Source organism: Dermochelys coriacea, chromosome 1, assembly GCF_009764565.3.
Source record: "Dermochelys coriacea isolate rDerCor1 chromosome 1, rDerCor1.pri.v4, whole genome shotgun sequence".
Lineage (NCBI taxonomy): Eukaryota > Metazoa > Chordata > Testudines > Dermochelyidae > Dermochelys > Dermochelys coriacea.
In genome coordinates, this window is record NC_050068.2 from 156,829,837 (window position 1) to 156,938,753 (window position 108,917).

At 42.6% G+C, this 108,917-nt stretch overlaps 1 protein-coding gene across 1 annotated transcript; it reads right to left on the reverse strand.

Moving 5' to 3' along the window:
- Nucleotides 1-24,899: 24,899 nt before the first annotated feature.
- PDXK (pyridoxal kinase) lies at nucleotides 24,900-100,704 on the reverse strand. Its single transcript, XM_038421279.2, has 11 exons — nucleotides 100,373-100,704; nucleotides 70,921-70,975; nucleotides 57,521-57,625; nucleotides 52,607-52,690; nucleotides 45,969-46,015; nucleotides 43,506-43,591; nucleotides 42,594-42,639; nucleotides 38,554-38,665; nucleotides 37,368-37,504; nucleotides 36,548-36,614; nucleotides 24,900-35,717 (listed from the first exon to the last, which is right to left on the reverse strand). The coding sequence occupies exons 1-11, from the start codon at nucleotides 100,697-100,699 to the stop codon at nucleotides 35,605-35,607; spliced, it is 1,179 nt and encodes a 392-aa protein (XP_038277207.2). The 5' UTR covers nucleotides 100,700-100,704; the 3' UTR covers nucleotides 24,900-35,604.
- Nucleotides 100,705-108,917: the final 8,213 nt, after the last annotated feature.

The window sequence follows — 108,917 nt, forward strand, 5'->3', positions numbered from 1 at the left end:
GCTGTGCTCCTCTTTGGAGTGTCATGTCCCACACACGCCGCTCTTGGCACAGGGGAAAGGGCAGAACCAGATGGTGCCAAGTTCAGAACACATGATGGGGTGGAGAGGAAAATCCCCATATCACCAGAGAGATCCAGGGTCCCTCCCCTATGGAGAGGGCTGAGTCACTAGAGCGGAGAAAGAGAGGAGCCTGTGTGTATGGATGCCTGGGTCCCATGGGCTCACTCTAGGTGAGGGGTCGTTCTTAGCACAAGAGCCACTTCTCAACTCCCTAGGATGCATGGGAGGCCAGAGCCACTGGGGGAGGTGAATCCAGTGCCTGACCCTTCAGCTGGCAGCCAGAAGCAACCCCCTGCCTAGGCCCCCTCTCTGTGGCAGGAGCCCTTAGCCTGGGTCCCATTGGCAGCAGCAGAAGTCCACTGCCTCTCTGTCGGCCCTCACTTCTCCCCAGCATTGCTACCATGTGCCCACCTCCTCTTCTTCCTAGCCAGGCCCTGTTCCCCCAGTTCCCCCTGGCTGGCCTATTTTTTCCATACCCAGATCCGCATTCTCCCACTCTTTGCTGTGCCCAGCCTCAAAGCTGGGGGTGCCCAGGATGCCCTCCTGGAAGATGAGGTCACTTCCGGCAGCCTGACCCACAGAAAGATGCTGAGTCAGTTTTCAACCAGGTAGACACTATCTGGTGAGTGCCTGGTGCAAGCTGCAGACAGCTGGGAGGTGGGGGGGGGGGGAAACTGGTGCCCACAGACAGAAGGGTGGCAACACAGTGATGGGCAATGGAGGCTCCAGAGGAGGCAGGGACCCTGGGTCCAGTCTCTTCTCACCCATCTTGCCCAGGGCACATACACCCCTGATAACCTAATCGTGCTCTTCCCCCCACCCGCCTGAGAGGCATACCCCACAGTTTGAAGACTGATGTCTTAAAAGATTTTTTAAAATTTAATTTTAACTCAAACTGCCATTTATTTGTAAGGGTTTTTTTTTCTTTCAGAAAATTCATTGTATACTCAGAGTAAGCACTATAATTTTGGAGAGAGAGATGCTATATTTTTAAATAATAAAATGATTGAATTTCCACTTTAAATGGAAACAAAATCAATGCCATCTTGACTATAGAACTGTGACTGGTGTCCATAGCAGTATGTGAAGTGTACTGTGCACTTCACAGAACATAGATAAGACATGGGCCACACCTTGAAGAGCTTACAGTCTATTTTTAGATATAGCATCAAGTGATAACAGACAAAGGACGGGTAGTGTAAAGGAAAAAAAACAAAATTGCTCTCTAGTTGAGAATGTAGTCCATGATCTTTCAGGTAAAGAAAGAAGAACATCTGAATAGATATTGTATTATGAAAGTCTCTCATCTAAACTTAAGAGCATGTAACACAGTCCATGTCATAAACAGCATCTGTAACACCAACTTTATCTCCCCCTTCCATTTAAATGTGCTCGTAGTAGTAAGTGAAAGTTTGTAAGGGTAAGATGACCACTTTGTGTCATAATAAATAATATATCCCTCCCATGATGCAAATATGCATCTGTGATGTATTTAGACATAATACATTCTACTTTACTGACATACTTTAATGTCATTCTAATGATCACTTAGCTCAAGATTTAATTTAGCACAGAATCTTCCTTCAGTGCACCATTATGGAGGGAAAGGAATAGCTTTTAATCGGTAAATAGTGATCAACATGGAAGGAAGCACAGGTCACTGGATCTGTTCTTCCTTTGATGCATGTGTATCAGTTTCATTCAAGGACAAGTATTGAAGGGAGCACCTAGCCTTTTTCTTTAGAGTATGAAAATGTATTCTTTCCGGTGCCTCTTCTGCTTAAAAGATTAGTGAGTTAGATCCACCTGAAGATCTAATGGGAACCGTGTATACAGCCATCTGATTCCAATCCAACCCTTCCCTCTGTTGCACAGTAGGATCCAGGAATGATACAGTAGCAATGCTGTTCACTCTTAGGCATAGGTGCTGGAACTGGGGTTGCTGCTGCACCCCCTGGCTTGAAGGAGTAATAACAACCCAAACACATGGTTTCTGCCTTTAGCATCCCCATTATAAAAAATTGTTCCAGCCCCACTGCTCTTAGTAGGAAATAGTTGTCCTACATCTCTCGGTAGTAGCATCTCTAGCCTGTTGAAGACAAGTGCTAACAGGTGCCCTTATCATAACCAGTCTCTGAGCAGTCCACCCTCAGCACAGCTAATCAACATTTTCCATAGTTTCAAATGTCAATGAAATTTGTCTAACCTTTTCCCGGGTTTCTTCAGGTATGTTGGCAACAAGAAGAAAGCCAAGGAAAGTGTGGGCCCCTTACTGAATGAGGGAGGCAAGCTAGTGACAGAGGATGTGGAAAAAGCTAATGTACTCAATGCTTTTTTTGCCTCTGTTTTCACTAACAAGGTCAGCTCCCAGACTGCTGTGCTGGGCATCACAAAATGGGGAAGAGATGGCCAGCCCTCTGTAGAGATAGAGGTGGTTAGGGACTATTTAGAAAAGCTGGACGTGCACAAGTCCATGGGGCCGGACGAATTGCATCCGAGAGTGCTGAGGGAATTGGCGGCTGTGATTGCAGAGCCCTTGGCCATTATCTTTGAAAACTCGTGGCGAACGGGGGAAGTCCCGGATGACTGGAAAAAGGCTAATGTAGTGCCCATCTTTAAAAAAGGGAAGAAGGAGGATCCTGGGAACTACAGGCCGGTCAGCCTCACCTCAGTCCCTGGAAAAATCATGGAGCAGGTCCTCAAAGAATCAATCCTGAAGCACTTAGAGGAGAGGAAAGTGATCAGGAACAGTCAGCATGGATTCACCAAGGGAAGGTCATGCCTGACTAATCTAATCGCCTTTTATGATGAGATTACTGGTTCTGTGGATGAAGGGAAAGCAGTGGATGTATTGTTTCTTGACTTTAGCAAAGCTTTTGACACGGTCTCCCACAGCATTCTTGTCAGCAAGTTAAGGAAGTATGGGCTGGATGAATGCACTATAAGGTGGGTAGAAAGCTGGCTAGATTGTCGGGCTCAACGGGTAGTGATCAATGGCTCCATGTCTAGTTGGCAGCCGGTGTCAAGTGGAGTGCCCCAGGGGTCGGTCCTGGGGCCCGTTTTGTTCAATATCTTCATAAATGATCTGGAGGATGGTGTGGATTGCACTCTCAGCAAATTTGCGGATGATACTAAACTGGGAGGAGTGGTAGATACGCTGGAGGGGAGGGATAGGATACAGAAGGACCTAGACAAATTGGAAGATTGGGCCAAAAGAAATCTAATGAGGTTCAGTAAGGATAAGTGCAGGGTCCTGCACTTAGGATGGAAGAATCCAATGCACCGCTACAGACTAGGGACCGAATGGCTCGGCAGCAGTTCTGCGGAAAAGGACCTAGGGGTGACAGTGGACGAGAAGCTGGATATGAGTCAGCAGTGTGCCCTTGTTGCCAAGAAGGCCAATGGCATTTTGGGATGTATAAGTAAGGGCATAGCGAGCAGATCGAGGGACGTGATCGTTCCCCTCTATTCGACACTGGTGAGGCCTCATCTGGAGTACTGTGTCCAGTTTTGGGCCCCACACTACAAGAAGGATGTGGATAAATTGGAAAGAGTACAGCGAAGGGCAACAAAAATGATTAGGGGTCTAGAGCACATGACTTATGAGGAGAGGCTGAGGGAGCTGGGATTGTTTAGTCTGCAGAAGAGAAGAATGAGGGGGGATTTGATAGCTGCTTTCAACTACCTGAAAGGGGGTTTCAAAGAGGATGGCTCTAGACTGTTCTCAATGGTAGCAGATGACAGAACGAGGAGTAATGGTCTCAAGTTGCAATGGGGGAGGTTTAGATTGGATATTAGGAAAAACTTTTTCACTAAGAGGGTGGTGAAACACTGGAATGCGTTACCTAGGGAGGTGGTAGAATCTCCTTCCTTAGAGGTTTTTAAGGTCAGGCTTGACAAAGCCCTGGCTAGGATGATTTAACTGGGAATTGGTCCTGCTTTGAGCAGGGGGTTGGACTAGATGACCTTCTGGGGTCCCTTCCAACCCTGATATTCTATGATTCTATGATTCTATGAAAGCCTCGCCAAACAGTGTTGCCACACACTTGGCCAACAATCACTAAAGCTGACAAGAAGTTTTGAGGTGTCCCTCAAAAAAAGAAAGGCGTCAATACAAGCAATTGCAGCACAATCAAGACAAAAAACTTCCAACCATTCTCTAGGGAAGAAATAAGAAAGGCACTGAAAATAGACAGGTTTCAGAGTAGCAGCCGTGTTAGTCTGTATTCGCAAAAAGAAAAGGAGTACTTGTGGCACCTTAGAGACTAACAAATTTATTAGAGCATAAGCTTTCGTGAGCTACAGGATGCATCCGATGAAGTGAGCTGTAGCTCACGAAAGCTTATGCTCTAATAAATTTGTTAGTCTCTAAGGTGCCACAAGTACTCCTTTTCTTTTTACTGAAAATAGAGAAAGCCTGGGTGGTTTGACAATGTATTACCAAAACTGTAGCACCACCTTGGGAAGAAAAGCCCAACACTGGTTGTCCATCTTCATGTCCTGCATCATACAGGAGAATATGATATCCAAGACATGGTAGAAAACTAAGGTGATACCTTTACCAAAACCAGGTAAAAACCACTCTTTAGCAGCAACTATTGCCCAATATCACTCCTGATCTGTAGCTACAAACTTCTGGAGCAGATGATTCTACAGAGAACTGCACTCCTGACAGAACAACTTTTGAGTGATAATTATGCAGGTTTCCAACCAAATCGAAGTACCTGTGCCCATGTGTTAGCACTTACTACATGCATTGAAAGTGCCTTTTGACCTAATGGCAGCCTATGACACCATCTGGCACACTGGTCTGCTGTATAAGATGTCAAGAGTTCTTCCTAGGTGCATTGTCCTGGCAACTGAGCTGATTCTCTGAGGTAGACATTTTCAGGTGGCTCTGGGCCACAAAACCCACACATGGAGGTTCCAGAAGAATGGACTCCTGCAAGGCTCAGTGCTGGCACCAACTCTACCTAATGTATTCACCACTGACCTACTGAATGCCGTCTCCAGGTGGTTCATGTATGCTAATGATATCCGTTGGGCCTTGAGGGACTGTGATTTCCAGAAGATTGACGAGAACCTGAACAGTGATATGGCTGTGTTCAGTGACTATTGCAAGAAATGGAGACTGAAACCAAGTATGTCAAACTGCATCAACATGCTTCCACTTACACCTCGCTCAGAGCCAGCTTGAGTTTAACATCTTTTTGGATGGTCAGCGATTAGCACTCAATTCAAAGTCAGTGAACCTAGGGAGTCATGCTGGATCATTCACTCACTAAAGTAGTTCAAAAGATCAAGATCAGAAACTGTCTCCTAAACAAACTGTTAGGGTTCCCCTGGGGAGCCAATGCACTAATACTGCAAGGGACTCACTCTCTCCTACTCAGTTGGTGAATACTGTGCCCCAATTTGGTTAATCTCTGCCCACAATAGATCATTAGACCTACAACTTAATTATACCATGAAAAGTATCACAGGAACACTAAAACTAACAAAACTTGTATGGTTACCAGTCCTCTCAATATTCCTCCCACTAACACCTGGCAACAGAATGCAGTCAACAAACTCATAGCAAATTACACTCTTGTCACTGTTCTGAGATATGTGGGATGCCCTTACCACTCAGTGTGTGGCAAAAAACTTATCTGGATAGCATTGCGTACTCTCCACCCAACGGAGAATATCCATTCACTGTGGCAGCCAGAATGGGAGACAGCCTCTGCCACGATCAGGGACTCCTACATCGTCATCAGGCCAGATGAATGGCTACATGGATTTGGGCTTCCACACTGCCTCTGGAGCCAGCTTACAAGTTCACGTATGCTGTGACTTGCTGTACCAAGACAGACTATGCCTGGGGCAACAAGGATAGCCCACTGTGCTTCTGAGGTGCTGTGGATGATGCTGCCCACCTGCTGGAGGGTTGCTCTTTTCATATTGGGCATTGTGGATGTCTTAAGGAGAGCACTGCTGCCTTAGAGGCCATTGATTGGCTCAAAACCATTTAGCTGTTTTTTGTTTGTTTTGTTTTTATTTTAAACCTTGCCTATGTTTGTCTTGTCCACGTGCAATTTCTCTCTCAGGGCACAGTAGACTAACAATGACTTCACAAAGCTGCTCACCAGCAAAGTTGGAGCTCTGACAAATTTTCGTAGGAAAAGCTGATATTGCTTAACAAGGAGTAGTCACATTTGTGTTGTTTGAATCATAGGGCAAAACACGTTAGCAAATGGAAAAGGAAAAAAAAAACCCAACAACGAGAACATTTTCAGGCTTCTAAGACGGTAATACAACTAATGGAAACTAAACAAAAAATTAGAAATGAACTGACCGTATTCTTTAAAGTACATTACTACAGTCCAGTGGTTTGCCCTGAGACATCTCTCTCTCTCTCTCTCTCACACACACACACACACACACAGCCTTGAGTCTAATATTATGCTCTAATAGCCTGTAACATGGCCTTTTTGGCAAGCAGTTTCATTTTACTTGTAATAACTTGAATATATATAATGTAACTAATCTCTCACCCCTAATCTCCCAAACCCACCCCTTTTTCCATATTTCTCTCTAACCTTAAAATGGCAGCAAATAGAACCAGCAGATCAAACCTATCTATATCTGTGATAAAGGAAGTGGGGGTAGCTCCCTTTTATGGACACCGAGCCAGCCAGTTAGCTATGAAATTCCTCTTAGGGTATGTCTACACTACGAAATTAGGTCGAATTTATAGAAGTCAGTTTTGTAGAAAGCGTTTTTATACAGTCAAGTGTGTGTGTCCCCACATAAATGCTCTAAGTGCATGTAGTCGGCGGACTGTGTCCACAGTACTGAGGCAACAGTCGACTTCCAGAGCTTTGCACTGTGGGTAGCTATCCCATAGTTCCCGCAGTCTCCACCGCCCATTTGAATTCTGGGTAGAAATCCCAATGCCTGATAGGGCTAAAATATTGTCACGGGTGGTTCTGGGTACATATCGTCAGGCCCCCGTTCCCTCCCTCCCTCCGTAAAAGCAAGGGCAGACAATTGTTTTGTGCCTTTTTTCTTGAGTTACCTGTGCAGACACCATACCATAGCAAACATGGAGCCCGCTCAGCTAATCATCATCGTATGTCTCCTGGGTGCTGGCGGACATGGTACTGCATTGCTACACAGCAGCAGTTTATTGCCTTTTGGCAGCAGACAGTGCAGTATGACTGGTAGCCGTCGTCGACGTAGTCCTCGGTGCTCTTTTAACCGGGTGCCTGGGCAAACATGGGAGTGACTCAGCCAGGTCATTTCCCTTGTTTCGTCTCATGGCGATTGAATCCTACCTGCAGTGCACTGTCTTTTAATCTGCAGCTAGCAGAAGACGATGGCCAGTAATCATACTGCACCGTCTTCTGCCGAGCACCCAGGAGGTGAGGATGGCTAGCGGTTGTACTGCACAGTCTGTTGCCAGCATGATGTATAAAGATAGCTGAAGTGGCTCAAAACAAGAAATAGACCAGATTTGTTTTGTATTCATTTTCTCCTCCCTCCCTCTGTGAAATCAACAGCCTGCTAAACCCAGTTTTGAGTTCTATCCTTGAGGCAGCCATTCAGTTTCTTGCAAAGCCACCCCCTTTGTTAATTTTAATTCCCTGTAAGCCAACCCTGTAAGCCATGTCATCAGTCGCCCCTCACTCCGTCAGGGCAACAGCAGACAATCGTTCCGCGCCTTTTCTGTGCAGACGCCATACCACGGCAAGCATGGAGCCCGCTCAGATCACTTTGGCAATTAGGAGCACATTAAACACCACATGCATTATCCAGCAATATATGCAGCACCAGAACCTGGCAAAGCGAAACCGGGCGAGAAGGCGACATCAGCGCGGTGACAAGAGTGATGAGTACATGGACACAGACTTCTCTCAAACCACGGGCCCTGCCACTGTGGGCATCATGGTGCTAATGGGGCACGTTCATGCGGTGGAACGCTGATTCTGAGCTCGGGAAACAAGCAGACTGGTGGGACCACATAGTGTTGCAGGTCTGGGACGATTCCCAGTGGCTGCGAAACTGTGGCATGCATAAGGGCACTTTCATGGAATTTTGTGACTTGCTTTCCCCTGCTCTGGGGCGCAAGAATACCAAGATGAGAGCAGCACTCACAGTTGAGAAGCAAGTGGCAATAGCCCTGTGGATGCTTACAACGCCAGACAGCTACCCGTCAGTCGGGAATCAATTTGGAGTGGGCAAATCTACTGTGGGAGCTGCTGTGATGCAAGTAGCCAACACAATCAAAGATCTGCTGATATCAAGAGTAGTGACCTTGGGAAACGTGCAGGTCATAGTGGATGGCTTTGCTGCAATGGGTTTCCTTAACTGTGGTGGGGCCATAGACGGAACCCATATCCCTATCTTGGCACCGGAGCACCAAGCCAGCGAGTACATAAACCGCAAGGGGTACTTTTCAATAGTGCTGCAAGCACTGGTGGATCACAAGGGACGTTTCACCAACATCAACGTGGGATGGCCGGGAAAGGTACATGACGCTCGCATCTTCAGGAACTCTGGTCTCTTTGAACAGCTGCAGCAAGGGATTTACTTTCCAGACCAGAAAATAACCATGGTGGATGTTGAAATGCCTATAATTTTCCTTGGGGACCCAGCCTACCCCTTAATGCCATGGCTCATGAAGCCATACATTGGCAGCCTGGAGAGTAGTCAGGAGCTGTTCAACTACAGGCTGAGCAAGTGCAGAATGGTGGTAGAATGTGCATTTGGATGTTTAAAGACACGCTGGCGCAGTTTACTGACTCGATTTAGACCTCAGCGAAACCAATATTCCCCCTGTTATTACTGCTTGCTGTGCGCTCCACAATATCTGTGAGAGTAAGGGGGAGACGTTTATGCTGGGTGGGAGGTTGAGGCAAATCACCTGGCTGCTGGTTATGCACAGCCAGACACCAGGGCAATTAGAAGAGCACAGGAGGGTGTGGTGCGCATCAGAGAAGCTTTGAAAACCAGTTTCATGACTGGCCAGTGTGAAAGTTCTGTTTGTTTCTCCTTGATGAAATCCTCCACCCCTTGGTTCACTCTACTTCCCTGTAAGCTAACCACCTTCCCCACCTCCCTTCGATCACCACTTGCAGAGGCAATAAAGTCATTGTTGCTTCACATTCATGCATTCTTTATTAATTCATCACACAAATAGGGGGATAATTACCAAGGTAGCCCAGGAGGGGTGGTGGAGGAGGGAAGGACAAGGCCACCCAGCACTTTAAAAGTTTAAAACTTATTGAATGCCAGCCTTCTGTTACTTGGGCAATCCTCTGGGGTGGAGTGGCTGGGTGGCCGGAGGCCCCCGCACCGCATTCTTGGGCGTCTGGGTGAGGAGGCTATGGAACTTGGGGAGGAGGGCGGTTGGTTACACAGGGGCTGTAGCAGCGGTCTGTGCTCCTGCTGCCTTTCCTGCAGCTCAACCATATACTGGAGCATATTAGTTTGATCCTCCAGCAGCCTCAGCATTGCATCCTGCCTCCTCTCATCACGCTGCTGCCACCTTTCAGCTTCAGCCCTCTCTTCAGCCCGCCACCTCTCCTCCCAGTCATTTTGTGCTTTCCTCTACTCTGATATTGTTTGCCTCCATGCATTCGTCTGTGCTCTGTCAGTGTGGGAGGACAGCATGAGCTCAGAGAACATTTCATTGCGAGTGCGTTTTTTTTGCCTTCTAATCTTTGCTAGCCTCTGGGAAGGAGAAGATCCTGTGATCCTTGAAACACATGCAGCTGGTGGAGGAAAAAAAAAAGTGGACAGTGGTATTTGAAAAGACACATTTTATAGAACAATGGGTACACTCTTTCACGGTAAACCTTGCTGTGAAAGGTTACATACATAGCACATGTGCTTTCGTTACAAGGTCGCATTTTGCCTCCCCCCACCGCGTGGGCTAACAGCGGGGAACATTTCTGTTCAGCCGTAGTCAAACAGCCCAGCAGGAACGGGCACCTCTGAATGTCCCCTTAAGAAAAGCACACTATTTCAACCAGGTGACCACAACTGATATCACTCTCTTGAGGATAATACAGAGAGATAAAGAACGGATGTTGTTTGAACGCCAGCAAACATACACTGCAATGCTTTGTTCTACAATGATTTCCGAGTACGTGCTACTGGCCTGGAGTGGTAAAGTGTCCTACCATGGTGGATGGAATAAGGCTGCCCTCCCCAGAAACCTTTTGCAAAGGCTTTGGGAGTATATCCAGGAGAGCCATGAATGCCAGGACAAATTAATCATTAAACATGCTGGCTTTTAAACCTTGTATAGTATTTTAAAAGGTACACTCTCCGGAGGTCCCTTCTCCACCTGGGTCCGAGAGGCAGCCTTGGGTGGGTTTGGGGGGTACTGGCTCCAGGTCCAGGGTGAGAAACAGTTCCTGGTTGTCGGGAAAACCGGTTTCTCCGCTCGTTTGCTGTGAGCTATCTACAGCCTCCTCATCATCGTCTTCCTCGTCCCCAAAACCTGCTTCCGTGTTGCCTCCATCTCCATTGAAGGAGTCAAACAACATGGCTGGGGTAGTGGTGGCTGAACCCCCTAAAATGGCATGCAGCTCATCATAGAAGTGGCATGTTTGGGGCTCTGACCCGGAGCAGCCATTCGCCTCTCTGGTTTTCTGGTAGGCTTGCCTCAGCTCCTTAAGTTTCATGCGGCACTGCTTTGGGTCCCTGTTATGGCCTCTGTCCTTCATGCCCTGGGAGATTTTCACAAATGTTTTGGCATTTTAAAAACTGGAACGTAGTTCTGATAGCACGGATTCCTCTCCCCATACAGCGATCAGATCCCGTACCTCCCGTTCGGTCCATGCTGGAGCTCTTTTGCAATTCTGGGACTCCATCATGGTCACCTGCAGCTTGCCACACTGGCCAAACAGGAAATTGAAATTCAAAAGTTCACAGGCCTTTTCCTGTCTACCTGGTCAGTGCATCTAAGTTAAGAGTGCTGTCCAGAGCGGTCACAATGGAGCACTCTGGGATAGCTCCCGGAGGCCAATACCATCTAATTGCATCCACAGTACCCCAAATTCGACCCAGCAAAACCGATTTCAGCACTAATCCCCTTGTCGGGGGGTGGAGTAAGGAAATTGATTTTAAGAGCCCTTTAAGTAAAAAAAAAAAAGGGCTTCATCATGTGGATGGGTGCAGGGTTACATCGATTTAACGCTGCTAAATTCGACCTCAACGCCTAGTGTAGACCAGGGCTTAGTAGCTGTTCTCTACTTGCTTTACCTGTAAAGGGTTAACAAGCCCACAGGTAAAAGAAAAGAAAATGGGCACCTGACCAATAGAGCCAATGGGAAGGTAGAACTTTTTAAAATTGGGAAAGAAACTTTCCCTTTGTTGTTATCTCTGGGCTGCAGGGACACGGAGCAGCAATGCTATAAGCAGGAATGCTGTGTAAGGTTTGAATCAGGTATGAAAAAGTTATCTTCCATACCTACAAGGAATCATTAGAAGCCAGGAAATGTTTAGATAGATGCGATCAGGTTTATTTCTTTACTTTGGCTTGTGGATCTCCTCTGTGCTAACCCCAGATGCTTTTGTTTGCTTGTAACCTTTAAGCTGAACCCCCAAGAAAGCTATTTTGAGTGCCTAATTTTTGGAATTGCCCCTTTAAAATCTAGGAAAAGCCTATGTTCCAGATGCATTTTCTTCCTTTTTGTTTTTAATAAAATTTACTTTTAAGAACAGGATTGGATTTTTGGTGTCCTAAGAGGTTTGTACATATGTTTGATTAGCTGGTAGCAACAGCTAATTTCCTTTGTTTTCTTTCTCAGCTCTTTCCCAGAGGAGGGGGTGTGTGTGAAAGGGCTTGAGGGTACCCCACAGGGAGGAATTCCCAAATGCTCCTTCCTGGATCCAAGGGGGTTTTTTGCATTTGGGTGGTGGGAGCGTTTACCAAGCCAAGGTCAGAGAAAAGCTGTAACTTTGGGAGTTTAATACAAGCCTGGAGTGGCAAGTATCAATTTTTAAAATCCTTGCGGACCCCCACATTCTTTACTCAAAGTGCCAGACTGGGGGTTCAGCCTTGACAATACCTCTACCCAGAAAAGGAGTTGGGCCCCCTTGACATAACAGGAAAGTAGTTGAACTGTGTTCTATTCTTTAGTTTAGTCTAAGCCCTTTCTATCAAAATAGAAACATGTTGTACTTCCTGTCCAGGCTACTGTTTTAAAGTCTCCTTGCCTGTACTTCTGGCAGGCTGCTTTTTTAAACACCCCTCCTCCACCTGCTTTATGAAACGTTTAGTACTTAAGGAATTAGATGGATAGCCCCAGAGCCAGAACAGGCTCAGCTGCAATGCAAGTTTCCCCACACACTGCCCCACCAACGTGCCTCATCCCTGACCTGGAGAGACCACCTCTAAGGTGAGAGAGCAGTTCGGTGTCCAAGACCATTTAATTCTTGGTCTCGCCACTAGGATTCCCAACAAGGACATCAATTAGTGCCAGCTGTCTTGGGTGTGGATTGTGATGTGGATACTTGCCAATTAGAACTGGACTGATGTGTTTTTCACGGCCGTGAATGTGGTAGGGCCCTAGCTATAGCACTTTAGTAGCAACACTGTGTTTTACACACACACACCTGTGCATTAGACTGATGATGTATGCCCACACAATTTCTATCTACTTTATCTTCCTACCTACTAGCTTATACACAGACTTCCTCAGGCTGATTCTAAATTCCTGAAGTGGAATAAGATTCTTCAACCGGGGAGGGGGGCAGAGGGGAGAGCGGAGGGAGAAAGAGAACGCTGCAATTTAACAAAGCTTTAGGACAAAATTAGTTTGTACCGCTTGAAGACATGTGTTAACATCTTGAATTATGAGTCAATTCACCCTGAAAAGGACCCCACCCCACTGTTCTTCCTTGTCCTTTTACACGCCCACACAACACATCACAATTAAACTGCACTCCTGGAGATACAAAAAGGATCAAAAGGGCCTTTAAGAGGAACGTTTTGTCTTTGCCAAATATTCTCATATCTATAAACCAAATTGTGATTGGACAAGGAGGCAGGGCTGTACAGCACCCTCAAGCTCAGCTTCCCTTCACAGAGCTTTGAGATAAGATACAGCACAGGAATGAATAAATATCTTGGCTGTGTAGCATTACTACTGAAATGTGTGCATTCTCAGAGTACCACGATAGGTCCCAGTCCGATAATGGGACATCTCACGTACTTGATATAACACAGATGCTGAATGCATTGCTGGATTGGGGCTTTACAGCATAAACAGTTAAGTGTATATTTTAAGCATCAAGACCATCATTTTATTTTAGAGAGAGAGAGAGATCTTTGTCAAATCAAAGCTTCCAGAGGAAAGGAAGCTTCTTACCTTGATCGAATTTGTTTTGTATTTCCACCCTTCCCCACCTCTCCCCACAGATAACAATGATATTTTGCTATTTTTAGACGTTTGTTAGAATCTTGGACAATCTCTAGAGTCAGGTGTTTTGTATCTTCTGAGATTTCTATCTCTGGCTTTTAGGACTGACAGCAGATCTCCTGGGGGCCAAGAAAAGTCTGTTATTCTTAAAGGGAAATGGTCATTTGTTTTCTCTTGTGAAAATATTTGAGATTTTGGACAAATTTCCAGCATAACTAGAAAACACAGATTCATTTTAAAATGCTTTTATTACTCAAATTAGCCCTGCAAAATATATAAATACTGCATCTTCTGTAGAGGGTTTTGTTTTGTGAAGAGCAGCCAAGTGGAACTTCAGTGAGCTAATTAAATGAACAGTTATGGAATAACCAAATGGATGAAATAGTGTCTAGCTCAGTCCACAACAGTTTCAAGACTAAATAAAGCATCTTCCAGTAACAACCTTCCACATACAACCTCTAAGGTTTTTACTTCACATTGCACTAAGGAGCCTGAGCTCCTTCTATCTGTGCTACTTATGTGACCTCTATATTGAAGTATCTGAGCATCTCTCAATCTTTAATTTATCATACCAACATACTCATGTGCTATTAACTTTACGTTGCAGATGGGGAAGTGAGGCACAAAGAGGCTAAGTGGCTTGCCCAAAGTCTCACAGGGAATCTGGAATAGAGCAGGGATGTGAACCAAGTCCCAAGCTAGCAACCTAACCACTGGATCCTCCTTTCTCTCAATGCAAACACACCCATGGATTTCATTTGGAGGTGGATCATGCCTGTTGAGTGCCCAGTTGAAGTCAAGGGGAATTTGCCTTTGTAGGAAATGAAGGAAAACTTTAGTAATAACTTAAGAACTTGGCCCAAGAGGGGAACACTATACAGAATGAAGTTTCATTGGCAGCTTATTTTTGCCTTGCAGCAAACATGTGACTTTCCAACTCGGTTTTAAGGTCACTGGCAACATTAAAGCGCTGCCACGACAACGCTTTAATGTGGCTTGTGTAGTCGTGGCACCAGTGCTGGGGAGCTCTCCACCAGCGCTCTAAAAAAACCCACCTCCACGAGGGGAATAGCTACTTGCACTGGGTGTGTGACTCCCAGTGCTGGTGCATAATCTACACTGGCACTTTACAGCGCTGAACCTTTCAGCACTCAGGGGGGCGTTTTTTCCAAATCCCTGAGCAAGAAAGTTGCAGCACTGTAAAGTGCCATGTAGACAAGCCCAATCACCCTGGCATTTGAGCATCAGACAAAGCACTATAAATTCAGCATGCAAATTAGCTTTAGATTCTATCCTGACATCACCAGCAGAGATGGAAAATTTCTCCCCACTTTTTTCTTTTCTCATCTATTCCTTCTCCTCCTTCAGAGTTTCACTAATATGCTCTAATTTTACCACTTTCTTTTTACAGCTGTTGGGTATTGGGGAAAAAACAAAACAAAAATAATGGGAAATGATTAAAGTAACTTATGTTTTTCCAGTAATATTGTAAGACAGTGTTTTGACAATCAGTGGAGGCTAGTAACATCTGAACAAGGATAGGTAAAACAGACATGGAACGATGTACAGTATTCAGAGCCATCTTAGCAGACAAAGAAAGATCATACTGTATAACAGCCTAAGAAAAGCCTGTCTTGAGGAGCTGCCACTGCTGATAGCTCTATGTGCTCACAGCTTGACAAAGTTTAATTGATAAATTGTTACAGAATCTTACTCTGTAATGACATTAGCCATGACTAATTCCTAGCATCACTATGGATGTAATATAAAGTGATCAATTAAGTCCTAAATCACCACTGGCAGATTAAACTGCCACACTAAGACCAAGGTTTCAGAGTAGCAGCCGTGTTAGTCTGTATTCGCTCACGAAAGCTTATGCTCTAATAAATTTGTTAGTCTCTAAGGTGCCACAAGTACTCCTTTTCTTTTTACTAAGACCAAGGTTTTTCATTCATAGCTGGATTGTTGGTAAGTGGGATTCTGTTGTAGAAGTTCATATTATGAGATCACTTTAAAATAGATTAGGCCAGTGTTTCCCAACCTGAGATGCATCAGATAAGTTCATGGGGCAGAGGAGAGGATGAGTGAGGGTGGGGAATCCACAGGACCCCAAGTCCATCCCAGTGCCCTCCTCCCCATGCTGCCACATCTCTCTACCTATTTATAAAGGTCCCCATCACCAGTAAAGCTGAGGGCCTCCCAAGCATTAATGAATTTACCTTCACAACACGTCTACAAGGTAGAGAGTATCATCATACCTATTTTACAGGGGGAGAACTTTGGCATGGACAGTTTTAAGTAATTTGCCTATGGTCCCACAGGAATTGTCTTCATGAGCAGACCCTGCAATTGAGCTCTGATCTCCTGAGTCCCAGTCCAGTGCTTTGACTACAAGACTATTCTTCCTCTCAGGTAAAGTGGCAGGGGGGTCCAGGACAGCCACTCCTGCTCCTTGCTCTCTGTCTGCCCCTATCTGTAGCTGGCTGTGGGAACAGCTCATGACGTATTGGCCGGCAGACAGCGGCAGCAGCCTGCCAGCCCAATCTACTTTTCTGTGTCCTGGTGCCACAGAGCTCAGCCTTATGTTGACACCAATGTACGTCCTCATCACCCAGCAGCATTTAGCCTTCTAGTGAGTGGGAGTTGGGAGGCAGGCACTGACCTGATAGAGAGGATGGAGTGGAGCAAGAGAAGAAGAGTCAGCAAAAATAAGGAAAAGAGAAGTGATGAAGACCAGAAACAAAAGAAGGGAAAAAAAAAGGGAAGAAGGACAGAAATTAGATTGCAAAAAAGAAAGATGGTGCCAGTTGTGTCAGGCTGTCGTACTAGCAAAAGAAGGTTGGGAACCACTGACAGAACTGGGTACTATTTATAAAATCTCAGTTCAATGACAGTAACTTTAAGAAATTCCTCTCATGGGAAGGGGCCAAGATCTCTGCCCCTCGGACAGAAGCTTGAAAAATCAGTCCCTCATCAGTGCGTCCGGCTACAGCTTAGATTCTGCCCACAACTATAAAGCCTGTATAAAGGAAACCACTTCAAACCAGGGGGTGTGGCAGCACCCATGAAACCCACTTACATCAATGAGACTACACATGTGTTTAAAGATTACAGGACTGGGGTTTAAGAGCCATTTCTGCAATGGGAGGGTGGGGGTGGGGAGGGGGAAGGAGAGAAGGAAATGGCTATTACCTTATGTACATCTAACAAAGATGAATGTGCCCTAGACGCGTAGAAAAACAAAAAACAGCAGCACTGCCGCCAAGTGTTCAAAGCAAAAATTTCTTGTTCATGGTAGTGAGAAATATGGATGAGAAGTCCCAGTTCATATACACTTACAATGCTACAACTACATCCAGGGGAAATCACTTGGCTTAAAAGTACTTATGCTTCTCCTACGTCCTTTATCATCAAAAGCCCTTAAAGAAATTACAGAGGGGGAAAACATTTTATTTTTTGAAAATCTTTGAAAATGAAATTTGGACATTTTTGAAAAATGGAATTTTTGGGAAAATATTTTGTTTTGTTTTCATTTACTACTTTCAGCTTTTGCAGGGACTTAGGCAATAGCCCTGTTAGCTGCTTCAGCCTCCAAGATGCTTGTACTGGCCCACTGCTGTGGTTCAGGAGTTACATTGAAATGGTTAGGATTGCATTCCATAAAGTCTGAAAGCGAGTCTGTGCTTTCAGCTCTCACACAAAAGCTTTTTTTGTGCTGCATTATTCAATATATGTATATACACATTATAGATATTAATTCATCTTGAAGACGACGACAGTTGGAGGCATAATGGACACACACACACAAAAGTAGTGTCCCTACCTAAGTGCTGGAATGTGTGTGTAAGTAACATCCACACAGTGCTTGAGTAGCATCTCTATACAATGAAGCATCTATTTTTGTTGACAGGGGCGCCCTCTAGTGTCTTTAATGCATCTGATGAAGTGAGCTGTAGCTCACGAAAGCTTATGCTCAAATAAATTTGTTAATCTCTAAGGTGCCACAAGTACTCCTTTTCTTTTTGTGAATCCAGACTAACATGGCTGCTACTCTGAAACCTGTAAATAGAACAGTCCATAAAGGGTCATTTTAGTTAAACAATCCCAGTAACCTTATGGCATTAAAAATAGTAAAAGGATACTCGGATTTCAGAACTGGGAGCTGAACTCTCTTCCTTCCCCAAGGAAGGTTTCTTTTCATTATCAGCTAAACTACTAAAATATAGGTTTCAGAGTAGCAGCCGTGTTAGTCTGTATCCGCAAAAAAGAAAAGGAGTACTTGTGGCACCTTAGAGACTAACAAATTTATTTGAGCATAAGCTTTCGTGAGCTACAGCTCACTTCATCGGATGCATTCAGTGGAAAATACAGTGGGGAGATTTATACACATAGAGAACATGAAACAATGGGCGTTACCATACACACTGTAACCAGAGCTCACCTTAAGTGATCACTATTACCAGCAGGAGAGCGGGGGCGGGGCGGGGGGAGGAAAAGAGAACCTTTTGTAGTGATAATCAAGCTGGGCCATTTCCAGCAGTTGACAAGAACATCTGAGGAACGGGGTGGGGTAGGGGGAATAAACATGGCGAAAATAGTTTTACTTTGTGTAACGACCCATCCACTCCCAGTTTCTATTCAAGCCTAAGTTAATTGTATCCAGTTTGCAAAATTAATTCCAATTCAGCAGTCTCCTGTTGGAGTCTGTTTTTGCAGTTTTTTTTGTTGAATAGCCACTTTTAGGTCTGTAATTGAGTGACCAGAGAGATTGAAGTGTTCTCCGACTGGTTTTTGAATGTTATAATTCTTGACATCTGATTTGTGTCCATTTATTCTTTTATGTAGAGACTATCCAGTTTGACGAATGTACATGGCAGAGGGGCATTGCTGGCACATGATGGCATATATCACATTGGTAGATGTGCAGGTGAATGAGCCTCTGATAGTGTGGCTGATGTGATTAGGCCCTATGATGGTGTCCCCTGAATAGATATGCGGACACAGTTGGCAACGGGTTTTGTTGCAAGGATAGGTTCCTGGGTTAGTGGTTCTATTGTGTGGTTGTTGGTGAGTATTTGATTCAGGTTGGGGGGCTGTCTGTAGGCAAGGACTGGTCTGCCTCCCAAGATCTGTGTGAGTGACGGGTCGTCCTTTAGGATAGGTTGTAGATCTTTGATGATGCGTTGGAGAGGTTTTAGTTGGGGGCTGAAGGTGATGGCTAGTGGTGTTCTGTTATCTTCTTTGTTGGGCCTGTCCTGTAGTAAGTGACTTCTGGGTACTCTTCTGGCTCTGTCAATCTGTTTTTCTGGAGGATTAATCATCAACCACACTATCAGAGGCTCAATCACCTGAGCATCTACCAATGTGATATATGCTGAAGAGACTGCTGAATTAGAATTAATTTTGCAAACTGGATACAATTAACTTAGGCTTGAATAGAGACTGGGAGTGGATGGGTCATTACACAAAGTAAAACTATTTCCCCATGTTTATCCTTCCCCCCCCCCCAAATTCCTCAGATGTTCTTGTCATCTTGTCAACTGCTGGAAATGGCCCACCTTGATTATCACTACAAAAGGGTCTCTTTTCCTCCCCCTCCCTCCCCCCCTGCTCTCCTGCTGCTAATAGCTCACCTTAAGTGATCACTCTTGTTACAGTGTGTATGGTAACACCCATTGTTTCATGTTCTCTGTGTATATAAATCTCCCCACTGTATTTTCCACTGAATGCATCCGATGAAGTGAGCTGTAGCTCACGAAAGCTTAAGCTCAAATAAATTTGTTAGTCTCCAGCATGCCACAAGTCCTCCTTTTCTTTTAACTAAAATATAGCAACTACTAACCATTGCTCCCACAGACTCCCCCTCAATACTTCCCTCTGACTCTGCTGGGTGGTGCAGTATTCATCTGCTTCAGGGTGAACAACTGAGGCAGGCTAAAGATTCCCCCCATTCATACATTAACACCACCACTTACCACTAGGCTCTGGGGCTATTTCTGCCTCTGTTTCTGCTGCCAGGCCCTTGTGGGCTGCTTCTGCGGGGGGTGTCATCAAACAGCTCCTCAAAGTATAGACGCAGGACATGCTGCTGCTGCTCTGGCAGCAAAGCCTCCTCAGACCAGTCTGAGCGCTAGCCTGATCCAGTGGCTGCTGGCTCCCCTCCAGTTGTATACTACAGGGTCACCATCCCAGCTGACCGGCTATTGTGAACCACTGAGGGCACAGTGTGTGGCGCAGTGCCCAGCACCCAGTCAGTATTTGTAAAAGAGGAGGATGATAAGGAGATCTCAGAGTTGCAGTTCTCATCCCTGGCTTTCCAGTAGTTGCTCTTGAGCCACTTAATCCCTGCACTGGTCACTGATCTATTGAATCTCCAATGCCATCAGCTCATCCACTATTTCTTGGAACACATGGTCATTCCTGGTAATTTTGCTGAAGTTGAACATCTTGCTCACCTCGCACCAGAGATTTACTAGAATCTGACTGGGTCCTATGACCAGGTAGCAGTGCTCATGGCAAAGGACTTCTTGTTGGTGACCATAGTTAATGCAGGTGACGGTTCACTCTGTTTGCATCTCAGTGATCAGAATCAAATGGAAGGGTTAAACATTGAGCAACTGCACTTGAACCAGGGGATTGTTTCTGGTTCCTGGAAGTTGATTGGGTAGACTTGGGATGGAAAGGCTAGACACACTGTCCCAGAGGACCCTTGCTGGGTTGTAGGGCCAGCATCCAGAAGGCTTACTGACCCGAGTCAGATAGATTTGTGTGAACAGAAGTAGGTGGGGTTTAGATTCAAGTCTGACTCTGAGCCCTGGTTTACATTGCAGTGTAGACATACCCTTAGTGTCTCTGTCACACAAACAGCTTGTGGCTGAAGGATATATTGCAACTAAAGATATTGCAACTAGAGCTGTGCAACATTTTTTGGGGCAAATAGTTTATTTGTTGAAAAATGCAGGTTTGGGTCAACCAAAACTATTCACGAAGTTATGCAGAGTTCATCAAATTTTTTTTTACTGAACCAAAAATGTCAAAACATTTTGGTAATGTCGAAGAGAAACACTGATGCAGACACAGTGGTGAAATGACAACAGACACATGCACGGAATTAAGCAGCAGGCTGCAACATTATTATTAAACTTTAACCCAGGGGAGGAGCAGTACCTGCTTGCACTCTCCCCTACCTGGTATTTAATTGGTTCCACTGCAGGGGTTAGAGGGCTCCTTACCATATAACCTGTAACTTGGGGTGGCTCTCCTTAGCCTACCTGCCACCCAGCACTCAGCCCTTTATGAGTCCTAGCACCCTCCTCCCCCTTCAAGGGGGACAGAGGGTGCTGCAGGGTGGGGGGGGGGGGTCCATGGGGGGGTCACAAGGTCTCACTATCCCATGAGCTCAAGGGCTATCACCAAAATCCCAGGTCTTTCACCTCTGGAAACTGTTCATTTTATCCTCTTAACTGCACTGGAAACCAGCCACAGGGAGGACCAGTGACAAGCTTGGTTGCTCTTCCCCAAGCCACACATCCTGGTGTCACAACTCCTGCCCAGTCAATTCCCTCACATTCTGTAGCCACGTGTCAACACCTCCATCTGACAAATGTACGCCATCCTCCCTGATAAATTCAAGCCATTTGTAATGGATGTCCCTATGCTGCATACTGAACCCTGTCTCCAGGGGTGTCTTGGTAAAACTTCCTTTCTAGCCTTGTACACCTGAGCTGGGTCTGTGGCTCTGCCAAACCAGCTTTGTGGATATTTCTGGCCATACTAAACCTCACCTGTAGCCATGATTACCTGATCAAGCTAACATCCCTCTGGATTCTGTCCCCTAAATTGAGTCCTTTCCAGCCTCCAAGATCATTCTCCCGAAGGGAAATAACCAGGACACGAGGTGGGTCTGTGCCATTCATCAGAGATTGCAGAAGTGATCTGAGCTGATCCAACTGTATGCCTCTTCTGCAGGTCCATTGGATGCAAACAGCCTGTGGCCTTGAGATCCGGCCGCCATCCTAGCAGTGCTTAATTTGTGCCAGGGCTGAGCCCCAGCACCTTTTGGCTTGGCAATTCATAGTCCAGGCATCTCTGGGCTTGCTGCATCAGTTATGAATGAAAAGAAGAAAAAAAAATGCTTGAGCCCCAGCACCTCTTTCATTACAAAGGAAGCACTACATCCTGGCCACCCTCTTGTGAAGCCTATACACTATAGAGTGCCCACAGATCCAACTCTCAGATACACTGTAGGCACCCTCTGAAACAAACAAGTGTATCGGGTTAGTTACGTTTTAAAGTTCCCTGCCATCTTTTCCTTGGTGCGGATGCAAGTCCTGTAACACCTTGATTTCCTGCATCCTATTGCCTGCACCTGCCATGGGCCAAAACCCCCATTGCTATCCCAATCCTGAAAAAATGAGTACCAAATTTTCCTGGATCAAGACCGCAGCAGCTCAAGGTTTTGCTCAGCACCGCACTGAATTGGTAGTATGTCAGGAAGCTGCCATCACTGTGTGCGAACAGCAGACCTAACTGCAGGTGCTGGGTTTTTAGTAAGGCTCTCGTGCCTTTAAGGGACACAAGTGCTTGTCTGTCCATTCCTTCAATGCCACCTAAGCCCCTCTTCATTCCTGATCTGTTTTTGCATGGTCAGACATTTTGACAAAAGCAAAGGATTCACAAAATGGCCAGAAGTGCAGGTACCAGTGCTCCACTTAGGAGCTTTTGCCCAGCCATTAATACACTCACTTGGGATGTGGGAGACCTGGTTTCACTTCCTCTGCCTGCCTGATGCAGGGAAGAGCTTTTAATTTGGGTCTACCATATTGCAGGAAAGTGCTGGAGCCACTGGGCTGTACTAGTGTGGGGCATCTCAATCTCTCTTCTTCAAGGTGTTCTGCTTAAGTAGTCATTGGAACTTTGGTCTCCTATCTCCAGGTTAAGGGCCCTGTCAGACTAGAGTCATTCTCACTCACTTTCCCTGGCCAAATGACTATTCATTGTCATCGTGAATGACTACGTATTGCCCCTTTGAACAACAATGGATAGTCACCAGTCCAGGGCAAGAGCGCCTCAATTAGCTATTCCATATTTTGTGCTTTATTCCACTTAATGGGAAGTTAATTTAAACCAGGCATGCAATCAAATGCTAAACAGGGCTGTAATGGGGTCAGGACTCACCACCACTAATGCCTCCTTCTGGTTGCTCTGGGAAATAGCTCTTGCCAGCTGTGGAGCACCCTCTGTGTGGTGTCTCACCCATTGTCTGCTCTGCTGATTTGGGAACCGCCTTGCTCCCTGCTCAGCAGTGTCTGCTTCAGGACACTGCCCTCTGGCAGCACCCACTACTCCAGTCTCACCCCCTTCCAGGGTGGGGAGGATAATGACAGTCCTTCAGCTTGCACCTGCCACAGTGGCCAACGACAACTCTAAAGTCTAGCCCCTCACCTAAGGGCAAGTTGCAGTCTGTCTCAGCCACACTCCTCTGTGGCCAGGTGCAGTGCAAGGGGGGAAAAGGAGGGACCCAGGCCCACCCACTACTCTGGGTCCCAACCCAAGGACCCTCTAGTGGTAGCCTCTGTCTGCCTGCCTTCCCGGGGCCACTTCCCCTTTGGCACTGTGCACCTTCTCAACCCTTTTTAGCAGGGGCTGCAGCGTGGCAGGTAACTAGACCAGAGCTCTCCTCTGCTCCCCCAAGCGTGCCCAGCGCTGCTCTGTCCAAGGTGCTACCGCCTTACCTCAGGAGCCAGTCCTCCTCCCTCACTAGTCAGAGAGAGACTACCCTCTCCTTTGCTAGGCAGCCTTTATATAGGACCCAGCCCGGCCCTGATTGGCTGCCTCTTCCTGTTGTGATTGGCTCTCCACAGGCCTTTGTTGATTGGCTGCTGGTCTGTGCAGCCTCTCTGGCCTGTTTCAGCCCTTTTTCTCATGGAGTGGGGCAGCCACCACACTACAAGGGCACACAGAAGTGCTTAAACCCAACACGGGTGCTCTGAGCTGTACCCATACAGCCCTGGTAGGAGAGCAATCCAAATGGACCAAGAAACTGAGACTTTCATCTCTCCATGAATAAATGATGGTTCTTGCATTTGAAAATAAGATAGCCCAGACACATCTGGCACTTATGAGCTGACTACTACCTCGAAAGTTAAAAGGGGCCTCAGTCAAAACAGCGGATAAAATTTTCAAAAGATCCTAGGTCCCAGCTTATAATATGGATCTGACATAATGGAGATATACTTTACGCAAGATGGCTCATGTGAGATATGATTGGAAAGGTAATGATTTACTGAATGTGATTATCCAATTTGTATGCCTGTATCATTTCTGTATCTGAAGTAGGAATATTGACCATGCATCTGTATTTCAAATGTATTACTTTGGGTGTCACCCACAACCAGCCCTTCAGGTACAACAATGGAAACGCCAGACAGTGCTAATAGCCCATTAGCAGAGAAAATGGACCGTAAAAGAGCTTAGTCTTCCTGTGGATGCTGGAGACAGCCTACGAGCAATGCAGAGACATGGGTCTGAGTCACCTTGTACTGGATACCCCTCCTCCCCTTTTGGAATGCCAGTGGTTTTCCACTGGAAGACAAAGGGCTTCTGCCTTAATACAAGAGCTGTAGAGGCAGGGGAGTGACATCATCGTGGTTCTCTCCTCTGCCTTCCCACCCAAAGAGACACTGAAAAACACCTGGAAGCAAGAACTGAACTGGGGGAAGAAGGGTTGAGCTTGGCAAGCTGGTAGAGGGTCCAGCTTGTGAGTAATAATAATTGAGGTTTCAAGCTGCAGACTAGTGCATCTGCCTTTCAAGACTTTCTGTAATCTCCCTGAAACGATATCTAGGGTGAGAAATTACTATTTGTAACCAAATTTCTTTAGTGAAACAAACTTAGTTTGTGTTTGATTTTATTTGCTTAGTAATCTGCTTTGTTCTGTTTACTATTTCTTTAACCACTTTAAATCCACCTTTTGTAATTAATAAACTTATTTCTTGTTTATAATACAACCCAGTTTGTGCAATTCATAATGGGGGGGGCAAGAAGTTCTGCATATCTCTCTTCACATTGAGGAAGAGGGCAAATTTTATGAGCTATACAGATATTTCTATACAGTGCAAGACAGTATTATTTTGGGTTTGTCACCCAAAAAGAGGTGTGCACATGAGTGCTGGGGGAGTCCTCTCACACAGAGCTGACTTCAGTTATTATATTATTATAATTTATCATATATTATTATTTATTATATTATTACAATTTATAATATATCATATTATTATATTCTAATATAGTAAGTCCCAGATCTTCTTTAACATGCATGTGAGGTGAGCATTGGCCCCTCATTCTATTTTCCTCCTAGTGAAATTTGCATACAAAGGCCTCCAGAGATAAATAGGTCATTAAAAAACTCCAGGTAAGACGTTTAGCAAAAGAAACATTTTATTGAAAAAAAATTACATTTCACATATACACCATGAAAATAATGATTTGTGTTTAATCTTCATAAGAAGAGGTTAAGACTTTCACAAAAACGTACACTCTGTATTACAGCATTACTCTATTTGATAACAGATTCTGGTGGCCTCTGCCCTGTTCATTTACATGGGTCAACAGTACAGCAGGACTAAATGTGCTTCAAACAAAAGTCCTACACATTGGCCTCTTCCAGATGCTACCAACTTTTGTTAAGAAGAAAAAAAAAATCACCAACTGGGTCAATATTTAAGGTTCATTTTATATATTTTAAGTAGTGCCAAATTTCAGTTCTCCTTTTCTTACTTAATTCAGAAATCAACAGCCTGGAGAAAACACCAATGGAAAACAGTTCCAAACTCCCTTTTCTCCAGTGACTGAATAAGTGAAAAGCACAGTAAAATGGCATTTAGGAAATAATGTTTCTTCATTTTCCAAAGTGAAAGTCACATAAAAAGGCTACATTTAAAATGGCGCCCACAGCAAATTATAAGGTCACGATTCAATGGCATTAGAATATCCAGAACTTAAACCCTTCTATCACATCATCTCTCTCCTCTAATGACAAACCATACTACAGTTTTCCAATATACTAATAAGTCAGAAGAAAATATAGTTCAATCAGTATTGAACATTTCTTGTATAAATATCAATTCTCATGGAGCCACTTGAACAAAGGCTTCAATCTAACACAGTGCTTAAGCACATGCTTAACTTTAAGCTCATGAGTAGTATCACTGAAGTCAATGGAACGACTCACATGCTTAAAGTTAAGCTCATACTTAAGGGCTCTGCTAGACTATGATGTATATACATCTACAAGTGCTCTTTTACAATGGATCATTTATTAATAGGCTCTTCAGACAAAGTAGTATTAGGCTGACAGCTCACAATGACAACTAATATTATACTGCCTGAAACTATGTCTTCTGGAACACCCTTCCTCATAGGGATACTAGTATTATTTTGGTTCAAAAAGTTTTTTTTTAAATCTGTAAATAAACAACAAAAATATACATTAATGCCACTTAGACTGGGAGACTTAAAAAAAGTAACCCATTAGATGCTGAAAAGTGCAGAACAATTCAAATCCAGTGTTTTCTACAGTGAACAGCAGGGTTTATTGGGTGCCTTAAATTTTTCTTGTGCAAAAACTATGAGTTCGGATAGTGTGGCAGGTTTGCTGCAAGAACTAAGATAATTTGTTCTACATAAACCGTCTAATTTTTAAACAATTCTTGTCAGACCTGGATAACACTGACAATGTACAAGTACTATGAAAACAGGCACTGTGAAAGCTACTTCAATTACTTTACCCACATAACTGTAGTTGTAAAAGGCAACCTGTATCCAGTTCTAGTGGATCTTCCGATGACAACAACAATCACTGTACTACAAATTTCAGAGCAGCAGCCATGTTAGTCTGTATTCACAAAAAGAAGAGGATGACTTGTGGCACCTTAGAGACTAACAAATTTATTTGAGCATAAGCTTTCATGAGCTACAGCTCACTGCATCCGATGAAGTGAGCTGTAGCTCATGAAAGCTTATGCTCAAATAAATTTGTTAGTCTCTAAGGTGCCACAAGTACTCCTTTTCTTTGTACTACAAATTGTGCAACTGTATAGTGGTTTTGCAATGGGAGAGAGGTACTCGGTTGAAACAATCAAACTGAATTCACTTGAGAGCACTGAGATTTCAATATTTGTTTGAAGTAGTTAGTGTTTAAATACCAAAGTTCTTAATGACATAAGTGGGGCCCACCACACCAGTTGGCAGTTCAATATCAAGAGTATCTATTCTTTCAAAATGAGATAGCGTTTGGGTGTGGAAGAGCAGATGATGCTAATTGTATCTTAGAGTGTTCTATTGGCCTCATACTTACTATTGTAAAAGTTAAGGAATATAATTTAATATATTACATCTTGCAAATGCATTCTTAACTTTTAATGCATGTGGATAGCCCCATTGGCATCAATAGGACCTGCTTGTGCATGTTAAAAGGTTGAACATGCGCATGATTATTTGCAGGATCAGGGCCTAAAAGTTTTTGTTGCTCTTCGGAAAGCTGGGCAAAATCCTGCCCCAATTGTATTATTGATTTCACTTCAGAAATATACACAAAGAGGTGCAAATGATTGCTGTATGCAAGCACCTTCCATTTATTTCCCCATGTGAATCTAAGGACCCATGAAGACTATGTCACCGTTAGAAGTCTCATATGGCTAGAAAGACAGCAAGTGACCCATGAGGGCCCCAATACAGCAAAGCACATTATGTGCTTTAATATCAAATGCATGATGTGCTTAATCAGGCCCTGGGGGCTGTATTTGAAAATTAAACCAAACAAACTTGGCACTCCCTGCCTTAAAGGATGTTGTCACTAAGTGACAAGCATAGCCATGTACCTATACTCCTTGCTAGCTTCCAAGAACTGCTGCATTTCCTCCTGAAGGGCAATGCAGATAGAGAAGTAAGTGCATTTTGATACTGCCATCCCTCAGGGGCTCTATGCTTTCCTCAAGACTCATCACACATAAATTGTGCCCACAGATTCCGTGGGAGTCGGGTATGTGCACAGTAAAGCACAGAATAAAGCATACCCTCCTCTATCCCATGTCACATGATTAGATGCTCCATCAGGTTTTTTAGTTCTTTGCTATCTCTACAAAGCAGAGTAGCACTTTGTCAGGCCTGGATACGAAAAAACTCCCAAGAGAAAACAGCTGATAAGTTCTTCCCCAGCTATTGCAAAAAGTGAGGAATTTATAAGTGTTTTTAGGAGACTGGACTCTTTCTTTAGAAAAATAAGAGAAGGGAAAGACGACATTATTGTTTACTATTGTCAAATAATTTCTCCAACCCGTATGTATATATGGCTGGGACATGGATACAGCATCCAACATTGGACCCTAACCCAGTTTATCTATGCAAGCAGCCCCTCGCCCTTGCATGGAGGCTCTGAAAAATAAATGTAAAAAAACCCCAAACCAGTTTCTTGATACTTAGAAGTGATATGCTTTTGTCCTATTCCCCACCCTAAAAGTTAAACATAAAAAAAGTACATCAAGGTAAGCAATAATTGGTCTGATCTTCAAAGGTGCTGGAAACCCACAACTCCAACTGAATGAGATTTACTGGTAACTCAGCTCTTCTTAAAGTCAGGCCACATATCAAAAAATGTTCATTACACTTCAGATTACTACAACTTGCTGACCAAAAAAAACCCCTTCACTTTTCTCCATCCGTACTGTTTGTCTATTTTTGCACTCCACTCAGCATGGGCAGCTAAACAAAGCCAGTTAGCTTCACATTCAGTTTTAGTTTAGTCATGTTAACTTTGATTCTCTTGACTCATCTCCTCAGCACCTCAGAGACATGCTTAATTCAAAATCCATAAGTTTCTAACGTACCCCAGCTTTATTTATCATTATTGTTAATGCAACTCAAAACTGAAATTTGGGGCTACAGATGTTTAAAAAAAATCAACACACAAATTACAGTGGGTAGGGCAGCAATATTTAACCCTTTATCTACTGTACTACTGCTCCCCTCCACAGTTAAGCATATAAGCCTTTCTGTAGGAAGAACAAAATGCAAGAGAGCCAACCAGAATATACACAAACACTATCAAAGCCGACATTTTCACCAGAAATTAAAACCATTACCATTACATAGCACTCTGTTTGTCTGGCATAGAATTAATTTACTTATTTTATATGCCTCAAGGATGATCTTTAAGAGATCCAAACATACAATAGAGTCATCTATTCAATACGAAACACCACACAAATGTCAAGTACATAGAAAGTTTACTTGTAAATATTTCTCTGTTTAACAATTTAGAACTAAAAAAATATTACTTTAAAGGCATATTTTATTTATTTGTAATCTGTCCAGGGCTGGTGGGGTTGTACTATCCCTACCATGTCGTAGCCACTTTCTGCTCTCCTCCCTCACAATGTTACGTTCTTGGAAGAGGCAGATATGATGTGACTGGGACCTGAAGCCACAGTGCTGTCTATAAAAATATAATTCATAAGACTTGCTGCTCCCATTCTGAAGGCCTGCACTGCCAGCCCCCAAATTCTGCATTTTCCTGCCACTGCAACTAAAACGTTAACACATATACACAGTACATATGCTACATTCTTCTAAACACAGATTTTTCTAAATAGCAATGCAACAACAAAGGCAATATGTAAGTTACACAAGTAATTTCAGTGATAACATATGGCACAGCCTTCAAATATTGTTGGTATTTTCTTCAAATGTGCCACCTTATTCTCTACAAATTCATGGTTTTTTGCCTCAAGATCTGCGGCTGGTCCCGGAGGCACCAATTGAGGAATATGCATCCTTATTCAGGAAAGTATTTCAGACACATGCTTAACTGTACACGTATGCTTACGTCCCATTTACTTAAAGACTCACTGAAGTTAAGCATGTAAGTGCTTTCCTGAATAAAGGCCAGAGTGAGCTTGGTAGCTAGAGCAACAAGTGCCAATTCATAGACTCTTGTTTTGGTGTCACTATCGAGGCCTGGGATTGGTTTCCTGGTTAACTGTATGGAAGTTGTGGGGCTGCTATACTGCTTATAGGTTCTTCTCTCCTGGATAGTTTCTTTTTGACTCAATTTAAATGATGAGCAACTAGCTTGGGATCTCATTCTGAAGAAAACATATATTAAAAACAACAGATTCCCTAGGAGATCTGTATTCAAGGCTCTTCTTTGGTAAAATAAGCACACACGTTTCACGTTTCTGAAGCATCAGGGCATCCTGTTTACCTTAAATCTTCTAATATAAATGTGCATAAACTCATTGATTTACCCAAATATTTAAAAGTAAGAGCTTTCTAGTTTCAAAGCTTAACAACTATTGCATACTTGAATGTTTAAGTTGCTGTGCATAGCATAATGTATTTCAGAATGCTATGGAATAGAAAACTGTCCTCGAATGAAGGGTCTCATTTGTCAATAGTTAATACCAAGAGGAGAGGAGAAAGGTATTTGCAAAAGCCATTTTTCTTTCTAAAATATTCTACTCTAAATATTTAATTAATAAATCTGTTCCATTGACTTAAATAGGCATTGAAAGGTACTCCAAGAATGAAAAGCTTCAATCTGATTTAAGAGAAGTTATTTGTTTAATGTTTAAGCTTCAGTCAAGAAACATTTTGGTTTCCAAGTAGCTGGAATATGTGTTAGTTTTATACCCGCATATAACAACTTTTTGAAGGGGTATAGGGGAGCCACTGTTTCATTTAATTGGGGGGCACCAATTTCATTTGGCTAAGTGATCAAAACAGCCTCTCTGAATGGCACAGGCATTTTGCAGAAGTGACTTCTTTAATAGAGGAACTCCCATGTTTCTCACTAAACTGGATGTCCGCCTTCTTCCACTCACAGAATGGCTGGAATGTGTAAATTATGCCATGTGGATACAGGCCAGGGGACCTGACCTGGCACTGCACTCCCTTCGATTTCACTGCTCAAAAAGCAGACAAAGGAATGAAATGAGGTTCTTGCTCTGGAGCCCCTGATTCCCAATGAGGGAAAAATACTCTCTCACCCTAAGCTTTCAGTAACACATATATGGGAACGGAGATGCAGAATGCCAGAGTCACTTTTCATTGCAACATGTAGGTCTCTCACAGGCAGTTATGGAGCTAAACATCGTGTATAAATCAGTCTAGCAACCTCAAATCACTAACTCCATCTCCTCTCCATTAGTGAGCTTTAACCCTTAACCTTCCAGCAAATTTCTGCTGCTATGAAAGTTATTCAAAGAAATACGCAGAAGACAAGCCTAGTATTGCCCCTCCCGCCCCCAATCCTGTGGTTTTATACAAGGATAATTTAGGTGTCCAAATGTGGGCTTTCCCCTTATCCATCCAATCTTTACATCAGATACTAATAAGATCTTAATCAAATCCACGTACTCAGGAACACTACCGAACTGTTCCTGTTTTGTTTAATTCTGAAATGGTCAACATATTCAAAACTAAGAGCTAACAATTTTTATGCACAATATATTAATGTAGACATTTTTATTACAATCTTTCTTGCCACATGTTGTAAAATAAAATAGACTATCACAATCACTGTAACAGTATCAGACAACGAATTAACATCAACCAATCCAGATACGTATAGGATACTCTTAACAAGGCAGTATTTTTAGCTAGAAACCTTGGTCGCCAATTCTTTTGTATAGTATGTTGATTATAGATTTTTTGCATTTTAAATATAAATCAGCAAATGAACATCTCCATTACCAATTTTAATGTAGATTTTTAAAAAAGTGTATGTATTCCAAGCATGAATAAACTTCCACAACACTTTTTTTTTTTTTAAACTTTAAAGTGTTGTTATGTATATATCTTCCAAAGAAGTCAGCAGAAATTTTATACACAAAAAGGTTGGGTTCTGGCCCAGAATAGACTAGATAATTCATTTTAAAGAGAGTTTTGGTCCATTCTGCATAAGGCTCCACAAATAAGTGAAACTATAATAATCAAAATGGCTGCCCACAAAGAAGTTCATTACAGAAAATGGGTTCAAACACAAATTAATTAACAAGTAACACCAGCCTTCCATTTTGTTGACAGATGAAAATCACTGAACAGAATGATTGAATCTACTGCTCTCTGCCAAATTGCTTGTAGCTCTGCAGTCATTAGAGATACTCATTTTAGTTTGACAGCTTTTCTCTGTATGAGGATCTGCAAGTGGATAAGACTTGACCCCTGTGATAGACTCATTTCCTTTAAATTGATAATGGGCAACTGTGCTAAAGGCCAGACTGAATACTGAACCGTTTCCTAGCTGCTCTGGAAGTACATGTAATTTCTGTATCAGTGGAACCTTCATGGATGTTGCATCCAAGAGAAGAGAAGGGAAGGGGGAATAAAAGAATGATTGGATGTGATTGTTTTGAGTTTGTGCAGTGTGGCACATACAGTTTGTTCTAAAAACACTAGGAAAAAGTGCTGCATAACATTTCACAGGTAAAAATGACTGCAAGTTACATGAATTGCTTTAACATTTAAAAATACCTTTGTTCATATGTTGTGACCAGAATGTACATTGTTACAAGGTAACTACAATGTGCACTTGCAGTTAATTTCTCCATGCTTCTTCAATTATTAGACATTGAGCCTGGTTCTGCAGCTGATGCATGGCCTGATCTAATTAAAGTCACAGAAAGAATATAATTGACTTCAATGGGAGTTCATTCAGATATCATATGAGCATCTCCCACTGACTTCAACAGAAGATGGTAGAATGCAGTGGCTGCAAATTGTGGCCAGTTCATAACTGAACTTCTCCAAGTTCAGTTTTGCATTTTCATGTCTTTATTTTCCCTCTGCTTTTTTGTGGGTATTGTATCAATTCATCACAGATATTAAACTAGAAGGGCATTAATGCAGGAGATGGGGGGAAAGATGGGTCCACCTTCCTCTGAAGCATCAGGCACAGGCCATTCCTAAGGTCTGAATATCTGATTTAGACCACAGGTCCAAGCTACTATGGCAAGCCATAGGCACCTCTTATTAGCTTGCCTTTGTTCTGCTTCATAGGAAAATTCATTTTGGCTATTGAATTATTGTCATATAATTGATTAACCCCTTTCATGGAATCTATTATTCCATTTTCCATATTAACTCCTCCCTTTGCTAGAAGCACAAAGCAATGTATTTGCTCCTACACCCCAAGAGACTCCTTTTGTAGCATCTTATTGCAAGCTTGCCATAACTATGCTCTCTTGATGGCAATAAGCTTGGATCTGTATTGTTACTGCTGCTTTTCAAAAAAGAAGAGGATTATGAACCTCTCTCTTTGACCCCCTGACATGAAGAACAGGAATTTCTCACTAAGCTATGGGAAAGTTGAAAATTCTGGATGGGCTAGTGCTAGAAGTTTAACACTGCGAGGATGTTTAAAGAATCATTGTGTGAAGAGATGGAGCAATAGTCTGTTGATCAGAGCTTCCCAAGTCTATGGGAAGCACTGCAAATGTCAACATGAAATGTTAGGAGTTTAAAAAAGTGAAACAAAAAAGGTTTATGCTTATAGTTATCTCTGGAGTGGGATACATGGCCACTAAGTGATTAGCACTTGGTAGTGGTAAAAATGTATTTGTGTTGAAAAATAAGTAGAAAGCCCTTGGAGTTGTATTACTGAAATATCACTTTTATTTAAAAGCTACTATCTCTAATTTGAAAGTTGATTATGTTTCCCATGCAGCTTCCACAGTAAACATTGTATGTTAAAGAGCGCAGTTTTTTATGTAATAAAGATAAGTTTTTAAACATATGGGATTTAGCAATTATTTAGAAGGAAAACAGCTTTAAACTGTTTAAAATTACAGTGCTGAGGACTTTGCTAACACTATGAATATTGGACATCAGCCATAAGCTCATGCGCCAAAGGAGACTGCTATGCTTTATATTCATATTACCAGAATTATTATTGCTAGGAAGTTATTCCATGGTGGAGGTTATTGTAAATTGTGGCAGTACAGTCAAGTTTACTAAGTAATTTCCAGATTCTTTTTTGTGTTTCTTATGTCAGCAGAGCAAATTTTTAAATTTTAATTGCTGAGTGCATTGGAGATGATAAAGTATTAGCCACTTAGAGCAAAAGCTGAGAGTTCTTTTCTTAAACTTATTGCAAAATGCATTAGTGTCTTATGTGTTATTTGCTTCAGAGATGCTGAAAAAGAGAGATTTAAGAAGTCTATTAGTTGGAAAACTTCCACTCTATTAAAAAGAAAAAAATTAAATCTGTTTGGCCTAAAATTAGTGATACCTGGGTAAATTCCCTCCCTGGGTTCTGCTAGTCGAAACAAAATAGGGGCTCCAATGGCAGAAAGTCCACTTGGATGGCGGATGAACAAAGACTGCAGCAGCACGATCTACCTACAACCCAAGCACTGCGAGGTACCTAGACCTAGCCAGTTGACACAACTTAGTAACTGGGCAGGGCTGGCCAGGAAGAAGTTTCTGAGAAGGCACCCAGGAAACACACAGATCAAGTGCTTTTTCTGGCAGCCTCAGACCATGGATAGAACTGAAGCTGCCCTCTTTTTAGCATCTCCCTCGGTGCACAACTGCTTCCTGCTACTGCAAGAGGGTGCAATTTGTATTTCTGTGTGCCAGGATGAAAAAATCAAGTTCACAGGCTGTTCTCAGGTTTGGGCACATAGAACACACTAGGACTCATTCTCAGAGGTGCAGAGAACTTGACCACCTGCAATCCTCTTGACTTCAACAGGCACTGCAACATCTCTCAGGAATATCCCCAGTGCCTAATCAGCACCCAGAGTACAGAAATTGTCAAGAAACCCATTTCGAGAACACTTCAGGGAACAGGATTCTGAAACAAAAAAGGTTAACCAATAAAAATTCCCCAGCTGCCTCTGTGGAAGGAGGGAAAAAATAGATCAGGAGGAACTTTATACTGAAGCGCTTTGGTACTATGGAGGATAATAAGCAGTAGTATAGCTCCTTAGATACATTCTAACGTCTTGCAACACACATTAAAAAAATCACTATTTGTTTTGGAGAGGAAGCATAACATAATTCAGTAAAATTCAGATCATGAAAGAATCTCTCTACTTATGTCTGCAGGCAAGGTAGGCAACCATTCACTATTTAGTGCTTTACTGATGAACCTGTTGTACAATGCTCATTTTTATTAAGCAGGTGCATCCTCTAAGGTTTCTAAATAGAACCATCCATAAAGGGTAAAATGCCCTCAACAAATAATGAATGTTGTCAGTATCCCAATGGCTTGCTATCTGTTGGAATACTAATAGGGTTACTTTTACAAAAGGTAGCCACTTTATCACCCTTTCTTAAAGAAGCTTTGTCTTGAAGTCTTAATAAAAAAAGGAATTAAATCTGGTTCCAGAGGTAGAATTATAAATTTCTACTTGGTACTACTGACTGGCTAATTAGACTAGTAACATTGGTCTTTTCTGGAGTGGAACACGGGGACAAAGTGATGTGGATACTTGTGGTCACAGGAAATAAAGGGATTAGCACCTATAGAAATTGGAATCACATATTCATTCATAGGCCAGAAACAGGAAAAGTTATTAACAACATGAAATGATACTTCAAGACCTCTGCAGAGCACCTAATGCTAAATATCTCCAAACTGCTCCCTATATGCAGCCTGAAGTTGTGTGCAATTTCAACCCTACTGAGTTTCATGGCAGTCGAGATAGTGAATACCACAATAAGCTCCCAAATTGCCTTCAGTTAAGGGAGTAGGTAGCTAGTGAAATTGGCACTAGATGCTTTGCTACAATATATACGCCAGTCAGTCAGTCATTCCACTAGCAAATTCATACCCAAAGTCTTTGGCGAGGCAGGAACCCGTGTATTCTCTTGCCTGTGGTACACAGACTGAGTGAATGTGACAGCCATTTTGATACCAGCGAGAAAGTTTTACTACTCCCTTTTTTTTTTTTCTTAAACAAAGCAGGGCCAGCACATATGTCTGATTGTGGATATCTGCCTATACAGGGTACTATTTCATGGAAGTCAGGTTTCTGTCACAGATCTAAGGCAAACATTACAATTTACAGGAAAGAAAAAGAGGACATCAATACATTGTGCGTTATTGGGAGACATACAGCCTTTATAACTCAGTAGCTTTTATTATTATCTCTGGGTTTTCTATGTCCTTTTTGCTTTGGACCATTCTCAATTCCAGCTGGGCTGGGCTAGGTTTGTTTCCTTTTCCAACGTGTGCTAAAAGAAGATATTGAAGTGTCAATAATAAACAAACACACACACACAAAAAAAGAATGAATACGTTTCTGTCCTGTCCTCATCATTACTTTTTTCTTCTTCTCATCCACTGTGCTACCACTGCCCATTGCCTCCACCAGAGGGTATACAGCACATTGTTGTTTCCCCATCCCCCAGCTCAGGTACTTCTGCAGCTCCACCATTATTTAGAAACTGCTCCTGAGAAGTTCTGAGGGCCCTCAACGCCTCTTTGGATCTTACTGGGACTCGAGGGAGCTCAGCAACTTGTATTCTAGGTGACAGGGACCAGGCTGTGTGGCAGTACAGTCGAACTAGATTACTTATGTGCTTCCAGCTGGTGTTTTTAATTCCCCTTCCCAAGAGAAGACAGTTTGAAGAATAATATATTCAGCTAGCACAAGACAGAAATTCACCACTCATTAATAGTTGAGGAATCCATCCCAGTCCTAACATACACAGAAAAGGGTAACTGAGGCAGCTGGTGCATCCAAAATCAGAAAAAGGTGAGGCTCCCTTGTCCATTACATTCAGCATTTTCCTCAAATTCTCCCACTCTTGCTCTAATAGTAATGCAGTCCCACCGCAAATGCAGCACCTGTCGACTCACCAGCGCATTTTTACCACTGTCATCTAGAATAGAGTTAGAGGACACAGCAGTAAAAACGCTGGTGCTAGAATTCCCTAAATTCTGTTTTGTGGGTGTGGTCTAATAATAGGCCACATTTAGTGCTGAAAACAACTTTCCAGAATGTTTGTTCCAATGAGGATGTGAACAGAGTAAATTCAGGAACAGGGTGTAAAATGATTACCCTTTGCCCACTTGATGGTCCTTTGCAGAACATGCTGCATAGCTGATACCGTCTTTTCACACGCCACCTGCAATTAAATATACATATATGTTTAGGCTTACCAAAATTCCAATCACCCAAGTTAGTCGCAGTGCTTTTGACTATAATGTTCAGAGGCCAACTTGATTGACCCGAAGGGTAACAAGAGTCAATGAGTTGTTTTTTCTCAACCCTATAAGGCACGTACAAGTTGGCAGCTGAATAATGCATAGTGTAAAAAGTTGTAGAATCTTGCAATAACTAGGAGCAAAAGGATCCAAATTAAGGACACAGTCTCCAAAATTAATAAGGAAGAAAGAATCAGCGTGCAAGACACTTATTCTGATAACAAAAGCCACTACTGTAAAAATCATTTATGAACCAAGGATAAAAACCAAATAGTTTTCATTTATATAGAGTATCTTTGATTTGGAAGAATCCCCAAATACTTTTACAGACTGTTCAGAGAAAGACACCTCATCAGCCATCACTGAAATGCAATCACCAAAAATGAGTGGGTTTTTGTGGGGAGGTAACTATATCTATAGGGGACATTTTTAAGTTTGTATAATGTTAAGTGTCCCAGAGATGAAATTTGGTCAGGGGAATAGTTCACACTCTTGCAAGAAGTAAAAAGAAAAGGAGGACCTGTGGCACCTTAGAGACTAAATGTTATTCTGTATTCCGGATATTGTCTCTCTAGCCTTCTGAATCTATATTCCGAAGACTAACAATAATAAAATGAAAGAAGTCATTTATTAAAGCAGTTTCCTGCCAGAAAAAAAAACTACCTCTCTCACACCTTAAGATTATTTGGATGTTTGTGTGTCCAGGCCAAGAGCATCGCAGCAAACAAGTCTCCAGTTCCAACGAAATCAGCATCCACTTTAGGAGACTCCATTCGAATTCTCTGGGTCACCTTGGTGCCATCTGCTCTAGCTGGAAGGCAGACATACACAGTTAAGAAATAGAACCTCTCCCTGCAATTAATACCATACTTACTAACATTTAAAAGGCAATTATTACTGTAGTGCTTGACACTTTAAGTCAGCAGTTCCTTAGGCGGGTCTTTAAAAATTTGAAACTATATACCAGCTCTTTCAAACTATTTTTCTCCAAACTTTGCCCATTTGGGAGCCACATCTGCAGCGTGAGTGCTACACATAATTTGGAAGAGATAGCTAACACCATCATCTTCCATACAGGAGTGCAAGCCACAGCATGTAGAAGAAGAGAAGCATGTATTTCTCCATCTTGAACTATTGGCAGCTGGTTCAGTAAGTATGGTGAATGTGGAAGCTGCTCACACCAAGATGAAGCATCATGTGCTGGAACACTTAGTATCTCTAGGTTGCACCTTGGTTTTAAATGTAAGGGCAGCCACAGGCCACAATGGAGAACAGTCTGTACCTGACCCATGATTACAACAATAACGAAAAAACAGCTTATGGTCCATTTAGTACACTAGAATTTTTAGGTGGTGCCAAGGAACACCAATTGGTTCTAGATTGGGTTTGTATTTCTTAAGTAGTAAGCCAACTTGTTTCTTTTGGCAGCCCAGCATGCAATCTCTACATTTACATCTCATTGGTAAAGAAGAAAGTGGGATTATTCGCCATCCTGCTCAACAGCACTCCTTTAACATGAGAGCATTCAACAACAATTTACCAAGCGCGCACACACAGTGCTTGGTGCTATCAGAAGGCGGGGGAGATGTGGAGAGAAAAAAGGCTTAGGAAAGAAAGAAACAAATTGTTCCTGTCCAGGTTGTTTACAATCTATTTTGTCAAGAAGACAGTACAATTTTTCTTCTTCACTGACAAGCATCTTAAGTTTCCATCTTCCCACCCCACCACCACTGCAGGTGTCCAAATCCATATGATTGAGCTGTTCCCATGTACTCCAGGCTGTTTTCATGGACTGATTTATTCTTACAGCAACAGAAACAAACGGAGCGAGCTGTTCGATAAAACAAGACCATGACTTACTTTTCCTTTGGCTCCCTAGCGCAATTAGGAAGTCACTTCCTAGAGAACCCTGTAGGTCTGAGCTTGTGATCACCACTGTCTCTGGTCCCATAGCATGAAGCATATCCATTACCTTTCCATGCACAAAACAACAAGAACTGGTCATTACGTGTTACTGATAAATGGTAGCAGTCACTGAGCACAGCTCCATTAATAATGCCGAAGAACAGTTTTGTTGAATACTTAAAAACTTAATTGCAACCCTCATAAAGATTAAATAGTTTCCCCTCAAACAACTAATTTAAAATATTAGGATTAGATCTAGAGATCTATAACATTAATGCACTTATTACAATATATTAAGTTTCTCTGTGTTATTTTCAGATCCTCTTCCTATACAGTCCAATACCATGAGTTCAACTGTACAGGCCTCCAAAGAGGCGAGTGAAACCATAAGTAATAAGAAACGTCTAATAATGTGGAGTGTGGGGCTCCCCCCACAAAAAAAGTTCCATGATTTAAGATTTTAGTAGATGGGGGAGAGTGAATCCACATATACGTGTGTGTGAGTGCTAGTGTCTTGTAATAGTTAATAGGATTCTGATAACTTCTCCAGCAACTGAGGTGTTACATTGAACTATAATGACAGAATGGCTTATATAGCCAGCATCATAAGAGACAGTGAATGAATAATAAAATAATAATAATAAATTTAATAAGCCTCAAATAAAGGGAGTTTATCTGAGCTTATCATGTAAATGTTTCTCAATCTCCTTCTCCTTTTGGAACCTAGGTACTGTATGTTTCAAAGGCATGTGTGTATCTGCAGAGGACGTGTACATGTCTAACATTATAGGTATATTCCGCCCTCTAACCATTTCTCACCAGAAGTCAAATCCCTATTTGTGACTCTACAATTGGCTGGTGTGGAAGTGATTTTGATTTTTACACAAAGAAAGGATGACTTCAGTACTTGATTTAGCATAAAAAGCAGATACAAAAATAAATGCCCCTAGAAGAAATCCTCTCAGCCTAGCTATGACTCATGAACAGCTGAATAATAAGGGCTTACTTCTCCTATTATTATTCTGTATCGCCTTCCTTTCTTGTCTGAGTTATTCAAAGTTATTTCTCAACTGTCAAACTTCCTAACACACACAGAGTTGGTCAAAATCAGTAACTCCACCCACTGTTGTTAGTGCAATGAATCTCTGAGGTAATGGCAAGTCCATTTTCATTCCATATTAAATGTTTCACCAAGGTTGCTAATATTCTTGTATTATCTCAATCAAAACTTAAAAAATTGTGAAAAAACCTGAAAAGCCTCTCAAATAGAGACGTGGCAGTAGCCTATAAATAGATGCCCCTGCTCAGGAACCAGTCAATGGCATTACTGATGTTACCAGACCAGTACATACTGTGCTCTCTCACTGTGCGCAACAGTTCAGACACCATGGAATAGTAATTCTGAGAACTGGTTTATAAATGGTCTTTGAAAAGAAGAAAAGCAAGTGGATGGTATCTGTAGCAGAGCCGTTTCTAATAGAAAGCCTCTTCATAATTTTCCATGAGGCATCCGTTGTGCAATGCTTTTATTCAAGATTATAACAACGTTCACTCCATGGTTTTCTAACAATGGTTAGTACATGGTTGCTAGTTGCATGGGTGTCCCGTTTCCACCCTACTTGGGCAACTCTTTATCTGATTGATGTAGCAAAGTAATAGAATGAAGATTTTTCTGTCTTTGAAGAATGAATGACCTGGCTTAGGGCCAGATCTTCACAACAAAGGAAGTCTCAACTATGCAGACCCAGCACAGTTAAACATTCAGGTTGGTGTTCTAGAGCAGAAGAGAGAATTCTGTTCCTAAGCCATCACCCAGCCTCCAAATATAAGTGAATACAGTAGCATGGCCATTCCAAGGCAGGCTTATCTAAGACTCTAGCATGATTTATTCACCTCTACAATAACACCAGACCATGTATAATTGTGTCGGGATTATACAGTGCTGCAATTGATCTTGCTATTAGAGCTAGCTAGATAACATTAATTCCATTTCGGAAAAAGTTTCAAGATTTCAAAAACTGTTCATTCTGCCTTTGAGCGTTGGGTGAAACAGGGTGCCCTAACCACAAGGTATTTCGGGGTCACTCTCTCTTCTCCCCCCGCCAACCTGAGAAACCTTCCCAACTCAATTTTCATGAAAATACACATTTTTTACAGAAATGTTTCTTTTGATTAATTGGCATTTTCTAATGAAAAAAACAAAACATTTGTCAAAAAATTCCCAACCAGCTCTACTTGCTCTGCACTTGAGGTAAAACCCTGGCCCTGCTGTTGACTTAATTCCCATTGACTTGAGTGGGGCCAGGATTCCAGCCTTGGTCTTTGCTGTGCAGATGAGATCATGTGGAATAGACCCTGTATGCTGCAGGCAGCTGAGGAAAAACATGGCCAGAAGGAAAAGAAAATCCTACAAGAAACTAGTCTTCAAACGGGTACGGTACATTTATTACCACATTGTCTCCTCCCTGGCTGAGACGAGATTTTTATCAGTAAATAAGGGTTAACATCCAGCAATCACATATTTGTAAAACAGTTACTCAGTAGCATATTATCACCATTCTTGTGTGGGACTGGAACGTACAAACTGAAAGCTAATGGCTTGTAAGCATGACTAGCAGCATAACCACTCCACTCTACTTAGGCTCTTGATTCCATTGATGAGAATAGCAAAGACACTGTTATAATTAGTGGTGAGTCACATAAGGGGTATTCCCTGGATAGGGCACACTGGGGGATGCAAAACTGGAATAAAAATGGCTGAGATTTTTTGAGCTGCTTTCCACTGGGGAAAAAAACCAAAACAGTACAATCAGCAAGCAACATTCAGATGGCTTTGCTGGAGGAAAAACTGCAAAGATCATGGCTGCTGTAGGTTCACTACTATCCTGGGTGTCAGCATGACCATTGGAATGCAAATTTTCAGATAAACATTAAAAAAAAGGTGAAAAATCAAATCAGGAGAAATAATTCCAGAGTCCTTTACTGAAGGGTCAATTGTATTCACCGAAAGAAAATGCGCGTTAGAACAGAACTGAGCCCCTCAAGTCAACATTACATCAAATCCCTAGTTTTACACTTTACGTTCCAACCCTACAGACTTCAGCATATGTTCAGCTTGCGTAAGAACGAGAGGATTTAACCCTACAAGGACAAATCCTTACTGTAGAACAGGATGTTTGTGAAACCTGCAGCTTCTGGCATTGTCAGATCATGATGCTAGCTTTCACAGGACAAGGTTCAGGTTCCTCCATGCCTACTATTTGGAAGTGCCTGAAGACCATAGTTGCAGCCTGGCTGCTAGTCCTTTGCACTTCCGGGGTGAGCACCACAAGCCCCATCCTGCTGACCAGCTCTCCAGATAGTAAGACACCCAGCCCCTCTAAAAGTTAAAGTTAAGAACCTTCCAGCTGCAGCTACCTACAGCAGAATAGGACCCTGAGCCCAACCCTTCCTGCACACACTTTCGTCAGTGCTGTTCCCTGCTGCACCACAGAGCTTGCTGGTAACTTTTTCCTCTCTAGCAAGCCCTGTGGCAGAGTGAAAGCTGGCTGTGCTAGCCCTGCAGTGTTGCTATCACCGTAGTCTCATCTTGGCAGCAGGGGGAGCAGTTAGTACACCACATCAGTCATTTGAATGAAGAGTATGGTTTTCATCCTAATTAGTGCATTTCTCCATGACCGGCAGTGTGATCATTTATAATATATGGTGGCTCCTTCACCCCCCCACCCCATCCTTACATCTCAGTGGCATTAAGTCCACAGTGCTCTATTTAATATCATTGTTTTGGTTTTATTTAAGTCTTTTTAAAAATTTTCCTTCAACATTCCAACGCTAACCATAAAAAGTTTTCTGTACATGAAATGTGACCTGAATCACTACAACTTTGCAGAGAAATTACAGAGAAGGAGAGATGGGAGGCTATATGCAAGCATTAAGGACACAAATTATAAACTGCAAAATTGCAGGCAGACCTCTGGACACACAGACCTACGTACCTCTAAAGCTTCTTTTTCTGTGTGAATCTTTCTGCCAGTGAGCAACCTAGCAGTCAAGAAAGAAGATTAAAAAACATATATACTATGGACAATCACTGTTTGCTTTGCACACCAGGATTAAGTCTCTGAATATATGATATCTTGTTTACAAGAGGGCCTGAGCAAACCATTGGCTATATTAAATAGCATGTGGTACCAGACTGTCTTTCAGTGTCTTTGCATACAACAGATAGAAATGTCTGATCTTATTGTCAACTGACTAAAATTTAAATCGCTCTGTACATGAAATCAATGGGTGGTCTAGGTTATGTTGCAGTGAATTGTCTGCATCACAAACATTTCCATCTCCCATGATGAACCAAAGATATGGGACTCCCTCAGTAAAAGAGGCAAGATCATGATGCATCATGGGACATTTAAACTGATCAGGGAGCCCAGACTAGGGAGGAGAAGGGAATCATGAGGTGTTGCTATGTCATTTCCAAAGCCAACTATTTCAGTCTTCAGCCAGACTATTTGTGGGGAAAACAAAACAAAAATAAAAAACTGAAAAAAAAATGATTTTTTTTGAACTGGGAAGGTGGTGGGGGACAAAAATATTTTCCAACAAGCTCCAGAAATGACCTTTGGACACAGTCAATTAAAAGTAACTATAAAATACAAAAATATCCCATTTTCTTAAACATCTGCGAGTTATTATTTAAAAAGGTGAAATTCAAATAATATTTTAGTTAAACAAGCAATCATCAAGATTTACTAAGGAGCTCCATTTAAAAACAATTAAAAAAAACAGTAACAAAACCCATAAACACAAACAAAAGCCAATTTACTGAATATAATGGGAGGTACAGAGTTCATTTGTTCCTCTTTTAGCCCCAGATTTACCAAGCATGAAGAGAAATGCGTACTTACTCAGCCTCAAACTGATTAGGAGTTATTATATCTGCAATGGGTACAACTTTGTCCCTGTAGACTGGGAGAAGATCCTTTGGCACATACTGAAAAACAATAGGAAAATGATAATGAACTCTGCCAGAAATTACTTTGGTAGTTACAGTGGTAATTTTCCTTCATTTAAATTTGATTTCCATACATTAACATACATTCTGTAACCTAGTGGACTACTCAGTTTCCAACCTGCAGGAGTACTTAGAAGTTAGAGCAATAAATGGAGTCCTAACTCCTGGCTTCTCTTCCTAGCTTTGCAACTGACTTGTTATGCGACTTTGGAAGAGTCCTCTATGTGTCTCACTTTCTCGCCTCTGTTAAATGAGGAATTGTTCTCCAACTGGCATGGTTGTTGTAAGAATAACTTCATTAATGTGGGCTGGGAGGGGACACCAAAGATTCCTGGCTCAAAACTACTTCCCCAAAAAAAGTTAGTTACAACTGTTACTTTTTGTCTTGTACAGTGACTATTTATCATTGAGACGTGTTGTGCACATATACTTTCCACTATAGCTGTTTGTGCACGCACTACACTTGACACAGAGACTTTTAGTCAGCAGTCCTGTTGGGGTAGTGCACATGCCAGCTCATGCGTCCTTGTGCCTCCAACCAAGGGTATAAAGGATGAGGCAACTCCAGCCTCCCTTCAGTTCCTTCTCACTGGTATCTTGGCAACATTAGCCTCCGAAGGAGCAAGGAAGAAGGGTGAGTCATGGGATATGTATGTTCATATCTCCAATAGTTACTGTACAGAGAAGTAACTTTTTTTTCCTCTTAGTGGCTGTGCACTTCAGGTGATTCTCAAGCACTGCTCCTTCAGGTGGTGGGAGTTTGGCGTCTACTTGAATAATGACTGTAAACCTGTAGAATGGCAGTTATTCAGACGGCATAGTGCTTAGCAAACGTGTAGGCAGATGACCACATTGCTGTTCCACAAAAGTCCACAATTGGGATGTTGGGAGGAAAGCCCACCAGCCCCTCAGATTAAGCGGTCAAAACAGCATCAGTGCCATGGTCAGCACTGGAATTATTGATGGTATGAGGTCGGCATCAGTCAATGGAGCGGGTGTTGAGTGTGTCAGTTCAGACAGTACTGCAGAGTGGCACGTGAGGGCACTCACTCTTCACTAGGTGCCAGACAGCTAGTGCAAGCCTGTATCAGATGAAATGCTGCAGCTGGAGTTCCTGTGTGAGCTCAAGGAGCCCTTCTTCCATCTTGATGCAGTCTTTACTTTCAGAAGGCTGGGAGTTATAGCAGCCTTGTAGTATGGCCCTGGGAAAGGAGAATGACTTTTCTCTCTGGGGGTCTACAGGTCCCCCCCTGCGAGAACTGGATGAAGATGTAAGAGCCAGAGCTGTCTGGAGGAAGAACACTCAGCTTTCTCAGTCCCAGAGGGGCCTGGCTCATAGGCTGGGAGCATGTTTCTCCACGAGGTACTTTGTACCTAAACAGACTAGTGTGTTCTCCTAGTCAAGGAGTTGCAGATGCTGCACTTGTCCCTGATATGCTCTTCATCATGTTGAATGAAGCAGCAAATACGTCCATCGTTCACATTCATAACAGCTTGCCATGAAGGGCAATATTTAAAACCTGGGGACATGTAAAGCTAGTACCAGAGTACAACCCCAGGAGCAAGACAAACAGAAGTTATCCCTTCAGGGAGAAAATCAAAGGAAACACTAAAGCTACATATTTATACTAAGCCTAAACCAGTGGTCACCAACTGGTCGATCGCGATCAACTGGTCAATCCTGGAGACTTTCCCAATCGATCATGATCTCCAGTGGTGTAGCGGGGCTCCTGCTAAGGCAGAATCCCTGCCTGACCCGGCCCCACACCGCTCCCAGAAGTGGCCAGCACACCCCTGCGGCCCAAGGGAGGGGGGCAAGGATCTCCGCACACTGCTCCTGCCTGCAAGCACCACCCCCACGACTCCCCTTGGCTAGGAATGGGGAACTGTGGCCAATGGGAGTTGAGGGGGTGGTGCCCACAGAGAGGGACAGCGTGCAGAGCCATGTGCCCTCCCCCGAGGTCAAAGTTCTGGCTAATGGCTGTTGGGAAATCTATGTGAAATGAGTCACCCCAGACCAGTTGCTAGTGGGCAGGTGTTCAAATCACAACTGGCAGTTTTGTTGGCATTGTCAACGGAGAGGCCTTCACAATGATAGATGGCTAATGCACTTTGAGTGGCATGAAGGAAATTTTTCCCTGACAGTCCGTATGCCAGTTGTTCTGTGGGTTGATAGGGGACTACCGTTCCCAAAGCTATCCATCTAGCACACTTCAGAAACACTAAGTTCATTCAAATAAAGTAAGAGCTCTATAAATGCAACACTGGAATTCAGACTCAAGTTTGAGCAAGGTAGCTTTGTTCTGGTATAAGCAGCTTCTCAATCTAAATATGGTTCAAGCAGACAATTACCAACCATAGAGCCTTCTCCATTCCATTTGTCACCCATCACTGGATCACACACTGCAACAGAAAATAAAACCAACCTTAGAAACAAAGGACCCCTGCGTAGTCCCTGTGGGGAGATAGACTTTTACCCAACAGTAGCAGACATGGTACAACACTGTCATTTTATAAACTTGTGTCATTTGACCCACTCTTGCAATACATCGGAGCAGGAGTTTGTGATCCCTGAAGGGAAAGGGCAGGAGGAGGATGTCAAAAACAGGTATCAGAGGGTTGTGACCACTCTGCCCTCTCCACGTTGTTAAATTCTGGGGGCGGGATGTCCTGGTTAGAGGTGGAGGAGGGAGTGTTGTGAGATGGAAAATGCCGAGAAGCCACTGCCTCAGATCAGAGCAATAAAAATTAGCGAAATCTGGGAAGAAAAGGGGAGGAGCTTATATTTATAGATTGTGTCACACAAAAGCCTTATTTTATTTTAATTAAGAAAGAAAACTCTTCTTCTTCCAGAGCAGATTCTGTAGACACATACCAATCATGATAAAATTAGGATTAAGACAGACGTTTATGGTGCAGTCTCAGGATCATCAATCACATTAATAGCCTATTCAGAGTGACCTTAATTTCAAAATAAGAGTGGAAATAGTCCAGCAGCTGGTGATATGTTCTGAACAGAAATGCTGTCCACAGTATTAAGAGAGTCACTGTCAAGATACAAATCATGGGACAAATCCCAAGGTTCTTATTCAATGTTCAGTCAGTCCTTGCTCAGGCAAATTTCTATTGGTGGCAAAGGGAACCTCTCGGAAACAACCTCGGCATTTGGCACCACATAAAGTTCTTTACCTCTCTTACCAGCACCAGTGTCACTCATTAAACTGAAAGAATTCTAAAAAATAAGTTTATTTCCTGTTATTTTGCTGCCCACTTTTTATATTTCTTTCAGATGGTCAATGAACTACCATTCAGTGGATACATAATTGGTTAAACAATGCAAATGATGATTAACTAATAACTATTGATGGAATAATGTTAAATTGGAAGGAGGTCTCAAGTGGGGTTCCACAAGGATCTGTTCTGGGTCCACTGTTATTTAACATTTTTATTAATTACCTGGATGTAGGTATAGAAAGCATACTGATCAAATCTGCAGATGACACAAAGCTAGGGAGGGTTTGCAAACACTGTGGAGGATAAAGCTAAAATTCAATGGGGTCTTGATAAATTGGAGAACTGGGTTATAGACAACAAAATGAAATTCAACTAAGACAAATGTAAAGTGATACACTTGGTATGATGGGATAATGGGATTTTGGTAAGTAATTGATCTTTAAATATTCAGGGTAAATAGGCCTAATCCCCTGAGATGGGATATTAGATGGATGGGATCTGAGTTACCCAGGAAAGAATTTTCTGTAGTATCTGGCTGGTGAATCTTGCCCATATGCTCAGGGTTTAGCTGATTGCCATATTTGGGGTTGGGAAGGAATTTTCCTCCAGGGCAGATTGGAGAGGCCCTGGAGGTTTTTCGCCTTCCTCTGTAGCATGGGACATGGGTGACTTGAGAGAGGCTTCTCTGCTCCTTGAAGTCTTTAAGCCATGATTTAAGGACTTCAATAGCTCAGACATAGGTGAGGTTTTTTGTAGGAGTGGGTGGGTGAGATTCTGTGCCCTGCGCTGTGCAGGAGGTCGGACTAGATGATCAGAATGGTCCCTTTGACTTTAGTATCTATGACTCTATAAATGTAAAGTGCTACACTTAGGGAGGAAAAACCAAAAGCACAAATACAGAACGGGGAATAACTGGCTTGGCAGCAGCACTGCTGAGAAGGATCTGGGAGCTGTGGTGGATTACAACCTCAACATGAGTCAGAAATGCAAATGCAATTTTTGATTGCTTTAATAGAGGCATAGCATGCAAGTCCCAGAAGGTGATAGTACTGCTCTTCTTGGCTCTGGTTAGGCCTCAGCTGGAGTCCTGTGTCCAATTTGAGTCACCAATGTATAGAAAGGATGTAGAGAAACTGGAAAGGATCCAGAGGTGAATGACAAAGATGATCAAAGGGATGGAATGCAAGCAATGTGAGCAAAGGCTAAAGGAACTGGATATGTTTAGTTTGGAAAAGAGGAGAATAAGGGGGGACATGATAGTGGTCTTCAAATACTTGAAAGGCTGCCATAAAAAAGATGGAGAAAAGTTATTCTCTCTTACCAGAGAGGGCAGGACAAGAGACAATGGGTTCAAATTACAGCATAGCAGATTTAGATTAAATCTCATGAAAAACTTCCTAACTGTAAGAACAGCAAGACAATGTAACAGACTGCCTAAGGAGGTCTTTGTAGGTTTTTAAAAGAAGGCTGGATAGCCATCTGTCTTGAATGGTTTAGACCCAACAAATGCTGCATCTTGGCAGTTAGGCTAGATGACCCTTGCGGTCCCTTTTAACCCTATGATTCTATAAAACTGAACTGGGTGGTTTTAGTTTCTGTTTATAGTCTATTTTCTGATTTCATGCTCTAGTACAAAGTTCTTGGGAGCTTCATAACGTATCAGAGAAATATTTTCAATGAAGGTTTAAACAAAAAAACACCATCACTCATGAAAAATATTTCTCTTCATATATGTTTCATATGTTTTTTTAAAAAACACAAAAAAGCCAGTTTGCTTTAAAAAAAAAAAATTAAAGCATATATCCTGGGCCTAAATTTAAATTGTGGTGTCTAACAAAAGCCTGATTCAAACCACATTAGCCAGAGCCATGTTTAAACATTGTTCTTTGCTGTATAGTGCTGGCTTTAGGCCAGCCTACACAATAATTTTTACCATGTCAACACAGTGTTAGAATGACAGTCTTCCAACCATGTTATACTCGTTCCCTTGAAATGGTAGAAGCTGCTATGTAGACTGCTCCAAATCCTGGTATACATAGTACTAATCAGGTTACAAAATGATTTTATAAAGAGATGGTACAGCCTGGCCCTCTTCTAGGCTATATAAACCAGTTCACAAAAACCGTTGTAACACAATTAGACATTTATGCCGAGATTTGATACTATATAGGCATGTTGTTTCCATCATGAACTGTTTAAACATGTTTCAGAGTAGCAGCCGTGTTATTTTTGAAATTAAGGTCACTCTGAATAGGCTATTAATGTGATTGATGATCCTGAGACTGCACCATAAACGTCTGTCTTAATCCTAATTTTATCATGATTGGTATGTGTCTACAGAATCTGCTCTGGAAGAAGAAGAGTTTTCTTTCTTAATTAAAATAAAATAAGGCTTTTGTGTGACACAATCTATAAATATAAGCTCCTCCCCTTTTCTTCCCAGATTTCGCTAATTTTTATTGCTCTGATCTGAGGCAGTGGCTTCTCGGCATTTTCCATCTCACAACACTCCCTCCTCCACCTCTAACCAGGACATCCCGCCCCCAGAATTTAACAACGTGGAGAGGGCAGAGTGGTCACAACCCTCTGATACCTGTTTTTGACATCCTCCTCCTGCCCTTTCCCTTCAGGGATCACAAACTCCTGCTCCGATGTATTGCAAGAGTGGGTCAAATGACACAAGTTTATAAAATGACAGTGTTGTACCATGTCTGCTACTGTTGGGTAAAAGTCTATCTTGCTGTAATTTGAACCCATTGTCTCTTGTCCTGCCCTCTCTGGTAAGAGAGAATAACTTTTCTCCATCTTTTTTATGGCAGCCTTTCAAGTATTTGAAGACCACTATCATGTCCCCCCTTATTCTCCTCTTTTCCAAACTAAACATATCCAGTTCCTTTAGCCTTTGCTCACATTGCTTGCATTCCATCCCTTTGATCATCTTTGTCATTCACCTCTGGATCCTTTCCAGTTTCTCTACATCCTTTCTATACATTGGTGACTCAAATTGGACACAGGACTCCAGCTGAGGCCTAACCAGAGCCAAGAAGAGCAGTACTATCACCTTCTGGGACTTGCATGCTATGCCTCTATTAAAGCAATCAAAAATTGCATTTGCATTTCTGACTCATGTTGAGGTTGTAATCCACCACAGCTCCCAGATCCTTCTCAGCAGTGCTGCTGCCAAGCCAGTTATTCCCCGTTCTGTATTTGTGCTTTTGGTTTTTCCTCCCTAAGTGTAGCACTTTACATTTATAGAGTCATAGATACTAAAGTCAAAGGGACCATTCTGATCATCTAGTCCGACCTCCTGCACAGCGCAGGGCACAGAATCTCACCCACCCACTCCTACAAAAAACCTCACCTATGTCTGAGCTATTGAAGTCCTTAAATCATGGCTTAAAGACTTCAAGGAGCAGAGAAGCCTCTCTCAAGTCACCCATGTCCCATGCTACAGAGGAAGGCGAAAAACCTCCAGGGCCTCTCCAATCTGCCCTGGAGGAAAATTCCTTCCCAACCCCAAATATGGCAATCAGCTAAACCCTGAGCATATGGGCAAGATTCACCAGCCAGATACTACAGAAAATTCTTTCCTGGGTAACTCAGATCCCATCCATCTAATATCCCATCTCAGGGGATTAGGCCTATTTACCCTGAATATTTAAAGATCAATTACTTACCAAAATCCCATTATCCCATCATACCAAGTGTATCACTTTACATTTGTCTTAGTTGAATTTCATTTTGTTGTCTATAACCCAGTTCTCCAATTTATCAAGACCCCATTGAATTTTAGCTTTATCCTCCACAGTGTTTGCAAACCCTCCCTAGCTTTGTGTCATCTGCAGATTTGATCAGTATGCTTTCTATACCTACATCCAGGTAATTAATAAAAATGTTAAATAACAGTGGACCCAGAACAGATCCTTGTGGAACCCCACTTGAGACCTCCTTCCAATTTAACATTATTCCATCAATAGTTATTAGTTAATCATCATTTGCATTGTTTAACCAATTATGTATCCACTGAATGGTAGTTCATTGACCATCTGAAAGAAATATAAAAAGTGGGCAGCAAAATAACAGGAAATAAACTTATTTTTTAGAATTCTTTCAGTTTAATGAGTGACACTGGTGCTGGTAAGAGAGGTAAAGAACTTTATGTGGTGCCAAATGCCGAGGTTGTTTCCGAGAGGTTCCCTTTGCCACCAATAGAAATTTGCCTGAGCAAGGACTGACTGAACATTGAATAAGAACCTTGGGATTTGTCCCATGATTTGTATCTTGACAGTGACTCTCTTAATACTGTGGACAGCATTTCTGTTCAGAACATATCACCAGCTGCTGGACTATTTCCACTCTTATTTTGAAATTAAGGTCACTCTGAATAGGCTATTATTTGAAACTCCAGAATAGACAGTCTTAATTTCAGCAGAATTATTATGTATTTTGTGTTGTTCATAGAAGGTTGTTGATTATAAAACTGTACCGCTGATGCTTTTATTTATTTCAACAAGAAGTGTTTGCTACTTATAATACATTTGTTAAAACATTTGTAATGCCTATATAACATGACTGAATGAGGCACTCATTTATGGGCTACTCTACACAAAACCTCAAAGTGAATGGAGTATTTTTCACTGAAAAGTTGTTGACATCACTGTTCTGCTTTAGAATGAGGTGAACAGGAACCCCCTTCTTCCTTGCAGTTTGGCACCCGGTGGACACCTTAGATTGGCCAACATAGGGTGGTTACAATTCTTTAGCTCTGCAGGCCAAAGTCAGTGACAGAAATCTAAGTGCTGCTGGCTCAAATGAGACATACTCCACAAACCAACGCCGATCAGAATAAGAATTCTGTTAGCTAGAGGAACAGTTTAATAAATCCAGGATCTGAGTCATCTGTTTCAACTGATAATTGCTTGTGAATCATTTGAGGAGTGTTCTGACCATGCAGCTCTACAGAATCTGAAGACCATTGGGTCAGGCCATCATTTGCAGTCCCTATTCATGGAAACCTCCCACTGACTTGACTGTGCAACTTAAATAGGAGTTCTGCCTGATTAGAGTCTTGGTTTGACCATGGCCATTCAAAGTACCTACAATGATCAAGGAACTGGATAACTCAGGGGACTAGTAATGGGAAATGCAGGTTTTCATAGATTCATAGATACTAAGGTCAGAAGGGACCACTCTGATCATCTTTTCGTCCCTTGATTGCTGGTTTGAGCCTGGCCAGCTATGGGCAGCAGAACGTTACTGTCATCTGCCAGCCATCATGTCTAATCTCAGAGACAGGCCCAGTACTAAATGGTCCTGGAGTCTGAACTGGCCTTTCAAAAATAAAAAGGCCAGGGTGCCACCTCCAGGGTGTGACTGACACACCTTCACAGGACAATGTGGAGAAGTCTGTATCTGAGGATCAAAAGAAGACATCAGTTTCCAGTATTATCAGTACGTCTCACGCCCTCATTGCTAAGCAACAAACAGCAGCAACTAGATAGAGAGGATCACTCCTTAAGGCATATCTTTCTTTGGCTGGCATGATGCAAGAAAAGCACCAGAAGGCACAAAAGTAGAAAGAGAAAAGAATAAATCACTTTAGCAACACTAAACTAACATTCCAATGGAGTCTCAGCAAGATCAAAACAGGGCATTGTTGTGAAATTCAGAATGTCAGAGGACTGACTTCACCTGAAGTGATTTCAACATGTGCACAGAAAATAATGAGACTGAAAAGATTAAAAGCCATCAAGTCCTTACCATACACTAGATTAGAGTTCTGTTGCTTCAACTCCTGAACGATATCAACCACCATTGCAAGGAATGATGCGTCCCTCGTGTAACCTTTAGGCAGAAAAATAATTTTTAAGTTAATTACAGAGAGCAACATTTTGTTTACATCAGACACATCTCTATGCAGAAAGGAATGCTGGTCATTTCCTCTCATTCCTGGAAAAAATGCGTTTAGAACTGAAAAACATCTTAATATTTTATTTAGGGATAAGCGGATTCAGAACAAAGGCAAGATCAACACCTGCTAACTCACCCAATTAAGCCTCTAAAAGAAAACAAGTCTTAGTAAATGAGTCTTGCATAGGAATTGCCCAATATGTGGTCTAAATGCTCGAAAATAAAAAAAAAATTAAAAAGAAAACACCCCCCTTTTGTTCAAAACACCAGTTTGAAAGTTCATAGTATAAACAGCATTGTTCAGGATGCAGCAAATGAGAAAGGGAAATATAAGTTTTAAACTTCATTAGCATTTCTGAGACTTGTGTTGGAGGCAGCCTTCTTGTTGAAAACCAATGTTATCTGTGAGGCTCCTAACCTAACAGAAGAAAACGTAAACCCGGGTATGTTACATGGTAATGACAGGGTAGGATTGCCGGTTGTGTACACATACCCAAGCTTTAATCCAACTAGCTTGGGGATGAGAGCAGTGAAGCCTCGGCAGTGCTGGCTGTACAGGCCCACCTGAAACCCTGTGTAATTACTTGCATGGATGGCTCACAATGACATGCAAGTAATTATTCAGCTACGACACGCAGCCATAGCTTCACTGCTCCAGTATGCAAACTAGTTTGTGTGTGTTTACACAGGATGCAGTTATACCCCGTGACTGCAGTATAGACATCACATTCACCCTGTCTCTAGCCTGTTTGGATAAAGATTTAACCATAGAACTCATTTTTAATATATTGTACCTTAAGTTTTCTTCAGATGTTTAATACTAAAGCAAGTTGGAAGCTGATTTCATTTCATCTCACTGGGCTCTCGTACTACTAGCATCACAAGTGATAAAGCTCTTTAGCAAAATGGTCTCCCCCAGCTTTTGGCTAGAAATGCCAACAGTAATTAAATACTTAAGTACATTTCAGAGTTTTCATTAATTCATAGAAATGCTTTTTTCTTAGAAACAGAGAAAAATGAGTGCAGTTTCCACATCCATGAAATCCGGTTTACTTCAGCAAGGAGGCACTGGTGTCAGAGGGGAGAAGTGGATTTATAATGAGCAGCCATCATAGGCTGATCTCTGTTGATTATGCTAACAACTATTCACCTTCTCAGAGAGAGTGTGTTAGTAAATTATTTACACAAATATCTCAAGCATTCCACAGAACTGGGGCTAATTTTTCCCCTAAGGTACCTCTTGTCAAAGTAACGTAACTGTACAGACAAGATCTGGGAGCAACCTTTCACAGAGGCAAACGTAACACAATTTAGGTTCACACAGCAATCATAACACTAGCTCTTCTCCATGTAACCCAGCAAAATGAGGGATCCAAGTGACAGTCAGATCCATCTGCCCCCAAGTTGACTTCATTTCACCGTTTGGTTTAATAGCAGGTGTGATCCAGGAAGCTCTTTGTGCAAACTGGCAAATAGCAGAGCAAGGCATACAGTTTTAAAGGGATTCCCTGGCTCAAGAATAAGCACATTAAGTTTACCAAAGAGTGGCATGCGAGGTCCTTTCTACCAAGAGCCAACTGCCCACTCACTGGTCATCACCATCATTGCAAAATGTATGTATGGATAATGTTTAAGAAATTATGTATCTGTACTGAAAAATTCTGTTATTAAGGTCTATGTGTTAAAGTAGGTCACCAGAAGGTGATAAATAAGGTTAAGATTCTGTCACGGGTATTTTTAGGAAAAGTCAGGGATAGGTTGCGGGCAATAAACAAAAATTCACGGAAGCCCGTGACCCGTCCCTGACTTTTACTAAAAATATATGGGAGGAGGTGGGGGAGAGGCACACAGAGTGCTGCCGGGGCTTGCAGCTGCTCCAGCCTCACCGCTGCTTCTGCTGCAGGGCCTGATCACTGCTGCTCCAGGCCTAGGGGGGCTGACCCCACCCCAGGCCCTGGGGCTGGCCGCGGGTCAGCTGCTCCGGTGGCTGTTGCTCCGGCAGCCCCCAGGCTCACAGCTGCTCCAGCCCTGCCCCAGAAGTAGTCATGAAGTTCCCAGAAAGTCACAGAATCCTTTACCTCCATGACAGAATTGTATCCTTAGGAATAAACATGCACCTGTCAGCTATGAGGAAAGGGATGCTTATCTTTCTCTGGTAATGTGTGTATAGTGCATTGTCTGCTTCACAATGGAGGACTATTTGCATTACTGATCCTGGTGCTAATAGAGAGATTGTGAAATCACCAGAAATAAGAGCTGCAGGAGGGTGGGGGAAAAAACATAACAGGGAGGATCATGTTTACAAGTAAAGACACAGATTGTAGGGGTATAACTGAGATATGGCCTGGCTCTTTCACCGAGGAAAGGAACTATCATTGTGTCCTGCCTTATGAAAGGAGGGTCACAGTCAATCTGGTTGGAAAATGCTGCAAAAGACTTTCAGTGAGCTAAACTTCATTAGACAAGGAAGTACCTTGTTAGTTAAGTCTAGGCTTTAGAATACAAATTATAATCTCATTTTACTTATAACCACGTGTTTCCAGTACTTGGACTTGCTACTTCTTGAATCTCTATAGTTTATTAAACTTTTACCTGATTTCACTATAATCATATCCAAGTGCTGTGTGTGTGAAGCAAAGCAGTGATCTGAAGTGGACCTGGTAAGCGGTGGTATACTGCTTCTTTGGGAGCAGCAAATCTGAAAATGCTGCGAGTGTTCAGTGAGCCAGGGCTTGACCGCTCTGGGGTTGCACTCAGAGATTGGAGTGTGCCTCTAGCTAATCTGGAGAGAGAGTGTGAGGCCCTGCACAGGCCTGCAAGGTAGTGCTTGTGTCGCCCATGGCCAATGGAGATGGGGATCTGACCCCCAGCAGACATAGAAAAGGCTTCTTCATGTTAAAGGTTGGTGGTAGTGAGGTGCGTCACAACCCTGGGAATCTCAGGAAGTGTCACAGCAGGTTACTGCTAAAGATAGCAAAGCACTGCTACACTGGATAACTTAGTAACATCCAACTCCCTTCTTTGGGCATAGCAGCCTCACTTATGGCCCTGGAAGATAAAAGGCTGAATTCCAAGCTCAGCCAGGAGTAGAGTGAGAACCCAGTGTTGAAATAGGGGTTCTTTATTTAGGAAGACATTAAACTAGTGTCTCTCTTCTGTCCATTTCTTTTATTTTTCTAAATGGGAATTGAGGCTCCCATGCAGACCTGGCAAAAGAAAAAAATCCCACAGACCAAAGCCACAGACACAAAATATTTGAAGTCATTTACAAAAAAAACAACTAAAATTTCTAGTTTAGAAATTTTTTCCAATATTTGAATGAAATGTTTTAGCTTTGAAAATATTATTTTTCTTCTTCCTCCCTCCACCCATACCTTATGCCACTGAAAAGGGGGGGGGGAAGGAAAACTAAAAACTTTTAATGTTTTGTTGAAAAAAACAAACAAAAAACTTGAGCATTTTTGAAAATTTAAAAACAAAAAAACAAAAAAACACCCAAAAAACCCAACCTTTTTGAAATTTCTGTGTTTTAAAAAAGGTCAATTTTTTATTAAAATATTTTTCATTCGAGAATTTTTGACCAGCTCTAATCACAAGGCACTGTTTGCAAAGAGCAAGGCAGAGGTTCTCAAACTTGTCCATAGTATGGTCCACACCTTATTAGACAAAGGACAGTTACCTGGACCACTTCATTTCAAATTCACAATTGCAAAAATAGACTTGGTTACAGCAAAAAATAATATAAATGAGCAATATATTTTTATAGCTGCCTTTTAAGGTGATTTAGCACTTGGGAAAGTTAGCATTGTCCAATCAACAAGCTCTTGCCTGACCATGAGGAAACACACTGCAGACCACCATGTACTAACGTTTGGGAAGTTGTGGAGGAAGATACAAGCCTCCAGTGACCTGGCCAACATTCCACTCTCAGAAAAAACAGGCTCTATTGTCCACGGCTGGGAATGAATATATAAGCTAAATATACAACTGCTGCCATTTTTACATATATACAGTCAGCACTGACAGGGCCAAATGGACTTGATGTAAGCAGGTGCAATCCCATTCACTTCAACAGAGTTGCACCCCACTTACTCTGAATTTGGCCCCAAGTATCCTAGCTCATCACTCTGTAAAGTGCTATCTGGAATACAAGAGGCACTGTTACCAATTTTTTTTAAAAAGTGTTTTACCCCAGACATGCTGCAGACACTCCTGTAAGAAGGACATGCCTCCAGATTGTTTCATGTGCAGTAAAGTGTACAAAGAATAATTTTCTGGAAAATCCTTCAGTACCTGTTTTTCTGGGAAATTATTCTACATGGCTGCAGACTAACCCTTCATTCAGGAAAAATAATACATACATGTGTCTCCCAACCAAATGGAACCCATTTACGCTGATATTCATTACCACATTAGTGTCACCTCATTCTGTGTGCTATTTAATATCCCCTTCACCTTGGAGAGCTCCATAGAAACAGGAGGGGAAATAATTCAGTAGACATGCAGTACCCTTCATGCCAGTTATGGGTCATAATCCCAGATCCATACAATTAAAGTCTCCTGTTATCTCTGGCTTTAAAAACACCTCCCTACATGTGGAAGTCATGTAATCAATCAATCTGGCAATCAATTTCTGCTTGAGTTTTAGAAGCAACAGCTCACTGCTATAAGAAATGCAGATAATGAAATTTAAAATAGATGCATGGCACTCACTGAAGTGGAATGCTATTAATAATCCACCCTGAAAGAAACATGAGCACTTACCTGTGAGTACGTAGTCATAGTGGTTGACATTGTTCAGTTTAAGCCCTTCATACAGTTCATGGAGTTCATCTGAATTTAACACCTGGCCCTTCCAGTGAGCATAACCTGGAAAAGGAAAGTCAACTGGTTTATCAAAGCCTCATTTTATATTTAGGCTCATATATTATACATGCAGGAATTGGCTCCCCTTTCACCCCCAAAAATAGTGTTGCTGTCAAAAATTAGACAGGTGAGTTGTTAACAGAACAATTACATTCTCAGCATTCTCTTAACCTTCTGAAAAGGAATTGTTTGTTAAAGGGGCCATCCTGACCACTCTAGAGACTGAAGTCCTGCATGTATCAGCAAAGCAAAGCAGAGAATACAAGCTTTCCCCTTTACAGCCTTCACCAACCAGCCCTGACCTGGAGGTCAGAGGTTAGTTTTAGTTTTCTTAGATTATGAATATGACTTATTTTATTTCATATTATACAATGCAACCTGACAGCAGCCAGACTGCTTGATAACAGACGTATTAGCGGAGAGTAAACGCCGCACACTGCAGCCACTCAGAATCTAGCATGCACGCGCGCACGCACACGTACACACACACACAATGTGCTAGGCCCCCTTTCCACTATAATGCAGTGAGGATAAGAGGTTCTCCATACAATTTAGCAAACAGGCTTATGTCCTTTAGTCTATCAGATCACAGCTATATGAAAGTCATACAGTGAGCAACTGCTCCACTCCATTGCACCCCACATCAGATAAAATACCCTTCATTTGGTACGTGTTAGGATATTCCTTCACCGTAGGATTTCAGCTATGACAGCGTTCCATTACAGTAACTTTATTTCAAGTAGCAGGATGCTCTTCTCAGTGACAGTGCATCTGTATTTTGGGGATTTTGGAATGACCCTATGGGTATCAGTAGGGCTTCAGGAACAATTATTACAAGCAAAGAAATATCATTCCATGCACTCTTATCTCCAGAAAGGTCTAAGAGTTATAAGTATGTATTTGAGGCTCGGCTCAGCACCCATTTCCGTCAATGGAAAGAGTTCAGTTGACTTCAATTGACACTGATTCAGGCCTTTGGGATCTTTAAGGCAGCATGTACCCAGTATACATATGTCTACATGGCTTGGAACCTCTCTACAGAAGAAGCTGCCTCTCTCTACTGTCACAGAGCCCTCCCTCCCAAGCTGCAGCCCCACTTTGATACAAGAGATGGTGCTGCCTCCAGAGAATTCTGTGAGGGTCCCACAGCTTGAACACTTCCTCCTGCCTTAGTCTGAATCTGCTGACCTACCAAGCTCATCATCTTATTGGGACTATGGAGTGCAGAATGCTACTTGAGGCACCTTCCCCGGCCCTACCCTCAAAGGAGAAAGGATTTAAAAAATTTTTTTGCTGTAGGGGTTAATTAAATTTGCTCTGACTTTTCTTTTTTATTCCAATTTCTGTTACTAGAATAATCATCAAGGGTGGTCACTGCTGACATAGGTACCTTTTTGTGTTTTTGCTCCTATAAACCCAAATACACACACAGCGGGTGAACAGCTGCATTCTCTTTGTCACCTCCTCTTACACATTCCAACATCAAAAAAATATTACTTCCAGCCAGCTGGCTGAAGGATAGTCACTCGATCCCCTGGCACTCTCTCAGTTAAATGTTGGGTTTGGGCAGAAGCGGACAAAATGAGGGCATGGTTCTGCTCTAAGTAGTGACTAAATAAAAACAGCAAAGTCATATGCCCCAATTAAGCAAAGTGCCTAAGCACATGCCTAACTTTAAGCATGAGTTGCACACTGAAGTCACATACCTCAAATACCTTGCTCAATCAGGGCCTTACTCAACAAATCAGCTCCCTGTGTTTGTTGGGAGTCATATCTGATGATGGCTTTAGTGATTCAAGAATTTTCTGTTTTTTTACTCCAGTTAGCTCTGCAGAGCCAACCCAGGTATGTAAGAATAAGCTGTGCAATGTGTTTCATTTTGCATATCAACAGAACTGTTTACCAAGTTCTAATCAGGTACACCTGTGTAAACCCAGACAGCACCAGGGTAGCACAGCTGTCACCAAGAGTCTAATTTGGTCAGCAAAACCTTGGTTACTGGCAGTGATGGGCAAAGTGGAAAGAACCCACTATGACCCTTACAGCCCAGGCTGAGTTTGCAGGGCTGGCAGCCAGAGAAAGAACAAACATCTTTTTCCTTGTAAACTGAGTGCATCCTATACAAAAAAAATCACCCAAAAGACAGACATAGGACTTCATTTTGCCATTTGTACAGTTACTTTCCAAGACAGAATTCAGGCTGCAGCTCCTGCCACAATGGAGCACAATTGAAGGCTGTATATACGGGGGTAGAGCCTCCAGTGAAGTGCAGCTGTAGAGCTGGCTTATCTAACCCTGGGAGGATTGTAACACTATTGTAACACAATCCTCATTTAGCACAGAGGTACCTACACTAGCCCTTTTACCTGCTGTGGGTGCAGAGAGAATGGCTCAAGCAGGAGGATCTTGGCCAAGATTCCCCTCTACCACGTGGATCTCAGATCGCAGTTTTGGCCCTTGGGGCCATTGGTTGCCACCATAAGTCAGAAGAGCAATCAGGCTGCTTTAGTTTACATCTAGGGACCAGCTCTGTACAGCCATCCCATGATTTAGGCATTATGCCCCCTGAGCTATGATCCTATGCTTCAGGTGAGGATTTGACCTATGCTCTGAAACACTATATACTGAAGGGGTCTGATATTAGTACAGTTATAAAAGGGAACAAAATAGAATTCTGTATGTGCAGCCGAAAAGATACAGGATGCTGTTTTGATGTCCAGTTTTGGCAACAGCTGCTACGCTACTACTGAGCTTGTGCACAAGCACGTAGACTCTGGTCTGCAGAAGGGTCAGGAGATAACGTGCTGCTCATCTGGGATGTGACTGAAGGGAAGCTACTGGCCTCAGCCTTTGTTAGCAGAGCATGAAATTAAAAAAAAAAAAAAAAAAAAAAAGCGCTCACTCCTTAGGAGCAATCCTGGAGAGAGACACAAGCTTTTCCTCTGAAGAAACAGAATCTAGGAAAAAAGCCAACTCCCTCAATGAAATAAATAATAAAGCTGTTAAATAGCCATGTTCACTGAGAATTTGGTCTGAAGAGGCAGCACCTGCAGGGACAAAAAGGGAAGACTAGCACCACATGCAAGTCAAACCACAGAAGGGCTACCACCACCATTCGCCTGGCCAGGTTTGGACCAAGAAGTTAGCTAACACTTTTTAAAAACAGAGACGTAACGTATCTTAACTAGTATTTTTAAACACCAGTACTGATGGGTGTAAGGCTATGGCTGACTCCTGCTTCTTTCTCCCCCTCAGCAAGGCCCCTTTAAGAACTCATCCAGTCCAAAAGAAATTCAAGATAGACCCAACAAGCGGTCCCATTTATTTACTCTTTTGGTTACATATTGGTCCTCCAGTCTCTCACCCAACAGTCCAAAATAACAGCATCTTTGAGACACTAAACACAAACTTGCATAGTGTCAACTGGGCACAGCCCCCCCTTTTCTGAGTGTCTGTCTGTCTCTGTCTGTCTGTCTCCTGCTTCTTGGGCAGGGTCTCTCCCAGGCCTCCCTGCCTGGGGTGCTTTCTCCTGCTTTTGTCAGGCTTCCTGGCACCCCCAGTTACTTTCTCCATCAGCCACATACTGCAGTTTTCTGTTGCCTTTTATATTAAAACAGCTGATTTAACCCAGGAGTGGCTCATCCTGTAATCAGGGCCAGCACAGTTCCTGGCTCTCAAGCTCATGGGGCAAGGTGCCCTATTATAACAGGGTTTCAATATCTTTAAGAATGGATTAGCTGCTCATGGGAGGCAGGGGGCAGGGAAACCTAGGTTTGCCCACAACCAGCTAACACATTTTAAAGTTACCAAACCCTGTACACACTAGTCACATTTTTAAACAGGACTATATTCCCCAATCTAGTCTAGAGATGCCCTTAGTGCAATTCTTCAATCAACCCTGTATTCAGTGCACTGCATATTGTATCCGTTTGGAAAACTCAGTGTCCCGGCTGAGGAAGTTGTGCTGATATCACCCTGACCACAAAATTTGGTGAAAGTGACACTGTGACCCAAAGCTCAGGGTGCAAAATAGTGACCTTTTAATATGCCAATTCAAAAGGAAACTGTCAAATGGGCATAAGAATTTGTGTATGGTACATTCAAGATTAAGGGCCTATCTGAAACAAGTTGCTACAAGAAAACTGATTAAAACAATGTGTCTCGTCAGTCTCATTCAGGATTGGTTACTAATTCCTATAGTCCAGGGAGCACATTCCGTCATATCTGCTTGGTCCTTGTGGCAGAAATAATTTGCACTATATGCATGCTTTGGACAGACCTGGTGCTTCAAGCAAGTAAAGTGATGAAGAGTTGCAGAGCTAAGCAAAATTACTGAGTGGCTTTCTGATCTGCTACCTCAGGGAAAAGGAACTTTTTTTTGTCCATGTATTTCATCATGGCAATCAGGGTCTCCCTTGACCAGCCAGCAGGCCATCTCACGCCAGGGTAACTGAAGGCACAGATTTAGAATTAGATTTCATGCCTCATAAGGTAGGGATAATCAACTCATGGCAATCATTACCCTGTTTCATTAACTATATTGAAAATGTGGTGAACTGTAAAAGAAAGCAAAACCATTTATTTGTGTACATGCTGTAGTTCATCCACATACATGCCATAGCCCTACCATGAAATAATATTTATATTTTGGCACTTAGCAATAAGAAAGTTCAAGATTGCACATTACTTGACTATTATTCACTTTATATAAAAGGGGAGCCAAGGAAGCTTAGATAATAAACAATTTGTACTTACAAAAATGACTGCACAACACTAAGGCAGAATGCACTATACTGAGAACGTTGGGGCGTGCTGGGTCGGCAGTGACTGGGTCAATGTACTAACCTTTTATCTTTGTAAGCCAAATTCAATACCTGGCTCACATTCTCCAGAAAGGAAAACATGAGCTCTTTCATCCTATTTTCCTGTTAATATTACAAAACCACCACACAATTTTGCTTAATTAGAAGTCTCTGATCAAGTCAAACCCAGGACTGGAACAGCAGAACATTGCAAATCAAGATAGAAGATTACATTTGCAGAGCTGTTTAGGGAAGTTTGCAGTACTCTTCTCCAAATGGTATCCAGCTCAAGCCAATGGTATAAGTCTCTCTCATTCATGAACACTACATTCACTTTCAAGTTTTAGGGATTTTCTTAAATGTAAAAGCAAAGTGCTTTTATAGCCTTTCCTTTCATCTGGGTGTGATTTCTTTTTGAAACTCCTTATATTTCAGATTTATTTTTAAGTCACAGAAGTATCTTGGTGTCTGACATCTCTTGCCCTTCAATCTGCTGTCATGATGTGTAAAGTCAGGTCTCTCCAAGGAAGGGACCAGGTTAACCCATCTGGATTTAAAAGGGACTGTGCCCATGAAGCTTTTGAACATATTTTCTTCTGGTCTTTTCCCCTCCACCACTCTTTTTCTTCTTTAAAAACTTAATTATAACTCAAAATCAAACCAAAACATACCCCACACCCTTCGGGGGAACATAATTTTTTCAGGGAAAAGACAGTTATAAATATATGTCTTGCAAAGAGATATGTGAGTCTCTGCTGTTTTTCCCCTTTTTCCACCCCCACGCCCCATCCCACTCAACACACATTATTCTGAAGCCTGAGTTTCTCCTCTAATGCTCCCCAAAATTGTACTGAGTGGCTTGAGTGAAAGCAAGAATCTTTAAAAAGCCATTAAGGAGGAAAGAAGATCTTGTGTTTATGACACATGGCAGGCAGGAGGTCTGAGTTTATCCCCAGCTCTGACACATAATTCATCAGGGAATTCTGTTAAGTCACTTAGGGCTCATCTATATAGCGAGTTATTGCGCAGCAAGCCAGGCTGTGAATGTACAGCACACCTGTTGGCCACATAATAACATCCCGTGTGGACGTTGCTACAGTGCAGTGAAAGTCCTGGAGTGTGGTTTAGTGACTACGCTTTCAAACAGCAGCACACAAAGCCGCACTCTGGGATTTTCAGTATGCTGTTGTAGTGTCTGCATGGGACGCTACTGCACGGCAAGCAGACGTGCAGCAGTTTCACACCCTGGCTTGACACACTATAATTCACAGTGTACACCTGGCCCAAAACTCTAGCACAGAGTTTCTCAGTCTGTAGCTACATACATGGAGGGATGCTGTGATACAGGGGAGAAAAAGATGGGCAAGGCACTATCATAATGTCTCACAGACCAGAGCTACCAAGAAAACCACAGAGCCTAACTCCCTTACTATGGAAGTCAGAAGTTCCTTGCTTTTAAAATACAGGCCATTTCTCTGGAACAGTTTCAGGCATGGGATTCAGAGTGACAAAAAAAGCACATTCAGTACATTCTGCCAACTAATCTGCCAATCACTTCTAGAAAGGAAAGCAGCATACCAGGATTTTTTTTGAAAATGCTAAATAAAGCCCTCCAAACTAGATTTGCATTCTTACACAGGGCGGGGGTTGTTGGATCAAACAATTAAAAAAGAAAAGAAAAAAGAGAGAGTATCTTCGTAAACTGTGTGACAGTTTCTTTTATGACAAGTTTCAGAGTAGCAGCCGTGTTAGTCTGTATTCGCAAAAAGAAAAGGAGTACTTATGGCACCTTAGAGACTAACAAATTTATTAGAGCATAAGCTTTCGTGAGCTACAGCTCACTTCATCGGATGCATTTGGTGGAAAAAACAGAGGGGAGATTGATATACACACACAGAGAACATGAAACAATGGTTTTATCATACACACTGTAAGGAGAGTGATCACTTAAGATAAGCCATCACCAGCAGCAGGGGGGGGAAAAAGGAGGAAAACCTTTCATGGTGACAAGCAAGGTAGACTATTTCCAGCAGTTAACAAGAATATCTGAGGAACAGTGGGGGGGAGAAATAACATGGGGAAATAGTTTTACTTTGTGTAATGACTCATCCATTCCCAGTCTCTATTCAAGCCCAAGTTAATTGTATCCAGTTTGCAAATTAATTCCAATTCAGCAGTCTCTCGTTGGAGTCTGTTTCTGAAGCTTTTTTGTTGAAGGATAGCCACTCTTAGGTCTGTAATCGAGTGACCAGAGAGATTGAAGTGTTCCCCGACTGGTTTTTGAATGTTATAATTCTTGACGTCTGATTTGTGTCCATTCATTCTTTTACGTAGAGACTGTCCAGTTTGACCAATGTACATGGCAGAGGGGCAATGCTGGCACATGATGGCATATATCACATTGGTAGATGCGCAGGTGAACGAGCCTCTGATAGTGTGGCTGATGTGATTAGGCCCTATGATGGTGTCCCCTGAATAGATATGTGGACAGAGTTGGCAACAGGCTTTGTTGCAAGGATAGGTTCCTGGGTTGGTGGTTCTGTTGTGTGGTGTGTGGTTGCTGGTGAGTATTTCCTTCAGATTGGGGGGCTGTCTGTAAGCAAGGACTGGCCTCTCTCCCAAGATCTGTGAGAGTGATGGGTCGTCCTTCAGGATAGGTTGTAGATCTTTGATGATGTGTTGGAGAGGTTTTAGTTGGGGGCTGAAGGTGATGGCTAGTGGCATTCCTTGCTTGTCACCATGAAAGCTTTTCCTCCCCTCCCCCCCCCTGCTGGTGATGGCTTATCTTAAGTGATCACTCTCCTTACAGTGTATATCAATCTCCCCTCTGTTTTTTCTACCAAACGCATCCGATGAAGTGAGCTGTAGCTCACGAAAGCTTATGCTCTAATAAGTTTGTTAGTCTCTAAGTTTCTTTTATGCGTGTATGAAGCACAATGTCATTTGGAGGCGAGTCACTTACTGTAACCATACAGTAACTACTCCTCACCAGGCAACATGGCGAACTGCTTCCTGGGGTTTTTGATTAAAAACACTGCCTTGTATTTCAGGATCGCCAGAGACTATAGAAAGCTGCATTTTCTGAGCAGTAGTCGGCAATAATCATCTTTTATTGTAGTGATTGAAAACAAGAACAAAAATGGCAAGGACAATTCAGAAGATCAGACCCATTAGTTGATAACAAATGACAAAATACAAAGAGAGCTAACAAGACCAAGCATAAATAGAAAGGAAAGGAAAGGAAAGGAAAGGAAAGGAAAGGGTGGGAGAAAAAAGAGTGAGAGGGACTGAAAGAACACAGGATCCAAAATGTCACAGTGGACTTTTCCCCTTTTAAACATATATAAATCTCTCTCTCTCACACACACACACACACACACACACACACACAGTGTTATCTGTCCCCTCTGGGATGTAGCACTCCCTTATAACTTCACAAAAAAGCAGCTGAATGTCATCTCTTCAACAGAAATTCAGCCATTTGCCTTTCTCACAACAATGAAACTGAATGGACTCTCATAAGATCTTTGCCTTTAAGAAAAGGCAATGCTGATCTTCCTCACTTCATTCAGTGCAACATTTGACTCTGGAAAATTGCTACAATATACAAATAGTAATCTAACTTGGCAATCAGCGCTGCTTTCCCCACAACAATAAAGGCTGTGTGCACTTGGTTATCTGCATTTGTCTGTGTGCATACATTAGTTGACCAGACAGCAAATGTGAAAAATCAGGACAGGGGGTGGGGGTAACAGGAGCCTATACAAGAAAAAGACCCAAAAATCGGGATTGTCCCTATAAAATCAGGACATCTGGTCACCCTAGCACATATATGCATGCATGGCTCCAACACCAGAAAGCAAATTAAAAGAATTCAACATTTATTTTTTTAATAATCTCATGATTCTAAAGGCAGTCTCATCATTTTGAGCTCTTGGGATTGTCAGTACTTTGCCCTTTTAGAAAAAAGAATCACTAATTTGTTGCTCCTCCCACCATCACCAGTAGCTGCCAAACCTCCCACATGGCCAACCCCCTCCCCGCTGGCAAACCTTTCCAAATCCTTTGGTGACACTATTAAAAAAACTAATATCCCTGTGTCCATTTCAAGAATCTGATCATCCTATTGATAATTTAATATGCTGGCCCTCAGAACAGTTTCCCTTTAACTTTATGGGCTAATTAAAATCTCTGAATCTCTTAACACTCCATAAAATTAATTTATTCTTGAAACAAAAGCAGTAAAAAAAACCTAGATGAAATCCCCATCAATTATACACATTTAGCTACCTATTGCAAGCAAATCTGTGACCACCTACATTTCTGGAATTTACAACAATTTTATCAAGTTATCAAAATATTGAAAAACATTATTGCACCAAAAGTGTGAAAGGAATTTAAATTGGACTCTAGCGATTTGAGAGCACTCTTGTACTGGTCAAAGGCAACCAGCCAACTAAGCAGCTTTTAGTCAGGGCCAAGTGTATGTTTAATTATTACTCCTTCCATGGCTTCCCCAGATGACCGGCATACTTTGGCTTCCTAAATGTCCTTGGGACATTCTTTCACCATCCTGACCTTGCGTCAAAGAATGAACTCTTGGCTCCACTGAAGTCTATGGCAAAACTCCGAAGGACTTAATGAGGCCAGGATTTCACTCAATGCTTCCTAGCAACTTGACTTATCCTTCCTGAATTCAATGGATCTCAAGATTTAATGAGAGAGACATGTTTCAGTGCTTGCTCTTGGAGTTTCGTTGGCAGTTAGCTGAGAGCACTAATTCTTGTTGCTCTAGAAGCCTTCTGCACATTGCTTCTAGCAGTGTTAAAAATATCCCAACTCATGCAATCTTTTGAAAGATGTTAAAACTAGGGCTGTCGATTAATCGCAGTTGTCACGGTTCCTTCCCCACTCTGAACTCTAGGATACAGATGTGGGGACCTGCATGAAAGACCCCCCAAGCTTATTCTTACCAGCTTAGGTTAAAAACTTCCCCAAGGTACAAACTTTGCCTTGTCCTTGAACCGTATGCTGCCACCACCAAGCGTTTTAAACAAAGAACAGGGAAAGAGACCACTTGAAGACGTCTTCCCCCAAAATATTCCCCCAAGCCCTATACCCCCTTTGCTGGGGAAGGCTTCATAAGAATCCTCACCAATTTGCATATGTGAACACAGACTCAAACCCTTAGATCTTAGGAGCAATGAAAAAATCTATCAGGTTCTTAAAAGAAGAATTTTAAATTAAAGAAAAGGTAAAAGAATCACCTCTGTAAAATCAGGATGTAAATACCTTACAGGGTAATCAGATTCAAAACATAGAGAATCCCTCTAGGCAAAACCTTAAGTTACAAAAAGACACAAAAACAGGAATATACATTCCATCCAGCACAGCTTATTTTACCAGCCATTAAACAAAAGGAAATCTAACGCCCTTCTAGCTAGATTACTTACTAACTTAACAGGAGTTGTAAGACTGCATTCCTGATCTGTTCCTGGCAAAAGCATCACACAGACAGACAAACCCTTTGTTCGCCGCCCCCCCCCCGCCCCTCCAAATTTGAAAGTATCTTGTTCCCTCATTGGTCATTTTGGGTCAGGTTCCAGCAAGGTTATCTTAGCTTCTTAACCCTTTACAGGTGAAAGGGTTTTGCCTCTGGCCAGGAAGGATTTTATAGCACTGTATACAGAAAGGTGGTTATCCTTCCCTTTATGACAGCAGTTAACTCATGCAATTAACTAAAAAAATTAATAGCAATTAATCGCACTGTTAAACATAGAATCCCAATTGAAATTTATTAAATATTTTGGATGTTTTTTCTACATTTTCAAACATATTGATTTCTATTACAACGCAGAATACAAAGTGTACAGTGCTCACTTTATATTATTTTTATTACAAATATTTATATTTGTATATATGATAAAATGATAAACAAAAGAAACAGTATTTTTCAGTTCACCTCATACAAGTACTGTAGTGCAATCTCTTTATTGTGAAAGTGTAACTTACAAATGTAGATTTTTTTGTTAAATAACTGGACGCAAAAATAAAACAATGTAAAACTTCAGATCCTACAAGTCCACTCAATGCTACTTCTTGTTCAGCCAATCACTAACACAAACAAGTTTGTTTACATTGACGGGAGATACTGCTGCATGCTTCTTATTTACAATATCACCTGAAAGTGAAAACAGGCATTTGCATGGCACTTTTGTAGCCGGCATTGTAAGGTATTTACATGCCAGATATGCTACACGTTCGTATGCCCCTTCATGCTTCGGTCACCATTCCAGAGGACATGCTTCCATGCTCGTTAAAAAAATAATGCGTTAATTAAATTTGTGACTGAACTCCTTGCGGGGAAATTATATGTCTCCTGCTCTGTTTTACCAGCATTCTACCATATATTTCATGGTATAGCAATCTCGGATGATAACCCAGCACGTTTGTTTTAAGAACACTTTCACAGTAGATTTGACAAAACACAAAGAAATGTGAGATTTCTAAAAACAGCTACAACACTCGCCCCAAGGTTTAAGAATCTGAAGTGCCTTCCAAAATCTGAGAGGGACAAGGTGTGGAGCATGCTTTCAGAAGTCTTAAAAGAGCAACACTCTGATGCAAAAACTACAGAATCCGAACCACCAAAAAAGAAAATCAACCTTCTGCTGGTGGCATCTGATTCAGATGATGAAAATGAACATGTGTCGGTCCACACTGCTTTGGATCGTTATTGAGCATAACCCATCATCAGCATGGACGCATGACCTTGGGAATGGTGGTTGAAGCATGAAAGGACATATGAATCTTTTGTGCATCTGGCACATAAATATCTCGTGATGCTGATTACAACAGTGCTGTTCAAACGCCTGTTCTCACTTTCAGATGGCATTGTAAACAAGAAGTGGGCAGCATTATCTCCTGCAAATTGTAACCAAACTTGTTTGTGTGAGTGATTGATTGAAGTAGGACTGAGTGGACTGGAGGCTCTAAAGTTTTACATTGTTTTATTTTTGAATGCAGTTATTTTTTGTACATAATTCTATATTTGTAAGTTCAACTTTCACGATAAAGAGATTGCACTACAGTACTTGTATTAGGTGAATTGAAAAATACTATTTCTTTGGTTTTTTACAGTGCAAATATTTGTAATCAAAAATAAATATTAAGTGAGCACTGTACACTTTGTATTCCGTGTTGTAATAGAAATCAATATATTTGAAAATGTAGAAAATATCCAAAAATATTTAAATAAATGGTATTCTATTATTGTTTAACAGCGCGATTAATTGTGATTACTTTTTTTAATTGCTTGACAGCCCTAGTTAAAACAGATAACTTTCTAAAAAAAAAAGCTAAGAATTCTCTTAGTCCATAGTTTATACGCTCTTAAATGCTCCGATACCACCTGCAGTTGGTAGGGATTTTTCTACTAAATTATGCACGACAATGCATACTGAAAGGGAAACCTAAAGAGCCAGTGTTACCAGCTCTCACAATTGTTATAGCAAGTCTCACAATACTGGTGTTTCTCTTCAAGCCCCAGTGACTGGAATCATTAGATTATGCGAGAATCTAAACTTTCATTTTTAAAAAGTTTCTAGCCCTCATGGATGCACAGAAAAGCTTGATAATGTGACAAAAATGCAACCAAAAGGCTCATAAACCAGAAAGCAAATATGAACCCAAATTGTATTACTTTAAAAAATAATACACGACTGTAAGCCACACATATTTTGGGGGGGTCAGGCTCAGGATATTCAAATGTTTGAAGTTAGCAATAATGGAATATTGATAAAAGAGGCAAGTGACTCACTGTACAAGTGCCACTGCTGGAGATTCCTCCACTCTCAGATAACCTGTGTTGGTGATGCAGTATATGTGTTCTATTTCACTGCCTAATGTCTTATATTGACATGATATCTCCTTATGCAGTTTTATTTCTTCTAAATTGGCTAACAAAAAAAAAAAAATCCATTCACCACTAAGCAGCAGAATGGAACGCATTACATTTAAGCTATGTCTACATTTAAAAAACTGCAGTTGTAGCGCTTCCGTGTAGCCATTTACTGCAGCAACAAGATGTGTTCTCCCATCGCCGTTATAAATCCACCTCCCTGAGAGGCAGTAGCTAGGTCAATGGATGAATTCTTCTGTCAACCTAGCACTGTTTACACAGGGATTTAGGTCTGCTTAACTACATCGCTCAGGGGTGCAGATTTTTCACACCTCAGAGACATAGCTATGCAGATGTAACTTTTCACTCTAGAGCAGTCCTTAGATTTAGGCCTTTATTCAAAGCCTATTGAATTCAATGGGCTTTGGCTCAAGCCTTGAACACTGTTATCCTGTCTTGAATCCAAAAGGAGGAGATCACTGAATGATTCATCTTCTTTCCAATAACATGCAATCAGGCTGAATGAGTGTTTTGTAGGCCTAAAGTCACCATAGTGGATGCACAATAGTACTTCAAGAGCATGCGTGCGTATTTACCTGTGTGGTTTGAAAACTGGACAGAATTCACAGGATCAACTTCAAATCCCAGAACCTGCAACACAGAATAAAAGAACACTATTATTATTAAAACAGAACTTTCTTCAGAATGCCACTCAGATCATAAAATGGAAGACAAAGGTTACCATGGTCTGTTACACATTTAGAAGCTTAGAATGTGATTTAAAGTAAGAGCTGAGTAACCAGTGTTAAACATACAGTACTTTAATAGAGGAAGGGGCATGGAGAGAGACACACAATGGACCCACCAGAAGAGTGGAGCTCCATATCTGAAAGAGAAGATTTGCCTGGAGGCCAGCAGGCAGAAGCTAGTAGAGCAGCATTCTTAGGGTCTGAAGTAAATCTTGTCCAGGCAATGACACTTCTACAATTCAAGGGGCCAAATGAGCATAAAATCAGAGGGGGTAATGGAGAGTGTAACAGGGGGAAAAAAAAGTTCTCATGGTTCTGAAAAAAAAACAAAAACTTTTTCATAGATTTCAAGGGCAGACAGGACTTCTGTGATCATCTAGTCTGATCTACTGTATAGCACAGGCCATAGAACTTCCCCCAAATAGTTTCTGTTTGAACCAGAGCATATATCTTTAAAAAATAAATAAGTCCAATCTGGCAATTTTTAAATCAAGTGACAGAGTATCACCACAACCCTTTGTAAATTGTTCCAATGGTCAGTTACCCTCTCTATTAAAAATCTATACGTTATTTCCAGTCTGAATATGTCTACCCTCAACTTCCAGCCATTGGATTGTGTTAGACTGAAAGGCTAGTTTCTTCTTCTTCTACCATTTGCAGTGCTTGCTGACTCACCCAACAGCAGTTTCATTAGCACAATGAAGGGCCTGAAGGCCACCATGAAATCTAGTCAGTTGACATTTGTTGATAGCAAGCACCATTGATTGACGGAGACCACAGTGACAAAGTGGGTCATTGCGCAGACCCCAAGGGCTAGACTGAAATATTTGTTCCTCATACAGGTACCTAGATTGTAATCAATAGACCTCTTAACCTTCTCTTTCTAAGCAGATTTAGCTCCGTGAGTCTACCAATATAAGGCATGTTTTCTAAGCCTCTAATCATTCTCATGGCTCTTCTCTGAACCCTCTCCAATTTATCAGTGCTCTTCTTGAATTGTGGGCACCAGAACTGGACACAGTATTCCAGCAGCAGTCGCACCAGTGCCAATACAGAGATTGAATAACCTGTCTACTTTTACTCAAGATTTCCCTATTTATATCCAAGGATCACAGATTTCCCTATTTATATCACCTATTTATATCTAAGGATCACATTAGTCCTTTTGGCCATAGCATTCATTGCACTGGGAGCTCACATTCAGCTGATTATCCACCATGATCCCCAAATCTTTTCCAGGGTCTTTTCAGGCAGGTGGGTGTACAAACACTGTTTGCCCCCAGATTTAGATTTCACAAGCTTTTATGAAACTCAAGACCATGAGGAATTATTATTTTTGAGATTTTATTTTGGTGGCAAAGTGTTAATTCAATGGAGGCATCTTAATAAAAAAAACCTCAAACAAATAAATTTCCTTTGCAATATTTGCAATTCAAATAGGTTCTGATTGCCTAAGGTGGGGGGGAGAGGAAGGAAGCCCAAAGTAAACATTTATTTCCTCCCCCACCTCCCAGTTAAAAATAATCTATTGTGTTATTACTTAAAAAGACAAGGCTGGGGAGGGTGGGAAAAATCAGTGAAGATTTTTAACTTGGCACTGTCCATTTACTAGAAAGAGATAGCAATAACTATATTTTTTTTATCTGGTGTTCAAGCCATGCTACAGTTTGATCCACCACTAAAAAAAAAAATCTAATACAAATCTGACAGCACACTGACATTTAGTATTTGTTTTCACATCCTCTTTGCTACGGATAAAATTTCTCCTCAGAAGAAGAGCTGCTATATATGGCTCTGTGAGTCATGGGAGACAACAGTAATGATGCAAAAATAATCCTGTATGATCCATTTTTAGGCAATTTGCTAGAGGGTTAATTGAAGCTTTTGCCAGTCACACTCTTCACTGGGAGACACATCTCTTCCTTGTCATCAACAGCGTAATACCCTCATGTAAATCAAGACCATGTGAGCATTCGTGCCAGCAATAAGACTATCTTAAACACATACACACAAAACTAGCAGCAGGCCTGGAGCAACAAGAGGCTGGCGGAATCTGCTGCAGATGATGTTCCCTCCTCCCCTCAGATACTGTGCAGCTATAGTTTTACAGTCCATGTTAGACTTCACATGGGGTCTCAGAACCGATCTCTTACAAAAAGGCAGGTGTTAGTGCGCAACTACAGGAAAAAATAATCCAATAATAATGCTAGACAGAAAGGTGGGTTAGTGTACACTGGTTTGATTAAAAGTAGTGTCGAGTACTACACCTGCTCCAGAGTCAGTTTGTGGTTTTTTAGCTATGTGTTTTTGTCTCCAATGTCAGGTTTCAGAGTAGCAGCCGTGTTAGTCTGTATTCGCAAAAAGAAAAGGAGTACTTGTGGCACCTTAGAGACTAACAAATTTATTAGAGCATAAGCTTTCGTGAGCTACAGCTCACTTCATGAGCTGTAGCTCACGAAAGCTTATGCTCTAATAAATTTGTTAGTCTCTAAGGTGCCACAAGTACTCCTTTTCTTTTTGTCTCCAATGTGTGCATCTTTCACACATCAACAGACAACACAGGAAACAGACTATAAAACAAAGTGTTATCAAATGTAAAGAATAAACAAACTAAAAATAGATACAGAAAGTTCCCTAATTTTTGTCAGATATTATTTGGACCACCCAAGATAACAGCAGAGAAATATTGTACAGGAATGCAAGATTTAAGAGAGGACCTGTGTAACACAGGGGCCAAGGCAGGTATTAATACCTCTACACCTGACCATCTTCTCCATATTTCCCCAATGGGGGGGGATCAGGTGTGGTCTCTACTGAAAGATAAGAACTAGCTGATTGTCATGGTTACTGCGAGATGTTTGCACAGAAAACAATTTTTGAGTTTAGTGTAACATGTGCACTAGTATGATCCAGATCTGTTGGGAGTGAAACCTACCACCTGAGAAGGGGGAATCTGAGCGCTGACCCAATCAACATGAGAACAATGAACATCTGTGGAGAAAGCCTATGTTTACTGTCTAGACTAGATACAGGGCAGAAATTTACAGACAAAAAATGAACCCCAGAATGTTCAGAAAATTGTTACACTCAAATCCTGTGCCCTAAGCAGAGTGAAAACTGCTAGTCTGCTGGAGGAAAGAGCGGGGCTCATGGAGCCCGGAATGGAGCACCTGTGTTACCAGCAGCCAGTGGATGAGGAGCATTTCCCCTGGTGGGCACAGAGAGGGCTCCCTCCAGTTGTAAGCAGGTGGTACCAATTCACCTCAGACACCCCTGAACAGCATCACAGCCTGTCTCTCACTGGAGCTGGAGGTATTATTTCAATCTTAAGAAGACATATCCCTGCTAGCGCTGTGCTAGCATGCTAAAAATGGAAGTATAGCTATACCAGTGAAAGGTGCTGGAGGTGCTAGCTGTCCCAAGCACAATCCCATCTGAGATCCTAGGTACATATTTGGGTGTCGAGCCCTCTTGCTGCACACACTGCTGTGGCTACGCTACCGTTTTTAGCATGCTAGCTCGATCAGATGTAGTGCACCTATGTCTCTGCCATCTGGAAATGACACTTTCCAGCGCCCGTGTAGGCATACTCTCACTCTTCTGGGTTCAGCACTTCTCATCAGAACCTGCTCTGTGTTAACAACAAAAGGCATCGGCAACTAGCGTTTTAGAGAGAGAAAGAGAAGGCACTAATTCTCCTGGGGAAACAGAGCAACGGCTTTTCAGTGACGGAGCTGCAATTCAGACAAAGCCAGAAGCTGGATAGTTTCAGTATGGTCATTACTGTCAGGCAGGATAAATAGTATTTCCCCGCCCCCGACAACATATAATGAAGTTCAACCTAGTTTGTCATGACTTCTAACTTGTCTTCCACGGCTTTGTCCAAACTATTATTTAAAGAATGATGTTAGCACATTTGTTAATGCAGGCTAACATTACGCCTTTAAACCCTACTGTAGACAAGGCCAAGATGAGTACTAGGACTTAACTAATATTATGTTCCTATAGTGTTATGTTCCTATGTACGCATACAGAGACCACAGACCTCTGTAGCAATGATTCATCTGAAACAATAAAACATTGCTACTCTGTTTAGAACAAGTTCTTTTTACAGACACTTCCACCAGTACTAAAGATGTTACTCCTAGATTGGGGCAGGGAATGAGGCTCAGGAAAACGTCTCACTACTACTCTGAACACAAATTCAGCCTAATGTTTGAATATGAGACTCATAAAATTGGATCCATATGGCAGTTTCGCACAGTTTAATCATGGAAGAAAGAATTCAAGCTGGTAACTTTGTCATGGTTCACTGAAGCAGACAGAAACTAAAGACTTTGCCTGTCAAATATGGCACAGGCCACTCAAGTGCCACCTTGTCAATTGCCTAGTGGGGTTGCTGCAGTGTGATAAATGTCCTGAATATTTTACCTGTGACACAAATGGCTTTTTCCATTGCCTCCTGAACTTTGCTAGACATCACTTTGCTACAAGCAGCACCAAAAAAAGTAGATATTAATAAACCATACACTATTTATATAACACAAATTATACAATGGACAGACATCAGTTCACTCACTGCTGAATGCAGCAACAATACACAGCAATCTCTTCAGAAACCAGTTAAGAAGACTACTGTATCCAATTGGAAATGTGGAGGTTGGGGAACATTCACATGGGTCCCAAGTTTAGATCTTAAGACCATGTTTTTGTATTTGTTCTACAATGTACCTTTTGATCTATGTATAAACAAATAATTTAAATAGAATACAGTGAGTCAGCTTGGAATGTTGCCCACATTAGATCTAATAAGTCCTAAAACACTTTCCAATCTGGGGCTAGATTCACTACTAAAGGCACAGTGAATTTTAGGTTACTACTTTCCTATGCCAATCTCTGCTTGGGAAAAGGGTGTTACATGCACATGTACCCTGCCCCATCCCCTCTGGTGAGATTGCTGCCCTTAGTTTGGAATGTGGATTATCGCTGGAACTCCACAGGAGCAGGTCCTGCAAAGACTATTGGAGGAATGCACGGAATCATTTTATCTCCCAGTTGCCCTGGCCACACCCTCTTCCAGGTTAGCATCATCCGCCCTTTGGACTGCAATGGCCCTCTACACCCCCTTTGGCAGGGGGAAGTTCATGGATTCTGCCTCCTCTCCCTACCCCTAGCTATCTTTCTGCCTTGGACATACTCCACAATAGAATCATAGATCCTGGGTGAATCTAAACCAAACCCAGTCTGTGTTGGGGGGGGGGGGGGGGGGGGGAAGAATTCAGCTAATCCCAAAATAGAGACTGCAAGATGTCCTCAGACGAGGCTCAATTCAAGCAGAGTTCTTCTGAAGAGCCAAACGAAGGCTGCTCACATTCATCTCATACAATATAACTGACCTCTACAGAAATCTTGGTGAGAGGAACTGGAGGTGTTTATTAAAACAAATCTCTGAAGAGTCGGATGCTACCATAGACAGATGAGTCTGATAAGCAGAAGACATGACTGGCGTATCCCTACTATCTCCTTCAGCTAATGTTTGAAAAACTAAATAAAAACCTTCACACTCATTGGACAAGGATACAATAAAAATATGACCAGCTATGAAACATGGAATACAACTTTACAAATAAGTTCAACTTAGCTTTAAACCTTCCCCCACAAAGACAGAAGAGAAAGAGACTGACACTGTCCTGCTCTGCCTGCAATGCAGAGGTCACTATCCTGGACTGGGGGTGGGAATGTGGGTCACCCATGGAGAAATGGATATTTAAAAGATACTTAAAGGACTTTTACTAAAAGTTTGCTTTTTTTTTTTTTTTTTTAAAAAAAAAAAAGAGATTGATTGTCTATCTTTCCTGACCACAAACAGGAAAGCAGAAGCTCAACTGAACTTCAGATGCAACCATCCTCCAAAACTTCAGGTTAGACTATGACCCTAGATCAGGATCCTAGTATCTACAGTGAACCAGTCTAAAACTCTACATCCAAAAATACCTCTGAGGTTTGATATCCAGATCTGTACTGCACAGCTCTGGCTCATGTCTAAATGAAAATTTATTGTTTTTGTCTATGGTGTTTAAGTGTTCTTGGGATAATTATAATTGTTTAAAATTTGCTTTTTCCCCTCCCCCCAGAAGGTATTCAAGTTATATATTTCTGTTATTGATGCAGAATATTTCTTCACCCCAGCTCCACCATTCCCAATGGAGAACAACCAGCTTAAAATCACCCCTTGTTTGAGAAAGTTTGCTTAGTTGTTGTTATGACTAGCACCTAAACTTAGTAGAAATGGAAGATTTAGAAAAAATATTTTTATCATGTTCAGTTTAATTTGTGTGTTGTTGTGACCCTAGGCATCCTCGTGTTCACACCCTACACACAACTGCACTGGAATTTGTACAAAATATGCCTTGTGAGGCATCTTTTGAAAACTACCACCACATTGGTGAATATCATTGTGAAATGCATGGGGCAACACTGTGTATGGAATTAGGGATACTCACTGATATTATACTTTAAAGTCTGTGACTAAAAGGTCTTTAAACCAGGCATGTCAGCAGGAACTGATAAGCAAGTTCTCTGAAGACAAAGAAAAGAGACCAAAACCTCCAACCCGGTGTGGCAAAGTTCAGTGGTTATTCATTTGTGTTGAGGTTGCAGGAAGAACATTTAGCTTGTAAAATGGCAGCAGAAAGCACCACATTGGAACATACCAGGAGACACCTTAATCAAAATAGAGTTAGCCTCCCAAAAGAGACAGGAGATCAAACTGACCACTGAAACAAAGGCAGATCTTGAGATATAAGGACACACAGAAAGAGTCTGAATTATCCTTCATCTGAGGAGACAAGGAAAACCAGTAGCTTGGACTATGTGGGGATAGTCAGCCAGCTCTTGCTGGGAAAGGAAGACTGGTGAGAAAACTACCTTGAACAAAAACTGAATCTTGCTAAGTTAATTCTTAGCCATTAGAAAGTATATTTGTACTTTTGTTTGTGTGTAAGCATTTCCATCTTTATTTCTTCCACATGGTATCACTTAACCAGGGGTGGCCAACCTGAGCCTGAGAAGGAGCCAGAATTTACTGATGTACATTGCCAAAGAGCCACAGCAATATGTTGTCAGTCCCCAAACAGCTCCCCCACCCCACTCCCAGCGCTTCCACTGCCCTCCCAATCAGCTGTTCATGGCATGCAGGAGGCTCTGGGGGGTGGAAGGAAGGGGTGAGGAGCGAGGGCACTGCAGGCTCAGGGGAGGGAGCAGGAAGGGGTGGACTGGGGGCAGGGCCCGTGGCAAAGCCAGGGGTTGAGCAGTGAGCACCCGCTGGCACATTGGAAAGTTGGCGCCTGTAACTCCAGCCCCAGAGTCGGTGCCTATACAAGGAGCCGCACATTAACTTCTGAAGAGCTGCATGTGGCTCCGGAGCCACAAGTTGGCCACCCCTGACTTAACCCATGTCCTTTTGTTAACAAACTTGTTTTATTCTTACTATCAATCAACTCAGTGCTGTGTTTGAGGGAAGGATGTGTTTACCCCAGTTAAATTAATAAGCTGTCATGTACTGAATCTTTAAAAGAGCAGGAAACTTAATGCCTTCTGTGAATGCACAGCGATATGGGCTGTGCATTGCAGAGACTGAGCTCTGAAGAGCTCAGGGGCTGGAGTTCAATGATTGTTACCTGCTACGCAAAGTTCGGGCTGGGAGAGCCTTGGGGAGTTTGCCAGTGAGGAAGACAGACTGTGGTGGCAAACAGCTGACGCACAGTCTAACCTCCAGCAAAGTTTACTCTTGCTGACAGTGGCTCACAGCTCTCAGTATCCCAAGCAGAGTGTTACATTAGGAGCAGGGGGTGGTTGGATGGGTCAGGGGTTCTGAGGGGGGGCAGAATGGATCAGGGGTTCTGAGGGGAGCAGTCAGGGAGCAGGAAGTGGGAGGGGGTGAATAGGGGGTAGGGGCCAGGCTGTTTGGAGAGGCACAGTCTTCCCTACCTGGCCCTCCATACAGTTTCTCAACACCGATGTGGCCTTCAGGCCAAAAGATTTGCCCACCCCTGCTCTAGAAGATGATAAACTTTTAGGTTCTAGTTTTGAAATGAATATCTCTAATATTTTGGCTACTTTGCTTTCTCTTTCCCCAGAAATAAGTGCAGCATGTTATTTTATTAAATTTTTCATTTTTAACTTTTTCTACTGTATAACAAAATTCTGATTTTAGAACAGTTTACAAAACTGCAATGACACTGTTATATTTAAGGGGGAACAAACCATCAGGTACTGTCATTCAGACTGGAAGAGGGTTATGGATTGACAACATAACATTTACTGCTTCTCTTCCCTAAGAGCAAAGGGCAGTGGGTTAACATGGACCTTCTCATTAGACTAAAGACATCCATGAATAGCCTAGAACAGGGGTTTTCAACCTTTTTCTTTCTGAGACACCCCCACCCCCAACATGCAATAAAAACTCTACAGCCCAGCTGTGTCACAACTGTTTTTCTGCATATAAAAGCCAGGGCCAACATTAAGGGATAGGAAGCAGGGCAGTTGCTCGGGCCCCCACATCACAGGGGGCACCGCAAAGTTAAGTTGTTCCGGCTTCAGCTTTGGATGGTGGGACCCAGGGTCCTGGGCTGCAGTCCCTTGCTGTGTGGCTTTGGCTTTCTGCCCTGGCCCCTAGAGAGTCTAATGTCCTCCATACTTGGCAGCCCCACAGGGGGCCTCAGGCTTCTGTTTGAGAACCACTGGCCTAGAAGGCACTGTGGTTTAGTGGACTGAAGAGTAAGCCAGGAATTTAATCTCCTCTCTACCACAGATTTGCTTTATGATCTTAAGTAAGTCACTTCAGCCAAAGTTTAAAAAATTTGGGTGGCCTTAGTTTCAGATGCCTAATTTAGGACACCTTGGGCTGATTTGCAAAAAGATTGCATGCACATAGCTCCTATCACCTTCACTTTGAACCAAAGGTCAGGCTTATCTTCACTGCAGAAGTAACACAGGTGTTGCCCCTAATCCAGTTCCCATCCGCCCACAATCCCTCTCACCTGAATTTGGCAGTGCTTTAAATCCAGGCTACTGAGTGTGAGCTATAGTCCTGGTGCTGCTGTCACTTGGCAGTTAGGATGTAGGATCAGACAGTCCTCCAGTGCCTTCCCACAATCCCCCCTGCCCATGTGCCCAGAAGGATAGACAGGTTCTCCCACAATTCACTGGAAAACAGAGTGGTTTAGTTTATTGCAGCAGAAAAAAATCATGGGATATACTTCCTAAAAGTGCTAGTGCCTCACAGGGGTGAGTAAAACACAAGTGTGACCCCAGTAATTTAAATATGGCTGCTCACACACAGGCAAGGTTAACCAGGATGCTGATCACTAGAGTCACCTCAGCAGTGAAGAAAGAACTCTTAATAGGAGGGAAAGGGATGCAGAACAGCCCAAGTGCCACTTGGTTTTGTTTTGTTTAAGTGAGGGAGCAGCATGGCTGGGCCACTACAGTTAACATGATTTGGGGTGGGGAGAGGGAATAGATCAGCCCAGGTGTGGGAGGAAGAGCCCGAGTGCCTGAAGACTTCTTGTATACCTAGCAGAGGAGCAAGGACAGCCACAATTGAGCCCAGCAGAGTGGGAGTTAACTAATTCTGCTTGTTCCAAAGTCAGTTGATAGAGCAGAATTTTTTGGGAGGTAGGTAATGTTATACCACTCATAGGGGACAGGACTGATTTAAATATGCATGGACTGTGGGGAAGCAAATTATATTTTCATCCAGGGCTAGTAAATTTAGCACTTGAGAGACAGTGTCAAAGTTTCCAAGTCCTACAACTAGCCCCTGTACATGGAAGTGAAATATACTGCTAAGCAAAGAAATGGAAAAAGAGGCAAAGCATGGCATCCAGCATCCAGACACTTACTACTGGCAATAAGGCATCTAAATACCCGCTCTGTTCATTTAATTACCTGAGTGTCCAAATACTAACTCAGCCAGGGGCTCCCTAACTATAGCACAGAATTATTCAGACTGAGGATTGGGGGCTGCAAGTGGCTCTTTAATGCGTCTCCCACGGCTCTTTGCAGAACATGATATTAAAGCAATGTGTGATTTTAATTATTAAGCAATCTAAGTTATTAACCCATCAGGATGCTTTTACTATGTTATTAGCCAATTGAAGAATACTTGGTCAGTCATTTTGCTGTGAGAATAATTCTAGATATATAGAAATAGAAAATGAAACAATGAATTCACACTACTCTGGCTCTTTTGAGTAATGTTTATCGCTAATTTGGCTCCTGAACCACTGAGGTCTGAGTATCACTACTGTAGCACTTATGTTTGAAAACAGACCCCTAGTCTTCTGCTTCTCTCCCCTAGTTCAGAATCAGGCATCAGCAGCCTCTGCTTTCAATTTAAAGTGAAAATTAAGAGTATGCGGTTAAGCCAGCTTCCAAGTCAGTTTCTTACGCTCAGGGTCTCCTTACAAACTCCTTGTTGCTTGCACTTGCCATACTGGCTTGGCTGGTGAGACCAAGCAAACTTCACAACTAACTGCTCCTGCTGTCTCATATGTCTTTACTCAAGTGGCTGAACTCTTGATGGATATTCAAGTTTTAAACTGCTTTGGGATCCTGTTGGCAGAAATCCAGTCTAATTGCCAAAGCATTGCAAGTTTCCCAGTACAGTACTGTCCAATAGCTGTATTATCAATTTGACAAGGAGCAGCTGAGGGAAAACCTTCACTGAAGCTGTATGTCATTCTGCACACAGCCTTACAGTGGATTTCAAGGCAGAAGCTGCCTTTGATTGCTTTCTGCAGCTTCGTTTTCTGCATCTTGGAGCATTACAAAAATACAGTAACTCCTCACAAAGTCGTCCCCATTAACATTGTTTCATTGCTGACCAATTAGTGAACATGCTCGTTTAAAGTTGCACAATGCTTCCTTATAACCTTGTTTGGCAGTCACCTGCTTTGTCCACTGCTTGCAGGAAGAGCAGCCCATTGGAGCTAGCTGGTGGGGGCTTGGAACCAGGGTGGGCTGGCAGCCCTCTCAGCTCCCCTAAGTTCCCTGTGCAGCAGACGCCCAGCAGGCTATCAATTGCCGGGCTGGTCCCTCCCCCCACTGCCATGTGCTGCTCCTGCCCTCTGCCTTGGAGCTGCTCCTGGGAGCCTCCTTTTCGCTGTGTTGGGAGGGAGAGATGCTAATGTCAGGGTGTCCCCCCTACCCCACACTCCTTTACCCCATCTCCACAGGTCTTTATTAGGCACAGTGATAAATTTTGTGCTTGTGGCTAGAGGATTCATCAGAAAACTGATACGCAGAAGACATATGTCTCTCTGTAAAAATGGTGTGCTTATAGTGATAACAATATTATCACCCAGATTTTAAATAAAACAAAAAGTCTTACTAGACATATCAGTAGCAGGAGCTCACATTGGAATGATGAAGCATTTTCTGCCAGCAAAGCCTTTCCTGATGTGGTACTATCTATAAATGAACTATTCTTTTTGCAAGTTGGCTTCTTTGACATCTGAACAAAGTATTGCAAATCAGGTGTTGCTAGTGCTGTCTCTTTTCCTTTTAGAGAAAAGATCAGAACAGTCTAACTGCACTGATGGGACCAAGGGATATAAACCAGACTTTATTTAAAAAACAGTCTGAACTTTATCCAAGACTACATAGACTACTGGCTCAATTTTATTTTTTAATATAAAACGTAGTGGTATCTATTCTGGACACCAGAAGACTCCCATATTTTCCCTTTAACCAAAGAGTAATACAGCAAGTCCTTCTCTGGGGACTGCACCTTGACAGGGAAGAAAGGCTCATGTGCGTCGAGACCCCCAAGAGCTATGCCAGCAGGAGTTTTAATTCCTGGCAGGGTCACCCACACTGGATAAGTCAAAGGATAGGGACTAGTCAAGACGCAGTTCACTAGCCCTTCCGAATGGGGTTAAGCAACCTATGCTCATCTTTAAAAAAATTATAGCAAAGCAAACAGCATGATAGTCAGGGATGGTGGAGCCTTGTTCATGCTCTACGTTTCATCTAATGGTGAGGGAAGGATTCAGATTAGGCTACATCAAGTACAGGAATTGCATGCAAATAAGACTATTCATCCTTTTAGCCAGACTTCCTGCTCCCCAGCTAGCTCAATTCATGATACTTCAGAGGAAAGTGGGGTGGAAGATTACTACAAAAACATTACTGTAGCTTCCTGACCTGGCCCTCATAAAAAGTACCACAGAAGTAGAAGGATCAATGAAGAGATAGGCTATGTTAATTGGCTGGAAGAACAGAGGGCTGGTCTACACTGAAAAACATACAGCTCCATAGCTACATCTTTCAAGGGTGTGAAAACTCCACACCCCTGAGATGTAGCTGGGCTGACCTAACCCCAGTGTAGACAGCGCTAGGTCAATGACAGAAGAATTCTTCCATCAACCTAGCTACTGCCTCTCAGGGAAGTTGATTAACTACAGTAACAAGAGAACCCCTCCTGTTGATGTAGTGAGGGTCTACACTGAAGCACTACACTGGCACGGCTGCAGTGGTACAGCCGTGCCACTGTACTATTTTAAGCATAACCATAGCCCCTGCATCACTGTTTATAGCTAGCTGCACATTTGACCCCTTATCTGCACCAAGCCAGAGTATAGAACTTAGCATGATCAGAAGTAACTTCAAAGGGAATGACAGCTGCATTGTCAAAGGACATCTGAACTGACTGTCCACTTTCCTGCTTGTAGGCAGTTAGCTCCTTGCTAGAATTAACCCTGTTTAATTGTATAATAAAAACACAGTAACAATCAAATGGATAAATCCATTCTAAAGTATTACAGGCAGCTTCTATGTCTTTCACACTCTGTTTCTATGCTCCTCTGGAAATAAAACTAGCTGAAGTGTGGAAAAGAGCATTTAATAATGGATAGGCAGATATTGATTTGAAAGTGCAAGAAGTTTAAGATGGGGTGGCAGGGAGTGGTTCTTTTTGTACCATCCAGCCATGACTTTAGGAAATCTCTTGGAAGAATGTCTGGCTCACTAAACTAATTCCTTTGCATGGTCTTGATCTGTGCGGAGAACTATTCTTCCCAAGATGTGCTATTTTGTTCTTATATTAAGCCTCCTCTTTTAATAAGCGTCTCATACTATCTAGATCAGGGTGGGCAAACTACAGCCAGCAGGCCACATCCAGCCCGCCAGCTGATTTAATCCGGCCCCTCCTTTAATCAGGGGCCACTCCTCATGTGTGCACTGTGGCTCTGAGTGGCTCCCGGAAGCAGTGGCATGTCCCCACTCCGGGTCCTAGGTTTAGGCGCAGCCAAGGGGCTCTGTGCGCTGCCCATGCTCCAAGCGCCGGCTCTACAGCTCCCATTGGTGGGAAACTGCGGCCAATGAGAGCTGCAGGGACGGCACCTCAGGATGGGGCAGAGTGCAGACCCGCCTGGCCATGCCTTTGCATAGGAGCCCGAAGCAGGACATGCCGCTGTTTCCAGGAGCTTCTTGAGGTAAGCTCCTCCTGTGCCCCAACCCTCTGCCCTGGCCCCCCCTTCCACCCTCTGAACCCCTTGATCCCAGCCCAGAGCACCCTCTTACATGTCAAACCACTCATCCCCAGCCCCACCCCAGAGCCTGTACCGCCAGCCAGAGCCCTCACCCTCTGTTACACCCCAACCCCAATTTCATGAGCATTCATGGCCCACCATACAATTTCCATACCCAGATGTGGCCCTCGGGCCAAAAAGTTTGCCCAGCCCTGATCTAGATACTGCCTTTTATATAACTAGGCTTGGCAGAATTCAAATGTTTAATATAATTTTAATGGATAACATTTAAGCTTTTTTACTTGTATCAATAAAATGTTCACAGTTATAGGAAATTAGGGATGAGGTCAGACTATTAAACAGTAGATGTTGAAATTAAAATTTATAACTATTAAAACAAAACTGTCAACATAACAATATACATATCCTTAAATTAAACTCTAATGGTCTCAAGCAGCACTTTTCTTCTTCTTTTGCTAATCTGTAAATGTCCTCATCAATGGAAATATTTTCTCATCACTGTGTGTGTGTGTGTGTGTGTGTGTGTACGTGTACACACACACAGTGAAGTCAATGTTTACCAACATTTACTGATAAAAATTGAATCCTTCCAAGCCTAGGTATAACCATCTGTATTTACTATACTTCAGAGTTGTGTATCTAATCACTGGTGAAATAACTTTCTCCTCAAGGTCATAAATACAGTATGTTGAATAGTGCTATTCCCTCTCCTGAATCGATCCACTTGACATCCTTCCAGTCTGATGCATTACTGATAACTCTTAGCTTTCTATTTCTAAGTTTCATTAAGATATTGGAGATACAGTGAATAGTTTTCTGTGCAGTGCAGTACATTGTCAAATGCTTTACTAAACTATATTAGGTCTACTGCATTATCATTATCCACTTGGGGTGCTGCATTAAAAATCCAGAACAAGAGAGAGATTGGGCTAGTTGGGAACAGCTTCAACTCACTTTATTGACCCATGCTGGCAATTATGCCATGCTTTGCTAGTTGCCCCATCTGATATTATACAGTAGTAAATTACTTTAGAAGCAGTGATATGGTGGGTGGTTCTTTTACCTTACTGAACCAAATTACCCTTCCACCAATCCACAGCCACTCTACAGATTTCAGTTTTGTCAAACACTGTTATTGTTAGAGGTTCCACTATACTCTACATTCAAGATCCTGTCTGCTCCAGGAGACTACGTTTTTAGGGTTTGTGCATTCATGCCTTATTGTGAATATGGTGCTTGCGCTGGATTTGATATCCTTGGAGAATGAAGCTGTCTGTTTATGAGATTGTTGTTGCTCTTGCTGTATTCAGGGCAAACACCTTTTCCCTATCAGTGTGTCTCAACTTGACCTGGAAGGACCTCCTCTGTTAGAGAAAGGATAGCTCAGTCTCCTTGGCCTCTCCACCAGGTGTCAGTTTGTGGTGTCCCCTATCCCCCTCATGAGGGCCCCTGTCCAGCAATAAATGGATTGAAGGCCAAATGGACTGAGTGTCTAACTACCACTGAAACGAATGGCTGTTAGGCAAATAGCCTGCTTGGATAGCTTTGAAAATCCCACTGGGCTCCCATATGCATCTTTAGGCACCTAGATGCCTTTAAAAATGTGTCCCCGAGACCATAAAAAATTTCACTTCATATAGGCCCCAACCCATTGTCAGGTAGGGTGACCAGATGTCCTGATTTTATAGGGACAGTCCCGATATTTGGGGATTTTTCTTATATAGGTGCTTGTTACCCCCCACACTCTGTCCTGATTTTTCATACTTTTTATCTGGTCACCCTACTGTCAGGAGACACTTTTCTTACTTAAATATAGCTAGACCTTTTAAAATGTCACTCAATAGGGTGCTGCCTCTCACTTGGAAAGATCTAGTCCCAGAATAGCAAAATGCAAGACCTATTAAGAGTTTGTCCTAAGACCTGCAAAGCTAAGGAGTAGGGAGGGGCCTAATTAGTCAGTCCTCACTGAGGCAAAATTTCCACTGATATCAATGGAAGTTCTTCCTGAGTAAGGACCTCAAAGTTACACAGTTGTGTTAATCTCTGAGAGGGCTGGGATCTAATTTCTCGCTGATCATAAAAATTTCCATTCAAGTTAAAGAAAGGAGAGGGATGTATACTGAGTGAAGAACAGATCCTGTGAAATGTGGGTCTCATGTTAATTTTTGAAAGGGGCATGCCTAACTTAAGAATCTCTTTCAAGACGTAAATTTAAAAAAAATGCATGTTTAGTATGCAACATTTAGCTCTTGGATGTTGCTGTATGTCAGCTGTCCCTAGTTAGATTTGTTCCTACATCAAGTGATAAAGGTCAATAGTAAAATTAACACTACAGTTACAGTAAGTTATGTTGATTGACGTAATGAGCTCTTGCCTTTCTAAACTGAATTTTAGTATCTTGGGGTTAATATACAATTGCTATTTATACAGAAGACCCAGAGGGCCAAGCTCTGTCCTCAGTTAAACCTGTGAAGCCTCTGACTCAAACAAGAGTGTAACTGAGGACAGAATTTTGGCTCCACTGTCACAGGAAAACATGACATCCACCACTGAGAGATCTGACTTAAGGATTTGACCTACCACAAGAAATTTACACATTTAGATGCAATTTCTTTTATCTTTCACTTTTTTAATTTGAAGACTTAACCTGTAAAGGAAGAAGTCCTTATTTATATTTTATTCCCATGTGATCCTGGAAGAAAGCCATGGTGACTAATTTGTGGCAAAAGACTAGTGTTCTAAATCCAAGATTATTATTATTGCTGCTGCAGGATCAAACAAAGCAAAAGATGGGTGCAAGATATAAACTTGTATGCAAACGCCAAAAGGCATAATATTTAAGACAATACAGACATGACTCGGGAAATTGCTTATATAAAATCCCTTCCCTTCCTCCTCTGCCCATGTTCAGCAGATATGGAAGTTCTCCTTTTTGATGGATGTTTGTTTTGAATCCAACATAATTGCTTTCATGGTGTTTACTGGGACAGCTGTGACAATTCCATAAGCCAATCTTGTATACCCATTTGTGCTGGCTTTTGATGAGGCAGAGTTTGATCAAGTGTTTGGAGGTGATGGGAAGGGGGCTTATTTCTGCATCATAAGATCTTGGATATAGTGGAGCAAATTCAGTTCAGTGGTATCTGTGCAATCCTAGTTATTTTACTATTTGTATCTTTGTCGTGAGCTTCTCATCTAGCCCTTACTCCTCCAACGTTTCACTGCTGAAAAATAACTGTTTACTTAGGCGTGTGTATGTGGATTCTCTGTTATCAATATAGTCTAGGATGGTTTTTACATTAGGATAGGAATGTTTTCTTCAAAAAAAACAGTCTAAAGATTTCATGCATCTCTCCTTGCTATTGACAGCTTGTGTGTTGCTGTATTGGTCAGATAAAATCACTGTAAAGTTTGCCATCTGAGGCAGCCAGCTGGGACTTGTGTGTCCATTTGCCCCTTTTTTGACCTGAGCAGCTAGTTAAAGTTCAGAGTCCTGAGGATGTTCCAGTTGGGGGCAGAAATTAACAATGGAGTCTGGTATTTTCTTTGACGTACTCTTGTTTGTTTACAAGCAGACAACCCATGCCTGCCAATAATAGGGGGGCACAATGCAGAGGGGGAAGCCATATGACTGCCCCATGTGTCACCTCTGTGAGGAAATTTCCAGCCCCACCTCCGTGGGCCAAGGCAGCCAATCCTGTTGGCACCTGGGGGGCTGAGGCCATAGGAGCGGGAAGCATGTGCCTCTGGACCGGGCCAGGGCCAGCTCCAGCCAGAGGAGTCTCACAGCACAAGTGTCTCCCCAGAGCTCCCATGCCCTCATGGACACCTCAGCAGTGGGAGGGGGATGGGCAGTTCCCCTACACCTTGCTTTCAGCACCTTTCCTCAACAACTCCGCACTCTGGGTCCGGCCCGGGACCGCTGCACTCTCCCTGCAAGGGGGTGAGGTGGGGCGCTCCGTCCTTCTTCTGCTGCACCTCCCCCCGGCCCATTTCCAACTCGTTTGGCCTCTGCCCCAGCAGCCAGGCCTAGGCAGGGAGCAGGGCCCCACAGTCTCCCCCAGCCAGGCTCTCCTGCAGACTGCGACCCTGAGCAGAGTCAGTCAGTGCGAGAAGCACCATCCCCTCAGCTCCCCACCCAGGCCTGGCTGCTGGGGAGAGGGGCTGAGCAATCTGGAAGTGATCTAGAAGGAGCACAGCAGGAAAAAGACAGGAGTACCCCTCCCTTGTTGACAGGCAAAGCAGAGCAAGCTCTGCAATGGCAGCTCAGCATGCTCAGAAAACTAGGAGGGCACATGACCCCCCATGTCCCAACCCCCTGAGGCAGTCTCTGGGTTTACAAAGAGCATACAAAGTCCTGCTTCTCCGAATGCAGGAGGAACCAAAACAAAAAGGACAGGTTTTTTTGCTTGCTGCCCTTAGCTTCTTTAGCCAACACCAAACAAACACTCTCTAGCTTTTTCTAGGGTCATACACACAGGTGGTGGAAGTAGGGGTGCTGCTGCATCCCCTAACTTGAAGTGGTTATTATATACAGGGTTTACAGTTTGGTTCAATGGGTCTCAGCAACCCCACTATAAAAAACTGTTCCAGCGGTCCTGGTCACACACACTGTTCTTACAGGCTGCTGCTGTGACTACTAAGGCCTGGTTGACGCTAAAAAATTATGTTGGCATAACTGTCACTCAGGGGTTGCCAAAAATCTGTAGAAAGCCATTAATCCGTGGGAGCAGAGCCTATTTTACCGACTTTGCCAGCGATCTGAAATGTAGTTGTGTTCACTTGCTATGGTGCTAGCGTCATGATCTATTGGCCTTGAAGAGAAGCAAAATAGTGAACGTATGTAGCGCAATGGAGAATTAGAACAGTAGCGTGTAAATTCCTTGGGCAGTTCACTTGTTCTGGTGTTAGAAAAAGCTAGGCTTGGGAAGCCAGTCCATTGACTGGCCAAGTAATGTCAGCTGGCTGGTAGTTTTATTCTTTGTTACTGTTACAATAAATTAGTGCTTTAAAATGTCAACAATGGTCAACTGTTCAATATTTGACTGGAAGCCCAAATGCCCAACCCTAGTTAATAGCTAATTTTAGTTAACAGTGTGCAGAAAAGGATTATATTTTATACTAATAAGCAGAATATAGATGGTGTACATTTGCCAGCAATATTCCTATGACAAGTTTATCTATGTGCATTATTCTGTAACTTTGAACTCTAAGTATTGAGAAGCATTGTAAAAATAGTTAAACAGAGTCAGCGAGTGCATTCCTGCTACAACATTGCCTAAAGCCATGATTTGAACACATTTTGAAACCCTGAGAGAGTTGGCACGTGCTCACACCAAACAAAGTCAACTTCTTGGGGTTTGTTTGTTTGTTTTTTAAAAGCTGTAATGCCAAATATGGCATTGCTACAGTTAAAAATGTGTTACTGCAGACTATAAGCTGTGAGCAGACAAGTATAGCACACTTCACACAAGCCTCAGCTACAGTCTTTTAAAACTGATTTCCATTCCTTTAAGAGTCTGTAAATAAGTAGGAAACTGAGGAGCAAAGTATTTAAAGAAGATCAGAGAGATTCATTACATAACAGTACTTTGTGATTCTTGGACTAAGGTAATATAGAAGTGCAAAGTAGACATCAGAATTTTTTACTGGAATGGTTTTTCAACGAAAAATTCCCTTTTGCAGAATTTGTCTAAAATTTTTAATATTCCATTAGGAACCATTTAAATTATAGTTCCCCAGCAGCCATTGCGGGGCTAGAGGGAGAGACTGAGCACCCCAGCTCTCTTCTCTGCAGCAGCAGGGTTTGCAGGGAGGCTGAGAGTTGGGCACACAGCCTTGCTAGAAGCCCAGCTGGAAGGCTCTTGTCAATGACAAAGTGAAATTGACCGCCTTCCAGGTAGGCAGCCAGCAAGACCAAAAAATAAAAAATAAAAAAAAATCCATTTTAGTTTTCTCAGGAATCCCTTCCCAGGAAAGTTTCATAGTTTGGACTTGTCCCAATTTGGGACAAAATTGTTTAACACTAAAAAAATTTTACAGGAAGGGATTTCCATTTTCTGGCAATCTGTAGCAAAGTGCTTTATAAGTACAGCATTACATAAACTTCACAATACTCTGTGCCATTTAGTACATAACCTGCGTTCTATAAAATATATGGTTAAACTAGAGCAGGCAAACAGATTAAGCAGCTTGCCAGTGTCACAAGATCAGCCTGCCCAATTTTAATGCTATCTGAACTCTTACCTAAGCCTACCTGAGAATGTTCCATGGTAGAATACTGTACTATTTTAATTTAAAACTTGCAATTTAAGAGCAGCTTATTTCAGTTTATCTTATACTAATTTCTAATTGACTTATGGAAATAAGCCTGGTTGAAACTGAAATAAGAAAATCCACACAGACTTTTGCACCCATTTAACAACATCTATAGCATTAGTTAAAAACAAAAAACCCCCCCATACTTATTTGCTCTTTCTGGAACACTGCCAAGCAAAGTTATTTTGATTAAAACAATCTATGAGCTATCTGCACTGTTTCAGAGCAACTGCTAGCGGTCACAAAGTAGTATGGCATCTTAAGAGAGACTAAGAAGCAGTGATAATTGCTGTAGTTACAAGGGCTCTGGCATGGAGCATACTAGACTATCTGTCCCCAAATGGTTCCACAGAATGGGTGGCTAAAGCCACCCACACATGGGGAAAGATTAATTAGCTGGAGGGTACCAAATAAATCAGTGGCCAAGCCAAGATTTCCCTGAAAGCCATTTCTTTCAAACACACTAACTTCTCTCATCCTGTGCCATGTACATTTTTTCCAAAAAACATCCTCCTGTATCTGGATGACTCACACAGCAATCAGCTTCTCTCCCTGCGTCATACAGTTCAGTATCAATCCAATGAACAATGACAATTTTTTAACAGTCTCTTCGCTACTCTCTGAGCATACATTTGGCATGGTATTAAATGATTGAATTGTATAGGCATTGATTTATTAGGGGAATGGGAAGCTAAGGAAATCTCAGCATCTACTTCCCCCTTCGCTCTTATTCAAAGCGAACAAAAGCCACCCTGTTCTTCATCTCTAAAGGTACATCTCGAAATGTAAGCTTCCCAGCCAGGGAATATATTTTCCCTTCCTCTGCAAGTGAGGGATTGGACTCTGCTCCAGGCATAGCAAATAGGAATTTTGCTGTTAACTCTGCAGGGAGCAGACTCATCTTATGTATTTTGTGGTATGCATTATAAGCTGCTAGATAGGTCATGCTGTTTGCCTCATGCTGTTTGCCTCAGTCCACAGATTTGAGGTCTTCTTGCTGCTTCTACCCACATCAAGGAATTCCACAAATTGATCCATGACTATAGCTAACTAGAGTCATGCACAACACTGTGCAACTAAGTTTACAAGTACATACTAGCAGAGACGGGCCTTCACCAGAGCATCAGATCTGAATGTTCAGCTCTAGATCCAAACATCATGGCTCTGGCCTATTTCTATGCATCAGATAATAATTGTTTGTTAGTACAGGAAGGAAAAAGTATCAAGTTATGTATAAAAACATCTATACAAATTATAAGGCTCTGGGTTCTTTTTAAAAGCATATTGCTCTTATAGATGTTTGGGTATGTAGCCGTCTGTATGTCTTACCATTGATATGGTCCTTCACACTGTTCTTTTGCACAAGTCAGAGGGCTCTGGGTGGGTCTGTTCCTTAAGAAAGAGACTGTCCTATTGAGACTAGTCAATCTTCTCCCAGGCAGAAGGGTGATAAATTGATCACACTCTAACCCATTATAGTTTGAGATTTTAGCTCTCTAAAAGAGAACAGTATAAACCTACATCAAGGAGGGAGACTCCTAAAACCAGAAAAAACAGCCAAATACTTCATGGAGGCCAGTAGGCAGAGATCTTGCTTTGCCAATGGGAGGTGCTCAGATACTAAGGTGATTGGTGCCAATGTAAAACTAAGATACAGCTGAGGTAGCTGTCTGTTTGGTAACTACTGTGTGAATGACCAAAGGCCTGATTCCGTTTCCAGTGACTACAATGGGAGCTGGAACAGGCCACAAGTGAGAGTTGGTTATTCTACCATATTGTATACCTCAGTGCATTTGACTACCAAATTATGAAGGGAGTAGTCTACAGGGACTGGCAGAGCAGCAAGAGTCAGGACTTCCAAGTTCTATCCCCAGCTCTAACACCAACCTGCTTGTGACTTTAAGCAACCCACAGCTCACTCAAGCATAAAAGGAGTGAAATACTCTCCTCTCTCACTGAGGTGTTATATGGCTTCAACCAAAGGATACTGAACTTGAGGTCTAATCAAGGAAAGTCATCTCAGGCTCCACATCTATCCCTGAGCTCTCCTGTCCATTTGAGTTTACAATCACATTTTCCCATTTTAAAAATAATTACTCCCCCCCGAAACTCCATGCTGTCTTTTCCCCACACAAACGGGGGGGGGGGGGGATAATTACCAATACAGGTGAAGCCATGAAACTTACTATTCACCTGGCAGAGACAAGTTTAAACAGAAATAAGTCCCCTCCCCCCAACTCTGTTTAAGTTATCTTAGGCATTAACAGATAAAAGTCGCGCCTTTGTCTGAAGATTTTTTTAAGTTGAGTGTTCCTTTGTTCTTTGGAAAAATCAGAAGCTCAGATTTAAAGCATGAAGTAGCATGAATGATAATGCTAGATCTTTAGATGTGTGGAATATGAGAGGACACAATACAGGAGTGTTGCAGACACAATGGGATTTACAAATAGAGGAACGGAATCCCTTGGATTTGCAAAGTGTGTGGTGTTTGGGTGTGGAGTTTTTCTTCATCACCAGTGCAGCCTCACTAGTGGTAGCACTAATGCAGACGGACCAACGTAGTGTTTTCATCACTGTGGCAGATTAGACAACGTTGTGATAAAAATGTCTTTACCTTGTCTACACTAGCACACCCTCCATTGTTACCATCACTCTGGTAGTGCAACACTGTAAACCACGCCAAAGGCATCATGTGCCAAACAGAGTTACATTAAAAGCAGCGGTGCATCCTCACTGATTTCTCTGGTTTCTTAATCTCTTCTGTTCACCTCCCCATGATTGGGGGGGGGGGGGGTTTAATCTGGAGAGAAACCACAGGGTGACTATATTTTAATTTGTGTATGAAGAATGTGCATCACTCCGTACTCATCCAGATTAAAAAAAAAAAACAAAACAAAAAACTGAGTCCTAAGAGGAAACCATAAAGTTCAGAAAATGCTGCAAAAAACAGGCCCATATACTTACAGCTTGCTTACTTTAGGTGGAGCCTACTGAAACTAATAATTGTTAAGACTTTGCTGTTCACTTAAACAAGATCTGCAACAAAAACAAATCTTTTAAATTAAGATCTGTTCTTTTAACAGGTCCTGAATGTTTTACCTTTTGATGCAGTAGGTATTTGGTAGAGAAAAGGAAGGTTGGCTTCTTGAAACAGACTACTTCTGTTAATTGTACACAATTCACTTGCTATCTATGGAAGCATAGTTTACAAACATTAAAGGATCAGACCTTTTTTTAAAAAAAAAAAAAAGATACAGCGTTTTGTGTAGCAAGATTGTGTTTGCAATAGACTTCTACTGTATTGAATGAATTACAGCTGGGAAAGAGATGCCAATAACCTTTAGACCCATACAGAGATAAAGTTACATTTGTTTGTTCTTTGAACGTATGTACTTTGAGACATGGCAGATTTGCTAACAAACCATAGGTGAAAGGTATCCTGTCTTGATCTCTCCCCCACAGACATGAGGATCTCATGGGAGTCATCCCTCTCAACATCTGCATTATTCCTTATTAAACTTTAAGGAGTTTCTGCTGACAATTGTGCTGTTGGTGTGCAGGGGAGGGAGGAGGAGTAATTTTGCTGAATTGGCTTTTCAAAAAGCTGTTCTCAAGATAGCCTTGAATACTTTCTAAAAGTGGTCTTATAGAGCTAATTCACATCCACACAGGCTGCACAACCGTGCTAGTAAAAAAAAAAAAAAAAAAAAAAAAAACCACCACCCCAGTGCTTCCAGATTTGTAATATGGGAAGGACATTGACCTGCAGTCTCCATTATACATGTATGTTTTCATGCATTAAAGGTTATTTACCCTTTATGGTGGGCTGTCATGGCTCATGCAATACTACGTTCAGCTGATAACCTAAGTTTCCACAAGCTATTTTCCCACCATAATTTAACTTTTTACCATACGTCTGCTCTTCCTTTGAAGCATCCCCTCATTTCTAAAAGTTAAAACAAAGCTAGTGCTACTGAAATGTGTAGTACTGATAGCTCTGGAGACTGAAGTCCTTTAACCACAGCAAAGCAGTTGCCCTGCTGCATCTGCTCTGAAGTATCCTAACCTTGACCTAGAGAAACTGTCTCTAGGGTCTGAATTATATCCAGGGTTCCTATACTGTGCCCATCACTCTGGTATCTGAACACCTGAAAGAACAGTTCATTATTTATGTTCAGTCCTTGACCTCTGATTTTTCTTTTCAACAAGATGGCTTTTGAGATGTGAACAAGTCCCTTCTAGGAATAGGCTAGAAAAGTACAAGCCATCTTCACATAGGCATCAGAGTACAATTGGTACCTGCCAGATTGGCCTGCATTCAGACCTGCAACCTAGAAGTGTGACCGACTTTATGTGTCATTATCAAAGAGCCACCTAGTCACCTGTAAGTTAGTGTTGGACAATATTTCAAACACGGTTTTAAACTGAATTTTCCATCCTTACTTCACTTTTGATAATATTGAGTTCACATGATGATTCCCTCCCATCCTCACTCTCCTGAAATATGGGGGAATCTCCTCTGTGTTTTCACATCTTGACTCTATTAGAGCAGCTATCTGTAGGAGGGAGCTAAAAGCATTGACAAAAACACCAACACTTTGATCTAGATAACGAGATCGTTCATGGTGGGTTATAATTTAGAGACAAACCTCCCTATTGTGGAACAAAAAGACCTTTTGAAATCTGTTCAGCATTGGCTTCTCCGCTGAATGGAATGAGCTGTCTGCTCAAGCAATAAAGAAGACAGGTGATGCTCATTCTTCTTAGTTCTTTCAGGAATTCTTTTCCATATACTTAAAAAAAAAAAGAGGGGGGGGGGTATATTTCCAGTCCCCCTGGAAGTCTGAAAGAGGTAAAAATATTGAACTCTCACAAAAGGACATTTCTGTGTTATTTAGAAATGGGCCCAAGCCACAGTATTCAAGTATAGGTATGAACTTCCCTCAAGTTTGTGGGTGTTCAGATATGAAGTTTTGGTCTGAACCAATCTCTAAAGATAATCTTTGTGCTGGGCAAAACAGTTGCAGGGTTTGCTTTTGTTCTGACCTGTTGCAGTATAGTCAAAATAGGCTAGATGCTGTACAGGTGTATAGAAAGGCACAGAGCTTGTCTTGTTCTTACCACCTAAAATGACAGAAAAAGGGCTGGGAAAAGGGGTGCAACATATGGTTACTTTAACTAGGATGTTGTGTCTCAGAGGGGGGAAAAAAAAAAAAAAAAAAAAAAAAAACTTTGCTGCCTTTAACACTCCATGGCAAGTGTTTGCAGGCTAATATCTTGCTTTGCACTCTACAAAGAATTTGTGATCACATTCCTCTACTTTTCATTCAGTCAGGTGATGACTGAGCCCAGAGCCTCAGCTAGTGTAAATTAGCATAGCTTCACTGACTTCAAAGAAAAATAGGGCAGATCTTCACCTTGAGCTGTTTCACTTAACCAGAGAGAATTGGGAGATTGGAGTCAGTGGAGATTTTTTTGCATTGCTTTATAAACACACTTCACTCATCTTCTTTGAAATCCTTCAACTAAAGAGGCATGACAGAAAGGCCTGCTCTAGTTTGTTCTGCCATACGAAGAGCAGATTTGAGGCTGGTGGAGCAAGGTTAATTTTGGGGAAACATGAGATCTGGTAAACAAAATGTGTCCACCTCCTGGAAAGAGACATGATGCAATGTAGCAACCTGCATAAACAGATCAAGAATGGATACCTATTGATAAATATGGTAAAACGGCAAACACTGTGAAAGCCCCGTCTTGGCAGACTGTTTTTACCTTTGACCACTACCAGAGGAGCCTTTACATTTTGGCAACACTGGTATAGTTTGTCATGTCAATAAAAATATTAAAATTAAACTGAAATTCTTATACTGATCTAGCTGATGTCCTGCAAGCTTTAATTCAACCTTGAATGTTGATGTGAATTCAACTGTGACTTCCTTGCCATTGGAGCAATTGCAAATAGAGTAAAAGGAGGATTAGAAGGAACAGATATTCTATTTGCTAGCATCCTAAATGGTGCACTGAAATCCATCATGTTTGGTGGCCTGTTCTTAAAAATAGGAAAACTGAATGACTCCAGATCCCATGAGGATGCGACCTCCCCATGTTGGGGAAAGCAAAAAAAAAAAAAAAAAAAAAAAAATTCTTACCAGAGGATAATTTTTGCGTGCCACTGTCGGAACAGATGTCAGAAAATGACTGTCTCCTCTGACGGGGTGTAGAAGCTGTGGAGTTAACTTCTGGTCTGTCAGGATAGCTGTTTGAAGGCAGAAGTAAGAGGTCTTCCTGAACGGTGGAACCTCTCCAAGCTACATTAGTCTGAATGAGACCTGAATAGTGCTCCAACATTCTGACTCACTGATGTTTCAACTCTGATAACAGGATATGAAAGCTATTCAAAAATCAAAACTAATCTGCAATAAAGATGACAGCTGCAGAGTGAGCAAAATCAAATCAAATTTAAAAAAAACAACAACCACCAGTTCTTGCATTTGGCAACCATGGTTTATAGTTCAGGGATCAGAGTCCTTGCAGTGTCTGAGAAATGAACTGCTGGGCAGTCTCATAAAGGCAATGTTCAGTGTTTTTTTCCCTTCTCTTCCTCACCTTGGCTAGGACAAGTTTATTTTGCTGAGTGTTAAAGGGCTTATTAAAATTGGGTATATTTCTTTGTGGTTTGACTTTATGTACTGCTCACCAAAAACTATTGTCTGAATCTTGCTGTTTTTCCTCTTATGACTGACCAAAACGTAGAGACTGTTTTTGCTATTGTCCTTCCTTCAGAAAAGGAAAGAAAAGTAGGGTAGCATTTAATAGAAAAATCTATAGCTGGTTAGAACTTCAAAGTTGTACATCATCATTACAAAATGGTAAATTCCTGTATGGTGGTATAATTAGTAAAGCTAGGCCTAAATGCTGGTAAAATCAACTTTCTGCATTTCTTTTTTCAAAAGTAGCATTATCTTCTCTCAAACTTTTGAGAGTGTGATGACTAATGGTCTTTCAGGAGCTTTTTTTAGTTTCCATTTACCAAAATCTCTCAGTTTCTCTCTTTTAGCCAAAAGAGATTAGCTTTGTTATACTAATTTATTACTATTAGCATCCTACAGCACCTAAGCAGAAATAAGATCCATTTCTGACCACAATCTCAAGACTTCTTGACAGCCATCTCCAATTGTAATGATCCTTTTATAAGTGAAAGCCTGGAATAGTCTAACAGCAATTGTTTTGTAGTCTTTGTGCATACTTTTCTGAAGCTAGAAGAGTACACAAGCTGGAAACCTCATTACAAGTACCTTACGTAAGCGTCAGTGGAGTAAGAAAACAGTTTAACAAAGGAGATCTGAAAACTTAAACTGTGGTGAGAACTGTTATGTGTAGATCCAAGTTGCTGTCAGCACTTGGACCAGGTTTTCAATGGATCCACTGACAAGTTTTCAATAAAAATGTAAAAATATAACTAGATGCAACATTTTCACTGAAGACAAAGAGCTATACTATATGCCAAAAATGGAGGTAGTCTAAAAATACTCATACATGGCCTGCCTAGCAGATTAATAGCATTTCACCCTTCCAATACAAAAAATCCATCCAAGTTTGACTTCTGTCACTGGGCTGGCAGTACTGTGTCCTTTACTGAGTTTAAAAAAAAAAAAAACAAAAGGAAAAAAAAACTCCCTCAATCTGCAGACATCTCATCTAACCATACTCCAGAACTATCAACTCTGCTGTAAGGAGCCACATTTAACCCTCCTTGATTCAGCTGATACAAGACAAGAGGGGGAAAAAATTGGGGGGTGGGGGGATTTGAAGGGGGCACATTTGAAGGGAGCATAAAGGGTGCAGAATAAATCCCCAAGCCTGACAGTCCCCTTATTATATAAAGGATTCTTATTATAATTCCATCTCACAGTTCTGATGACTAATAAGATACCCAAACGTCACTAGAGCAATTTCCTCCCTTCTCTTCGTGATTCATCAGCCTGGGTTTGCACAACCTTCAAATATAATAAGAACTGTTCATAGCAAACTGCTAATAAATATGCCTATGGTTCTGGGGGGTAGCCCACAGGTGTAATAATTCCTTCCAGCACTAGCTTTTATCATATGCCATGACACTGAGGAACTTTAAAAACTTATACTGTATGTCTTCTGTAAATAGCATCCACTGCTACTTCAGTAGGTATTTTTAAAATTAAAAATACTTCAGTGCCTTCCATCCAAAAGCACTTTGCAAGCATTAAAGTTTGCCTCAAGCAGGTCATGAGATTATGGGTTATATTCCCATTTTACTGATGAGAAAACTGGCATACACAGAGGTTAAAGTGACTAGTCCAAGATATAAAGGAAGTCTGATACAGTGGGGCTAGAACCCAGGTATTCAACTCCCAGGCCTGCACTTAAGCCACAAGGCAAAAGTTATCACCAGACAACTTTAGGCCCACCTCCCCCCATATCTATAATTAAAGAAACATTATTCCTTATATTATGCTGCCCAAACTCCGGACTATGTTCATTCTCCTGGTTACAATGTCCTTATGACTTCATTAAACTTACATTTGCATCTGATGAAGTGAGCTGTAGCTCATGAAAGCTTATGCTCAAATAAATTTGTTAGAAAAGGAGTACTTGTGGTACCTTAGACTATTTGTTTTATTGTGGATCATAGTTACACGAGTACATAGAATTTGCCATTTAGCACATCAGATTATTGGTTAATCAAATCTGGCTTCCTGCCTCCATCAGTGGCCAGTACAGGATACTGACCAAGGTGAGAAAACCCACAATGCTTATGACTGTGTAGTACTCTACATAGGGTGACCCTAGTTCCCTGAACCAGCAGTAAGGAGATGAGAGCATGAAACACGATAGCTGATTAATTACGCTTTCTAAAATAGGGTAGTCAGTGTTTGTAACTGGCTTTGAGAATATAAAGCACTAGGCATTAGCATTTAAAAAATGAACAGTCAAAAGCATTTCCAGTCCCTCTTTAAACCCATCTACCACAGTATTTAACTCCATGCATTTTTTTTTTTTAAAAAGCCAAACCCCATTTCCAATATGGGAAATTGGTATAGCACTCAGTATACTACTGATGACTGTATAGCTATTAAAAAAAAAAAAAAAAAAAAAAGAACTACCCTGCTTTAAACCCCTTCGCACAAGCATAAGGAATAGCTGGCTACTGACATGAACCTGTTTTGTGAATCTTAGCCAGTGTATAAACCGAGAACAGCACCGATCAAGGACGTGTCTCTCTCTCACACACACACACACACACACGCGCGCGCGCGCAGGGCGACCCCGGCGCACACACACTCCGGAGCCTTCTCTGCCCGGGCACCAGCGTCGCGCCCGCCTGGCAGCGGGAAAGCACCGCGCCCGGGCAGCCTCCTGCGCCCGGCCCCGGCCCCGGCCCCGCTCACCTGCAGCGGGAAGCTCGCCGCCTTGTTGCCCACGTAGCCGCGCACGACATGGCTCTGGATGGAGAGCACCCGGCACCGCGCCTCCGTCTCCTCCATGCCGCCCGCGCGCCCTGCCCTGCCCCCGGAGCCCCAGCTGCACGCGGCCGGGGCCGGAGCCTCCCCGGGCAGCGCGGAGCTGCCGAGCCGCCGCCGCCGCCGGGCGCACACGGGAGAGCGGGGCCGGCCAGCCCAGGCGGCGGAGTCAGGCGATAGACGCAGACGCCTAAGCCCCGGCTCACATCCGCCAGCCCAGAGCCGGAGTGAGCCGGCAGCGCCCGCCAGCGCCATTTAAAGGCGCCGGCGCCGCCGTCCGCCGCCCCCCCCCCCCCCACCGCGGCACCCACACCACAGGCCCCCTGCCCCACATCTAGTGCTGCCCCTGCTCCCCCACCGCTCCTCGCCCCCACCCCTCGTGCCCCCCACACTCCCACTGCTCCTCACCCCTCACACACACCAAGTGCCACCCCCCTGCCCCCACAATGCCACTGCTTCTCACCCCCCACACCTCGTGGCCCCCTGCCCCCACCCCTTGTGCCACCCACACTCCCACTGCTCCTCACCCCCCCCACCCCTAGTGCGGCCCCCCCTGCCCCCAAACCTAGTGCCCCCCACGCTCCCACTGCTCCTCACCCCCCCACCCCTAGTGCCGCCCCCTGCTCCCAGTCCCACTGCACATCCAGTGCCGCCCAGTCCCACTGCTCCTCACCCCCCTGCCCCCGCAGTCCCACTGCTCCTCAATCCCCCACACACACCAAGTGCCGCCCCCCTGCCCCCACAGTCCCACTACACATCCAGTGCTGCCCACACTCCTACTGCTCCTCACCCCCCACACACCTAGTCCCACCCCCTGCCCCCTACACCTAGTGCTGCCCACACTCCCATTGCCCCACACCCCTCCACACCGTGCCACCCTCTCCCTGCCCCATACCGCCCCCACACACACCTAGTGCCACTCCCTGCCCTGTCCTATTTCACATCGTGCCACCCACATTCCCACTGCCCCACACCTAGTGCCACCCACTGCAGCCACACTCCCACTGCCCCATAACCCCACACACTTAGTGCCAGCTGTTACATCCCATCCTGGTCCACAATCATATATAAACTATTAATTTAATACAACAGACTGTGAAGCTAAGAACACCCATACTGGGTCAGACCAAAGGTCCATCTAGCCCAGTATCCTGTCTTCCGGCCGTGGCCAATGCCAGGTGCCCCAGAGAGAATGAACAGAACAGGTAATCAAGTGATCCATCCCCCGTCGTCCACTCCCAGCTTCTGGCAAACAGAGGCTAGGGACACCATTCCTGCCCATCCTGGCTAATAGCCATTGATGGACCTAGCTGTCGTGAACTTATCTAGTTCTTTTTTGAACCCTGTTATAGTCTTGGCTTTCACAACATCTTCTGGCAAAGAGTTCCATTGGTTGAATGTGTGTTGTATGAAAAAGTGCTTCTTTTTGTTTTAAACCTGCGGCCTATTAATTTCATTTGGTGACCCCTAGTTTGAGAGTTACGAGAAGGAGTAAATAATACTTCCTTCTTTACTTTCTCCACACCAGTTATGATTTTATAGACCTCTATCATATCCTTGTTTATGAGTCTCTTTTCCAAGCTGAAAAGTCCCAGTCTTATTAGTTGCTGCTCATACAGAAGCTGTTCCATACCCCTAATCATTTTTGTTGCCCTTTTCTGAGCCTTTTCAAATTCCAATGTATCTTTTTGGAGATGGGGCAACGACATCTGCACGCAGTATTCAAGATGTGCGTGTACCATGGATTTAGAGAGAAGTACCGAGATATTTTCGGTCTTATTCTTGGTCCCTTTCTTAATGATTCCCAACTTTTTTTTGACTGCCACTGCACATTGAGTGGATGATTTCAGAGAACTATCCACAATGACTCCAAGATCTTTCTTGAGCAGCAAGAACTAATTTAGACCCCATCATTTTATATGTATAGTTGGGATTATGTTTTCCAATGTGCTTTACTTTGCATTTATCAACATAGAATTTAATCTGCCATTTAGTTGCCCAGTCACCCAGTTTTGGGAGATCCTGTTGTAGCTCTTCACAGGCTGCCTGGGACTTCACTATCTTGAGTAGTTTTGTATCATCTGCAAATTTTGCCACCTCACTGTTTACCCCCTTTTCCAGATCATTTATGAATATGTTGAATAGGACTGGGCCCAGTACAGACCCCTGTAGGACACCACTATTTACCTCTCTTCGTTCTGAAAATGGACCATTTATTCCTACCCTGTGTTTCCTATCTTTTATCCAGTTACCAATCCATAAGAGGACCTTCCCTCTTATCCCATGACAGCTTACTTTGCTTAAGAGCCTTTGGTGAGGGAACTTGTCAAAGGCTTTCTGAAAATCTAAGCCCACTATATCTACTGGATCCCCCCCCCGTCCACATGCTTGTTGACCCCCCTCGAAGAATTATTAAATAAGGTCTCCTACTCTTAAGGACATTGCTGTATCTGTCACACACACTCCTCCCCACATTACCACTTACACACACACACACACACACACACACACCTTATACATCAGTGTACCCATTGCTCATCCCTGTACACATCACCTCCTACCATGCCCCACACACTCAAATGTCACTTCCTTCCATCCCCTCACCATGTAATGCAAACAGTGCCACCCCCCACATCTGTGAATCTCCCTAGCATGCAGTGTACTCACATCCAAATACTAGACTATACACCTACCATTAGGTCTTGCAATACCCACCCACTGCAGCCACCCCAAACACTCTCCCACAAACAGTGCATCTGACAGCCCTCAACCACTACCTACCCCATGCCCACTCCCTACTGCCACCTCTATTACCCACTTACCAGGCAGCTACTCAAACATACATACCACACAGTCCATTGACTGCCTAGACATGGCAACTTTGAGAGCAAGGCACTGAGCTACCCAGTGCCATTCAATGCATCCGCTGACAATTCTGATGGACACCAATGCAGAGCTTCCCACTGAAAACCATCATTTATGCAGTCCCAGAGAGAATGAGACCACACCAGAATTGCATCAAACTCCCATCACACATACTTAGCCACCTCTCCCCATACATATGGAACATGCAGTGAACCCACACTATGGGCAATTCAACCACTGATATCATACATAGGCAAAGAACGTACAATACACCCTCTGGTACCACAAGAGCACATACTGCATGCACTGACACTGCCCATACATGGCATACACAAAGCCATTTTTAATTGAGTTCAATGGTATTTTGGCATAACCAGCTACAAGAGTAAAGCTAGAAATCTTGTGTCTGTCAGAGATACAATACATTAAGCCACAGCCCAGGATAGGACTTCACAGCATGTTTATGGATTTAATCCTCCTGTCCATTTGTCACTATTGACCATTCCTGATTCAGTAAAAGATTGACTCATAGCATGAAGTCCTCTCAGCGGTGTCATCTTTCTCCTACTAACGTGCAGGTTTTAGTCAACATTTTAAATAGTGGTCTTATTTCTGGTAATTTGAGGCAATATGTTCCTTATACTACTTCACACTTTGAACAATCAAGTAGAAAATACCTCTTTCCCGCCACATCAGTTGCAGAGTTGTTTCTGTCTGCATTTGCACTTCACTTTATGGCCTTCATTTTCCACCTGTAGTTTATGGTCTCATTCTGTGTTTGGTAAGAGCCTGCCATAGAGTTTTTCACCTTTTGCTATAGTGTATGATGATTTGTGCAGGGAGCTATATCAGTTTAGTATATTCTGACTTTTTCTGCCCAACACGCCATATTTTGACGTTTTAGCTTTTGGTTCAGTGTCTTGGAGAGATTTGCTCCTCAGGTCAGGAGATTAATGGTGCTGAGGCCTTGGATAACATCATATAGGAGTGGATTATGTTCTTGTTTGGATTAATCATTTGATTCTCTAGTGCTTTGTGATAGAGGGAGTGACGCTTTGCTTGAGCTAGTACCAATAGTTTAACCTACAGAAAAAAGAATACCAATTAGGAAGAGAATTGTTCCAGATCTGTTCTGCAGCCATTGGTTATGGAGTTTCTCAATACCCAAATTTATTGCATAGCTGTAGGTATAGGGTTTCTAATGAAATTTTGTCTCAGATGGCTATTTAATCAGGCTTTAGGCTTGAGACTTCACTCCTATCTAGTAGATGGAACTGAATTGTATTGTCAGAGTTTTAGTCAGAAGGTTGTATTTATGCACACAATGAAATTACACACACACACTGCAAAAATGTACCTATTGACACTACACACAAAATCTATACACTACTCACAAATGATACCCAGTTACACAGCCCGCACAACATATAGTTACATATGACACACACACAAAAAAAACCACATTAAAACTTTAAAGTTGCAAAATCAAGCACTCAAAAGTTAGGAAATAGAATTAAAATTGCCCACGTGCCCTTAATTCAGCCCTTTGTGTATTCATTATACTACAGTCTAATTATATGATCATGCTTTTTTTTCCCCCCATGGGACTAGGACATATCAGGGTACAATCCAAACTAATGAGTAGCTGTTGACACTCCTGCCCTCTAACCTACAATCCTTTGCTGCTATAGCCTCCAGCCTGGACTGCTCACAAAGCCTCCAGCATATAAATCACCAGCCTTGGTTATATTGCATTGTGACCCTAACACACATCCAGTCTTAGATTTCCTCCCACAGATGCATGTCCTGTACAGTCTAACCTTCTCCTGGACAATACAAGTCCATTTTTCCTTTTATAGAAATAATGCACACAGCTTGCCACCTCAAATGGAGTTTCCCAGACACTTCAATTCATGCACACAGGATTAGATAAAAAAACAAAACAAGTATATTTGCTACAAAGATAAATTTTAAGTACAAGTAATGAAGCATGAGCATCAGAAATAATTACAAGAAAAAGATAAAATGCTACTGGTTCCTACTTTAACAATGTTCAATTCAAGGCACAGTTCTCTCACCACATGCTTTCAGCAGTCTTTGTGACCAAATTTTTTAGGTCAGGAACCCTCCCCTCATCCATCAGCTGCTTGCTTTGGCCTTCAGGTGCAGTAAATCAATGGGCATGGGGAGGGGGAATACCTTAGGGTGTTTGTCCCTTCTTTTTATAGTTCTGGTCCCCCTCTTGAAAAATATTTCCAGCTGGGTATCAGGAAACAAAGTCTATGGGGAAGGATGTTCTCTGCTGCATTTTCTCTCACCTGTTTGAGTTTCCTTATTTCCCTTGCTGCTTGAGGACTCTGTTTACTGCTTAAATGCAATTTAAGCAGAGCACACATTCTTTTGTTTGAGACAGACCTGTTTGTCAACCTCAGTTTAGAGCATGTTAATGCCACCATACAATGGAATCTTATAGCTTCACATAGTGTTGCCACACATCTTATCAGGATAATACTCATCAGCAAGTTTGAGTTTTCAAATAATACCCCACAAGGCATATTTTGTACAAAAATTTCTACGGTGTTGTGTACAGTGTGAATACAGGGATACATTCTGTCAGAGGGACCCTTACCTCATTTAGTGCACAAAGCTACTATTTTGTTTTATCTTCATTGAGCAGACTGCAGTAAATAAGGCCTGAACAAACACTGCTATGGAAACAGAATTATTGATTTCCTCTAGGGCTTTCTTGTGGCATTTCTCATGATAGTATGCAAGTGCTTCGAACAGTTTATTTTCACAACTCTCCTGTGCCGTGAACTAGCATTATAGTCCCGATTTTACAGACAGGAAACAGAGAGAAAGGTCAAAAATATCCACTAATTTTGGGTGCCCCATTTGAGATATCTACAACCTGATATTTCAGATTACTTAGCATTATATAGTACTTTGTGTGTTCAAAGCACAGCTTCCATGGAGTTCATTCACATCTGTGAGTGCTCAGCTCTTATGCAAAGCAGACCACATACTCTCAAGTCAGGCACCCAAAACATGAGGAACACATAATTAGCAACCACCCATGACAAGTTTGATTTAAATGGCTCGACTAGCATCACATTGGAACTCTATAGGACAGGAAGGGGATAGAACAGAGTTCTCCAGGACCATGTTCCGCTGCCTTACCCATGAGACCTTCCTTTCCCTCCCTGCTTCACTCACCACAGCCCTTCCACATTCTGAAACAAATGAAACAGGGATCTTACAGACAACATTCCCCTTCATTACACAACTCTGATTCATCTCCAGAGCATGTCCATCCTGTGCAGGAAATAAGACAGAGGGCCTTTGAAAAAAAAAAAACAAAAAACCATAGCTAAAGCACCCATGGAAGAATAATTAGAGGGTGCTTAGCCCCCCTACCAGCTGCCAAGCTCCCCCCGCCAACTTTTCCCTCCAATCAACTCCTTCTCCTCCCTGCCGTGCCTCCAATCCACTGGCTAGTCTGCTGATCAACTCTTACTCCTCTTCATATACACCACAGAACAGCTGTTCAACAGCATGCAGGAGGCACTGGGAGGGAAGGGGCAGGGGTGGGGCTTTTGGAAAAGAGGTGGAGTGGGGGGCAGGGCCAGAGAGCCTGCAGGGCAGGACCTTGGGCAGAGCAGGGACAGGAAGAGGTGGGGACTTGGAAAAAGGGGTGGAGTGGGGGTAGGCCTAGCACTCCCCAGCTAGAATGGAAGTTAGCAGCTCTGTGCACAAGTAGCCTTCATTTTAGCATTTCCTAACTTGAGTGCTTAGCTTTGTAATCTTAATGTACTTTTAACATGTGCATGTCAGAGGGTGTGCCTGCCTTAGTTTCTTCTCACCAGCTTCCCAAAAATAAGCCACAAAAGCTTTGTCCAATAGCTCCCTTTCTTTGGGGAAATGGGGGGGGAAAGAGGGGTGTCTGCATTTATTAACAAAAACAATCAAAGTATAGATCTCAAAATAAGCCACTCCCAGTCCTTTCTAGATCCCCACAGGACTAATAAGCATTCCTTATCCAACTCTCTGGCTCCAAGAAGTCAGCAGGCAAACTGTACTCTTGGCCTTGCCCTGATTTCTCAGAGTGCTTCCCTGGAGTCCTTCCTCACCTCAGCCCTCTCCAGGCTTAGCTACATTTCAGTCTTCCACACTCAGGACTAGAGCACTGACTCCTAAGCTATTTTACCTATTTCTTCCAACCCCAATTTCATAACCTGCCACAGAAACTCACCTTGTCCCCTCTGGCTGTTCCTTCAAACTGCCTTTTCTGCCCTTTTATAAAGCCCAGCTGTCTCAGCTGATCACCTGATCTTAATCCTAGCCCTTTTGGCTAAAATGCAGTTAAATAGCAGCACACCTGGGACTAATGGAACTGGGTTGGCTAGCTCTAGGCCTCCTATGTATGTGAATGTGTGTGTAATTTCACAGGTTTTTTTAAGAAAGCAAACTGAAAAAAACAGAAATTCCATCATGAAGCATCATATTGACACCCTTAGAACCTTCTGATCCACCACACAGACCTCTGTCACTTGCACTAACAGCGTAACTGAAAGCAGTAGGATATCCTCTATGTGGGCCAGCATTAGAGGGCAATGGGACACTTTGCCAGTGAGTTTCACAGCTAATTTACTGATAGCAGAGGAAAGGTGAGAGAGACTCAGGAATCCTAAGTTCCCTTCCAGGCTCTAGAGGGGGGTGTGCTCTAATAGGCATGGATTCTTCTGCCCATTCCCCCGCAAAATATGATCCCTTCTGTCCCCTCCCCCCCACAGCCCTGTCTCTTCCCCACCTCTGGCTCCTCACCCTAGTTACATTCTCCTCTAGTCAATTCCAGTCTCTCCTCCTCAGGCTTCCCATTCAAGTCACAGTCTCCTTACCCAGCCATTCTATTTCCCACCCTCCCAGCTGCTTGTCCCCAGTCTCCTTGCCCAGTCAGTTCAATCACTCCTTGCTTCTTGTCTGATCTGTCTGTTTCCCACTGGGGCCTCCAGTCACCTTGTCTCTGCCCATGTTCTCTATCTCTATTGGCTTCCAGTTCCAATCTTCCTCCCCAGGCTCCTCGTCCAATCTCAGTCTCCCACTCACTGCTCCCTGGCTCCTTATCCCCATCTATTTGCCCAACTAGACTCAGTTCTTTCCCTCCTACTCTGGCTTCTCATTAGCTCTGTCTTCTCTTCCCCCTCAACTTCTTCCCCACCTCACTGATTCTCAGTCCCATCTCCCGCGCAGCTTCTCATCTGATTTCATTTTCTCCCCACAACCACTGGCTCCCATTCTCCTAGCTCAGCCTGTCATATTCTTCCCACAAGCTAACTTTCAGTCCCAACTTCTGTCTCCTACTTTTTGCCAGTGTCTAGTTCCCACACACACCTTCCACTCCTCAGGCTTGTTTTAATCTACCTTCCTCCCTCCCCACAGTTCTGGCTCTTGTCCCCTCTGCTTTTGAATCAGGCAGCTTGGTCCTCCACACTGCCTGAGCACAGCAGGGAGTCATTTTTAGCTCAGAACAGACAGGCAGGCTCCCTCCTGTCTATTCAGATAGCTGGACCTGGACCCACAGCAGTCAAGAGATGCAGTTACAGGGCTG

Bases quoted from the DNA above. Each gene is read 5' to 3' on its own strand.
- PDXK (XM_038421279.2), bottom strand. From the start codon at position 100,699: ATGGCGCTGGCGGGCGCTGCCGGCTCACTCCGGCTCTGGGCTGGCGGA. The intron at 70,976-100,372 runs GTGAGCGGGGCC...TCTGTGTTGCAG, and splicing joins CGGCGAGCTTCCCGCTGCAG to GTTCTGGGATTTGAAGTTGA. The intron at 43,592-45,968 runs GTTGGTAATTGT...ATTGTTTTTCAG, and splicing joins GGAATGGAGAAGGCTCTATG to TATGTGCCAAAGGATCTTCT.